General features: G+C 41.2%; 2 protein-coding genes and 2 non-coding genes across 5 annotated transcripts; all 4 read right to left on the bottom strand.

Annotated features, from left to right (window-relative positions):
- Window positions 1–73,473: 73,473 nt before the first annotated feature.
- LOC125453413 (ras-like protein family member 11A) lies at window positions 73,474–84,540 on the bottom strand. The gene is made up of 4 exons (XM_048532971.2): window positions 84,248–84,540; window positions 78,490–78,546; window positions 78,320–78,396; window positions 73,474–78,027 (listed from the first exon to the last, which is right to left on the bottom strand). Exons 1-4 carry the CDS (start codon window positions 84,366–84,368, stop codon window positions 77,560–77,562), a joined length of 723 nt encoding a protein of 240 aa, XP_048388928.1. The 5' UTR covers window positions 84,369–84,540; the 3' UTR covers window positions 73,474–77,559.
- Window positions 84,541–117,696: 33,156 nt separating this feature from the next.
- rpl21 (ribosomal protein L21) lies at window positions 117,697–128,013 on the bottom strand. Of its 2 annotated transcripts, none has more exons than XM_048533009.2 (6): window positions 127,965–128,013; window positions 127,185–127,263; window positions 126,328–126,389; window positions 123,325–123,437; window positions 119,795–119,945; window positions 117,697–117,824 (listed from the first exon to the last, which is right to left on the bottom strand). In XM_048533009.2, exons 2-6 carry the CDS (start codon window positions 127,249–127,251, stop codon window positions 117,735–117,737), a joined length of 483 nt encoding a protein of 160 aa, XP_048388966.1. In that variant the 5' UTR covers window positions 127,252–127,263; window positions 127,965–128,013; the 3' UTR covers window positions 117,697–117,734. The 2 variants fall into 2 exon arrangements, with proteins under 2 accessions (XP_048388966.1, XP_048388967.1); XM_048533010.2 differs by lacking the exon at window positions 127,965–128,013 and adding an exon at window positions 127,516–127,686.
- On the bottom strand, window positions 121,785–121,916 carry LOC125453740 (small nucleolar RNA SNORA27). Its single transcript, XR_007247844.1, has one exon. It is a non-coding gene; the product is annotated as a small nucleolar RNA SNORA27 (small nucleolar RNA).
- Window positions 126,694–126,769, bottom strand: LOC125453738 (small nucleolar RNA SNORD102). Its single transcript, XR_007247843.1, has one exon. It is a non-coding gene; the product is annotated as a small nucleolar RNA SNORD102 (small nucleolar RNA).
- Window positions 128,014–144,179: the final 16,166 nt, after the last annotated feature.

Raw genomic sequence — 144,179 nt, 5'->3', positions numbered from 1 at the left:
TCAAAGCATCAAGACAATTATTCCATAAAAGCTTCCAGCGGCTTTTACCTTCACTGCTTGAGCCAGATTCTTGTGCTGATCATGTCTACATGAAGAAAGATCCAAACATTAATACTCACTTTATCTTTTACTGCAGACTCACAATCATACCCAACCAGAGCACAGTACCAAAGTATACCTCCATATCATTTTTTATAGTGAGATATTCAGATTCCAAAAGCCTTTCCTAACAACTTAATATTTGAAATGTTTCTTGTGAAATTCCAAGAAAAACCACAACATTGAAAAGAAATGAAAAAGGATACATTTTTAATTTGTTATTAATGGTCATAAATAGATAGTTCTAAGCAGAAGTAGTAGGAACTGCAGATGCTGGAGAATCTGAGATAACAAGGTGTAGAGCTGGATGAACACAGCAGGCCAAGCAGCGTCAGAGGAACAGGAAAACTGATGTTACGGGCCTAGACCCTTCTTCAGAAATTTCTGGAGAAGGTCTACGCCCGAAATGTCAGCTTTCCTGCTCCTCTGATGCTGCTTGGCCAGCTGTGTTCATCCAGCTCTACACCTTGTTATCTCAGATTGTTAGTTCCAAGCAGAATCTCATCATTAGCCCATTAATAACAAAGTAGTATATAATTGTTCTGGCAAGCAGTGACTGAAGAAGCAATGGTTGTCATTGCTGTCCCAATGATTTAAGGATTATATTTGCTCAGTGTTGTAAGTTTCTGCCTTGGGTTTTTCTGTGAGCAAACAAGCTGATTTCTGACTTGCTGACTTTCGAGTATGTGGAGCAGGATGTCCCAAGGGGTAGTACAGAATCTTTTACATTTTTCTTTCTTTTGCTGCTGATTCTGTGTCTCATCATTAATGTGTTCTGATTCAAAGTGTGATGCAGCTTAATGGTTAAGTTGTGACCATTTGGAATGATTGGTAGCAAGCCCTCCCAGTTATTAATATCAATACTGCCATGCTCCAAAACAAAAGAAATAGGAGCAGAACATGAAAATTGGGAATTGGAGTAGGCCATTCAGCCCTTTGAGCTTGCTGTGCCATTCATTATAATCATGGCTGATCATTGAACTCAATGCTCTGTTCCCACTTTCTCATACCCTTTGATCCTTTCGCCCCAAGATATATCTAACTCCTTCTCAAAAATATTCAATGTTTCTGCAGCAGAGAGTTTCACAGACTTACCACTGTCTGGATGAAGACACTTCTCCTAACTTCAGTCCTAAATGGCCAACCCTGTGTCCTCAGATTGTGACCCCTTGTTTGAACTCCCTGGTCATTGTAACCATCCTTCCTGTATTTACCCTTTCTAGACCCATGAGAATGTCATAGGTTTCTCTGAGATCCCCTATCATTCTTCAGGGAGTACTTTAGAATATGTTGGAAGGATTATTTCATCCTTCCCTCAAACATTGGCTGTTCAAGAGGACTGAGAACAGGACCTGACAGATGTTTCGATTTCAAGCTATCCAAACATAGTTTCCAATCTACCAAATAAAACTGCAATAACTACAGATTTTGTAAATCAGGAACAAAAACAGAAGTTGCTGGTAAAGCTCAGCAGGTCTGGCAGCATCTGTGAAGAAAAATCAGGATTAACCTTTTGGTCCAGTGACCCTTGGTCAGAAGGTTCTGAAGAAGGGTCACCAGATCTGATATGCTAACTCTGATTTTTCTTCACAGATGCTGCCAGACCTGCTGAGCTTTTCCAGTAATTCAGTCTTTGTTCCAATCTACTAAAATTGATTTTGCAGAAGTTTTGTTTGAGTGTTTGTATGCCTGGCTTCAAGAAAGACACTAGAATTTGTTTGACTGTCTTCCCACTGAATCTGGCGAATGCAACAGAAGTTTTACTGTTTGAATTTCTCCAGTGCTCTTTTGAGGTTATTAAAGACAGTCTTGCTCTCACTTTGCTATTGAGGTGTGTTGTCAAAACATGGTCTGCACACAAAGATTTCTGTTGACTTGTAGATGTCTTTGTTGTTAAACACTTGGTGCTATTATATGTAGAAGACAGAGTGGCACAGCTAATCCAGTGTTAGATTTCCTTGTCAATGGTGGCCTTTTGTGAAAGGTGGTTGCCATGGTATGAAAAATGCTCACCATGTTGCAGAGTCACACCTACGATATATATGGAGGTGGAATATTTAACTGAGCAGGTCCGACTTGATGTATGAATTTGTTTCTGCAGTATTGAAGAACAGGATAAGTTTCTTGAAGGCAAAATTGACAATATCAAGAGTGGCTTACCAACTGCAACAGCTTTTGAATATCCTATTGAATCATCCTTGCACCTTGCTGGTTTATGAACGTAACCCTGCAATGTAGGGATGATGTACACTGTTTAGGAGACCACTTAATTTGTATTGTCATCATCTATAAGTCAATAATTCCACACAACATGTGTAGTGTCTTTTAGTCACTATGTTAAATTGGTTATCAGTTGCAACTTTTTAAAAAATTAAGTCTTTCAAGACTCCAGACAGTAATGATGTGTTTAATGTAATGGGTGTTTTTATTATTATTATGCAGCAAGGTAACAGGCAATAATGAAAAGGCTCTGTTTTTCAAATTCCAAATGTACTCAGTATTCACCAGAAGCTTATTACAGGTTAGCAGCAATATAACACATCATCATCTCTGTTGCCTCTCTTCTGTGTTACATCCAAATCCGGGTATCATTAGAAAGGGAGCATGCGGCCTCGACCAATACTTTTAATGTCTTTAGAGAGAGGCAGGCACTATCTCCAACTCTATTTTGGTGTAGTCCCTCCCCTCTGTTCCTACACCCCCTCCTCCTCCTTCAGTTTTTGATGTTAGCATTACTGTTAGCAGGATTTGCCTGTAAATGTTCAATGCCACACAGGTGTTTTCCATGTGGTGGAGAATAAATATAATAAAACCTAATCACAATGGTTTCTGTATTTTTCTGTCTCACAAAAAATACCTATAATCACCGCTGATTTTTTTAAAACAAATGTCACATTTGGGACCAAAAAGAGAAGAAGAAAAATACAAAGTTAGGAGGGACCTCTCGTGGCAGTTTCCCCATACCTGGATGGGGGGGGCCTGACTTCAAGTCCCACCTGCTCCAGAGATGTGTCATAATATCTGTGAATAGAGTGAGTAGAAAAATAGGTTAATTTTTTAAAACACATCAGAATCAACACTCTCAATATCTTTAGAGAGAGATGGGCATCACGAGGGCTAATGTGCTTTATCTCCCCCTGCATTTTTATTTAGCCCCCTACCTCAATGTCTTCCTCACTTTCTGATGGTTTACATTGTCCTTAATAGGCTTAACATGTAAATTAATAAATTGGGAAACATGAGTGATTTTCTGGTGGTGGTTAATAGATAAAGAAACCACAGGTGAGTTAGTAGTCAAAAAAGAAACGCACATTCAGTTGTGTGTAAGAGCACTTCTGGACATAAAAGAAGGAGAAAAAAACGTACATCATATCAGGAGAACTGGGTTCAAGTCCTGCCTGCTCCAGAGGTGTGTAAATAACATCTCCGAACAAATAAAGCGTATCATTGGCAATGCTCTTGAGCTGGTGGACTATTGGGAAATAGCGCCACTGAGTGGTCTCAATGCAGATCTACCATTATAGCCCCAGAGAATGATGGTTAGTTAATCACTGGAGGTTGAAGTCTATTTTTTACATCTACTGGAATTGGAGTTGATGCTATACAGTGTCATCCTGTTATTAATCACATGTATTGTCACTTGTTGTGGAAATATATGTTCTTGTGTTGAAGTTAGTACAATAACATGCTAGGAGATTGCTGTAGATGGGAAACAACAATCCGTTGATGAAATGAGCAGGTCTGGCATGTTTGCCGCTGCCAGGCTGATTAGGTAATAAAGGAGATAGTACCACATGCCAAACATTTCTGATGACAACTGTATGAAGTCTTCCTAATGTCCATTTACTCAGATGTTGGAGAAATGACTGTCTAAGGTCAAGGGAGGATAGGCCACTTCCAAGAACTGATCTCTAATCAGAGAACCAGCAAACCTCCAGGCCCAGCAGCACCTCCAGGAGTGGTGGTCAGTATTGGGATTGCAGTCAGTCCCCCACTGTGTTCACAGAAGAGGCTGAACTGGACGTGTTGCTGTGCAGCCTCATCAGGGCTAGTTAATCAGGTTCCAGTGAGTTGGTAAGGGTGGGTTTGATCAGGGTGCCAGGAATCAGTTTGTGGGAACTGCCTTTCCATAGGGAATGTCCTCCATTGGACACATAGTGCATGAATAGAAAGACCACCTCCTCCAAACTTGTAGCCAGGCCACCAATGATTTGCTGGCCTTGCTACATGGTATGAAGATTATAAAATACCAGTGTAGGCAAGTAATGATAGCCTCCTCCTACCTTCCCTTGCCATTCGAGTGGGAGAAGGGGATGTGATGGGAGACACAGAATTCTGACCTGTATGGGTTGACCACTATAAACAGAAGAACTGTAAAAGCGCTTTGCAATAGGAAAACTCTGAGGGTAGTGTACATAGGCTGCATAATAGAGAAAGGAGCAGTGAAAGTTGTACATTTCTATCCATGTTGCAGTCTCTGAGTAGTACACTACCTTACATGGCATGAACTTTGTGGCACCAGCTATTGTCTATGGTATTCAGAGTTGTTTTCGCAAAAAAGGGCCAAGGTTTGAAAAACTTTGCAGTCCTTATGATTGTACAGAAACTAATCCTGCAAGCCCAAGAAGGCTTGAAGGTAGGATTGATTGACTGATTTATTGGTGTCACGTGTACCGAGATACAGTAAAAAGGAGACAGAAGGTGGTGGTACGGAGTTCTTTATCAGGCTAGAGGCTTGTGACCAGCAGTGTGCCACAAGGATCAGTGCTAGTTTCACTGCTTTTCATCATTTATATAAATGATTTGGATGCGAATATAGGAGGTTATTTAGTAAGTCTGCAGATGACATCAAAAAAAGTGGTGTAATGGACAGTGAAGAAAATTATCTCAGAGTACAACAGGACCTTGATCAAATGGGCCAAGGAGTGGCAGATGGAGCTTAATTTAGATAAATGTGAAGTGTTGTACTTTAGAAAAGCAAACCAGGGCAGGACTTATACAGTTAATGTTCATGTCCTGGGGAGTGTTGCCAAAGAGACCTAGAAGTGCAGGTGCACAGCCCTTGAAAGTGGAGTTGCAGGTAGACAGGGTACTGAAGAATGTCACACAGCATCTGAGGAGTAACAAAGTCAATGTTTCATTGAAACATTGACTTTCGTCATCCTCGGATACTGTCTGACCTGCTGTGCTTTTGCAGTTTCACACCTAGTGACTCAGGCTTCTAGTGTCTGCAAGCCTTACTGTCTCCAAGTGGTGAAGCAGGTGTTTGGCACACCTGACTTCATTGGTCGGTGCATTCAGTACAAGAGTTGGGATGTCATATTGTAGCTCTACAGAACACTGGTGAGGCCACTTTTAGAACATTATGTACAATTTCAGTGGCCATCTACAAGAAGGATGCTGTTAAACTTGAGAGGGTGTAGAAAAGATTTAGAAGGATATTGCTGAAATTGGAAAGTTTAAGCTGTAGAGAGAGGCTGCATAGTCTGGGGCATTTTTCCTTTGAGCGTCAGAGGCTGAGGAGTGAGCTTATTGAGGTTTATAAAATCATGAAAGGGATGAATAGCCAAGGTTTTTTCCCAAGGTAGGAGAGTCCAAAATGAAAGGCCATAGGTTTAAAGTAAGAGCGGAAAGATTTAATAAGGACATGTGATGTAACTTTTTCAAGGTCAGAAATCACACAACATGAGGTTATAGCCAACAGGTTTATTTAAAAACACAAGCTTTCGGAGCCTCAGTCCTTCTTCAGGAGTTAGTGAGAGAGGTCTTATCAGACACACAGTTTATAAGTAAAAGATCAAACGTTCACATCATTGATGAGGATGCACTAAACAAACCTGAGATGCTGTTAAATCTTTAACCTGTTGTAAGGTTTTAATTGATTAATATGTATATGTAAATCCCCAAATTCCTCTCAAGCCATGGTCCTGAGAAAATTAAATGTTTTATCAGTGCAAAGAAGAGGTGACATTTTCAGTCAGACAATGCATGTCAGGTGTGAGACCTTGTTTAGAATCAGTTTGTGTTCTAGTTTGGAGTCAGACTGGTTTTATTTGTAAGTAAGAATTTATAAAATGCCAGATTGATAGACTGTCTGTAAACTGTGTGCTTTTTGAACAAAATAAAATGTATCTGCAAATAAAAATTCACTCCATAGATTTGTATGTGTGGCTGTGAAAGAGGGTGTGCATGAGAGGCAGAGCAGTGGGGAAGAGGATGTGCATGAGAGCGAGAGAGTGATGTCAGGATGGGAGGGTGGGAAGAGGGTGTGCGCACAAGAGGAGCGTAGAGGGATCAGAGATAATGGGAACTGCAGATGCTGGAGAATCCAAGATAATAAAATGTGAGGCTGGATGAACACAGCAGGCCAAGCAGCATCTCAGGAGCACAAAAAGCGTAGAGGGTGTGTGTGAGAGACAATGTATGGTAGGGTGTGTGTGAGAGACAATGTATGGTGTAGTGGGGTCAACTGTAGCGCAACATGAACCCGAGATCCCAGTTGAGGCTGTCCTCATGGCGACCAAATTTGGCTATCGGCCTCTGCTCAGTGACTCTGTGTTGTTGTGTATCCTCTTTGGAGGGCATTTACCCAAAGATCCAAAGCTGAATGGTCTTGACCACTAAAGTGTTCCCCCACTGGGAGGGAACACCCCTGTTTGGTGAGTGTTGCACCCTGTCCATTCAACCATTGTCCTTGTCCATCCCAGTACATCGCCAACTCCTCCACATTGTAACTTTTTCACATGTGTGGAATGAGCTGCCAGAGGAAGTGGTGGAGGCTGGTACAATGGGTATGTGAAATAGGAAATGTTTAGAGGGGTATGGAACAAATGGAACTATGTCAGATTGGGTCGTCTGGTTGGCATGGATGAGTTAGACCAAAGGTTCTGTTTCTGGGCTGTGTGAATATAATAGCACAGAGATGTTAACAGCACTCAAAGCAATGACTGTATAGGATCAGAGACACACTACATGCAAGAACTCTTTCATTATCTTTCAAAGGGAGAAAGTTGACAAACTACTTATGACCAAAAGAATTTTTTAACGATGGGTAAAAAGTAGCTGCAGGGAGAAACATGAGCAAAGCTTCCAATCACTGACAAAGAGTCATTAAACAACTACAGCTTGTCTTGAAATATTTTAGATCTTTAATTTACATTTATATCAGAAGTCTCAAACAAAAGACAGGGCCTGAATTACGACAGTTTTGTCCAGTGATCTGACTCTACTGAGCTGAAACAATTTGTGCAATCTAATTCCATACATTGTACAAGTGTCCACTTAAGGTATATGACCACAGTGGATTATAAACTGGCCCCGAGTAGATGCAGCATCAAATATTTACAATTGTTATAATCAAGATTGGAAGGGTGCAATGTTTCAATTTTTAACTGTTTTGATTTCCACTCCTCAACTGTTCACAATAAATATCAAATTTAATCAGGTTGGTGATCTGGCCAATCACATAAGCCTTATAGAGTACCAGCTTTAATATTAAGAATGAGTCAGCAGAGTTTCTTCAGTCAGAAACAAATAATTGGTTCATTACAAAGAAATACTTACCCCAAGAAAGATCAATGGAAAACAGTGCCCACTCTTCCAAGAAACACCTAGGAAAAGGTTCTGCAGTGTTCACTTTGATAATATTTTGGCCAAGTAATAATTTAACTCATGGAGAGAGAAATAATCACAGATTATCTGATTCTGATTCTGAAGTGATACTGTCCATGCAAATTAATGTTTCTGGGGTTCTTTCCTGGCGTTGCTGTAGCTAGCTGAATCCCCTTTCCCTTTGCTGGAGATGGTGTTGTAGATTCCAATGAATCTTCTCCAGGAGCCCTCATAAGTGATAATGATGATTTCTGGTATGGTTTCAGTCTCACACCTTGCGGAGAAGAGTGGTGGCATAGTGGCTCAGCAGTTAGCAATGCTGCCTCACAGTGCCAGAGACCCAGTTTTGATTCCACCCTCAGGCAACTGTCTGTGTGGAGTTTGCACATTCTCCTCGTGTCTGTGTGAGTTTGCTCCGGTTTCCTTCCACAATCTAAAGGTGTACAGGCTAGGTGGATTGGCTATGGGAAATACTGGATTGCAGGGATTGTGTGAGGGGTGTGGGGAGGTGCATCTGTGTGGGTTGGTGTGGACTCGATGGGCCCAATGGCCTGCTTCTACACATAGCGATTCTATGATTCTAAGAGTTGCGTAAGAAAAGAGGTGGAACTCAGGACTGTTGCTTGTTAATCGGGTTAAATTCTGAGTTCAAACCTGCAGTAATCTTATTTTTATTCCAACTATAAGCAGGACCATGTGGCGTCACAGTGAAAGTCCTCCAGTGTAATCCTTCAGATTCTACCTGACCTTCCTGCTCCTTTTTCCTTAACAGAATGTCTTTAGCCTAAAAGTACAAGCTATATTTATATGGGTGCACATAATATTTTAAAAGCTTTAGGTTTCTTCCTTACACAATTTGATCAGAAACTGTAGATGAGAATAGAAACAGACAATGCTGGAAATGTTCAAAAGGGTCTGATTGTGTCTGCACAGCGAGAAACAGAGCTAGTGGCCCAGATCTTCCAGTCTCCATGTAAATCAAAGACTGGATGTAACCTAATGGATGAGCTATGGGACCTTTCAAAAGCCCCAGTGTGCTGAATTCATGGAAATTGTTCTCGAAGTTTAAACATCCTGTAGCAATTACTTTAGAACATAGAACATAGAACAGTACAGCACAGAACAGGCCCTTCAGTCCACGATGTTGTGCCGACCATTGATCCTCATGTATGCACCCTCAAATTTCTGTGACCATATGCATGTTCAGCAGTCTCTTAAATGCCCCCAATGACCTTGCTTCCACAACTGCTGCTGGCAACGCCATTCCATGCTCTCACAGCTCTCTGTGTAAAGAACCCGCCTCTGACATCCCCTCTATACTTTCCTCCAACCAGCTTAAAACTATGACCCCTCTTGTTAGCCATTTCTGCCCTGGGAAATAGTCTCTGGCTATCAACTCTATCTATGCCTCTCATTATCTTGTATACCTCAATTAGGTCCCCTTTCCTCCTCCTTTTCTCCAATGAAAAGAGACCGAGCTCAGTCAACCTCTCTTCATAAGATAAGGCCTCCAGTCCAAGCAGCATCCTGATAAACCTCCTCTGAACCCTCTCCAAAGCTCCCCCTCTACATTGGAACCTTCTGCAAACATCTCCAACTCTAAGTTAGAATCAGAAACTGCAGAGTTTTTGACTCACTTAGCTTAACGGTTACTGGGAAATGTTAGAGGGAATAAAATCTAACCCTTGGCTAGCTTTAAAACTGCACTGCAGCATTCTCAACTCTACAATAACTTACACTGGCTCATCTCGTCATTCACACAGAACCCCACCAATCACACACAGGAACATGAGTAGGCCATTCAGCCCGTCAAGAGGGAGGTGATGGCCCAGTGGTATTATCGCTGGACTGTTAATCCAGAGACCCGGGTAATGTTCTGGGGACCTGGATTCAAAACCTGCCACAGCAGATGGTAAAAGTCTGAAATTAGGAAATCTAATGGTGACCATAAAACTATTGTCAATTTTCAAGAAAAGCCCATCTGGTTCACCAATATCCTTTAGGGAAGGAAACTGCCATCCTAACCTGGTCTGGCCTACATGTGACTTCAGACCCACAGCAATGTGACTCTTAATAACCTTTGGGCAATTAGAAGTGGACAATAAATGCTGGCCTCGCTGGCCTAGCCCTTATCCTCTGAATGAATTAAAAATAAGCCTGTTCCACCATTCAATGAGTCCATGACTTTTCAGTGGCCTAACTCCATATAGGCATTAATACCTTTGCTTAACAAAAACTTCTGTCTCAGATTTAAAACAAACAACTGATCTAACAACTCACACTGACATCTCCAGACCCGACAACATAACACCAAACCCTGACATCGGATTTCTTCCCATTACTAACTGAAATCCTTGACAACAGACACCACTCAACATGCAATCACCTGAAAGCTGACCATCAATTAAGATTCAACCCTCCATCATCGAAACCCCAACTCAACCCCTGAACCTTCCTAACACCCAAACCCTCCCAACACCAGATTGCATACAACACTTGACACACCTACCCCCTTCATCCAGCTTGCTCTCTATATCTCAATCACCCACCACCCTACCTTCTTACCCATCGTTCTTACACACTTACCTCTTCCCTGTAGTTTGCCAGCTTCATAAGGGGATCATTAAAACCCAGACAATGGAAGTTATCGTCTTATTCAAGGGTCTCTTGCTCCTGATCCGGGAAAACGTTTTGCACATGTTGTCTCTACAGAACACCCAAAAGGAGATGTTCAGGCCCTTGATGGAGCTCCAGGTCATATAGTTAAAAAGGAACACATGGCAATCAGAGTGAGATAAGCTCTCTTTAAAAGGCTGATAATGACTCATGCATCTTCACACTTTCAACACTAGATGGAACCGTAGATGCTCAAATTCCTTCCAATACTATCACTGAATTATTCTAAAGGAGTAACCAATCTATGGGCCATCCACTGACAGAGGAAGCAAAAATACACTTCAGTGGTTCATTCGATAACAGTCCTGGCCAGCCACCGTGCTCACAATGCCCTCTGCGAGAAAATGTTGCAGTGAAAATAGTAAATGGCAGAACCCTTCGTAGCATCAACGTAGAGGGTGATCGAGGCGTGCAGGTCCACAGTTCTCTGAACATGGCAACACAAGTGGATAATGTGGTCTGGAAGGCATATGCCATGTTTGCCTTCATTGTTAGGGACATTGAGTATAAAAATTGGCAAGTCATGTTACAGCTGTATTGAATTTATGATGTGGAAGTACTCAATACCAACAACTGCCAATTTCCAAACGCCATCCTACAACTCATCCTCGGCCACAATGCCTTCACCTTCACCAACCAGTTCTTTATCCAAATGCATGGAACAGCCACAGGGACCAGAATTTCACCCCAATATGCCAACATTTTCATGCATAAGTTTGAGCCAGATTTCTTTACTGCTCAGGGCCTGCGACCAACAGTATACACACTGATAACATTTTTTTCCTTCGGACTCATGGCAAGGAATCACTGAAATGACTAAATAGTGATATTACCAAGTTTCATCCCACCACCAGACTTACCATGGACTACTCTTTAGAATCAGTCTCATTCTTGGACACACATATCTCTATCAAGGACAGACACCTCAGCACCTCACTCTGCCCCAAACCCATGGATGACCTCATGATGCTGCAATTCTCTAGCTTCCGCCTTAAACATATTAAAGAAGCCATGCCTCTAGGGACAAGCCCTGCACAGACACAGGATCTGCTCAGTTGAGGATGAATGTGACAGACATCTAAACAATTTGAGGGACACCCCCATAAGAACAGGATACTATGCTCAAATCATCATATACCAGTTCCAATGTGCCACAGTGAAAAACCGCAATGACCTTCTCAGAAGGCAGACACAGGATGTCCCCAGTAGAGTACCCTTCGTCATCCAGTATTTCCCCGGAGCAGAGAGACTATGCCACGTTCTTCACAGCCATCAACAAATCAATGACGGCAATGAGCATCTCGCCAAGATGTTCCCTGTGCCTCCATTTCTCACGTTCAAACAACTATCAAACCTTAAAAAGACCATCATTTGTAGCAAACTACCCACCCTCTAGGACAACATCGACCACAACACCACAACCCTGCATGGCAACTCTGCAAGAGATGTCTGATCATCAACATGGGTATTACCATCACATGTGGGAACACCACCCACCATGGGAATGGCAAATACTCACATGACTCAGCCAATGTTGTCTGTCTCATACACTACAGGCAAGGATGCCCTGAGACATGGCATATTGACAAGACCATGCAGACACTACGACAACGGATGGGTATAAACCATGCAACAATTGCCAAACTGGAACACCCCCTCCCAGTTAGGGAACATTTCAGCAGTCAAATGCACTCAGCCTCCAATCTCTGGGCAAGCGTCCTTCAAGATAAACAACTATGCAGAATCACCGAGCAGAAACTGATAACCAAGTTCCGTACCCATGAAAATAAAGTGTGAAGCTGGATGAACACAGCAGGCCAAGCGGCATCTCAGGAGCACAAAAGCTGACATTTCGGGCCTAGACCCTTCATCAGAGAGCCTCTGATCTCTGATGAAGGGTCCAGGTCCGAAACGTCAGATTTTGTGCTCCTGAGATGCCGCTTGGCCTGCTGTGTTCATCCAGCTTCACACTTTATTATCTTGGATTCTCCAGCATCTGCAGTTGCCATTATCTCCGTACCCAAGATGAAGATGGCTTCAACCATGATCTTGGATTCATTTTGTGCTACATGTGACCCCACCACATTGTTCTGTACCTGTAAAATCCGTAAAATCATTAGCTTGATAAATTATTATGAATGCTCTACCTTAATCAGTTTGTAGAGTTATGGTTTACTTATTATTTTGGTTAGACACTCAGCATGCAACTCTTATACCTATCATGTTATTCCAGTCATTTGGTTTGTCTCCAGGACCACCTTATTTTTAATTTTTTTTGTAATTATCTTTCCAATTTAATTGGATCATAGGTCGTTCCTTTGCTTGTTATTCAGCTGTTGACACTTTACTCACACCATCTGACACTGTGGATCACCTGCAGAGACTTATTTGCTGACATTATTTGTGTGATCTTTTGATCTCTTCGCCCTCAATATCTCTCCACCTGTAAATTCTGTGTCTGTGTGCTCCCCTCTCACTTCATCTAATGAAGGCGTATGCTCCGAAAGCTTGTAATTTCAAATAAAGCTGTTGGACCACAACCTGCTGTCATGTGACTTCTGGTATAGAATTTAGTAAGAGCCACATTTGGAACATTGTGCATCGTTCTGGCTGCCACACTACCAGAAGGATGTGGAGGCTTTGGAAAACATAGAGAAATGGGTTACCAGGATGTCACCTGATTTGGATGGTATTAGCTATTAGCAGAGATTGGACAAGTTCAGTTTGTTTTTACTTGAACATTGAAGGATGAGGGCAATCTGATAAAAGTTTTTAAATTTATAAGAAACATGGATAGGCAGAGTCACAGAATCCCTACAGTGTGGGAACAGGGCCATTTGGCCCAACATGTCCACACCTACATTCTGAACAGCTCTCCACCAAAACCCATCTCCCTACTTTTTCCCTGTAACTGTACATTTCCCATGGCTAATATACACATCCCTGTTCATTACAGGCACTTTAGCATGGGCAATCCACCTAACCTGCACATCTTTGGACTGTGGGAGGAAACCGGAGCTGCTGGAGGAAACTGACACAGACACAGGGAGAACATGCAAACTCCATATTGACAGTGCCCAAGGGTGGAATTGAACCCTCCCCTGGTGCTGTAAGGAGGCAGTGCTAACCGCTGAGCCACCCTTTTCCCAGGGTAGAAATGTCAGTTACTAGGGGACAGAGGTTTAATGTGTAAGGGCTAAGATTAAAGTATATGTGAGAGGTAGGTTTTTCACACAAAAAGTGGTAAATGCTTGGAACGCACTGCTAAAGGAGGTGGTGGAGACAGACACGATAGCAGTGTTTAAGAGGTATATTGACAGATATATGAATAGGCAGGGAATAGAAGGATACAGACTGATTAGAGGCAAAAGACTTTTAATTTAGAATGGCATCATGTGTCAGTGCAGTCTTAGTGGGCCAAAAGTCCTGTTCCTGTGGGGTACCGTTCTTTATTCTTTGAATTCACCACATAAGATATCAGCAACCACCATAGACTAGCTTTATATTTGTCATTGATAATTTCACCACAACAAATTTCAGACAAAAATATTTTGGAATGATTTGATGCATCAATTTGATTGTGAACAATTTGATAACATACAATATTGTTATCAGGACCTCTTCCACTCTGCCCCTCATTTATAAAGGCTCAACTGAATTCTCTCAAGCATTTAGACTAAATCTTGACTGACAGAATCCTGATTTTGTGCTCTTGAACAAGGCCAAATGTTATGATTATTCCAAGATATTTTCCCATCAACATATTCAGGGAAGATCTCACATAATTCTAGAGCAGGTGGGACTTGAACCTGGGCCCCCTGGTTCAGAAGTAGGGACACTATCATTGCACCAAAAGAGGCTATGGCTATGTTATCACAAACTTTGAAAAAAGATGCAACACCTGGTCACTTGAATACACATTTACCAGATGTAGACTTGGGTTTCCCTCAAAGCTAGGAAGCAGTGCATTGTTACTCACTCATAAAAAGGAATGAGAATGAATGAACGGGTGCAGATTTAAAATAATTTGTTAAAGGAGCACATCCAATGTGAGAAAAAAGACCACATACAGCATGTGGCTAGGGTCTGGGATGCACTGCCTGGAAATGTGGAGGAGGCACGTCGAGATAAGGCATTCAGATGGTTTAAAATGGTTATTTGAATTGAGATAATGTGGAGGGTAAAGGGCCAGGAGAATAGTAAAATTATGATACATATACAGGGAGTCAGTGCAGACGTGGTGAACTGACTCATCTACATCCTAACAATTGTGTGATTCTGAGGCTACAGTAGTTAAAGTATTTATATATGTTGTGATAGTTTAAAATTAAAGTTGGTTTGCCTTAAGACAGTAAATATAGTTACGTTTTCTTTTCATATCACTGCATAATGTCCAAATAAGTAAATGAATCTAAATGAAATCTAAATGAAATCCATATAACATGAAGTGTGCAGAATACAACCACATCTGCCGACACAATGTGGGCAAATTTACCTGCAGAGGGAATTCACAAGCTAGATACTGAAGTCTTTTTGCCATGATTTGTTTGTAAACTGCACTTTCTGTCCCAAACCAAACATGGCCCTCCAAGGAATGTTTCCATCCTAAAGTAGCAGAGATGCAAACTGCCAAAAATAATAGCCATTAATGTTTGTAATGCTTCCATTGTGGGGAATGGTGGATGATGGAGGATTATCTAAAGATGTTTGACATTCCTCAGTAATTGAGTAATGAAGTGATACAAATTCTTAGCAGACAACAACTAAATAAATGTCAAATTCACTGCAATAATAATCTTCAAATTGTTGCTTCATTCATTGCACAAAATGGTGAGGCTTAGGTACCTCGTTAATCTATATGATTAGAGGGGCACCTATTTCCACCGTGCTAATTAAACCCCAGGGGAGTTATGGTTTTCACTGTTTACAGTCTCAATTGAAAGACAAATAATTCACTGTGCAACCTGCACTGAAATGTTATATTTTCTGAAATTGTGAATTCAACACATTTTCAACACGTCTGGGAGTTTAAGCTTCTGAAGACATATAAACAGTCGTTTAATAAAGTTAATGAACATGAAACATCTCTTCATATTCTATATCTTACCTGATAATCAGTAACAAAATTAGTTCTTTTCTTTCATATTCCATATCATGATATATGATCAACCTTCCATATTTCCCCTTCTTTCTCTAAACAAAAAAGAATATGTAACATTTTTAGGCATAAGACAACCCAAACAAAATTTGAATTCTTTTTCGTGTTCATATAAATCCTTGTACCTTCAAGCTTTCCTCTTCAAAGATCTCTCATAGTTTATTAGAGCAAGGGCCTTTTGTTGTGAAACAATCCGTCAACTGGTGACTTGCATCAAAACAATTTATTTTGGAACTCTTCTTCAGCACATTTTCTTTTGTGCAAACCTAGTACAATGAAATGTTTGTGATTTATATTTTATTTATTTTGGAGTTTAGATTTTGAATTAGTGGCATTCGGGTTTTTGTCTGTGTGTATGAAGGGATTGAATTAGTAACTTGGCAGTATTTCCAGAGGCAAGGGTTTTTTTTAAGAAAAAGATGGTATGTGAGAGAGAGATTTCTTGGAGAGGCAATGGAAATTTGTTTGTGCTGGGAGAGTTTTGAATGGACAAAATAATCATTAAAGAGCATAAGCTTGCTTTCAGTTAGAAGGATCAGGCAATAATTCATTTCTTTCCATGGGGGAAAACACCCACATTTTTGGTTTGAGTTCACGGAAGTACTTCCTGAGATTGAATGCATAAAAACAGATCTCCGAGAGAAAAGGACTTTGTTCAGAAAAGTTACAAAATAGTTAACTTGGTTTGAGCATTTTAGTTTGGAGGTTCCAGAAAAGAAGCGTTGTTAGAATCCTGAAGGGGCTGTTGAAAGCTAATAAAAAGCCTAAATTCGGTTGTGTGAATCCTCAAAAGAGAGACTATCAGGCTCTTGGAATTGAAAGCAACAGTGAAGCATCAGTAGATGTGATAAAGAAGGAAATTGATTTATTTCCAATGGAATAATGAAAAGGGATGTTGTTGCAATATCTTCTGATTGTTTCAAAATCTTTCAGATTGTAGATATAACTTGATTTTTTAATTTTATTTTCTTCCCTGTTTCATTGATCAAACCAGTTTTGTCGTCCTGCATGCTGGCATTTCTATGTAGGCCACCGTGTTGAATTTTAAAAAAAACTGTAACAAGCCAGAATTCAGCCTGGAATGTGACCTGTCCAGTTAAAAACAATCAGCTTCAATTATAAAACAGTTCACTCCACAATCTTTCCTCAAAGTCACCCTTGTTGAATGTACTTTATCTCGAGGGAATGGTTACTCACATAACATTCTGTGGGCTAATGTTTCTCAAGTTTCCCCTTTACAAGTTATCCAATAGATACATTCTTGTATCTATAACTTCTACTGAGCCAACGTGTCTTCAACTAAGATTACTGTTTTTAAATTTCGCTGGACAACAGATAACATTTATTCTTTGCTTTGAAAAATGAGAGACCCCATCTTATTGAAAAAGCCACATGGATGATTAACATGTGAAGCATCCCTAAATCGCACTAACTTCATAATTTCTGACTTAACCAAGACGAAGAGTCAAATGTGCAGTTTTCTTCATATATGTTTTCAAATGTTATTTTTCTCTTTAAGAGTTCCTTGACAATCAAATGCTTCATAGACAAAAGAGAGAGGTGAACTGAATGATCTAATTTACTCTCACTTTCTTCTCTCTTTTAAAGAGAGAAAATGATGTGCTTACCCAAATCCTGTTTGCAAAATCCACTCTGAAAAATGATTCTTAGCAAATTATTTTGGTAGAGATTATTATTGCATTCAAACCCTGGGAAATAGTTCACAGCTCACATCCACATACAAATGTATTGAAGAAAAGAGAAAAGTTACAGAATATAAATTGCTTAAAATCAATTAATCAGAATTAGCAGAAGCATAAAAAGTAGGAGAAAACCATTCAATCTTTCAAATCTGCTCCATCATTCCATATTATGATGACTGATCATTAGTTCATTTGAATTATATAGAATCCAGTAAGCCAATGACCAGCTGAGATTCTCTCAGTTTACTGTGCTTAGAAGTTCCTTCTGTAGGAGAACACATACATACAAATTGATGGTGAAGATGAAATAAGCTGAGAACTGGTTTACTTGAGGTTTGATGCAGAATTCTTTCCAGAAAGAGAACTTGAAATACTGAGATCAGAGACCGACATTTAGCTAACCTTAGAGCTACTTATTCTTTTGCCGGTACTTGGTGACTGACCAAAAAGGCAAAGCTTTTTAATTAATAGTGAGTCAAATACACCAGAAGTTTGTCATGTCACTGGGGTCCCCCAGTGAGACACCAAGGTAATGAGGTGGTTTGATGTTCTGGCAAACATAGGCCTCATTCCAAGCTTTCGTTCAACTGTCAATAAACACATCAAAATTTCTATAATCCCACGTGCTGCATCTTATTGGGAATTTTGTGAATAGGGTCCTAGCCATCTGCTCACCACGTAAGCACAGGCCATGTCACGAAACGTCACAAAAAGTTCTATGTGCCGTGCCGTTGGCCATTGTCAGTGCACAATCAGACATTGATTACCCAAGAAGGGGAACGTGTCTCAAATTTGACCAGTAGTTGAAGCTAGCTTCTGCTATGATGCAGTAAATCTTAAATTTGGTTGGCACAGTGATGCCGCAGTTCACACTGCTGCCTCAGAGTACCAGGGACCAGGGTTCAATTCCAGTCTTGGGTAGCTGTTTGTATGGAGTCTGCATGTTCTCCCCATGTCTGTGTGGGTTTCTGTTGAGTGTTTCAGTTTCCTGTTGTCCAAAGATGTCCAGATGAGGTGGAGTGGCCATGCTAAATCATCCATCATGTTCAATGATGTGAAGGTTAGTTGGATTGGCCATGCTAAATTGCCCTGTCGTGTCCAAAAAAGTGCAGGGTTGGTGGATTAGCCATGGTAAATGCCCGGTTATGGGGATTGGGTAGGGAGGCCAAATGGGATAATCTGAGGATCATTGCAGAGTCAATAGGCTGAATGGCCTCTTTCCACATTGCAGGGATTCTCTGAAATCCACAATAACATGCTGCCAACAAGCCAAAGAGATGCCAACCACACAATGAGTAATGTGATTGAAGTACCAGTGTAGATCATATGTCCTAAAGACTGGCAGACCATAACCATATCCTGTTCACTATTTGCAGCTGGCAGCATGTACCCCACCAGCACATCCTTGCAAACCTTAGAAAATGTATAGATGAAATGTGAAGAGTGGACAGTAGAACATTGTTTCCATTTCAGTGATGCAAGATGTAAGTGATGGTAGATTTGAGATTGGCAATTGAAAAGTTCATAAAGTTTCTTTGCAACTGGTAAGGTGCATTTCTACTGTCTTGCTTCAGCATGCTGGAACGTCATAACTCAGGCCAGGGTTGTAGTTTACATTTCTGTTCCTACGTATTCTTGGGGAGAGAAAATGCAAGCTGTTTCTCACCCACATTAATGCATTTTTGCCATCATTTTCACAGTCTGAGATCCTGAGTGTTACAGTTCAGTTGGTACAGCATTTATGTTTTTAAAACCATCCCTTTGAAACTTCCCTGATACTTCAGGTGTGACAGGTCTCTCCATAATGGCTGCAAATGTATCCGTTCTCTTCAAAGTCAAATGTTGGAATTAAAGTTTGATGTCCATTCATGATTTATGATCATTGAGTCAATTTTGTTTCTGTTAGTCTCCTATCTCCTAGTACCAATAACACTACTTCATATCTTGACCAGAGAAGTTGGGTCTTGCTAAGGTGATAAGTAATATCTAATGTGGTTCCCAGTAACAATTGCCTCCTTGTTTTTCATACCCAGTGTCATTTGAGCCTTTTTGATGGCTTGCTCAAGGGCATTTCAGTTGACACCAGGTCTGTGCTGACAAGAGGCTTTGCCCCAGGTATTTTACAGCAAACCACCACATCTTAGTGCTTTCAGCATGCTGACATCACAAACCTGAAGCAGATAGAACCCAATTTAGCCAATCCACTGCAGGCATGCATCCATATTCCAACACACACATGCGGTACAGATAAATAGCCCTTCAGCCCATCAAGTCTACACTGGTCAAGAGCAAGAATCTATCTACCTTAATCCAATTTTCAGCACTTGCCTCATAACCTTATATCCCTTGGTACATCTAAATGCTTAGATATTTGAGGGCTTCTGCCTCTCCCACCTTTCCAGGAAGTGAGCTCCAGATTCCCAACACTCTCTAGGTAAAAATGTTTTTCCTTTCATTTCCTCAAAACCTCCTGCCCCTACTCTTAAAGTTATGCCCCTGGTCATTGATCCCTCCACCAAGGGGAAGTTCCTTCTTGTCTACTTTACCCATGCACCTCCATGTCTCTGTCTGTCTGTCTGTCTCACTCTTTCTCTTTCTTCTCTCTTCTCCCTCCCCCACACCCCTCCCTTCAGTCTCTTCTGCTCAAAACAAAAACAGCCCCAATTTATCCGTAACTAAAATTCTCTAGCCCAGGCCACATCTTGGTAAAAATACCCAGTACCTTCACCAGTGAAATCGAATCCACCTACAGCACGGGTTTCACTGCAATTAAACGAGGCTGCGACTGAAAAGCTGATTAAATTTCTTTGCAAGTGGTAAGGGGCCCTTCTGAGGTCTTGCTCCAGCATACTACAATGTTCCAACTAAGACCAGAGCTGGGGTTCACATTTGATTCCTGTCCCTGTGCATTCTTGGGGAGAGAAAATGCAAACTGTTTCTCATCCAGACTGCTGTATTTTTACCACTATGTTCACAGCCTGCAATGTGATTCATTCTTGGACTGAAGCAAAAAAAGATTTGTTATTCCATTTTGGATAATATTGCATAATGGTAATGCAGGATATATCTAAAATGACTGACTAAAGCCCAGGATTGCTTGGATATGTTCTGTTACAGATCCCCAATTCCTGTCTTCAGGTATAATCTCTAGAGGTATCTCTATTCTCCATTCCTTTATGAAATTTCCTTGGGTTTATGTATTTGCCCAATTCTTGTAGTCTCACATTGAATTGTCTAGTCTTTTATTACTGCTAGAAGACTCTGTTTGAGTAATGTTGGCCACTGGGAATCAAAGGTTTTCCAAAGATGATAAGGTTTCCACAGATCTGATCCACAAGAATGTTTTTTTTTCTGAAAGCAATCTAACTCGCTTTAACACTAGCAGACTGTCCAGGTTCAATACGTTAGCGCAGTCCAATCATTTACAAAGGCAACAACAGAATTAGAAGTCACCAAATAGCAGACGTTTTTCAATCATACATATCATCTTATGAATTCCACAATACATTTGCCTATGGCAATACAATCAAGTTTCTAAATTTATCCAAGACAGATCTTACCTTGTGTACATTTTACAGATTCTCAAATTGTCTGCATACACTGTCATAGAAATCGACAGCACAGATGAACAAAAGCCCTTTCAAACATAACAAATGATTCTGGCTGATGATTTAGTCAAATGATTTTGACACTTGAAAAGAAGTCGACGTTTGAACAGAACTTAACCACCCACATGTTCTTTGGAGGAATTGCTAAAATACCCTGTTGCCATATTAATGACTGACAAGTGCATGAACACTTGGATTGTGATGTTGTTAATAGATTATCTAAATCTGTCTCGGTGTCCAATTCTTGGGCCTGTAGCTCTGAGAATTGTTTGCCATTGATGCTGCTTCTAGTAGGAAGTGAAAACATTGAGGCCATATATTGCTTTTCTATTAGTAAATAAATAATCCATTACCATATATCTACTTCATTTTTCTACAGTTCGTACGGTTGAACTTCACCGAATGTTGATGGGGAATTATATCCCAATGCTTTTCATGGAACTTCAACCATTCTTCTTAAAATTAACTCAAATTACAATCTTCTGTCTAAAGAGAATCCTTAGTTTCCAAACTTCACCTTTAAGGCAACCATACCCAGCTACCAACATCAAACTATTCAAAGACAGGACCCTTTTCCCTCCCCTCCGCTCCCCCTTCCCCCACACCCCCAATCCCACCTCCTCGACATCCTCCCCCTAACCCACACCTCTCCTCCTACCCCTCCTTCCCCTCTCCTCACCCCAACTGGCTACCTCACCCTCAAATGTCCCTCCCCTTCATACTGCCTCCCCATCTCATCCCCCTACCCTCCTCCCCCACCCTGTCCAAATCTCCCCTTCCCCACATCCTGCTAACCCCCACTCCCCTTACTTCCCTACTTCCCCTGCCCCTCTGCCCTCCTCCCCACTTCTCTTCCCCCACTGCCCCCCATTAGCCCCTCCTCCCACTCCCCGTACTCTCTTCCTGCCTCCTTCCCCTACCCGAATCCCTCCTCTCCACCACATCTCCACCTCCTCTCCCCCTGCCCCCCACCATCTCCCCCTCAACCCCAGAACAAAAAGGAACAAAACACAATACTTTGAAACAAGACTCAGTTACCAGTTTAATAAAATGTGAGGCTGGATGAACACAGCAGGCCAAGCAGCATCTCAGGAGCACAAAAGCTGACGTTTCGGGCCTAGACCCTTCATCAGAGAGGGGGATGGGGGGAGGGAACTGGAATAAATAGGGAGAGAGGGGGAGGCGGACCGAAGATGGAGAGTAAAGAAGATAGGTGGAGAAGGTGTGGGTGGGGAGGTAGGGAGGGGATAGGTCAGTCCAGGGAAGACGGACAGGTCAAGGAGGTGGGATGAGGTTAGTAGGTAGCTGGGGGTGCGGCTTGGGGTGGGAGGAAGGGATGGGTGAGAGGAAGAACCGGTTAGGGAGGCAGAGACAGGTTGGACTGGTTTTGGGATGCAGTGGGTGGGGGGGAAGAGCTGGGCTGGTTGTGTGGTGCAGTGGGGGGAGGGGATGAACTGGGCTGGTTTAGGGATGCAGTGGGGGAAGGGGAGACCCTGCAGCCATATGGTATCAATGTGGACTTCACCAGTTTCAAAATCTCCCCTTCCCCCACTGCATCCCTAAACCAGCCCAGTTCATCCCCTCCCCCCACTGCACCACACAACCAGCCCAGCTCTTCCCCCCCACCCACTGCATCCCAAAACCAGTCCAACCTGTCTCTGCCTCCCTAACCGGTTCTTCCTCTCACCCATCCCTTCCTCCCACCCCAAGCCGCACCCCCAGCTACCTACTAACCTCATCCCACCTCCTTGACCTGTCCGTCTTCCCTGGACTGACCTATCCCCTCCCTACCTCCCCACCTATACTCTCTCCACCTATCTTCTTTACTCTCCATCTTCGGTCCGCCTCCCCCTCTCTCCCTATTTATTCCAGTTCCCTCCCCCCATCCCCCTCTCTGATGAAGGGTCTAGGCCCGAAACGTCAGCTTTTGTGCTCCTGAGATGCTGCTGGGCCTGCTGTGTTCATCCAGCCTCACATTTTATTATCTTGGAATCTCCAGCATCTGCAGTTCCCATTATCTCAGTTACCAGTTACTGACTGATACACTCATGGCAGCGAACGTAAAACAGTTGATCAATGTGATAAGCTACAATTGTCTGGAAATCAATGTGGAATATATTCGTCTGATACATCAATACTGACTGGTCTTAGATCCTGGTTGAGACTCGCCAATTAAAAAGCAACGTATGACTTTGGACATTAAGGCACAAGACATTGTAAATTCCGCATAACAATGACAAGTACACGTTCTGAGAAGTTGGATAAGCTCCCTTCTGAGCCTGTCAAAACAGAACAAGGTTGGTAACTCTGAAGGTGCCTCTTGTCTTTTACAAAAGAATGTGTGTGTAATGCTATCTGAAGGGATGGTGTGGACTTTGGTGATGGATTCTGTCTGCAGATTTTAATGAACACGTGCTATCCATATCAAGGGTCAATGACTGCCTTGGCTCAGCACAGTGGAAAAGTTGCTGGCAAAACACATTGGGAGCCATTGTTATAGGTTCCTCTATTACTACTATCTTGGCTACTCACTCTGTTCAACCTTGGAGATCTCTCAGATGATCAAACTATTGGAGAAACTATGCAACTCTGCCCTTGAACAGACAGCTTTTAAAAATGTTTTTCTCTCTCTCTGTAGCAAATTAAACCCTCACTTCCTACAGTGGCAAACCGAGATATCATATTTGACCCAGAGATAAGCTTCTAATCATATTCCTATTCCATTATTAGGCTGCATATTTCAAGCTTTGTAAAGTTGCTCAAATGTGCCCATTGCTCAGCTTATTAGCTGCTGAAACATCCAATAATACACATGTTACCTTGAGGCTTGGCAATGCCAAAGTCAAGTGCTCACACATTGCTTTCCATGATTGCAGTGGAGTACCAGGGCTGTCGCCTGGGCTCATCTGCTCCCAAGTCCTTTCTTTTCATCTGTCTACTTCTGCTCTTTTACTTTCATTTTCTCTTTTGTTTTTATTTACTTTGGCGGGTTATTAGGCAGCATCGGCATGGCAGCGAGACCCAGCCGTGGGTGAAGTGGTGGCAGCCTCACAGCAGGTGGAGGCAGCAGCAGCAGCATTGATGTCCTCCCAATGCTCAGGGCCAATGGCAGTGGTGGTACAGACATCCTCCTGGTGCTCATGGCCAATGGCAGTGGTGGTATGGACATCCTCCTGGTGCTCAGGGACAATGGCAGTGGTGGTACGGACATCCTCCTGGTGCTCAGGGACAATGTCAGCGGTGGTACGGACATCCTCCTGGTGCTCAGGGCCAATGGCAGTGGTGGCAAAGCTCCTCCAGCGATTGGAGGTTGAGGAGACAGCAATGGATTCTTCAAGCTGGTGGTACAGAGAAGGAGACATCTCAGAGGAGGGTGGCCAGAGTGGGACTCTTGGCACAGTGGCAGCCTGGCCTGGCAGTAGGGCTAGGGACTTCTGGTTGCGGCTGTGGTAGGCCAGAAGCGAAGACACCTAGTTATCAGCAACGTGGCAGCAGTGACTGATTTTTTTAGCTGCGGGGGCGAGTGGGAGTTCAGTATGGGGCTGGTCAGCAGCAGTGATGAAGTAGATCCAAAGGCGAAGAGATGGCGCTTAAAGATTGGTGATTCCTAATCTGCAGGGTCGGGCACAAGCGATGACAAGGCTGCGGTGGGAGAGTGGCAGTGCAGGAACCATGGTGGAGGGAGCAGAACAAAGATAAACTCTTTCTTTCTTTTTATTCTTTTTATTCTTAAACTATTTAAAATGGCACCAGATTATAGTGATAGTTGAAGCTTTTCACTGTATTTTACTGTATTATTCGCTGTAAAATGTAAGTGACAATAAATCATTCAATTCAATTCCAATGCATTCCAGGTGCCTCCCATCTTCCAAACTTGATGTACTTATATTAATGTAAACCTCTGCTACCCAACCTCCTCACTCACACCAAATGTCCTCATCCATTGCCCCCTTGCTCACTGAACTTCCTTGATCACACTTGTGTAATGTCCTGATTTTAAAATACCATGTTCCTTAAATCTGCTTCTGCTGCTGCCAGGGAGATAAGTTCTGAAATGTGTACCTTAAACCTCTCTGACTCTATTTCTGTCTTCTCCTTTAAGATGTTCCTTCAGACTTACTCCTTAGCTTTCATAATATCCTCTTTTATGGTGCATTGTCAAGTTTTGTTTGATAGTGCTGCTGTGAAGCACCTTCAGACATTTCATTGCACTAGAAATGCTAAATAAGTTCAAATTGTTGTGGTAAACTTTGTAAAGATTGTAGATTTTTCTGTTTTTGTGGGTTTTTTTTAAAGTGTGGACTAAAATGAGAAGGAATTCTTTTAAAATCACTGTTTAAAAGAATTGCAGCATGTTTTGAAAAGCAACTAACCTGATATTTATTGCAAGCATCCTTTGTATTGCTGTTTGAAGCAGCAGCATTGAAGTGATTACAACTGAATTGAAGTCAAGGGGGTCTGTGTACAGATGCAGGTGGGTGACAACAGAAAGTTAATTGGTGTATGATCTAGTGACCAGCTATCAATGTCAAAAACCTTTTGCTTGCCAACAACCATGTGATTGGTTTTCAGGTAACTAAACAGCCTGAGCTTAGGAATGAGGTAGTGAGAACGTGTTCTGATTTCCACCAGGAGAGAAGGTTCTCTCTAAGATAACAAAGTGTGGAGCTGGATGAACACAGCAGGCCAAGCAGCATCTCAGGAGCACAAAAGCTGATGTTTCAGGCCTAGACCCTTCATCAGAGGTTCTCTCTGTTCCCTGCAGTCAAAGCCCATTTTAAACCTGAAGAATATAAGTAATTCTTCTTTCAACAGTTGTTGTAAGCTTTGATTTTTAAAAAATAATGTAAATCTGCCCTAATCCCAGATGATTATAGGGCTGCTCCCTCATTCCAGTGGTTTAACCTGAGATGTTGAAAAGGTAGGACCATCATGGTAACTTTAGCTAGTGTGGGAATTGAACCCATGCTGTTGGCGTCACACGGCACTGTAAAACAGCCATCCAGCTAACTGAGCCCCATTTAACTGATAAGCCAGGGACATTTTATCAGAGACCCAGCCTCCTTGTGTCTCTTGCAAACCAGTCAAAAGGCCCAATAAAAGACAGCAATGCTCAGGCCAACACATGAACCATAAGGATCAACTTAGACTGGAGACAAGGAGAGAGAGAAAGAGTCCATGGGTGCGCGTGCCGTGCCGTGCCGTGCCGTGCCGTGCCGTGCCGTGCCGTGCAGTGCAGTGCAGTGCAGTGCACACCCAACGTACCAACCACTGGACAGCCCCTTGAGAGCAGCCCCCTGGGAGCCGCCCAGCAAGTGAAAGCAGTGGTTAAACATGTCAATACTCTGCCTGACCAGATTGTTGAATGGTGGTGTGCCTCATGTTAAAAGCATGCTGCCCCCATGTGTGTGTGTATGCACACCAGAACCATGACAGATATCATTGTTGGACAGCTTTGCTGCCCACAGCCACCCTCCCATTTATTAAGAAGGTCCAAATGCAGCTGACACAGTGCACTGCTGCAGGATGAGGGCATCATGGCTGATGCCTGGAAGCTGGTACTGACCTGCATGTAGCTGTTTCTGGTTCTACACCAGCTGGCATTGATGCATTTTGGAAGGTCGAACTTAAATGCTGAATATAGGATTAAAGGCAGGATTCTCGGCAGTCTGGAGGAACAGCGGGATCTTGGTGTTCAAGTGCATAGCTCCCTCAAAGTTGCCACCCAGGTGGATAAGGTTAAGAAAGTATATGGTGTTTTGGCTTTCATTAAACGGGGGATCGAGTTTAAGAGCCGCGAGGTTATGCTGCAGCTCTACAAAACCCTGGTGAGACCACACTTGGAATATTGTGTCCAGTTCTGGTCACCCTATTATAGGAAAGATGTGGAGGCTTTGGAGAGGGTGCAAAGGAGGTTTACCAGGATGCTGCCTGGACTGGAGGGCTTGTCTTACAAGGAGAGGTTGACTGAGCTTGGACTTTTCTCTCTGGAGTGAAGGAGGAAGAGAGGTGACCTGATCGAGGTGTACAAGGTAATGAGAGGCATGGATACAGTCGATAGCCAGAGACTTTTCCCCAGGGCAGGATTGACTGCCATGGGGGGTCATAGTTTTAAGGTGTTAGGAGGAAGGTATAGAGGAGACGTCAGAGGGAGGTTCTTCACCCCCACTGCCACGGGAGGTCATAGTTTTAAGGTGTCAGGAGGAAGGTATAGAGACGTCAGAGGGAGGTTCTTCACCCAGAGAGTTGTGAGCGCATGGAATAGTTTACTAGTGGTAGTCGTGGAAGCGGAGTCATTAGTGACATTTAAGTGACTGCTGGACATGCACATGGACAGCAGTGAATTGAGGGGAATGTAGGTTGGTTATTTTATTTTTAGATTAGGAATATTCCACAGCACAACATCATGGGCTGAAGGGCCTGTACTGTGCTGTACTTTTCTATGTTCTATGTTCTATGATCTTTTTCTAACAGGCTGCACAGACCAGATTCAGGGAGTCCCTGGACTCTGTCTGGGGAGTCAAGAACAAGGAGCAAGGCTTAGGATACAGAGTAGGCTATTTTGGTCTGAGTTAGGGAAACACAAACACATACACACATACACACACACACACACACATACACACACACATACACACATACACACATACACACACACACACACACACACACATACACATACACACACACTCTCTCTCTATCTCTCACATGCACACACAGGCGCACACACACACACTCTCTCACACAACGAAACTCACTCTCTCTCTCTTTTCCTTTCGATTAGAAGGTGGTTAACTTGTGGAATTTACTACAACAGAAAGCTGTGGAGGTGGTTCGCTCAGTATATTCAACTAATGAGTTTATACATTTTTAGGTGTTAAAGACATCCATTGGTATGGAGAGGAGGTGGGAATGTGACGTTGAGTTAGATGATCAGCCATGATCATATTGAATGGCAAAGCAGGCTTGAAGGGTTGAATGAAACCTGCTGCGCTTAGTTTCTATGACTCTTTCAACTGTGGTATAAACTGGAGTTGACATTAAGGCCCACAAGGCAGCACGTGTAGTCAGTAGCAGCCATCCACAATGGGAAAGACCACAATCCTCAGAAAGAATCACCCTCACAGCTTCTGCCTGGAGATGGAATCTGGAGATGGTTTAAGGAACAGTTGTTGGGAGTGATGAGTAAATATGTCCCTCTGAGACAGGCAAGACGGGGTAAGATAAAGGAACCTTGGATGACGAGAGCGGTGGAGCTTCTAGTGAAAAAGAAGAAGGTAGCTTACATAAGGTGGAGGAAGCTAGGGTCAAGTTCAGCTAGAGAGGATTACATGCAGGCAAGGAAGGAGCTCAAAAATGGTCTGAGGAGAGCCAGGAGGGGGCACGAGAAAGGCTTGGCAGAAGGAATCCGGGAAAACACAAAGGCATTTTACACTTACGTGAGGAATAAGAGAATGGTCAAAGAAAGAGTAGGGCCGATCAGGGATAGCATAGGGAACTTGTGTGTGGAGCCTGAGGAGGTAGGGGAAGCCCTAAATGAGTTTTTTGCTTCTGTCTTTACGAAAGAAACGACCTGTGTAGTGAATGAAACCTTTGAAGAGCAGGTGTGCATGCTGGAATGGATAGAGATAGAGGAAGCTGATGTACTGAAAATTTTGTCAAACATTAAGATTGACAAGTCGCCAGGCCCGGATCAGATTTGTCCTCGGCTGCTTTGGGAAGCGAGAAATGCAATTGCTTCGCCACTTGCGAAGATCTTTGCATCCTCGCTCTCCACTGGAGTCGTACCTGAGGACTGGAGAGAGGCAAATGTAATTCCTCTCTTCAAGAAAGGAAATAGGGAAATCCCCGGCAATTATAGACCGGTAAGTCTCACGTCTGTCGTCTGCAAGGTGTTAGAAAGGATTCTGAGGGATAAGATTTATGACCATCTGGAAGAGCATGGCTTGATCAAATACAGTCAACACGGCTTTGTGAGGGGTAGGTCATGCCTTACAAACCTTATCGAGTTTTTTGAGGATGTGACTAGTAAGGTTGATGAGGGTCAAGCTGTGGATGTGGTGTATATGGACTTCAGTAAGGCATTTGATAAGGTTCCCCATGGAAGGCTCATTCAGAAGGTCAGGAGGAATGGGATACAGGGGAACTTAGCTGCTTGGATACAGAATTGGCTGGCCAACAGAAGACAGCGAGTGGTAGTAGAAGGAAAATATTCTGCCTGGAAGTCAGTGGTGAGTGGGGTTCCACAGGGCTCTGTCCTTGGGCCTCTACTGTTTGTAATTTTTATTAATGACTTGGACGAGGGAATTGAAGGATGGGTCAGCAAGTTTGCAGACGACACAAAGGTCGGAGGTGTCGTTGACAGTGTAGAGGGCTGTTGTAGGCTGCAGCGGGACATTGACAGGATGCAGAGATGGGCTGAGAGGTGGCAGATGGAGTTCAACCTGGATAAATGCGAGGTGATGCATTTTGGAAGGTCGAATTTGAAAGCTGAGTACAGGATTAAGGATAGGATTCTTGGCAGCGTGGAGGAACAGAGGGATCTTGGTGTGCAGATACATAGATCCCTTAAAATGGCCACCCAAGTGGACAGGGTTGTTAAGAAAGCATATGGTGTTTTGGCTTTCATTAACAGGGGGATTGAGTTTAAGAGTCGTGAGATCTTGTTGCAGCTCTATAAAACTTTGGTTAGACCGCACTTGGAATACTGCGTCCAGTTCTGGGCGCCCTATTATAGGAAAGATGTGGATGCTTTGGAGAGGGTTCAGAGGAGGTTTACCAGGATGCTGCCTGGACTGGAGGGCTTATCTTATGAAGAGAGGTTGACTGAGCTCGGTCTCTTTTCATTGGAGAAAAGGAGGAGGAGAGGGGACCTAATTGAGGTATACAAGATAATGAGAGGCATAGATAGAGTCGATAGCCAGAGACTATTTCCCAGGGCAGAAATGGCTAGCACGAGGGGTCATAGTTTTAAGCTGGTTGGTGGAAAGTATAGAGGGGATGTCAGAGGCAGGTTCTTTACGCAGAGAGTTGTGAGAGCATGGAATGCGTTGCCAGCAGCAGTTGTGGAAGCAAGGTCATTGGGGTCATTTAAGAGACTGCTGGACATGCATATGGTCACAGAAATTTGAGGGTGCATCCATGAGGATCAATGGTCGGCACAACATTGTGGGCTGAAGGGCCTGTTCTGTGCTGTACTGTTCTATGTTCTATGTTCTATGTTCTGCCTCTCTCTGACAAGACAAAATGAAATGTATTCAAATCTCTTGGAATAGAAACACTCAATGGCCTTCTTGGACAGTGACAGTGAAATGTAGCTACATCTGCTGTTCCAGCTTGGGAAGAATTCAAAGAGTAAAGGTTCATGGCTTCAGCCAAATCACAGCTACTGGTCACAATGTCCTTGCTCAGCTCTGAAGCTGAGAACAGCAGGCCTTGGGCTCATTATTTTTTGCTGAGATTCACAGACGAGATTTATTCTCTGGGCACTGGGCCAATGCGTCCTGTCTAGAGTTGATATACCCGTTCATTTTCTCAGAGATTGAAGAGGATCAAATAAATAAAGTCTCTACAGTATTGGAAGACGAGGGGACGACAATAATTCTTTTAAAAATATTCGCTCGTGGGACATTGTTGCCTCTGGCTGAGTGAGTGTTTATTTCTTGAACCTAGTTTCCCAAAAAAATTGGTGTTGGTGAGCTGCTTCCTTCAACCGCTGCAGGCCAGGTGCTGTAGTTTGACCCACAATGCCATTCGGGAGGAATTCCAGGATTTTGTCCCAATAGCAATAAAGTAATGCTGATTTATTTCCAGGTCAGGACGGTGAGTAATTTGGAGAGGAACTTGCAGGTGGTGTTCCCATGCATTTGCTGCCCTTACCCTTCTGGTTGGAAGTGGTCATGGGTTTGGAAGGTGGTCTATAAAGAGCCTTGATGAATTTCTGCATGCATCTTGTAGATAGCGCACATTGCTGCTGCTGAGCACTGATGAAGGAGGGAGCGAATGCTTATGGATGTGGTAGCAATCAAGCAGGCTGCTTTGTCCCAGATGATGTCCAAATTCTTAGCTGTTGGAGCTGTGCCCATCCAGGCAAGTGGGGAGTAGTTCATTATGCTCCTCACCTGTGCTTAGTATGTTCTGGACAGACTTCCATTTTAGAGTTTAATATTACAAATGACAATACCAATGCAATGATATTAATTGCTCCCAAGGCAAATGAAGAACTAAGATTCTGTGCAGATCTTACTCAGTTAAACATAGAGTTTGTAGGGAAATTCAACCCAATTTTTTTGTGGAAGATAACATGGCAAAGTTGGCAAAAAGTACACTTCACAAAACCAGGTGTCAATCACCTCATGGTTTGGGTGCCCTGGTATAAAATTATTGCTTTTTTATCACTCATCTAGACCATTTCACCATTTCTGCTCTTCTCATTGTAAAATACCAAGACTTCTGAAATAACATGTATTTCTGATGGCCTTATGCAATGCTGCAAGCCTCAGCCTTGATGAATATCCTTCTCCCTACAGGATGTTCACCTGCTTAGAAAATGTGGAGCTAATAGTTATCTCTTCCAAAGTCAGAATATCAGTTATCGCAGAAATAATTTTTGGATTCACCCCAACTTATTGATGTAGACTTTGCAGCAAGCTCTTCACATGGACTGCCAATGGCAGGGCAGATGTTAACTTACAACTTGGCTGGTCTGCCAGGAGTTTGTGAAGCATTTCATCTCCTACTGTATGGTTGCTTTCACAGTCTCAGGTGTTAAAAGCACTTTCCGCTGCCATGTTCATTAACCACATTGTTCAGATTTTCACACATATTCCTAAATTCATCATTGGCAAATCCCACCTCATTCTTAGTTGGGAATTTAGTTGCTGCCCCAAACTGGTCTGATTCATTTTTCCATTACCTTTTTCTAATAGTGCTGTTTTGTATTTATTTTAGTCTAGCTAAATTCAGTTACCAAGTCTACAAACTGCAGAACAGAAGGGTTTCTTTCCTTAACCCATAGTTTCAAGTCTATCACTACAACTTCATTAAAATCTTTTGCAAAGGCAAAGCTGACTATGGGGCAAGATGATGCTCTCATACTTTTAAACATATGTCACATTTATTGTTGATCTCTTCCACATATTTACTGTACTCATCACCCTTTACTCATGCTCCTTGAATAGGATTTTTAACCTGTGGAGTGGGAAAACTGCCATTGTAGTTTGGAAATAATCAACCTATTTCGCTTCAAACTCCTATCTCCTGGTGGCAGCAGCACCTGCTTAGCATCGTGATAAAGAAGTTAGGTCTGGATTGTGTAATGTGCAAATCCATAGCTTGCCACAGCCCACATCTAGTTTCATTTGAACCTTTTTTATAGACAGCCTGCTCCCTGTAAGAGGATTTCACCTGGCACTGTGTTTGTGCAGATACAATGGTTCACCCCAGTTATTTTAGCACACTTTTTTAGCAATTTTGGCATGTTGCTGCCCACAGACCTGAAACAGTTACCATTCTCAATTTCCTTAATGTGGTTTTGGTCCCAATTTTTTAAAAGAATCTAGGTAAAGTTTTAACCAGTATACTCCATGCACTGCAAACTTGCGTTCACTATCCAACACAATTAAATTAGGTGAGTGTGACTAAAACAATCATTCCTGGGCTGAAACTTCTTATAACTGGTATAACTCCCTTTGTCTAATTAGTCTTGCCATCTTTTCCTTCTGAACCTTCCATTTCATGCTTAATTTCAGGTAACGTTTTATCCCATTCAGAGGAATATTCATTGCATAATTGTATTCTGAATAAAATCCAAAATACACATTGAACATATTGAAGTATTCCCAGGGTTCAGTTTTCTTTTATAGGTTCCTTGTTCTTCTCAACTGTTATAATTGCCAGAGATATCTCTATCTACATACCTCTTTGTTATAACTCTCCTTCTTGTGAACATTTTCCAGCCTGATCTGGGTGGTCCTGCATTTCTACTATCATTACATTCTCCATTTCTTTTGTAAATGAAAATGTCCTATTTGAGCTGAGAAGGCCAATGGGAATGAAAAATTTCCCAGGATTTTTTTAAAAGGCTTCTGACAGCAGTTCAAAAAGCATGTATCTTTTTTTTACTGAACATGTGACTCTAATTAGTAACAGGTGTATATGTTTGGTATATAAGCACAGCCCATCAATTTAAAGGCAAGCACTAAGTTAAGAGTCTATAAGTAAAATTCTTGTGATCTCTCATGTAATCTGTTAAATTCCATGATATATCCTTCTGCAGACTATCAATCCTGCTTCCTAAATTTATCAAAGTCTATTCAAGTTGCTATGCATTTAATTGGTCATCCACTCTTTTTCTAAATTTTGTCCAAAACTTTAGTAAACTATCCAAACCTTTCTCAGTGTCCAGATCCTGAACCTCTACCTATTGAATACTTTTATACCTGATCCTGCTTCTAGTTAGAAGTGCCAAGGCCATATGAAGATTCTCCTTTGGTAAGGACACAACCTGTGTTTAGGTATCAACTTCATTTTTCCATTGATCATAAGTTTCTGCTTCACAGAACATCAGTAGGAAATCGTTATCTGACACTTTACACTTGGTTTCGGTAACTCACCACTTAAATTTACAAATTGCTGCCTGACAAGAGCTCTTAATTTATAGTCTTCACATTTAGTCAACTAACCTATGCTACCATTGTCAGTTTGAACTGAAGCCAGCCAGTGATTCAGAAGCCAAGCCACCTTCCTCTGTGGTTAGAGTTTATTGACAAGTCAGTCTTACAGCTCCTTCCTCCCCCCTTGCTCCCTTTGACATTTAACAGCCAACACACATTTCTTCCTAAACTTAAATAAATACATCAAAGTATATTCATGACCTCAGCAATGTAATTAACTAGATGTCTACAGTAATAACATTACAACAAGGTCTCTTAAATTCATAGATCTAAATTATCTTTTTGTCCGACTGTCATGATCATAAGGTATGTATTAAGCAATGCAACAAAGGAGGAAAGGCAAAGTAGAAGCTGCTCCAACAGATCAAGTTAATCATCACAAGTACTGCACTTTTTTGGCAACCCCGTTAGATCTCATTGCATTACAGGGATAAAAGTAGCAAAAGCTAGAAGTCAGCAGGAGAATGTTTCTGGCAGCACCATCAGTCCAGGGCCACATTTGAAGGGTTCTGCTTCAACCTCCCTGAAAGCAAGTTGTGTAGGGAGAGGTGCACTGGAATGTTTGCGATACCCCAGGCAGTACATTCCATAGCCATGCTCACAAGGAGACTGCATAGGATTCGGCTTCCAAGGAACACAAGGGGATAAGGGAGGAGGCCAAGTAAGAAATAGTGCTCTTTACTTTAAAAGAAGAGCATGTCAGAAAGGCAAGGTCACAGTGATCATGGGGGACTTCAATATGCAGGTGGACTGGGTGAATAATGTTGCCGGTGGATCCAAAGAAAGGGAATTCATGGAATGTTTGCAGGATGGCTTTTTGGAACAGCTTGTGATAGAACCCACAAGAGAACAGGCTATTCTGGACTTAGTGCTATGAAATGACACAGACTTTAAAAAAGATCTTAAAGTAAGGGAACACTTAGGAGGCAGCGATCATAATATGGTAGAGTTCAGTCTGCAGTTTGAAAGAGAGAAGGCAAAATCGGATGTAATGGTGTTACAGTTACATAAAGGTAATTACAGGGGCATGAGAGAGGAATTGACGAGAATTAACTGGAAGCAGAGCCTAGCCGGGAAGACAGTGGAGCAACAATGGCAGGAGTTTCTGGCTGTAATTGAGGACACAGTACAGAGGTTCATTCCCAAGAAAAGAAAAAGTATCCAGGGTGGGATTAGACAGCCATGGCTGACAAAGGAAGTCAGGAAATGTATCAAAGAAAAAGAGACAGCCTATAAAGTGGCCAAGATGACTGGGAGATCAGAAGATTGGGAAGGCTACAAAAACAAACAGAGGATAACAAAGAGAGAAATAAGGAAGGAGAGGATCAAATATGAAGGTATGCTAGCTAGTAATATTAGAAATAATAGTAAAAGCTTCTTTCAATACGTAAGAAACAAACGAGACGCAAAAGTAGATATTGGGCCACTCCAAATTGATGTTGGAAGGCTAGTGATGGGAGATAAGGAAATAGCTGAAGAACTTAATAAGTACTTTGCATCAGTCTTCACAGTGGAAGACATGAATAGTATGCCAACAATTAGGGAGAGCCGGGGGCAGAGTTGAGTATGGTAGGCATTACAAAAGAGAAAGTGCTAGAAAAGCTAAAGGGTCTAAAAATTGATAAATCTCCTGGCCCCGATGGGCTACATCCTAGAGTTCTGAGGGAGGTGGCTGAGGAAATAGCAGAGGATTTGGTTGTGATCTTTCAAAAGACACTGGAGTCTGGGAAAGTCCCAGATGATTGGAAAATTGCTGTTGCAACCCTCTTGTTTAAGAAAGGATCAAGGCAAAAGATGGAAAATTATAGGCTGATTAGCCTAACCTCAGTTGTTGGTAAAATTCTAGAATCCATTGTCAAGGATGAGATTTCTAAATTCCGGGAAGTGCAGGGTCGGGTTAGAACAAATCAGCATGGATTTAGTAAGGGGATGTCGTGCCTGACAAACCTGTTAGAATTCTTTGAAGTGGTAACAAGTATGTTAGACCAGGGAAACCCAGTGGCTGTTATCTATCTAGACTTACAAAAGGTCTTTGATAAGGTGCCTCACGGGAGGCTGCTGAGCAAGGTGAGGGCCCATGGTGTTCGAGGTGAGCTACTGGCTTGGGTTAAGGATTGGCTGTCTGATAGAAGGCAGAGAGTTGAGATAAAAGGCTCTTTTTTGGAATGGCAACCAGTGACGAGTGGTGTCCCGCAGGGTTCAGTTTTGGGGCCGCAGCTGTTCACCTTGTATATTAATGATCTGGATGAAGGGACCAGGGGCATTCTGGTGAAGTTTGCTGATGATACGAAGGTAGGTGGACAGGCAGGTAGTACTGAGGAGGTGGGGAAGCTGCAGAAAGATTTAGAAAGTTTAGAGGAGTGGTTCAGGAAATGGCTGATGAAATTCAATGTGAGCAGATGTGAGGTTTTGCACTTTGGAGAAAAGAATACAGGCATGGACTATTTTCTAAACGGTGAGAAAATTCATAAAGCAGAAGTACAACAGGATCTAGGAGTGTTGGTCCAGGATTCTCTAAAGTTAACTTGCAGGTATAGTCCGTGATTAAGAAAGTAAATGTAATGTTGTCGTTTATCTCAAGATGGTTGGAATATAAAAGCAGTGTTGTGCTTCTGAGACTTTATAAGGCTCTAGTTAGGCCCCATTTAGAATACAGTGTCGAATTTTGGGCCCCACACCTCAGGAAGGACATATTGGCCCTGGAGCATGTCCAGCGGAGATTCACACGGATGATCCCTTTTAACGTACGATGAACGGCTAAGGATCCTGGGATTGTATTCATTGGAGTTTAGAAGGTTGAGGGGAGATCTAATAGAAACTTACAAGATAATGTATAGCTTAGAAAGGGTGGACGCTGGGAAGTTGTTTCCATTAGGCGGAAAGACTAGGACCTGTGGGCACAGCCTTAGAATTAGAGGGGGTAAATTTAAAACAGAAATGAGGAGACATTTCTTCAGCCAGAGAGTGGTGGGCCTGTGGAATTCATTGCCACAGAGTGCAGTGGAGGCCGGGACGTTAGATGCCTTCAAGGCAGAGATTGATAAATTCTTGATCTCACAAGGAATCAAGGGCTATGGGGAGAGTGCAGGGAAGTGGAGTTGAAATGCCCATCAGCCATGATTTAAATGATGGAGTGGACTCAATGGGCCGAATGGCCTTACTTCCACTCCTTTGTCTTATGGTCTTATGGTCTCAGGCTTTATTCGACATGATAGGGATATCTGGCTGCTTGAAAGTCTCACAAAAAGATGAGTATATCCATGACAGTGCTATCTCTACAGATCTCCCAAAGCAAATTCCAAATGGCACAAATCAACCCTGCCATTGTCCAGCTACACAGGGAAACCACAGACATTGACTGCTCCAGTGACATCAATGGGAACGAGAGCTACAACAGCAAAAGCATCAGGAATTGGCACAGGCTGTTTACTGACAGGCAGAGGCAGAATTACCTACTCAAAACAGCCCATGTGGACAGGGAGTACTTGGCCAAAACTGGGTCCCCAGTGCTCAATGCAGCTATCTGCATGACAGACTATCGTGCTGACAACATCCCAGGACACTGGGTCTGACATCAGACAGCTTGTGGATCAGCAGGGAATTCATAGAATAGAATTCCTACAGGGTGGAAGCAGGCCACTCAGCCCATCAAGTCCACACTGACCCTCTGAAGAGCTTCCCACCCAGACCCACCATCCTATCCTATCCCTGTAACCATGCATTTACCATGGCTAATCCACCCAGCCTGCACATTCCTCAACACTATGGGAAATTTAGCATGGCCAATCCACCTAACCTGCATATCTCTGAACTGTTGGAGCATCCGAAGGAAACCCATGCAGAGATAGGGAGAATGTGCAAACTCCACGCAGACAGTTACCCTAGAGTGGAATTGAACCCATGTCCCTGCCACTGTGAGCCACTGTGCCACCTCAGTTCCATGCCTGTTATGCTTAATGAGACAGCAGTCCTCAGATTTTATACCATTAGATTGTATCAGGGACCTCTGTAGAGTCTTCCGGCATTTCCTCATAAATATGTCTGGGAGGTCACTGATACTCTGTTTGCTAAAGCTCACCTATTCATTAGTTTCCTTTTTGATGCTGGCAGTCAGGCAGCCAGGAGTCTGGGTCTTGCTGTTACTATAGGATTGCTGAAGATGTAAGGTGTAATCGATTGTAACAACATAGTCATCAGAGTGCCGTATCAGCAACTCTTGCCTTGCCTTTTTTCACTTTGACCCCTCAGCAAGACATAACAGGCTCATAAAGCTTCTGTCTTGCCTTGCCATTTAATAGAAACACAAAGGTAGGCAGCTCTTTGTGGTTGTCAGTAGGCCTCAGTCAAGTTAAGGGGATTGGCTTTCAGCACAGTAAGTCAAGTATAACCTCTAATACCAGTCCAGGGATTTGGATTCAGGCAGCAACTCAGGTGATCAGAGTGTGGATAGTCTTCTCATAAGCAGTTAGAAACTAAATGTCAGGCAGTCCATCATCCACAGTGATTCTTTCTATCCTCTTGTGGGCAGTCGATCTCCTTGAATAGAGAAAGGTAGGGATTAAGAAAGATGGAAGTGGTGACACTGCTGTTACTTTGTGTGCAAGTTGAAAAGTGTCCCAAGTAAGTGAGTAGGCAGCACAGAGGGTAAACAGAATCAATGGTGATCAGGGATTGGTTCGAGTTAGTGATTAAGAGAGCATGTTGTAGACAGTAGTGAGAATGGTAGAGCATGAGCCTTGGTGGGAGATGATGCAGTAACAGAGAAAGAATGTGTGTGAGGTGTTGGAGAGAAGATAGAGGTACATATGTTGGCAGAGTGAAGAAGGTTATTTATTTAATTCTTTCATAGCTGGGCATTCATCTAGGTGGCTGAGCCGACACTGACCAGAGTAGTAATCGCTCAGATCAGGCTGGCATGATCTTGTGTCATGCTGGTCCTAGGGGAAGAGCAAATCCTGTCACTGCACCAAACCATCCAGCAGGACCTCCAAGATGTGAGGCGATTTTTCTCTCCATCGTCATGGCAAGGACAAATATTGAGAACTGTGAGGGGTCTATGGACTGACAGTAGTTGCTGGAAATGCTCAGCAAGCCTGGCAGCATGTGTGAAGAAAAAGTCAGAGTTTACATTTCAGGAACGGTGACCCTTCCTCAGAACTAGGACTCAGTTCTGAGGAAGGATCACCAGACCCGAAACATTAACTCTGATTTTTCTTCACAGACACTGCCAGACCTGCTGAGTATTTCCAGCAACTTCTGCTTTTGTTCCTGATTTACAGCATCTGCAGTTCTTTTGGTTGTTATGGACTAACAGTGTTTGTACAATGGGCTTTTAAAGATGGCATAGTCACTGGAATGCTGGTGAATTTGAGGATATCCACTGAGTGTTGAGTTGACCTGGGAATGGCATATGGGCAAGAACCAGATGTGATAGATGCCATACGGACAGGATGGATATTAAATGAGGCGGAACAAAAACTGGGTTAACGTTTTGGGTCCGGTGACCCATCCTCAGAACAGGAAGGGTAACTGAACACGAAATGTTAACTCTGATTTTTTCTTCACAGACGCGGCCAGACCTGCTGAACATTTCCAGCAACAATGCCAACAACAAAAACAAAGTTGCTGGAAAAGCTCAGCAGGTCTGGCAGCATCTGTGAAGAAAAAATCAGAGTTAACGTTTTGGGTCCGGTGACCCTTCCTGTTCTGAGGTTTTGGTTTCTTCCAGCAACTTCTGTTTTTGTTCCTGATTTATAGCATCCGCGGTTCTTTCGGTTTTTATTTAATCAGCCGGGTTTGATAAGATACAGTGAGACAAGTTGCTAGCCCTCATGGTGAAGATCCCTCAAATCTCAGTATGACTCAAACTTTGCCAAAAAGGTAAGATTTGGCCCAAACTCTGCCCTTTCACCACTTTTTCAATCTCTAGACTTATATGTTAGTGCACTTGTGTTTTTAAGCTCTGTCCCATCTTGCCATAAACAAATTGACAATGTTGTTTCCCTTAAATATTTGCAGCTTCCCTCACTTGATTCCTTCCCCCAACTACTTAGTTTTAATCCTTCTCTACTTTCCTAATTATATGTCTTGCCAAAACATTAAGCCCAGCATGGTTCAGGTAAAGAGTAAATTTACTGTATTTACTGCAGGTCAATATATCAAATATAATTAGAAGAAACCAGGGTGATCTCATATAGGAAGATGATGGCTTGACTAGCCAAGTGAGTGCTTTGAAGAGCTGACAGACTTAATAAGTTGAGTAAATAAAGTGAAAGTGGTATGTCTGGGCTTTTGGAAGGCCTTTGATAAGGCATCACACAGGAGATTCATGAAGAAGATTCCATGGTATGTGAGCAAATAAAATTACAACTGTTTTGAAGGGAGAAAACCAAAGATAGCTATTAAACAGTTTCTCAGAGTGATTGTAAGCGAACAGTGGTATCCCATAGGATTCTGTGCCGGAAATATGCCTGCTTCCTGCACATGATATTATTTTGAACATATTCATAGTGATAATGGAAACTAAGCTTTGAGATTTTAAGAAAATAAGATGCAAAATAGATAATGCTGACACTTTAAAGAAGCTGCAGTGAAGTAATGATAGTACGCTGCAATTGGTAAAAACGCAGTGAATATTATTCAATTGCAGCAAACGTGGATGGGGCATTGGAAAAAATAAACAAAATTATATTTTGAGTGGGAGCATGCTCCCCATGGGCCCTGCTTCTATAGCTTTGGCTCACACTGAGATTTTATATGTGGATCAAAAGATATGTGCCTGATGTGGAGCTCAGTTACAGGCATGTCATGTTGTAAATTTTCAGTCAGTTATTTTAAAAACTGGACACAAAATTCGGCCAAGATGGCTGCTGCAAATCCTGTGAGGTCTGGTTTTTCAACCAAAAAAATGGAATCAAGTCACTGGCGAATAACTAAATAAATATGGATTTAAATGAGGGTACCTCACATTTTCTGTGAAATTCGCACAGTTTACTGTTTGAAGGTGGGCCGATTCTTAAAGAGAATGGAATTTTCAGACTGCCCGCGTCCATGTTTCACACTGGAATGGGATGATCAAAACACAGCTTGAGGCAGATGGTAATGAATGGCCACTATGAGCTTCCTATTATCAAACAATGTTCCTCAACTAAGCTAGATTGCATTTGCCTGAGAAGTGAAGCCCCACAACACAGGTAGTGGAATCGACATGAACACAATAACTTATTTGAAAAAGACATTGGATTTCTGTAAAGCCTTTTGGTACAACAGCCAATATTTTGATTGTCTTAAAAGATCAGCTAAGGACTGTTTGCAGATAGATCTGGCAAATCTGTCAAAACCATTAGTTGTTAACCAGCCTGAGAGTCGGGCACTGAAACCAGCTGTAAGTCATCAAGCACCCCAAACTACTTAATCTATTCCCCTTTCAAGAGAACCAACCCCCTAGATATTCAACTACAAGAATTGTCATGACTTGCTGTGAATCCTTCATGATACAAGATGCTCATTTCAGCTTTACATGATTGAATTCATTTGGGAAACCATAGAGTTTCTGCATGGAATTCCACATGGATTCCTAAAACCATCGTAATCACAATGAGGGGCGGTTGAGGACTCTGGGTTTGTACTGGATAAAGTTTAGAAGGATGAGGAGGGATCTGATTGAAACTTACAGAATACTGAGAGGCCTGGATAAAGTGGATGCAGAGAAGAAGTTTCCACTAGTTGGAGAGACTAGGATCTAGGTGCATAGCCTCAGAGTGAAGGGATAACCTGTGAAAACTGAGATGTGGAGGAGTTTCTTCAACCACAGGGTGATGACTCTGTTGTCGTTGAACTTATTGTCATAGAGGGCTGTGAAGGCCAAGTTATTGAGCGTATTTAAGACAGAGATAGATAGGTTCTTGATTAGTAGGGGGATCAAAGGATACGGGGAGAAACAGGAGAATGGAGTTGAGAGACATATCAGCCATGATCGAATGGTGAAACAGACTTGAAGGGCTGAATGATCTAATTGTGCTCCTATATCTTATGGTCTTATGGTCTATAAATCAGAAACGGAATCAACTGCATTCTGTAGAAGAACTCTATTTTTATCTATATCAAGTCTTTGAGTATATTTTGAGATAGAGTGTGTGGCATTGCATTACTTTCAGGCAAATGCATTAAAATAAATAGCCTTCTTTATTCATAACTGAAAAATACTTACTGCTGGATTATTTAATTGTAATTTACACAGCAAACATAAGAAAGGACACATCTTTTTACATACAAAGCATAGACTGATATTCAGAAAGGCAAGGGATTGAAGCAGGAGTCACATTAAGATTCAAGCTAAGTTTGTTGCCTGAACTCTCAAAAAGGTCAGTTTTTAAGTGCTTCTATTTCACTGAAACTATAAACTTTAGATAGAAAACTTTAACTATCTTTTCCTCCTTTAAGTACCTAAATGCATCCTATAGCAAGGCATAAACTGCCCCTTTTAAGTAAGCTACTAAATTGAGTGACTAATTAAAATATAATCAGTAAACTGATATTGGCTGGGTACACTCACATACCAAAGTTAAACTATAGTTCCACAGGCAGATATATGTAAATCATAATTGCAGCCTAAAATAATCAGCGAAAATTGAAAATGCACCATGTTGCAGGAATGCTCAAAAATTCAATCTATTCATTCTCCAATTTATTTTTTCTTTGACCTTGATTCAAGGTGCTTTACTCTAAACCAAGCAGCACATGTAGAACACAACATTCTGGTATTACCTTAATGTGGTATTTATAGATATCCAACATGCTGTTTTATTTGAGCAAAACATTAAACTACTGTACCTGTTGAAAATATTTAAATCTTAACCACAGATCCCATTTTCTATCTATCAACTTCTACTCCCAATCTACCAGATCACAAAAAGTAATGATTATATCCAGAAGGAGACATTATAGCCACCTCTCCTTGACATTCAAGGTCAATACAATAGCTGAGTCTCACACAACCAACACCCTGGAGGTTGCCATTGACCAGAAAGTTCAACTTCCTTCAGGTGAAACAATCCACTTGACTTACATGTTTCTTTCAAGCCACACACAAAACTGACCTAGATCTCTATTACCGTTCCTTCACTGCCACTGGGTCAAAATCCTCATTATTCTCAAATAATAAGGAAGAAGGCTAAAAAGATGGTTCGTCACTGTCCTCTCAAGGACAATTAGGGATAAACAATGAATGCCGGCCTCACCAATGAAGCTGATACTCAAACAAAAAAGAAGAAAACAAAGACAGGTCCCAACCCAGCCACAGCATAAAGGTTTGGGTAAGTCTGCCTGTACATCACCAGCTCTCCCCACAGCCTTTCACAATAATGTGGGGATCTAGGAGCTGGGTGGGGAACACCTTGGGGCTGAGGGTGTCTGCACAGTTATTGAGGCACCTCTAACCGCTATCTCACCATCAGCCCAAACAGTGAAAGCTGCCATTTAGTGGCAGATTGTAGTGTGAGAAAAAGACAATAACTTCAACCAATGTCTAATCTTGGCTTATCCAGGGCTACCAGACAATTAGTATAACTCAGTGATGAGGTTGAATAAGGGAGAACAGGCTGTTGGCAGTTCATGGAATCCAACTTTATCTTTTGACAATGGAGTTTTGGGGCAGGGTACCAATGAGGAATAAGAAGGAGCCGGCTATAGATCCTTAAAAAAATTCCAGAAGTCAAATGTAGTTGCTTGAAGACAAGACTGATATAAAAATCAAGGTATATCGGCAGAGAATAAAGTTACTGTAAAAGATTGCAGAAATATTTACAGTCACTGCAATGCCTATAGCATCATCAACATGGACTTCTGTTCAGGAAAAATATATTCTGTCCAAGGCAGCAGTGAAAGAAAACTTAAAAACAGGGAACACACAAATGTACAATCAGAAGCTCAGCAGATAGTAGCAACAGTGGCAAACAAATTCCAGGGTATAAAAATTACAGTGCTTGAACCTTGAAGAAACTGAATGGCCATGTATCTCAGCAGTAGAGATACGAAGGATAAAAAGAAAGGCTGGCATTTATATAAGCATCTTTTATGACCATAAGCCATCCCAAAGCACTTTAGAGGCAAGTATTTATCTTTCAGCACAGTTACTGTTGTAATTTAGGAAATAGAATGGCCAACTGGATATTGGTTGAAGGGTGAATATTGGCCAGGATAATACCCCCATTCATCTTTGAAATAATGTCCACCTCATAGACCAGCTTCATGCTTCTTCTGAAGGACAGTACCTCTAACTGTGCAGCACTCCCTCAGTACTGTGTTAGAGCATCAGCCTGGATTGTATGCTCAGTTCTCTTGAGTGGTGTCTGAACCCACAGCCTTTAGACACAGAGATGAGGATTTCCCCTCTGTACCATGGTTCTCTATCGTCTTAGTAGAGCAATCTTAGTAGCAAAATAATTCAGGAGTCTAGAAAGTCATATTCTGGCAAAATTCTATCTTCTGAGCAAAATAGAATAAACAATGTTGAGAATGGGCCATTGGCTTTGAACAGGTAGTTTTAATTTATAGATAATGGGAACTGCAGATGCTGGAGATTCCAAGATAATAAAATGTGAGGCTGGATGAACACAGCAGGCCAAGCAGCATCTCAGGAGCACAAAAGCTGACGTTTCGGGCCTAGACCCTTCATCAGAGAGCTCTGATGAAGGGTCTAGGCCCGAAACGTCAGCTTTTGTGCTCCTGAGATGCTGCTTGGCCTGCTGTGTTCATCCAGCCTCACATTTTATTATCTAGTTTGAATTTATAATTTGAATTAATATTTTAGATTGAAATGACTCACTGTCCAGGGTGAAAGAGGAGACTGTGGCAGAATGGTCAAAGGGTGGGAGAGAGTGGTCAAGTGGAGTTCAGTAATGAGTAGCCAGCCCAAGAGTATACAAGTAGTGGCTTAAGGTAATGTTTCCATGACTACTTCCTTTATCCCATATTATTGCTTCACAGGTCTTTCTGTCTGTGCATTGTTGCTGTGTTTCCCCAAGCCCATGCACTGCTCCTCCATTCAGCTCATTCTTAAATGTACTCATATTTAATGATTTTTAACACTAAACAAGCGTTTATACTGCTAACATAAATGATATGTATCCTGTACCAATTCTGACTGATCAGCTGAGTGTCTCCTATACATACTGTTTTTCGGGGCTGTTTATTTAAAAAAGAAAACACTTCCTGCTCCACAAGAAACCTTTCTCATTCAGAGGTTATGTTGATGTAAGCAACTACCATAGCATTACATAAAGAAGCCAAAAGTATGCAATAGAATTTCTCCCAGTATTTTTGTTCCTCGGAAGACAAAAGTGCTAAAGGAAGCAGAATGGAATGACAAGGTCGACTCTCCTCCACTCCAGTTAAAATTAAAATACAAAAGCTCAGCTGAATCATACAATTTCACTGCTCAGAACATAACTTTCATCTGCTAGAACAATTTTTAGACTTTTGTTAACAGTTTCATGCGTAATTTAATTAAACGTAACTGGTAATGGTAACTGGTCCTGGTATGATTAGACGCAGATTATGTTGGTTTTAAATAAAGAAAGCACCTACTCAACGTTATGAAGAACCAAGATAATAAAATGTGAGGCTGGATGAACACAGCAGGCCAAGCAGCATCTCAGGAGCACAAAAGCTGACGTTTCGGGCCTAGACCCTTCATCAGAGAGGGGGATGGGGGGAGGGAACTGGAATAAATAGGGAGAGAGGGGGAGGCGTTATGAAGAACCAATTGCTTTGTCTCTGTCAAATTCATTGATAAACCTTCAGGTTTAATTTGATCTGGATGAGTAACATGGTATACATATATAGATTTTTTACTTCCCTTCTTAATCTGTTGACTCATTTAGTGTAAACTGGTTTATAATACACCACTGTACATTGTGCACAGGGAATAAAGAGGACAGACCAACGTCATGGCAATGTGTGTCTCATTATTTAGGAAGCCTCACTTTGTTCCTGTCACAGCTTAACCTTCAATAAAAACCTGTAGAGTGATAGCTCCAATGCCAACTTACTGGTTGTATTAGGTGTTTGTATTATTCGGATTGTTTCCATGACAATGGTAACCTTCATTTAACCATGAAGTTCACCATTCCTTCCAGTGTGACTCGTAAGGGGCATACCATTTGTCAGATGTTGTTGTCAGACCTGAGTCTGATCAGAAGACATTTTGTTCTTTTTTCTCATCAGTTAATGCTGATTTCAAGTAAAGATAGCTAGCAGCTGACAGAGCTCAGGTTTCCCACTGTGAAATCCAGAAAACATGTAAAAGAAACACACTTTGGAAATTTGCACTACAGGAGGTTGCTGAACCTTTATCTAGAAAAGTGAAAATTATACTTAACTCTAGGCAGATTACCAAGAAAAGAATCTTAATACTGCAAACAAAAACAGAAATCTAACAAAACTCACTTTCCTGAACCTTTGGTAAAGGAGCAGCAAAGGTGTGCTAGAATATATGTTGGAATTTTTGTCAAGAGAACTGGCTATTTTGTGGCCATTTGGTGATTTACTTGGAGACTGGTACTTTAGGAGCTATATTTAATGGGGGCACTGGGAGTGTCAGCTACCAGCTGGAGAGTGGGTGAAAGCACTGCATCACCTCTTTTAGCAAAGGCCTGAAATAAGTATCACTCAGGCACTTGCCAGCAGGGGCCTTTCTCACAAAGGGAGGGGTGTGGGCCAAATCCTGCCCATTAACAGCTGCTAGTCATTCAAAGGCCAACAGCATCTTTTGAGAGAGAAACAGAGATCTACATTTTGCCAGAAATCAGAAGATTGTCATTTTCAGTAAGTTTCATGGAGGGTTTCTCTCCATGAGTCCCAGTGAGTTTTCTCCTTCTCCCTTCCCACACGCCCTTATTATGTGCGCACCTAGCCCCTAAGGTGCCTCGCTTGTCAAATTGTCCCACTTGCCACAGGTGGAAGTATCGCCTTTGCCAGGGCCTCTAGGGATTCCTTGTGCCAGCGTCATGTTTAAAGTCCCGCCATGCTTCCTGTTAATTGTCCCCAAACCCAACTTGGGCCAAGGGCAATTGTCACTCCACTTTATTAATGGAAAAATGGAGGCCCTGGCAGACTGAGGCATGTGTGTGGTCCCTGACAGGTTGTGCCTGGTATACAAGATGGGGGGCAGGGAGGAAGTGGCCAGCAGGAGACACCAGGTAGCAGCTATGCCTTTCATAGCTGGGAGACCCAGAAAACTGCACATCAATGAGGTGAGATTAGGTAATAATGCATGCAAATAAGCCTTGCATAGCGAGCATTGCATAACTGGAAAGTGAAATGTCTTGGTGTCCATATTGGGAATCTCCTTACTGCAGATCCCACAAATTGCTCCCAAATTTCTCACCAATGTCTACATTGTTAACTGGCACAGTACTAGAGTCATTAACTCACAAACAAGACCACAGCAGTGTTACTAAACCCAGGATAGTACTAAAATCCTCGAGTCACAAATAAGGTCAAGGTTGGAAACTGATGGAGATGTAAGTGTGATGAGAACAAGATAAACTTCAGCTTGGCTTTGGGTTCAGGGCCAAAGATCCAAAAACTGGCACAGGATGTGGGCAGAGTCTAGTCAATCAATTCAGTTGTACTTTGCAGACAAAGTGGCTATGTGGGAGAGTACATATGGAATCTAGTGAGGAAAATGGAAAGTTAATTAGGAAAAAGGAAAGCTAACTAGAAAAAAGAACTTGCAAGGGGAATCCATGTGTGACTTAAAGTTTTGAATCAAGGTTTAATAACTATTACCTTGAGTTAATCGCAATCAGAATTTTGTGTATGTCCTTGTTGGCTTAGGAACTTATTCACCAGAATTCTAGGGGCTACAGAATTTGTGAGGGAGAGAGAGAACTGTAGCATTGGTAGTAAATCTCCCCAAACCAGGCAGACAGAAGTATGGATATTCATTCTTTTTAGCCAGCTAAATAAACATTTCCTGCAAAGTTAAGTAAGCCAAAGGAACTAGTTCATAGATCCTGTTAAAATATATTGACCTGAATCTTTTGATCTGGCTCAGAATCCCTATTTCCAACCCATCTGAGACAAAAGTTTTCCCAATTATCTTTCCAAGAGTTTGCAGCTGGGCTTCTGAGACTCGACAGCTGAAACAAACCAATCATCTATGCACACTGCAATGGGATGATCAGCACTGAATTAACACACTTTATGTACGGCTGTAGATGCGGTGTTCTATGTGTAAAGGTCCTAAAGCCACTTTGACAGCTACTGAAAGAAAGTAAGAGAGTAAGGTAAGTGAAATAGCAGGGTGGCAGGTGGCTGAAGGGGGAGGGTGCCGAGTGGATGAGGTATAGAGTGGCTGGGGGCTAAGGTGGATGATGGGGTAAGGACAGCCAGATGTCAGGGAGTGCATTCAGGTATCTGAGGGTGGGGGCAGGCCAGAGTCAGAGATTGAGTCAAATATGAACTACTGCATTCTGGAAAAACACTGTCATTTAGTACATGCCCTGAATAAAAGTGATGCTGGATTGTATACCTATGACAGGGGCACCGACACAGCAAGTCCTGAATTCGCCATCTAAGATCTGAACATTGGAATTACTAAACAGCTAAAGGGCACAGAGGTTAAAGAAGACATTATGGATATTTGGAATGCATAATTTCTCATGAAAGAATTGCATATGAATGGTCTGTTAGTGGAAGGCAATGAATAATTTGAGGCATTTAATACTGGCTGAAAGTACATCTTTAACATTAAGGAAACAGCTCTTTCTGATGCTGGAGAAGTAACTTTCCATGTTCAAAATCTCAGCCAGAGGTCCTGATTGATAGTGAAAGAGAAAACCTGCAGAAATCACAAAGCAATTGCAGAACTTGGTGGCAATAGTAGGCAAAGAGATTGTACTCAGCTCTGAAACCTCTAAGCATGATTCTTCAGTGAAATGATTTAACTATTCAAAAGAGCCATACAAATCAAATAGCTCAGAAAGCCATCGCCACTTTTAGAGATGAAATGGAATAGCTAGCACAAAGAGTTGTCCAGAGAAAAGGAATGGCCAGAAGTACAACGTGAAAAATAAAAAGACACTTGAGGTGCTCCAACAACCACACAATAATTAGCATTGTCCAGAATGCCCTACCTTTTACATCTTGGCTTATCTGCCTCTACCCTGGAAAATATTTAAAGATTCTGCTGCAGAGGACAAAGACTGATAATGCACCATAATCGCAGTCAGAGCAAATGGATGATCAGTTTGGTTAACACTGCCTCGGTGAGATGGCTGTCAAAATTGATTGGGATATTTAGACAGAAAGTTGCAAAAAAGTTGGGCATGGAACACATGGTAACAGCATGTTCAACCTTTTAGGAGATGGTCTAGACATTAAATGAAGACAAAATCTTTTCAGAGCTGATGACTTTGAAAGGTTTTAACACTGCATGAGGAGTGAATTTATTTAATATATCAGCTAAATAGAGAGGCGTGTGATCAGGATTTTGGTGGCATAGAGTAGTGGATGAGAAGATGGATTAGGGAAACATGTTTGAGACGTGAGATTTCAGGATTAGGGTTGGTAAATCATTAGATTTTGACTTAGTGGCAGAGGTACAATAAATAGCCAGGGTAGTATAAGGCAAATAATTCGAAGCAAAATAACTATTGCTGGCTCAGTCATTAAACTCATGTAAACCTAAGTTCCTTACTCACATGGGCAACTCAATTACATTGCAAAATGTAAATGGAAGTCTTGACATGCTGGTACCTTCAAAGCACTTGAACTCAGAAAATCATGACAAAAATCCTAGATGCATAATGCGCAATCACTTACTAACACATAGAATAGGGTGTTGAGTTAACGTATGTCTGTCACTGTACATATGCTCTTTCCATCTGTGGAGGCTATTTCTGGGTTTACACCAAAAGACAGAACCAAGTGAAAGGAAACATCCAAACTAAAAGAGAGCTCAGAAACTGTAAATCATTGACTTTCTTAGGGAAAGTCACCCTGTGCATTTTCATCCAAAAGAGAATTGAAGGCCTGAGGAATGTAATATCGCTGAACTTCTCCGAGGTTATTGTTTGAAGCTATGTATTACAGAGACAGAATTAGAAACAGGAGTTGACCCTTGGGCCCGCTTTATTAATAGTATCATGGCTGATCTGATTGTAACCTCAAATCCACATTCCCACATATTCCTGATAACCTTTGACCCTCTTACTTAACAAAAATCTATCCCTCACTGCCATTAAAAAAATCAAGGGCGCTACTTCCACCATCGTTTGAGAAAGAGAGTTTCAAAGACTCATGACAGTCTGAGAGAAAATATTTTGCCTAATCTCTGTTTGAAGTAAGAGACCCTCGAGTTTTAAACAGTGACCAGTAGTTCCAGATTCTTATGCTAAACGATACATTCATTCTGCATTGTATGTCTTGCTGCTCGCCATGTGGCTGGTGGATTGCTAACCTAATAGATTGTTACTTTTAGACAGGACCAGTGTTAGCACTGTTCAACAGTGAATGCAACTCCTTGATATGCGTGTAACAATTTATTCCTTGCTCGACACAAAAAGTTTGAGAGTACAATATTCCTGCTTCTTCAAAAAAGTATATGGTTCCAATCATTTTTAACTAAACAAAAGAAGACCTAAAGAAAGATATACTGACATTGGAGGCAGTCCAGAGAAGTTTCAACAGGCTGGTCCCGGATAGATTGTCTTCTGAGGAAAGTTTGAAGAGGTTCAGCCTGTGCTCATTGGAATTTAGTAGAATGAGGAATGACCTTATCGAAACATACAAGATTCTTTGGGGACTTAACAAGGTAAATGCAGAAATGTTGTTTCCCCTAGTGAGAGAGCCTAGGACCAAAGAACATAATCTTAGAATAAGTGGTCACACATTTAAGACAGGGATGAGGAGGAATTTCTTCTCTTAGAGGGTAGTGAATTTGTGGAACTCTTCACCATGGAGGGCTGTGAAGTCTGAGACATTAAGCATCTTCAAGGTGGAGATAGGCAGGTTTTTAACCAGTATGGGAATCAGGGTTATGGGGAAAGTGGAACTGAAGACTCTCAGATCAGCCATGATCTCATTGAATGGCAGACCAGGCTCAATGGACTGAATAACCTACTTCTGTTCCTCTGCCTTATGCTCTTATTGACAACTGATTTTTCTAAATAATCTGAAGATGTTAAAATGTTTTATGGCTTGTTTCTTTTCTCAAAACAATATTATTCATGGCAGAGGTTAGATGATATAATGCTGTCTACCCATCTGGTGGATATGGCATTCATTGCTTTCAGTGATGAATGGTTATGCTGCACAGAAAGTATTCTTTTTGTTACTCTTGCTGCGTAGTAGTTGTGCTCAATATTACTGATGATGCGTCAGTTGCTGATGACTCTGTTGATGATGCACCACTTGTTGAAGATGTTGTCGTTGCTGGTTAGTGATTGTGTCTTCAATGACCTTTTCTGCATTTGTAGCTCAGATATAGGTTGAATATAGACACTGTTCCTCTCATTTGCTTACCAGCTCCGTTCTCATTGATGTATGTCCTTGGAGTTTCAGAATCACCAGCAACATTTGCTGGGTTCTAGGTTTTCACATTTTGATCCTGCATTTGAATAGTTCATCTTTTCAAAAACTCTGGCAGGTATTTAGTGCACACTTGTTGAAAGATTGACTTCCTCTGCTTGCACATCATTGAATAGTCACCTTACTGCTGTGACCTTATTTGCTTGGCAGAGTTGCCACATCTTTTTTTCCGTTTAACAGCTCTGCAGGAGCTGTGCGTGTTAGCCTTGAGAGGTATCGATTGAAGTAACAAAAATAAGGCAAGGCTTGTGTCTTGCATTGTCTCTCCAAATTCCTTGAGAATTTCTCTTCATTACCTTGATGTTTCTTTTGATAAACTTGTGTCCCTTTGGATTATGTGGTGATGATGCTGAAGCCATAACGCTCAGCAAATTCCTTAAATTCACTGGAGGTGGATCAGATTCCACTGTCACATCTTCTTTCAGAAAATCTCAGTGAATAGATGTACAGTTGTGATCTTATTCTCACCATCTTGCTGATCGGAAAGATTTGTGTGAATTTCTTTGGAGTTGTATCCATCCGCTTCATGCATTTGAATGGTTTTTGTGTCCATTGTGTTTTTAAAATCAACGTCATCTTCTAGGGTCTGGAAGTTTTTGACCGTTTTTGCTGCACATTCACCCTGTTGCTCTAGTTCTTTCTGTTCCCAGTAATTAGTCTTTCTGCGGTTTGTTACGTAGCTTGATCTACATGCGGGATGTTTCCTTCTGTCTGGGAATACATGTAAGTGTCCACAATTCTTGCAGATCTTTCTCATCATCTGCTGTGCATTGTTGTCACTGTTTCACTGTATCAACCTGCCTACCTTTCTCTTTACTTAACTGAAGGTTAGCTATTTGAGAGGGCACTGTCTTCATCTATCTACCATTGACTTTGATAATGGCTACAACCTACAACCTACAACCTGCACTATCATGAGTTTATCCATGCCAGTCAATTGTTTAGTACTCAGGATGTGTGGGACCACAGATGAGCTAATCTAGTGGCCTTTTACCCGCATCCTTACTGTTAAAATTTCAAGGTATATTTTTCAATTTTGTTATTGCCAACAGGCTCATCTGATTCTTGCCTCAAGCCTTGAAATTTATATAATGAGATTTCAATGAGTTGACTTTGATTGGATATTTGAGTTAAATTTTTCAAAAACATCTTGGTTTCTGCTGTAATCTTCTCCCAGTTTCCAGCTATTAAACAATATAACTCTTTCTCTCCTGTCTTCAAAAAGATGTAATTAACCCTTTCATCTTCACGAGCACCTTTTAGAAAATTTCTGGATGTTAACAGACACTTTTGCTTGGGTTTCTTAAATGTCACTATCAGACTCCTATTTCAACCTGACCTAGAGCTGTGTGTTTATTTTGTCAGCATCCATATTTTCACACAAATTACTTGGTTTTACTCTTTTCCACTCTTGTACTCATTCAGGTTGTTTTTAAAATCTAATTCCATGTTAAATTTGGTTAAAATGCTTTGGTGCTTTACTCAGAGAAATCTGCTGCCACCATGTTTTTTTTCTGGCTCCCAGAGTTGGAAGTAACTACAGTTTGAACCAAAACACTGCAACTTCATCAAGTGTATTTCTTTCTATGCTTCATGTGGCTGATATTTTGATACATTGTTACTCATCACATGACCTTGGAGCAGCCCTGAATATGACACTGGGGGATATATATTCAATTAATGATTCATTCCTAGCTCATTAGAATACTGTAACAATATAACAATTGCACAGTGCCGTAAAATTAAAAGAAGCGATAGTGATCCATCACTTCAGGTCCATGCTGATGTTCCCATGATGTTGTTCTGTAATTTCAGGGTTTTTTCCAATTCTGTACAACAGGGCCTGTGCTTGGAGGTGGAACAAGCACAGCTTAATGATGCAAAGAGGAGGCAAGGGCTGCTCCCATCTCCCTATATCATTTTCCTTAGTCTATCCATTCAAGGGGAAGACTCTCTCTAAGAAATCTGGTTGCAAGCTTGCACTAGAATGCTCCACAGGCCAAATTGTCCTAGAGCTACGAAAGGATCTCTCACATCAAAAGTGACTTCACAACTGGAACAGGCCTGGATAGTGGTGTGAGAGCCTGGCCTTTCAGCAATGCACTCCCAAAACATCATGGTTGGAGGACAGTCTGCATCACCCTGAGGAAATGTTTAGTTGAGCAGGGCAGAAAAATCAAGTTTGATCTGAATGTCTTTCACAGCATTGCCCTGCCCTGTCTAAATATTCCAAAGGTTGTGAGGGGACTGTTATCTTGACATGGTCCCAGAATCACGGTGCCATTTTAGACCTACAATGAACAGCATATATGCTATTTTCAGCAAGGTAATTACAAGAGATGTGCAGAAAGGGGCATCAGGATCCATGTATCCTGTTCAGTGCGCTGTGTTAACACCTCAGTCAAGAACAGTGACATTTTTTTTAAAAGATATGTGAAGTTTCAGTATGTAGTGAAAGATATTATGCTACAGAAGGGTCGAACAAAGCAAGCAGTAAACACTATCTTGGTTAAACACCTACAGATGCCAATATCAATGTGGGTTCAATTCCTGCAACGGCTGAGATTTCCATGAAGGATTCACCTTTCAACCATGCCCTTTGTCTGAGGCATGGTGACCCTCATGTTAAACCTCCACTAGTCATCTCTCTCTCTTAAGAGAGCAACCCTGTGGTCCTCTTGGACTATGGTCACTTTACCGTTATACTCAAAAACCCAAAGTTAATATTAGTTAAATACAAATTCACAGAAAAATGATAAATGGCTATAATTGATAATGGCAGGTACAGCTAATCTTATGAATTTATTTGGCAGAGCTTCCAACTTTTCTGTCATCAGTCTTAGTTACAAAGTCTTTCTGAGTTCTACCTTTCTAATAAAAAATTTCGACTCCCCTTCTTGTCAAGTTTAATTCTATCTGCAGCCAACAATACAACTAAATCAAATTCCTCAGGCATGGCCTTTATTAGACTTAGCACATGCCAGTAGAGTGTTCTCAACCCTGCCGAAGATGAGCTGGATGGTATAGATTCTACAGCATTATCTTCAACTAACAGCTACAGCTGCAACAACTATATATTTACTATTTCTCAGCTTTTGGATTTAGCCCCTTTTTTTGCTGCTTGCCTCAGTACTGTACCACTGGACTCATCGCCTACAGAGATCTGATGGATTTGTCTCCTACTGTGTAATTTCACCTAGAAGTTTGGTTTTCGATCTCAATTCCATCCTTAGTTTCATTAGGAATTGGGAAGGTCAAGATTTCTTTCTCAGTTTCTGTTTCAGTTTGCCTTTTTGTTTTCCTTTTCAATTAGTGTCTATTTTTTAAAAAAAATACAAGCTCTGAAACTATGGATTCCATAAGATCAACTTTTGATAGTTGTGAGTCAGCATGGTTTTTGGGACATGCTCTCCAACTAGGATGTCTGAACAAATTTCCAAAAATCCTGTGCCTTCTACATGATGATGTGATGTTCATGCCTGTAAAGATGTGGCCAATGTCTTTCTGGTAAATGGTGTTGTAAAGCAACGTTGTATCAACCACATCCCAACTCTTGAAAACCTTCTTTGCTGCAATGCTTAAGAAAACCACTAAAGACAAGAACATTAGATTTTATTCAGGGAAGTCCTTTAATATCTTCAGACTATGTGCGTGTGGAACAATTTGTAAAAGGATATACAAAATATTTGTGAATTGATTTCATCATCGTTATTTACAAAATTTGTATACTATCACTGCATTGCTGGAACAGATTTCACACTGCAGCCCTTCTAGTTTCTTGACATAAGAAACTTGAAGCAGAGAAATGGTTGTGGAGCTGTTCCATTGAACTCCTGAAGTAGATTTTGATTTAATGTAAAGATGCAAAATGGGCTTTTGAAGCAACCATCATACATTGTATCCTGGGATTGTATTCATTAGAGTTTAGAAGCTTGAAGGGAGATCTAATAGAAACTTACAAGATAATGTATGGTTTAGAAGGGGTGGACGCTGGGAAGTTGTTTCCATTAGGCGGGGAGACTAGGACCCATGGGCACAGCCTTAGAATTAGAGAGGGTAAATTTAAAACAGAAATGAGGAAATATTTCTTCAGCCAGAGAGTGGTGGGCCTGTGGAATTCATTGCCACAGAGTGCAGTGGAGGCCGGGACATTAAATGTCTTCAAGGCAGAGATTGATAAATTCTTGGTCTCACAAGGAATCAAGGGCTACGTGGAGAGTGCAGGGAAGTGGAGTTGAAATGCCCATCAACCATGATTAAATGGCAGAGTGGACTCGATGGGCCGAATGGCCTTACTTCCAGTCCTTTGTCTTATGGTGTTATGGTCTTATTGTCATATAAGTTCAAATTTACGTGGCTGGTGGCCAGCACAGTTAAAATGGTAGCAGGAATCATTTCAATTTTAAAAGGGTACAGTCCCTCATTCAATTAACAGGAAAATGATTAATGATTAATTATGCTTGGTAAGATAAAAGGCTTGGCAGTTTTCCCTACTATTTTGACACTTTACTTATTGCCTCAAAGGGGGTGACGAAAGACAAGTTTGTGTAGAAAGGTTGGAAAACTAAAAGTTTTCTTATACAGCCTAGAATAATTCAAAGCACCAGGAAGTTTTCTTCTTTGTGCAGATAAATTATTTAGTTAAATAGTTGAGGAAACAATACAATGTGCAAAACTGTGCTGGGAATTTCCTGGTGGGGTCCAGAATCCTTGGCAGCACATTGACTGAAATCCCATTTATATGATTTATCCAGCATTCCCATCAATCCTCTGCTGAAGTTATGGAAACTGATCAGGCATTCCTAATTTTCCACTTCGCAATCTGCCCAGGTGAACTAAATCACTTGAACTGGAAGATCTGCTCCTCAATTTTTGCCAAGCCAAACAATCACAGTGCACTATTAAATAAAGCTGCCCCAACCAAGATCTTGAAAAATTTGAATACGGATTTCAAAGCTGGACATCAGAATTTGGATCTGTCTGTACAGTCCTAATTTTAAATTAAACATGATGCATGAAGTTAAAAGTATAATACTGAAATTTTAATTCACTGCTTTGATAACATTCATTTCCTTTTTACACTTAAAAGGCATAAAACTGGTTCAAAAATGTAATTCACTTTCTATTTGAGGCAATCAAATGCATACCATACATTCTTGAAGCATTACAACACTGACCCAAAATGTTTGGATATCTTTGATAAGCACAGCCCATGATATCCGGTGCATTTCCTAGTCTTTACAGCTTCACGCTGACGATAGTTCTGATTTCTAAATAACCAAGAGAATATTAAACAGTGATTTATCTTTTAAAAAATGAACAGGTATAATTTTCTTTATAGGCAATATCTTAGTGAGGAGTTTAATAATGAATTAATGTTGGCTTTGAAAATCGTGAACAGCCTCGTATCTACTCAATAGAAAGATTGCACAGGCCAGGCTGGCCAGCTTCTGCAATGTCTCTGTGCTGCTGTCAGTCAAAGCTCCCAGTGAGCTGAAGTCAATAAAGACTCAGCTTGCGTTCCTCCTTTGATAAGATTTACCCCCCAGAGGCAATATCTTTGCTTCAAGTAATTTCAAATCAGCTGCAGATTGAATCTCACATCCTAAACTTTCACAAAGTATTCTTAAAGATGTGTTGTCTTTGTTTGAAACAGTTGGAAGTCCTTGTTTAGTGGCTGTTTTAGTTGCGTGTAGTTAGTCACTTTATTTGTCAATAACTGTTACTTAAAATTTTTAATGCTTTTTGAGCTTCTTTCTTTCTCACTTTCCATTTTTTGCAGACAGTTTAACTTTCTCTTTTAGCTGCAAAACTTGGAAAATGGAATTCTCTTACCCTCAATAACTCTAGAGTAGTTCTACAGAAACGCAGAGAGGCAGATATGTGTTTCTGGGCAGTCTATTCCAAATCAGTGCCATTGAAGCATTCACACAGATAATGGTAAGCAATTAGAGCAATCAAGAGATGCCAGCCCTCAGACACTACCTAACCTACCAGAGCACATCACAGAGGTGCCTTTGGCACCTTTATTTCATTATTAATGCCTTTTTGCTGTTCAGATTATGCTCATTATTTGCCAACTGTTGAACAATAACTAAGTAGTCTGGAGCTGCTGGAAGCCAAAAGAGTTTGTGCAATAGATATTTACAGTGCTGCCTAGCTGACTGACAATACATCATTGAGCCAGGCTGTGATGACATTGGAAGATGCATGTTTCAAATAGTTTTCAACTACATGCTGTATCTTGAAAGTAGATTGTATTAATGTAAAATATGCATTATGTTCAAGTTAGCAAGAAGAAATGTTTGTGAGGGTATACAAATTGGTGATTGCAAAAATAGAATGGCAGAACTACTTTGCGGCCTGAAATTTGAGCTATCAGATGAAGTGTACCTCTGGCTGCTCGGTGAAGCAACAGAGGAAATAGTAGAACTTCTGACAAGTATTTGCCAGTCATCTCTGGCTACGTGCATTGTGCTGGCGAACTAGAAGCTGACTCATGTTAGATATTTGTTTAAAAGGGAGAAAGGTACAGCCGTCATAAGTGCGTCAGCCTAACCTCTTTGTTGGGCATATTACTGGAAATAAAATCTGAGGAGCGTTTAATCATCTTTTAGAAAGGTATGGAGTAATCAGAGAGAGGGAGAGAGCTGGATTTGTTAAGGGGAGATCATGGGTTGTATTTTAGCCTTGCTCCCACACCCAATGTCCCAACTGAAACACTTCACTCTGCAGCTATGTTATACTGCAGGAGGAATTATATTAATAAGGACAGAATTAGGCTTCCAGTCCTCCGAGAGGATGGGATATGATTGGTTGGCAGTTCTTGTAGTCTTAGCAGTACCAGAGCTCAAATGTGGGCATGGCCAGGGCTAATGCCCGAACGGATCCTCAGATTGAGTTACATCAGGAGTACTGAGCACCTTATGGAGGCAATCAAGGAGGTTGGGATGATAGGTTTTACAGCACAGTCAGGAGGAAGAAAGAAGTGCCATTATCCTCTAAGGATCCTCCTACCTCTCCCCCCACCATTCCCCTTCCCCCAAACAATGAAGGGGACCTCTTAAAGACAGCAAACTTCCACTGCGGTTTTAAAAGGATGTTTTTCAAAAACCTTAAGGTATTGGCAAAGATCTGTAGCTCGGGTTTTGGGTGAGGTTATTGACATGCTCACCAAGCTGGCATGTTTTGGTTCAGATGTTTTGTCACCATGCTAGGTGACATCATCAGTGGAGCCTCCAATGAAGCTACGATATTTGACTCCACTCGGAATTTCTACTGTCCGGTCTGTTATGGTGAGTACTGTCCTTTCCAGTTTTGATCTGTATGGGTTTATATATTGGGTCCAATTCTATGTGTTTGTTGATTGAAGTAGGGATGGAGAACAATGAACTCATCTTAATATCTGTATATTCAGACAAAAGGCTATCAATTTAACTAGGACAAAGTAACCATAGTAGCCCACGCACAACATGGACGCACACAGGAACTCCTAGAGGCATGGTTCTCCATCCATACTTCAATCAACAAACATATACAATTGGACCCCATATATAAACCCATACAGATCAAAACCGGAAATGACAGTACTCAACGTAACGGACCAGACAATACAAATTCCATGTGGAATAGAACAACATCACTTCATCGGAGGCTCCACTGATGATGTCACCCAGCATGGTTTCGAAACGTCCGAACAAAAATGAGCCAGCTCGGCGAGCAAGTCAACAACCTCAACTACCTACCTGCCCACACCAATAATATTATAGCACAGGCAGGATGATATTGAGTAACTGTGTAATATTGAAATAGGCAAAGTCCAATGTAATAACTAATAAGGCCAACTGAGTTTGTTCAAAACTCAATTGAGCCATATTATTTATTCATGTATAGTGGGCATGCTGCTGATTCAGTGCCCAACTACCCCTTGCATCACATTTGCTTACTTGCTCAAAGGATACAGGCACCACTTGCTAGATCAGCATTTTTCTGCCCATCTGTAAATGCCCAGAAGGCAGCTAAGCATCAAGCACATGGCAGTGGATCTGATGTTACATGTAGATCAGACCAGGTAAAGATGGCACATTTCCTTCTGTATTGGGCATTCATGAACCATATGGGTTTTATGACAATCAACAATGGCCACCATTAAGCTCGCTTTTTATTCTAGGTATTTACTGCCTTGATGCAATTTGAACCCATGAACCCAGAGCATTGGCTTGGGCTTCTGTATTACTGGTCCAGTACTGTTATACCACTGTGAGCTCGGTGTATGTGGGAAGGTGGTGGGATATTTTATGTGCGTGTGTCCCCATCAACAACATATTGCTGGGAGCATGCAATATCCAGCTCAATGTCTAACTAATTTAGTTGAGCATTTTAAGAAGAGTGCATTGATGTAGTCTACGTGGATTACAGGCAAGGTCTCATATAAAGAATGATGCGTAGGCTGCTACGAGTGATGTTACACATTAGTTGTTCGGTTATTAAATGGAAGAAAGCTATGAACCACAGGATGATATCTATAAATGGGACAACTGGGCAGAAAAGAAGGTTGAGCTAATCTATTTGGGCAAGGCAAACAAAACAAGGAAATATACAATAAATATTAGGATACTGAGAAGTGTAAAGGAGCAAAGAAGTGATAGAGTTACATTCCTTCAAGGTAGAAGGGCATTGAGTTATTTGAAGCACATTGTTTGGTCTCTGAGAAATGGAATATGAGAGCATGGTAGTTCTGCTACATCCGTTAGACCATAGCTGGAGTACTGCATACAATTCAGGTCATTACATTACAGGATGGATGAGATTGTACTTGGCAGGATACAAAGGCAATTTACAAGTATGTTAGCAGTAATGTAGAATTTTAACTGTAAGGAAAGATTTGATAGGCGGGTATTGTTTTCTTTGGAACAAGAAGAGGCTAAAAAGGGATTTAATTGAGTCATTTAAAATTACAAGGGGCTTAGATAGTGTGGACAGAAAGGACCTATCTCCATTCGCAGTCACGTCAATAATCAAAGTGCTTCGATTTAAATTAATTGACAGAAGTATTAGAGGGGATTTGAGATTTATTTCACCTAGAGGAAATTTGGAACACATCGTCTGAAAGAAATCTTCATTCTGTATAAAGTGCAGTTAAAATGTTGAAATCTAAAAGGCAACAGATCTCGAGGTGGAATGTTGAATTAGGAGTGGATAACCTTATTCATTGGTTTGCACACACATAATAGAGTGGCTTTTTCTGTGCTGTAGATGTTTTGTTTCAATACATTATGTGCTAATTTTAGAGTTTTACTTTCCCAGTCTGTTTAAAAAGTGCAATTTGTTCTGCAACCGTTTGCAAGTGCTGTAGGCAAAGAACACAAGCATTAAAAACTGTGACTCTCTTCACACCCACCTCAGGCAGTAACACATTCACTTCACTGCTCTGCACTTGTCCACAGTGTCTGACTCATGCCTTACATTTGGCAGCCTTTCTCTTTATTTTTGCCTATGCTTCTTGTTCGACATTCCCCTACATCTTTGTTCACCCTCAAGCTCCTTCAAAATCTGGCATCTATTTTACATTAAATGTTCATCAACTTTAAAGAAGGAATCCGTGTCCTTCCTAACCCCCTGTGTAATTGTTTCTTTCTGATTTCTTTACCTCTCTCAGGATGGCCAGGAGGCATCAATAGCTGAGATAACAAAATGTGGAGCTGAATGAACACAGCAGGCCAAGCAGCATCTTAGGAGCACAAAAGCTGACGTTTTGGGCTTAGGCCCTTCATCATTTTCTGGTGAAGGGTCTAGGCCCGAAACATCAGTTTTCCTGCTCCTAAGATGCTGCTTGGCCTGCTGTGTTCATCCAGCTTCACACTTTTGTTATCTCGGATTCTCCAGCATCTGTAGTTCCCATTATCTCTGCATCAATAGCTGTTGAGTTCTAGTAAATACAAACCAAAGCCCAGTTTCAGCTTTCCTATTCTGCTGCCCATTTTTGGCCAGTTATTTTCAAGGCCTGAATGTTTTAAGTAACACCATTGGCTTTACAAAGTAGCTTTTTCTTTAGCATAGATACCTTCAGTTACTGCACAAACAACCTTTTTGATAATGTTTACATTGAAAAGATGAAGGTTGACTGGCATTGGGCTGAATTGATTCTAAATCAGGAAAATCTCCTTCATTGCTGACTGCACTTTTAGGAATCGTTCTCTGAATTTTTGCGAGAATCTACTACCTGAAAACAATGGCTTTTTAAAATAGATTCCCTAGAGTATGGAAACAGGCCCTTCGGCCCAACAAGTCTGCCCTGACCCTCAGGGCATCCTGCCCAGATCCATCCCCCTATACCCCACCTAATCAACCCATCCCCGAACACCTCAGGCAATTTAGCATGGCCAATCCACCAAGTCTGCAAATCTTTGGATTGTGGGAGGAAACCCACGCAGACATGGGGACAATGTGCAAACTCCACACAGACAGTCGCTCAAGGGTGGAATCGCACCTAGGTCCCTGGTGCTGTGAGACAGCACTGCTAACCACTGAGCCCTTTTCTAAGTACATCAGTTTGAGCTGCACTTGGGTGGTTGCTGACAAACAATAAGTCTCTTCCTTATTTCAAGTGTACTTAGAACATAGAACATAGAACATAGAAAAGTACAGCACAGTACAGGCCCTTCGGCCCATGATGTTGTGCCGTGGAATAATCCTAATCCAAAAATAAAATAACCTAACCTACATTCCCCTCAATTCACTGCTGTCCATGTGCATGTCCAGCAGTCGCTTAAATGTCATTAATGACTCCGCTTCCACGACTACCACGGCAAACTATTCCATGCACTCTCAACTCTCTGGGTGAAGAACCTCCCTCTGAAGTCTCCTCTATACCTTCCTCCTAACACCTTAAAACTATGACCCTTCATGGCAGTCAATCCTGCCCTGGGGAAAAGCTTTCTGTTGTAGTAAATTCCACAAATTAACCACCTTCTAATTGAAAGGAAAAGAGAGAGTGAGTTTTGTTGTGTAAGAGAGACAGTGTGTGTGTGCGCCTGTGTATGTGTGTAAGAGATAGAGAGAGTGTGTGTGTGAGATTGTGTGTGTGTGTGTGTGTGTGTGTGTGTGTGTGTGTTTGTGTTTCCCTAACTCAGACCAAAATAGCCTACTCTGTATCCTAAGCCTTGCTCCTTGTTCTTGACTCCCCAGACAGAGTCCAGGGACTCCCTGAATTTGGTCTGTGCAGCCTGTTAGAAAAAGATCATAGAACATAGAACATGGAAAAGTACAGCACAGTACAGGCCCTTCAGCCCATGATGTTGTGCTGTGGAATATTCCTAATCTAAAAATAAAATAACCTAACCTACATTCCCCTCAATTCACTGCTGTCCATGTGTATGTCCAGCAGTCGCTTAAATGTCACTAATGACTCCGCTTCCACGACTACCACGGCAAAGTATTCCATGCGCTCACAACTCTCTGGGTGAAGAACCTCCCTCTGACGTCTCCTCTATACCTTCCTCCTAACACCTTAAAACTATGGCCCCTCGTGGCAGTCAGTCTTGCCCTGGGGAAAAGTCTCTGGCTATCAAGTCTATCCATGCCTCTCATTACCTTGTACACCTCGATCAGGTCACCTCTCTTCCTCCTTCACACCAGAGAGAAACATCCAAGCTCAGTCAACCCCTCCTCGTAAGACAAGCCCTCCAGTCCAGGCAGCATCCTGGTAAACCTCCTTTGCACCCTCTCCAAAGCCTCCACATCTTTCCTATAATAGGGTGACCAGAACTGGACACAATATTCCAAGTGTGGTCTCACCAGGGTTTTGTAGAGCTGCAGCACAACCTTTCAGCTTTTAAACTCGATCCCCCGTTAATGAAAGCCAAAACACCATATGCTTTCTTAACAACCTTATCCACCTGGGTGGCAACTTTGAGGGAGCTATGCACTTAAACACCAAGATCCCGCTGTTCCTCCACACTGCCGGGAATCCTGCCTTTAATCCTATATTCAACATTTAAGTTCGACCTTCCAAAATGCATCACTTCGCATTTATCCAGGTTGAACTCCATCTGCCATTTCCCAGCCCAGCTCTGCATTCTGTCAATGTCTCGCTGAAGCCTGCAATAGCCCTCGATACTATCAAAGGCACCTCCAACCTTTTTGTGTCATCAGCAAACATACTAACCCACCCCTTAACCTCCTCATCCAAGTCATTTATAAAAACTACAAAAAGCAGAGGCCCAAGAACAGAGCCCTGTGGGACACCACTCAGCACTGACCTCCAGGCAGAATACTTACCATCTACAACCACTCTCTGCCTCCTGTCAGCCAACAAATTCTGAATCCAGACAGCCAAATCACCCTGTATCTCATACCTCCTGACTTTCTGAATGAGCCTGCAGTGGGGAACCTTATCAAATGCCTTGCTGAAGTCCATGTACACCACATCCACTGCTCGACCCTCGGCAACCTGTCTCATCACTTCCTCAAAGAACTCAATAAGATTTGTAAGGCATGACCTGCCCCTCACAAAGCCATGCTGACTCCCTTTAATCACGCTGCGCTTTTCCAAATAGTCATAAATCCTATCCCTCAGAATTCTTTCCAAAATCTTGCTGACCACAGACGTAAGACTGACCGGTCTGTAATTTCCAGGGATTTCCCTATCCCCTTTCTTGAAAAGAGGAACAACATTTGCCTCCCTCCAATATTCCGGTACGACTCCCGTGGAGAGTGAGGAAGCCAGCATCTTAGCAACCTCCTTTCTAGCTTCCCGGAGCAACCTAGGATAAATCTGGTCTGGCCCTGGGGACTTATCAATCTTAATGTTTGCCAAAATTTCCAGCACATCAACTTCCTCAATCTTGATCTGTTCAAGCCTGTTTTCCTGCTCCTCAAAGTTCTCATTCACAACAAGGTCCCTTTCCTTAGTGAAAACCGAAGCAAAAAACTCATTTAGGGCTTCCCCTATCTGCTCAGACTCCACGCACAAGTTCCCTACGCTATCCCTCATCGGCCCTACCTTACTACAAGTATACATACTACAAGTATATCTACAACATTCAGCCTCATTAACTACAAAGGAGGATTTTCTTTTACAGATTTATCATTTTCACTTGGCTTCTTTTATCTCTAACCCATTGTAGCAGGTAAAATAATTCCAGATAAGAAATATTAAGAGATTTCTCTTCAATATGTTTAAGCTTTGTTTGAATGCTACTGAAAAACACTTCTCTAAGAACAATATAGTGAAAAATATATTAAAATAATTTTGAATGTTGGGTTATAGTCATTAGTGACAGTGTATTCAGGCTTACATACATCCACTTGCCCTGGTTCATTGGTTACTATGGCTACAGGGGCTCTTTCCCTGAGCCATTTAAACAAAGCCCTGGGAGCTTGACCAGCAAGCAGCATTGATAATATCTGCAGAAAGGGGATGGCCCCAAACAAAAAGGATAACATGAAATTGAAAAGATAGGAGGCTAACAAGAGGGATGTACTCATTTAAACAAATGATAAATTTAATGTGACAAGTAAACGCATCTGAGGCTAAACCGTTAGGGTTTGCCTTCCCTTGTCAGCAATTGCCGCCAATATAAATGACTTAAAAAGAGGCTGTCTGGAAGATTACGATCAGAGGTAATGGGAACTGCAGATGCTGGAGAATCCAACATAACAAAGGGTGTAGCTGGATAAACACAGCAGGCCAAGCAGCATCTCAGGAGCACAAAAGCTGATGTTTCGGGCCTAGACCCTTCATCAGAGCGAAACGTCAGCTTTTGTGCTCCTGAGATGCTGCTTGCCCTGCTGTGTTCATCCAGCTTCACACTTTGTTGTCTGGAAGATTATGATAGTTTTGCAGTCACAATGGCCTTCTTGCTGCTACTTCATGAAATAAACACATTCTATGAATTATCACTAGTGTACCTTTTACATTCATCAGGCTCCAACTATAAGTATATATGATAAGGGGAAAGTTCGTTAAACCAGGAACAGACTTTTTTATTCAATTGTGGGATGGATGTGTTGAAAGCCAATATTGATTACCATCTCCAATTACCCTGGAGAAGGGAGCGGTGAGCTGCCTTCATGAACCAGTGCTATCCTTGGGGTGTAGGAAGGGAGTTCCAGAATATTTATCCATTGACAGTGAAGGAATGGCACTAATTCTTTCCTTTTTAATTTCTGGTGCTTAGCCTGGTGCTGTGCATTTTTATTCTGACTGATCTTCTTTTGCAGCAGTTTGATACAACTGTGTGCTTTGCTAGGCTATTTCAAAGAGTCCACCAATCTGTTGTGAATCCAGAATCACATCCAGGCGAGAATGCTTCTCAATAACAGATCTCCTTTACTAAAAGGTTTGAGTGAACTACATTAGGTAGTGGTCGAGGGTTGTTTTTCAGACTGGAGGCCTGTGACCAGCAGTGTGCCAAAAGCATCAGTGGTGAGTCCATTGCTTTTCATCATTTATAGAAATGTTTGGATGTGAATATAGGAGGCTTGCAGATGACACCAAAATATGTGATACAGTGTACAGTGAAGAAAATTATCTCAGAGTACGAGGCCTTGATTAGATCAGCCAATGGGCCGAGGAGTGACAGATGGGTTTTAATTTAGATAAATATGAGGTGTTGCATTTGGTAAGACAAACCAGAGCAGGTCTTATGCAGTTAATGGTAGGGCCCTGGGGAGTGTTGCCCAACAAAGAGACCTAGGGGTGCAAGTGAAATGTTCCTTGAAGGTGGGGTCACAGGTAGTTAGGATAATGAAGAAGGCATTTGGCATGCTTGCCTTCATTAGTCAGAATATTGAGTATAGGAGTTGGGAAGTCATGTTGCAGCCACACAGAACATTGGTGAGGCCACTTTTAGAATACCATGTACAGTTCTGGTCACCCTTCTGTAAGGATGTTGCTAAACTTGACAAGGTGCAGAAAAGATTTACAAAGATATTGTAAGACTGGCTTTTTTTCCCCTGGAGTGTTGCAGGCTGAGTGGAGACCTTATAGAAATTTATAAAATTATGAGGATCATGGATAGGATGAGTAGCCAAGGTCTTTCTCCCACGGTGGGAGAGTCCAAAACTAGACGGTGTAGGTTTAAGGTGAGAGGAGAAAGATTTCAAAAAGATCTGAGGTGTAACTTTTTGAGACAGAGCACGCTGCTTATTTGCAATGAACTGCCAGAGGAAGTGGTGGAGGATGGTATAATTACAAATTTTAAGTGATATCTAGATGGGTATGTGAATAGGAAGGGTTTAGAAGATATGGGACAAATGCTGTTAATAGGACTAGATCAGATTGGGATGTCTAGTTAGCATGGACAAGTTGGAACAAAGAAGTTTGTTTCCATGCTGTATGATTCTATAACTCGTATGATTTGTACACTGGCCACTACTTTCATGATTACCATTACTAAGATTAGATTTTTAATTGATTGAATTTAAATTTTCCTAGTTCCTGTACTGGTACTTGAACCCATCTTCTCCAGAGTATTAGTCTAAGTTGCTAGTTCAGTATCACAATGTTAACATACAGATGAACATATACGATCATGTAAATTAGTAAGTGGAGTCGGCAATTTGGCTCTTTCAGCCTGCTCTGACATTTAATAAGATCTTGGTTATGTAGTTGATTGTAGCCCCAGCTGTACTTTCCTGTCTAACCTCTATCCCCTTTGAGACCCTTGCCAATCAAGAAGCTATCTAACTTAGCCTTGAAATGCCCAATGATCCACTTCCACCACTCTCAGGGACAGAGAATTCCACAGCCTATTGATACTGTCCAAAAGAAAAATTGCTTCTCCTCATCTCCATCTTAAATTGGCTATCCCCTCGTTTTAAACTGTGACCCTAGTTCTCATCTCTCATAAAAAGAACATCCTTTCACAATCCATCATTTTCACAGCTCCTGGATCTTTCCTGGTTTCCATAAAATCACCATTGATTCTTTTAAACTCCAATGGATACAGGCCTAACTTATCCAACCTTTCCTCATAAGACAACTCCTTCATCTCAGGTATGAGTCAACCGAGCTTTTTCTGAACTGCTTCAAATACCTTTATATCCTTTTTTGAATAAGGAGATCAAAGCTGTGCACAGTACTCCAGGTGTGGGCACACCAACTGTAACAAAACTTCCTGACTACTTCCATTCCTCTTGAGTAAACACCTACATTCCATTTATCTGCTAAACCACCTACTGTACTTGCACATTAACATTTGTGGTTCAAATACCAGCACTCCCAGATCCTACTGTACTTCAGAGTTTTGTAGTTGCTTTGTATTTCAGTTGCATGCTCATTTTGTCTTCCGTTCACTAAAGTAGACAAATTACATTCCCAATGTTATATTCTATCTCTCAATGTTTTGTCCCCTTAACCTAACTCTATACTTTGCAGACCCCTGGTGTTGTTTTCACCAGTTCATCTCCACTTGGTTTATCTATTCTTCAATGGGATGAGGGAGTCACTAGCAAGGCCAACATTTACTGCCTGTCCCCATTGCATTTGAACTGAGTGGCTCACTGAGCCATTTCAGGACTGCATATAACTTGGTGAGAAACTTGTTAGTGGCACTATTGATGTATAGCTGCTGCCCTTGACCTTTTTGGTGGCACAGAGTCTGAATTTGGAACATGCTTTTGGAAAAGGTTTGGTGAGCCACTTTAGCACATCTTGTAGATGGTACACATTGCTGCCATTGTGTGCCAACAGTAAAGATAGTGAGTGTTAAAGAGGATGGATGAGGTGCCAATCAAGCAGGCTATGTGTCTTGGATGGCTTCAAGTTTCTTAGTGTTGATGGGCTTTATGAGTTTCTGTAGGATTGGATCTATAGGCTTCTTGGAAACTATATTTCTTCAAATTTTCTTTAACCTATGTTCCCAGTCTCACTAATTCTGTCTTCATATCTTTGTTTATTAATGTTTAAGTTGCAGATCCAAATTTCTCATCCCCAAACTGAATGTTAAATTCCATCATCTTTTTATCACTATTAACAAGAAAATCCTGTTAGTATGAGATCATTTATTAATCCTGTTTCATTTTGTTTATCAGATCCAAAATAACTCATTCCCTGGTGAGTTCCAGATTGTTTTGCTCCGAATGCATTCTATGAACTAATCCTTCAGTTGCCTTTACCAATTTTATTAATCCAATCTCTATCATTATTAAAGATCCCCACAGTTATTGCAGTACTTTTCTTATAAGTCTCAATATTTCTTAAATTATATTTCGCCCTACAATGTAACTAGTGTCATGGACTATAAAGTACACCTACCATGACTTACTTTATGCTTTTCCTTATCTTCAAAAATATTCTTTCTACATCTAGATCCTCTGAAAGAAGATCCTTTCTCACAGCAATACTGATATAATTCTTTCCTAATTGAGCTAACCCAAATTCATCTCCTTTCATTCTGTCCTTCTAAAGTATCAAATAATTTTGAATATTCAGGTCACTTTTCCAAAAATGTCTTGGTAATGCCTACTATATCATAATCATTTAGTTTTATTTCTGTGATATGTTATCTATCTTGTTATAATGCAGTGAATAGTCAGTTATGGCGACTTTGATTATGTCCTTTCACAGTTTTACCATCTGTAATATTACTTGCTGATGTACACTTATGTTTGGATGTTCTGCCCCTTCCCGTCACATTCTAGCTGTCATTAAACTATCACTACCATGTACTATTACCTTGTCATTTCTCAACCATCTGCCCCCACACCCTTCCTTCCCCACCATTTCATTGAAAGCCCTTGCTATAGCTCAAGTTATATCATTCACCCCAGTCCCTGAGTAATTTGGATAAAGACTGTCACATGGCTTACGAGCTATGGTGCACTGAGGTCAGTGTATAGTGCTCCAGAGTGCCTCTGTGCTGTCAGGTCAGCATTGGGGCCACAACATTATGCTTATCACCTTCTGCAAATGGTGTTGATTTGTCTGGTTTCACATGGTGTGGTTCTTGAACAGAGAAATTGCACAATGTTTATTTTAGCAACATTGCTGGGTGTACCAATGGTACAAGACATGAAAGTCTTTGTGTAAGCCATTCAATTATGTGATCAGTGGCTGGTTCTGGTTGAGGCATATATTGCGTTGTGTTTCCAAACAGTTGTGTTGGGAGTTTCTTGTTGCATGGCTGATGTTGCTGGGAAGTTTACTGTGGGGCTGATGAATCAAGAGATGTAGAGATAGTAAGGGAAAATGAGGTTGAGGTTGAGGTTGAAATGCATCCTATGGTCTTAATAAACGACAGAACAGGTTTGAGCCGTAAATACTCCTACATTTCAGGGTTATTTTCTTAAAAAGTAAACTCTGTTATTCTATCTCTGCATCTCTAAGTATTCTGGACTGAATTCAAATAAAAATATCAACTCTTCTTCTGGAGTATTAGGCATAAACTTGCATGGTGATGTTTCTATGATGTTGCACGAGTGACATATTATTGGAAAGGAATTCCTCTATGTTCATGTAGTCCATAGAGTTTGCATAAAAGCAGTAAATTTGTAGGAACGAGTTTTTAAAAAAATAATTTTGGCTTGATTGAGTAAGTGGGTAATTTACCTTACAGCTTGTTTGATTGTATTTGGTTATAAAACACTTTCTGTAAGGAAGAATAGCTACATGGTTAAGGTAAATGTAAAGATTATTTTTATGGCCCAGGCTCATAAAATCTTGGATTAACATGTCTGAAAAAACTTTGAGATAAAAGACTTTTACACAAAAACAGCAATGTTTTAAAGTAGTGATCAGAGATAATGGGAACTGCAGATGCTGAAGAATCCAACATAACAAAGTGTGGAGCTGGATGAACACAGCAGGCCAAGCAGCATCTCAGGGCCACAAAAGCTGACGTTTCGGGCCTAGACCCTAAAGTAGTTTAGCATGTAATAGGCTTATATATACAAATTTTGTTTTAGATATGTTGCTGTTTCAGTTGTTTTAGACATGATAATTGTTCAGAATCACATATGTTTCTTGTAGTTAGAGGATAATGATAGGTTTTGGAGAATATTTGGATATATATAGTACTTTAATAAAAATATAATGGTCATATGCCTTGCAATAGGATTATAGGAAAGTAAGAATTATTAGACACAAAATGGCCGTGGTCTATCTTATTTACAGCTTACCACACTAATGGCCACTTGGTTCAACAATGAGGTTATTGATGAATCACGGAAATTGATCTTTAACTGTTAGTCTACAATAGTTTGAAGGGAATATCGGCAATAAAGGATCATAAAAACTGGCAATTTTTTTCACCACAGTGGAATGGGCATGAGGGTCATCATATTGAAATGTATGTTTCTTACATGCTGCTGGTGATCCTCCATGTGATTAATGACCTTTCATAATACATATAGAGCATCCTCCCTCAGGAGTTAGTGTCTTTCTGTTCATCAATATCACTTTAGTGTCACAATAAGTCAACAGATATATATACACATAAATAAAAAGTCTTCAACCTGAAACATTACCTTACTTTCTTTACACAGAGGCTGCTTGAACAAATGAACTTTTATCCAAAATGTTTTTGTTCTTATATCAGTTTTCCAGCATCCACAGTATTTTGCTTTCTCTTCACAAATATTTTTATATTAACATAGATGTCAAAAATATCTTGACTTCTCCTAGCATCCTAAGTGAATACAGTGCAGAAAATCTGTCTTATTGTGGATTGTTGCCAGTACTGAGTATTGCTGCATTTACTCAACATTCAGCCTGTGAAATATATCCAGCCTAATCCACAATTCAAACAGGCCACTGAACACCTCCCAATTAGACAAGTGTATAAGTAGTTATACTAATGATGGAAAGGTAGCAAACATGGTTTATCAAATACCAATGTGCATGACCATGATTCCTCTTAGCTCAGAGGAGAGTTAAGCACTTACAGCCCACTCATTATTGTTGCCCAGGGATACAACCAGTGCTCCAAAAAATGGAGTACTCTTGGCTTGGCATTGCTTATAATTACATCCACACCCCCCCAAAAAAACAGAAAATTATTATGAAAAGCATTTTGAATGAGTTGAATGATCAATGCCTTTTTCTTCCATTTCCTCAAAACTGTGAGTTCTGTGAAAAAATATTCTAATCCTAGTCTTTTGTAAACTTTGTTGTTATTCATTTAGGTGGCTTCTAAATAAATTGACATTTGTTTTTGAACACGATGTACACACACAAATCATTTAAATTAATATTTTAAATGTAGTTGATATTTTCAAAAATATTCCTGAGAGTTTATTATACTACATTTTGCACATCTGTGCCTAAGATTTGAATTTAAAACTGAAATATTGTGAAGGGATTAACAATATCACAGTGAAGTACCTATAAATATTTATAGCACAAGGATAATTCCAAAGGTAATTCAGCAGATTTATGTGCCCGTTGGGCTGACAGGAACCACTTTAGAATGTTTACGTCATTTATGGAAAACATCAGAAAAATCAGTATCCTGGAGATAACGTTCTCCACAAACTGCAGTGTACAAAATTACAAAATGGGAGCAGAATGTGACTATTGGGCCACTCAAGCCCCCTCCACCATCAATAAGCTCATGGCTAAACTGTTTGTTTCAAATTCCATATGTTCCCACCAATTCACTGAATTCTCCTGCCTAATGAGAATCTATCCACTTCTATCTTAAAAATATTCAATGACTCAACCCCCAATGCCTTCTGAGGCAGAGTTCTGAAGACACACACAATCTGCTGTGAGGAAGAGCTTATTCTCATCTCTGTCCTGAATGGATGCCCCTAATTTGCACTGTTGGTATTAAATGTGGGACTGGTGATAGAAATCCCAGAAGATATCAATAGTGGTGAGACATCTGTGAGCACTATGGAGATGTGATGTATACATAATGGTAAGCTGTGGTGAATTCTGTGAAATAATTTGCTGGCACTCATGAAGGGAAGTCCATCATGAAACTACACAAAATTCACATGGTGCAAATCTTTGGCAAAGTGCAGCCCCATAGCTCCTTAGACATCACCTCCCAAACTCATTGGTTCTACCATCTAGAAGGACAAAAGCAGCAGATGCACAGGGACATCATCACTTGAAAGTTCCCCTCCAAGACACATACCATCTTCTGTTGCAACTTTGTTGCTATTCTTTTACTATTGTTGGGTCAAAATCTTAGAAATTCTTCTCTAACGGCACTGTGGCATATCAACACAACTGCACTGCAGCAGTTCAGGAAGTCAGTTCATCACCACTTTCTAAAGAGCAATTAGGGATAGACAATTAATGTAACTAATGACACCCATATCCAATGAACGAACAAAGAAAAATTATTTAGTCAACTGACCATCTAACAATAAACAGGAGTATTATCTCCAAACGTGGATGTGAAATAGATTTAATCTGAACATGGGTTTCATTTAGTTCTATAGACTGAAAGATTAGTTTGCCACCTTGAAATTAGGCAGAATACATTGCCTTGGTTATCCTGGAGCACATTGGAATTCCATTCAGAAAAAATGTACACCTATCCTCTGACATCTCAAAGAGTAACTTTAATATAATGGAAATCGCAGACTGAAAATTTCCTAATGCATTGAGTTTATGCTTATCCTAAAGGTCATCCCATGAATATAACATGTAAAAATTACATATTGGGTAGTATATGGCCTCATAAGTCAATGATGAGCAACAACAACCTTTTCTTTACCCGAAAACCCTTATGAAAAATTGCAAGCCATAAAAGTTCAGGATTTGTAAATCACACGCATGCCAAATGAATAAGTGTCTCTGGTGGAGAACATAGTTTGCACATGTAATAAATAAAATTCATAGATTGAATTTATGTATCAATATTTTTTAAAAGTTCAAAGTTAAACTGGAATTACATATTGTCATATTTTTGTGTTTCTTGATTTATTCTTATCTCCAGTAAAAGCATGAAGTTTTCATCAGCATGTTAGGAAAAATGAGTGAACTATCTTAAATTCAATGGAAAAACAACAGTTTCCATTTTGAACATAAAATAAGGAATTTACAAAATAAGTTTTAAAACAGATAAATGAATTATTTAAACTATAATTTTGTCAGTAAATTTATGGGAATGAGATTTTACAAAAAAAAATTGACTTGATTGAGCAGGTGGGGAATTACTTTTTTTTTTGATTGTGATTAGTTATAAACATTTCCTGTAAGGAAGAATAACTAGGTGGTTCTGGTGAAAGGTAAGAATTGTTTCACAGCCCAAGCTAATCTTATGTTACCAAATCTGAAAATGCTTTGAGATAAAAGACTTCACTTAAATATACAACTATGTTTTAATAGTCTAGTACATAACAAAATGAGCCAAAGTGTACTAAATTTATATAAACATATTGATTTTTCATTTGTCTTAGACATCAGCAATTATTGAGGAGTCACATATGGTTCTTGTAGTGAAACGATATTGACAGGTTTTTGAGATCACATGAATATGTTAGGTAGGACATCTGGTACGATATTATTTCACTGGGAACTGATACTATATTCTCCTAGGCATACACACAAATGGCTAAACTGTTGCCACATTATCAGTAAAGATGTAAAAGGCTTGCAGGTTGATACGGACAAGCTATTGCTAAAAGGAGTTGATACATACAAACTGTTGCATATAGAGTCCCCACAGTGTGGAAACAAGCTATTTGGCCCAACAAGTCCACACCAACCTTCTGAGGACCCACCCCCTACTCTATCTCTGTAGCCCTGCACTTCCGATGGACAATGCACCTAACCTACACATGTTTAAAAAAAAAGTTATGGGATAGTAAGTAGTGAAGTCATTTGTATGATCATTACTTTAAAAAATTCAGAATTGGACAAGCACTATTTAGCTAATCTAAGATTGATTGCATTCTGTCCATGCATTGACGAGCTGATCAGAATTCAGAATGTCTCCAATCATCCACAGAGGGGTAGTGGCAAGCAAGATTAATAAGCAATAATTTTTAATGCTTTAGTGCACAGAAGGGAAGACAGAGGACAAAATGATAAATTTAATCAACTAAAAGAAAACAAGACATATGTGTCCAGTGAACCAGAAACAAAATCTGATGTCCTGAATTTGATCAACTGAAAATTTTCTACTTATAATCAAATATAAAATTTCTTTTATCTTACAATGAAAAATGTAACAAATTCTGCAATTCATTAAATAACCTGCTCTAATTTTGTTATCATAACAATTAAAATCAACACTAACTTCTTCTGTCAAAATGTAACGGAACATACTTGTTCCTGGAGTAGATCTTGGAATGAATCAAGACTAGAAAGCTTTTGGACTGGTTCTCTCAAGTCAGTCTGCAACTGTAATTAATTTAGGTCTTACAAAAAGTTAATTAACACTAAAATTGTACAAAGTTGTCTTCAAATTTTTAAACTTAACATGCATAAAATTAAGACACTTTGGCTTTTGATTCTTGTGATTAAAAACTTCCAAAGCACATTTGAATAAGTTGTCACCGCAGTCATATTAAGAAGAACAATGGTTGTAACTATACAACCTCTTCGTCAAAACAAAGCCATTATTTATTACCATGGATTATTTAGAACACATTTTTTGTTTTATTTATATAATCATTTGAAATTTCTATGATCAGCATGATTAGTCTTTTATCCCAATAATAAAAACACAGCTCTTACTTTTCTTGATGTAATTTTTTTTAGGTTTATTTTCTTGGTAACATGATTAAACTGGAAGAAGTGCAGAGCTTCAAATGAGACTCTGCAGCAGATGCTCTGGTCTATGATATGCACTTGATTGCTGAATGTTTGCAGTTAGACCTTCACAAAGAATGCCAATTGTTTTTGTGACATAATTATAGCAGGAATTGAGAAAAATTATTTGCACATAATTACTGTGAAAGTTTGTATTGAGAACATTTTAGTTGTAATAATTTAATTGATTTTTCCTTCATGCCTGTTTGAGATAAACCTTTACTTTGATAAATTTTACTGTGATTAACATTTTGGCTGATGGGACTGAACTTATGAGAAGTGAAATGCTCCAAATGATTGGCCAAAAATTTACCAATGTTTAAAAAGACACTTATCACTTCAATATTTGTCAGGCTTCAGATAGTAAATGTCTTCACATTAGAAGACACAAATTACACATGATAAATAGAACAAAGGGGTTGACAAGTGATGAACATAAGGTCAGTAACATCAGGAGAAAAATATTTTGGACAAATTTTAACTTTGTTTTCACTGGAAGGACAGAGGCTGAGGGGTGATAGACCTGAGAGAGGTCTACAAAATTTTGAGGGGCATAGATAGGGTGGATAGCCAGAGACTTTTTTCCAGGGTGGCAAGGTCAACTACAAGAGGGTACATGTTTAAGGTGAGAGGGGGAAAGTTTAGGGGAGAAATGTGGGGAAAATTTTTCGCAGAGGGTGATGGGTTCCTAAAATGTTCTGTCAATGGAGGCGGTGAAAGCAGGCACATTTAGCAATTGAACGGGAGGTGATCAGAGGGATAGAAACTGCACATTGGCAATAATTAGCATGTCTAAATAAGAAACAGGAATCAGTGCAGGCTTGGTGGGCCAAACAGTCCATTCCTGTGCTATACTGCTTCATTCCTTAGGAACTAAAATCCAACTAATATCTGGGATAGGATGCCCACATCATCGGGCAGGCATTCTAAAAGAGGTAGCCGCAGAGTTAGTGAATGCTCCGGTTTCTGAAAATCTCTAGATTCTAGAACAGTCCCAGCAGATTGACAGTTACCAATTTAACTCCACAACTCAAGGAGGGAGAGAGAAACCAGGCCTCAAATCAACTGGAAAATGCTACAAATCTCTTTTTAAGCAAGTCTTATCCAAGCACTTAGCAAAATCATACTGCACTCAGACAAGGCAAGTTTTTACAGAAGGAAAATTGTATTCAACAAACTTTAGTTTTTTTGGGGATGTAACAAGGGAGATCAATAAAGAGAATGAGATGATTTCTTCATTCAAAGGGTTATGAATATTTGGAATTCTTTACTCCAAAGTATTAAGAATTAAGGCAGAGATGAACAAATTGTGATCTCTCAGGGAATCAAGGGACATTGGCTGTAGGAAGGTAAATAGACTTAAGGCAGAAGTTGTTGCGTGGCAGAGTAGGCTCATAGGGCTATAAGATCAATTTACTGTTCTAATTTTCTTGCACTTTTAACAATGCCAGTTATAATAAATAATATTTCTACATTTACTCGTTTCATTTTTTAACACTTTTCATGGTACTTATTATCACCTTTTACTGTGTCACTAAATTACCTGTGAAGCAAATGCATTTATCTTGAGTAACCCCACAAGATAACATTCCTGCTGTTAATTCCTTCAGCCCAGTCTCTCCAGCCTATGGATATTTCTTAAAATGCTGATGGACCAATGTCAAGCATACCAAGAGATGGCCACAGCCCCTGATGTCTAACAGGTATTTTTCAGCAATTATCGAAAAATACTGAACTCACACTGCAATTTGTCAAATAACCTGTTCTAATTTGTTTATCATAATTCAATACTTTAAAATCAATACTTTTACTCCTGTCAAAAAAAGTATCCTTGTAGATGAGTGAATTTCTAATATGTTCCTGAATTAGTATAAATCTAGAAACATTGTACAAATGTCTTTATAGTAATATAGAAATGAGCACATTTTTCATTGGGTCACAGGAATAACTAATCATTGTTTGTATAAAATACAGTAAAAAGAATTATCTCCAGCAAATATAGCATTGTGGTTCAATCAATAAAATACAGGATAATTACAAACTCATTACACAAAAATGATTGACAGTAATGTTTTGTATAATTCTCAAAATCTATACACTAGAATGGACAAATAATTACATTTTCTTAAACTGGAATCCACAAATCAGAAAATTCCAGTGGCTAGTCGCAACTTCATAATGGCAACGGAGACTATGGCGACCTCTTTCACCTGATCTGCACATCTGTCTCTTATATAATTTGCCTCACTTACACTGCAATCACCCAAAATCTGTAGCAGGTTTTAAATCTTTGTGACTGTTCTGTTGTCCCTGGTCCATGCCACATTTTCACTCACTTCACAATGTATTGCAAGATTCAATACAGCTGCACTGTACAACGAATACACTCCATTACACATTGTGAACAGCCATTATTGGCAACATTAGAAATGCTATTCAGCTATCTTTTCAAGGTTCAACATAGACACTCACAAGCAGTGCATTGCTACACTGTAGCAGCATAAATTATATGAGCATTAGCAAGTAAAGAGATATTCGTTTGCCCTCAACTAAATCCGGCTCCATAGTCAATCACCGCAAGAACCAACATTTGCACCGTCATCATTTAAAGCTACTTTTATAATTTTGCTGGAGGTAAAAGGCACCATTTACAGAAGTCGTACTAATACTGTGCAATTCTGCTTGTCATCCACTGGGCTTGATCGTTTTAATATCCACGTCATAAAGTGGCACCAGATTTCACTTTGGAAGAGAGGGCTTGTTTGAAGCGTCGTTTTAAATCTTGCATATTAGGTGACTTGGGTCGAGGAATAATTGATCCTCTTCGTTTTTCTCCATTATTGTTCATATGCAGCTTGCTCACCTCTTTGTAGGCATGTTGGAAAACATCATACACATCCTCATAGTTTTCTCTGGTAGAGATTTCTAAGAATGTTGTACCAAGTTCATTTGCTAATTGGATCCCATCATTGGTCTGAACTTGTCTGGCATGCAATAGGTCACTCTTATTAGCAACAATGACCACAGGAACTTTTGTATCAGGATATATTTTACGTATATGCTGGTACAGGGGTCGAATCAGTTTGTAACTATTGTAGTCAGTTATTGAATACACCAAGATAAATCCCTCAGCCCAGTGAATGCACCTGGAGACAAGGTCAGGAAAACGTGGACATTCTCCTTGAACCTAAAAGAAATTTAATCAGAAATTAGCTCATTTGATGGATTTACAAATTCAATGACAAAGAAAACTGAACATATTTTTGTATAAATAAATTGCGTAGCTTTATTAACATTATGACATTGTTCAAATAAGCTACAAATCAAAACTAAGAATTTTGATTGAATTAGTTTTTTAGCTAGTTATTATTCAAATAAACTGCAAATTCTGAACTTGGCTTCAGGGAGTTTTATTCTTTATTGCCATCAAGGTTTTCATTTGATTTCCCTAAAATGTGATAGTGTCACATATGCCATACCTGAACACAAGGAGTGTCTTGCACTTGCAGTGAAAGCTGTTCGCCTTCAATATGAACCAGTCTTGAATAAAGATTTCCTTTGAAATAAAAGCAATGGTTTGTTAGCAAGTATTTATTATTTATTGATCTTTAATGATCAATTTTGGTTGATTATTTTAAGAAATACATACCTGTATTTGATTCATAGTCCCCAATAAACCGCTTTGTTAAGAACCGGACAATCAATGCTAGAAAGAAACAAGAGAATTATTAATAATTCATTGTCACTGCTTTTCAAGTTGCTCTTTCATATGCATTTGAGAAATTGAGAATTTATAATGTTCATCGTAAAGACCAGAGATACACGTGCTTCAGTATCCAGATAATACAAAAAAGGGTGAATTCAGCAGGTCTATATCTATCCTCTCCTTATAACAAAAGCAGCTTCAATATTAGTTTTCTGGCACAGTAGTTCCAATTAGTTGTAATTGTAAAGGAAACTTGTCACATTCACTAAGGCTGTTTGTGATTCTGTGTTACAGCTGGAATATTCCATTAATGCAGGTTGATGGCGCTACAGTGGGAAAAACCAAGAAGCGAAAATTAAAATAAATCAGTTACTAGGAGGAATTAGGCCATTCAGTCCCTCCAACCTGCTCTGCCACCAAATAAGATCATGTCTGAACTGATTACTCCAAGTTCCTACCAACTTATGATAACCTTTCAGCGACTTGTTTTTCAAGAACCTATCTACCTCTGCTTTAAAAATATTCAAGGATTGTGATCCAACACCCTTTGAGAGAGAGCGTTTCAAACCTTATGATCCTGTTAGGAAAGATTTCTACTCACTTCTGTCTTAAATGGGAAACTGCTTATTTCTAGATCGTTTCACATGCTCCCTATCAAGGCAGGCTGGATTTTATATGTTTCAATCAAGTCACCTCTTACTCTACGAAGATCCAGTGGATATGAGCCTAGGTTGTCCAACCTTTCCTCAAGACAACCCACTCCTCATTTGAGGCATTCACCTAAAAACAATTCCTTGAACTGCTTACAATGCATGTATATCTTTCCTTTAAATACTGTACACAGCACTCCTGATGTGGAGTCAACAATCCTTGATATATCTGAAGCATAACCTCTCTACTTTTATCTTCAATTCCCCTCAATTGAAAATATTCTGCTAACCTTCCATATAACCTGATGTACCTGCAGACAAATATTTTACAATTTGTACATTAGGGTACAGTTTCCTATGCATCTCAGTTCTGCAACTTCTCATTGTTTAGGTAACATGCTTCTATTTTATACTTCTTGCCAAAATAGAACATTTTACATTGTCCCACAATATACTCATTTAACCCTTTATTCATTTATCTTCCTTTTGTCCTCCTATCATTTATTTTCCCTGATATCTTTGTCTTCACCAAATTTAGCAACCAAATCTTTGGCCCATTATCCTTGACATTTATATAAATTGTAAAAAAGTTGACATTCCAGCACTAATCCCTATGTCACATCACTTCTCACACCTTGCCAACCAGAAAGTGCTACATTTAAGCTTCCTTGTCATTTACTGTTAGCTATCCAATCTTCTAACTATGACAGTATACTACCCACTATATCATGGGATTTTATTTTCCAGAATAGCCTTTGAAGTTGAATTTTAATAGAGTGCCTTCTGAAAATCCAAGTACAGTTCATCCACCAGATCCCCTTTATTCATAGCACATATTCCTTCCTCAAAAGAACCCCAACAAATTAGTTAAACAGGATTTCCCTCACAAATCCATGAAGATCACTTCCAGATCACTTTGAATTTAATAGCTTCTAACATCTTCTCTTTGACAGATGTTAAACTAACTGGCTTGAAGATAAAAAGCCAGATGCCAAATCTACTTTGTCTGTCCCAGGGATTGCAATCTAATAATCCACCATAATGCAAATAAACTGCCAGTAGCTGTGATATTATTTGAGTGTAGCATAATATGATACGATTTCCTGGATTATTAATGCATGTGAAAAGATTCTACAGACATTCTTCAATGTGCTTGTTTCTATATATTTGCATTTTACTCATTTGGTGCAGTTGTGCAGAAGTAGTAGAGGGCCCTCAAATATTTACATTTAACACCAAGTGAACTATTTTAATAGCAGTGCTCTTTCAATTCTTTATTTCTTTCAGGAGGATTGAGGCTAGGATCACTGTTGTATAGGAGAATCTTATTTAAAATGTAAAAGATACACATAGCTATTTCTAAGTACAACTAGATCTAAAGAGCTCTTTATATGCAGTAATGCAGTTATCATTACATCAAGCTATGTGAAAGAGTTCAGCTCTGAATTGCAGTATTGGAATTGGAGACCCACCAGTTTAGTTTACATGATCTTTGTTGATCGTATCTGACTTTTGTCTAAACAGGAAGTTACTGTAACATAGCTTTGCAAGTTTCTGAAATCTAAAGATATGCCATTTTCAGATGAAGTGTATCAAAACACTGGATTATTTTTCAATGAAAAGAATTACTTTTGGCTATTAAAAGAAGTCAGAACTGGCATTAATTATAAAAGAAATCAATTATTCTTTCTAATTGTTAATCAGGGAAATATTTATCTTTAGGGTTGATCAGGAAAAACCATGATTTCTTCTACTCCTGTAGATCGTACTGTTCCTATCCTATCAGACAGGAAACTGAAGGAAAACAAACTCATGAACCACCATTACTCCCAAATAATAGAGCCTTTTTTATTGCAGTATCTGTATCATTAAACAGAAAACAATACGAATGCAGATTTGAGAAAATGCAAAAATATGCTGTTATTTTTAAAACCTTGTAATTGACTTATTCAATATAGCACAAACAGCAAACATTTAATTTCAGCTAACTGCATATGTATTTTAAACTCAGTGCAAAAAAATCCATTAACAAAAATATCAAGAATGAATTTAAGAGCCAATCTGCATATCCATTGACTAGTCTTAGTTGTACGCAATGTACATTTGTGTACACAGATTCAACTGGCAAGGTGAAGGCTGGATTATTGTCAAATCTTCTACTACAATTATTCAAAGCTCAACTATTTTTCTCAACTTTGTCAAAAAGAAGGAATTCTAGTCATACTGTGTGTGCAAAATAATCTATTTATTGAAATTGACAACTACTTTGATTATTTAACTTGCGCATGTTTTCAAATTCATTTCAAGCTTTTTGATAAATGTCTTTAAATGTCAGAGCACCTCAAGATAAGCAAAGGCCAAGCTATAGATGGAAATAATGGGATCTGCAGATGCTGGAGGATCCAAGATAACAGTGTGAAGCTGGATGAACACAGCAGGCCAATCAGCATCTCTGGAGCACAAAAGCTGACGTTTCGGGCCTAGACCCTTCTTCAGAGAGGGGGATGGGGAGAGGGTTCTGAAATAAAAGGGAGAGAGGGGGAGGCGGACCGACGATGGGGAGAAAAGATGATAGGGGGAGAGGAGAGTATAGGTGGGGAGGTAGGGAGGGGATAGGTCAGTCCAGGGAGGATGGACAGGTCAAGGAGGCAGGATGAGGTTAGTAGGTAGGAAATGGAGGTGCGGCTTGAGGTGGGAGGAGGGGATAGGTGAGAGAAGAACTGGCTAGGGAGGCAGGTACGAGCTGGGCTGGCTTAGGGATGCAGTGGGGGAGGAGGAGATTTCGAAGCTTGTGAAGTCACAAGCTTCAGTTTGAAGTTAGTTAATGTAGGATCAATGAAGCAAGCTGCTTTGTCCTGGATGGTGTTGAAATTATTGGCTGCACTCATCCAGTGCATCCCCTATCAACATCCAGGGAAATTACTATGACCAGAAACTGAACTGGACTAGCCATGAAAATACTTTGGCGACAAAAGTGGGTCAAATTCTCGGAATACTGCAGCAAGTAACTTACTGTGTGACTCCTCAAAAATTGTCCACCATCAACAACGCACCAGTCAGGAATGTGATGAAAAATTCCCCACTTGCCTGATGAGTGCCGCTCCAATAACACTTAAGAAGCTTGATGTCATCAGGAACAAAGAAGCCGACTTGACTGGCACCACTTCCAGGCATCCACTCCCTCCAATACTGATGCTCAGTGGCAGCAGTGTGCATCATCTATAGAATTCACTATAGAAATTTGCCAAGTATACCCAGATAGCACCTTCTAAACTGACAACCACTGCCATTAAGAATGCCAAGGGCAGCAGAAAAATGGGAACACCATCTTATGCATGTTTCCCTCCAAACCACACACCAAGCTGGTTGGGAAATTAATCACCATTTCTTCACTGTGTTGGGCCAAAATCCTGGAACTCCTTTCTTAGCAGGGATATGAGGGTACCTACACCAAATGGGCTGCAATAGTTAAGAAGGCTGCTCACCACTACCTCCAAGGGAAGCTGGGGATGGGCAATAAATGCTGCCCAACCAATGACTAACAACTATGTAAACATCTTCTGCACAAGTCATCCACTCAGCTGTTTGGCGATACTATTGAATACAGCACATTGAGAGCTGAATTTGCACACCAATTATGTCAAAATGAAAACACCTTTCAAATACAAAAAAATCCAAATTGTGTAATTCCAGATCAACTTTAATGTGGCTCAGAACTAAATTATGATGTGCATAAATCCCAAAAGCCGTGTAAAATTAAGTGATCACAAGCTTTTCAAATTCCCATGTAATGGCTTGAATCTCTGGGAGCTCCCATTACCTTGTAGACTAATCGAAAAATTCCCAGTTTTACTGAAGAATATGCTCATTGTACAGTTCTGACAAAGGGTCACTTGACCCAAAACGTTAACTGATTTCTCTCCATAGATAGTGCCAGACCTGCTAAGCCTTTCCAGCAATTTCTGTTTATGTTTCTGCTGATTATGATTGTACACTTGTACACACACGATGATTGTACATCTTTTGGAAAGAAAACCAATTTCTGATCAGTGTTGTTTATAAAAATTGGAAATAAAGCCCAAGTACAAATGAGCTAAAGGCTTGACAGTCCTTCTAAAAACAACCTGCAAACAGTTTCCAGGCTGTGTTGGAACTAAACACAACACCTTCCAAAGCAGAAAGGCACCCTTCTCTGATTGTAGGCAGTGCTTGCCAATGTATTGGCCAATCTGGCTCAAACACAAAGAAATTATCTGATCATTAACTCATTGCTAATTGACAGTCACAATTTCCAACATCACTACAGTAACCGCACTTCAGGAGCACATCAGTGGCTGTGAAGAATTTGTGAAATACATTATTTCACGGTGAAACTTTCCTCGCCTTTGTCTACCTGTCTTACTGTTTCAGTGCGAGGTTTTGGTGTCAGGTTTTGTCTGCTTTGCTCGTTTTATTATTACATGAACGGCGCTACGCAAACACAAATTTCTGTTGTTACCACCGGCTCCCAACAAACAGCTGTAACAGTTCAACACTTCTGGAAGTGTATATCCTTGTTCTCTTCTGGCAGGAAATCCCAGAATCCGCCTTAAAACTATTTCAATCCTCCAGAAAACAATTAGCAGATTTCAAATGCAAGTGCGGGACAGCGTCCGCTGAGTGACACGTTTGACCACTCATGTCCCTGAACTTAGCCACAATGCCGGCAGGTTCTTTTTTAATGGGCAGCAGGAAGAACCCTATTCCATCTATTTGGGACAAACTTAATCCTAAATTACAGAGTCAAAAGGCTTGGTCCGCAGTCTGATAATTGAATTTTAACTCAACATAAATGAACACAAATTACGTAAACAGGTACTTCATGCTTATTCAATACAGGAAATATAGTTTTGATTCTGTTCCTGGATTTAATCGTCAACCAAGTCCATCAGCAGCGACAGTACTTGTCTTGTAAGATTTGGTTAAATAGGAATACTGTTCTTTTCTAAAGTAAATTGTTGACTGACATTTCTGTAAGCGTCTCAGTTTTTCCCAACATAAACACATCTCACCTGTTTTCCCAACAGTGCTTGACCCTAAAACTGCGATCTTGATGTCTCTGTTCATCGCGTTGTCGCATGACTCCGGGATTGGAACCAACAGTAAGTTCGTCGACATATTATAAAAACGCATGGGTCCCTTCGCAGTGTTACCGCCGACTCGATGGAATTGCAGATCTAACGAGACTGTATATCTCTGAGACTGTAGCTCTTTGACCTATTTGATACGATCAGCAACTCTCTCACACACACAGCTGTACTCCAAGCCTCTGGCGCTTCTTTGTGTCTGGGCTCTGGCTGCTCTCTCCTCGTCATATACACAGTGCTGTGGGCGAGCATCCTCCCACTACTCACACAAACCAATAGGACTGCACTGACGAACACATCAACGTAAATCGCTTGAATACGTTCGGACGCAGGAACTTCCTCACATTATACCTCCACCAAGGGTGAAACGGTATTTTAAGATGCATCGAATGGCTGCTTTGCAAACAACAGATTGCAGTCTGTTTGCACTAGTCGATCTTTTCTTTCTGACTGGATCGCCAGCGCTGGTATCCAACAGGCTAAGAATGGCACAGTACGATCCAATTAAGAGTGACACCGTCAAGTGCAGTTCAGTAAAGCACAGACCCGTTCAGCTACTGGCACATATCAAGCCAAGCAGGTAGCGTGTTCCCATGAGGACAGGATACCACACAGCTCATACTCTCCAAAATGGGCTTGGGAAGGGAATCCGCATTTGGACCTGGCGACTCTACCCTACATCAATCATGCAGCTTCACTCAATGGGTGGGAATCATAAAGCTCGCTGATCCGATCTGGAGTGAGTCAGGGCTGCTCACTCTCTCCTGCATTGTTTGTGTGCTGTTTAGAGCTTCTTGCTGAGTCCAACAGGAAGGATGCGAACCTGAGAAGGGTGACTGTTCCAGGCAGTGGAGGCCTGCAGGTCAAAACCTTCCTGGACATGGATGATGTCACTTTTTTCTGCTCTGATCCATTGTCAGTGCACTGGTTTATGAGCATCTGTCACCAGTTCAAACTAACCTCAGGAGCCAAGGTAAATTGAGGCAACAGCAAGGCCCCATTCTTTGGGAACTAAGCCAATTGATCATTTATCCCCTTCACCATCAGGATAGATTACCTGACGGTGCTGGGAATATGGTTTAGAGGAGCTGGGGTGTGCGCAAAATCTTGGGTAGAGTGCATCACTCTGGTAAGACAAAAACTGGGCTTTTGGAAGCACTGCTCCTGCCCCATTGCAAGTTAAAACCTGGTGTGAGGCACTCTCTCTGTTGTTGTACGTGACACAGGTCTGGTCCATTTCCTGAACCTGCATTGTTGCAGTCACCCAAGCCATCTTCCACTTCATCTGAAGGTCTCACATGGACCGTATCTGCAGGGACTCCATGTATAAAACACTAGATAAGAGGAGGAAGAACATAGCCAATGCCATCCTCATCCTGATAGCTAGCTTTGTGTGCAGCTGCATCGAGCTGTGCGTAGACCCTAAGTATGCAAACATCAAGTGTCACTACCTACTGAGGTTCTACCTCTCCCTAGGGTTGCAAAGGTTGGGGCTGACCTTGTTGCGTGGAACACTCCCAAGTAGCTAGACCATTCTATAACACCTGTCCTGCATAGAGAAATTTGCAAAGAAAAGCACCTTTGACCACAAGACCATCAGGAAATGGTCAACATGTAGTGTCCTTGAGACCCTGTGGGAAAAGGAAAGGGTGGACCCAGCCAGGTTGTTCCCCGAGCAGACTGTCAAAGTCATTTGGCAGAATGCCTCATCACCAGAAATTTCCAACATGCTCCAAGGCATCGCTTGGCTGGTGCTGAGAAGGGCACTACCTGTGCCCAGTGGGTCTGTGCTACCGTACACTGCCATTGAAGCAGTTTCATGGTTGTTGAGACTGTCACAAGCCTTCTGCTGGAATGTGCCTTTGCAAAGGAAGTCTGGAGAAAGATGAAATGGTTTTTGTCGAAGTTCATCCCAAGCAGTTCTGTGACACGGATCACTCTGCTGTATTGTCTGTTCCGCAGACACACATCGATAACTATTGACTGTAAGAGGATTGATGAGGGCGGAGCAATGGATGAGATCTATGTGGACTTAGCAAGATGTTCAACAAGTTCCTTGAGGTAGACTGGTTAGCAAGGTTAGATAACATGGAATAGAGGGAGAACTAACTATTTGGATACAGAACTGGCTCGAAGATAGAAGACAGAGGGTGGTGGTAGTGGGTTTTTATTGGACTGGAAGCCTGTGACCAATTGTATGCAACGAGGATTGATGCTGGGTCCATTGCTTTTCATAATTTATGTAAATGATTTGGATGTGAACATTGAAGGTATGGTAGGTAAGTTTGCAGATGACACCAAAATTAGAGGTGTAGTAGACAGTGAAGAAGGTTACCTCAGAGTGCAACAGGACCTTGATCAGATGGTCTAATGGGCTGAGGAGTGGCAGATGGAGATTAATTTCAATAAATGTGAGATTCTGCATTTTGGAAAGGCAAATCACAGCAGGACTTATACACTTAACGGTAAGGTCCTGGGGAGGAACAAAGAAACCTTAGAGTGCAGGTTCATAGTTCCTTGAAAGTGGAGTCACAGGTAGATAGGATAGTGAAGAAGGCAGTTGGTGTGCTTGCCTTTATTGGTCAGTGCATTGAGCAAGGGAATTAGGAGGTCATGTTGTAGCTGTACAGGACATTGGTTAGGCCAATATTGGGGTACTGCATGCAATTCTGGTCTACCTGCTATAGGAAGGATGTGTTGAATCTTGAAAGAGTCCAGAAAAGATTTACAAGGATATTGCAAGGGTTGGAGGTTTGAGCTATAGGGAGAGGCTGAATAGACTGGGGTTATTTTCCCTGGAGCATTGGCGGCTTATAGATATTTTTAAAATCATGAGGGGCATAGAAAAGGATTTTTCCCCAAGGTGGGCAAGTCCAAAACTGGATGGCATAGGTTTAAGGTGAGAGGGGAAAGATTTAAAATGGATATAAGGGGCAACTTTTCACATTTAGGGTGGTGCGTGCATGCAATAAGCTACTGGAGGAAGTGATGGAGGCGGGCACAATATAACTTTACTGGTACATGAATAAGAAGGATTTAGAGGGATATGGGCCCAAAGCTGGAAAATGAAACTAGATTTATTTAGGATATCTAGTCAGCATGGATGAGTTGGACTGAAGGGTCTGTTTCTGTGCTGTATATCTCATGATTCTGTGACTACACTTGGAGGACCATCAACTCAGTGAAAGATGCTCTTTGGTCTGCATTACTGTGAAGCAGATTGGAAGGAGGGTGCAGTGAGTCTGTATCGCTGTGAAGCAGATAAGGAAGAGTGTGGTGTAGGTCAGTATCACTGTGAAGCAGACCAGGAGGAGTGTGCAGTGGGTCGGCATCACTGTGAAGCAGACCGGGAGGAGTGTGCAACAGGTCAGCATCACTGCAGAGCAGATTGGGAAGTGTATACAGTGGGTCAGCACCAATGCGAAGCAGGTCAGAAGGAGCGTGCAGTGGGTCAGCATCACTGTGAAGCAGATAAGGAGGAGAGTGCAGTGGGTCAGCATCACTGTGAAGCAGATAAGGAGGAGAGTGCAGTGGGTCAGCATCACTGTGAAACAGTCCAGGAAGAGTGTGCGGCAGGTCAGTATCACTGTGAAAGAGACCAGGAGGAGTGTTCAGGAAGTGAGCGGACCAGGAAAACAGATCTGTATAAAAAAGCAGGTGGTGGGAGATAAAAATGGCAGCAGCCATGAGCCCATTAAACCTGTTTTTTCCCTTTAGTCAGTGTGATTTCACATGAAAACAGGAAGGTGATTAGTAGGTGATAATGGGAGCTGCATATGCTGGAGAATCCAAGATAATAAAACGTGAGGCTGGATGAACACAGCAGGCCAAGCAGCATCTCAGGAGCACAAAAGCTGACGTTTCGGGCCTAGACCCTTCATCAGAGAGGGGGATGGGGTGAGGGTTCTGGAATAAATAGGGAGAGAGGGGGAGGCAGACCGAAGATGGAGAGAAAAGAAGATAGGTGGAGAGGAGAGTATAGGTGGGGAGGTAGGGAGGGAATAGGTCAGTCCAGGGAAGACGGACAGGTCAAGGAGGTGGGATGAGGTTAGTATGTAGGAGATGGAGGTGCGGCTTGGGGTGGGAGGAAGGGATGGGTGAGAGGAAGAACAGGCTAGGGAGGCAGAGACAGGTTGGACTGGTTTTGGGATGCAGTAGGGGGAGGGGAAGAGCTGGGCTGGTTGTGTGGTGCAGTGGGGGGAGGGGACGAACTGGGCTGGTTTTGGGATGCGGTGGGGGAAGGGGAGATTTTGAAGCTGGTGAAGTGTACATTGATACCATTGGGCTGCAGGGTTCCCAAGCGGAATATGAGTTGCTGTTCCTGCAACCTTCGGGTGGCATCATTGTGGCACTGCAGGAGGCCCATGATGGACATGTTATCTAAAGAATGGGACGGGGAGTGGAAATGGTTTGCGCCTGGGAGGTGCAGTTGTTTATTGCGAACCGAGCGGAGGTGTTCTGCAAAGCGGTCCCCAAGCCTCCGCTTGGTTTCCCCAATGTAGAGGATGCCACACACCCCCTCGTTCTCACACACCACCCCAACAACCTCCGGATACAACGCATCATCCTCCGACACTTCTGCCATCTACAATCCGACCCCACCACCCAAGACATTTTTCTATCCCCACCCTTGTCTGCTTTCCGGAGAGACCACTCTCTCCGTGACTCCCTTGTTCGCTCCACACTGCCCTCCAACCCCACCACACCTGGCACCTTCCCCTGCAACCGCAGGAAATGCTACACTTGCCCCCACACCTCCTCCCTCACCCCTTACCCAGGCCCCAAGATGACTTTCCATATTAAGCAGAGGTTCACCTGCACATCTGCCAATGTGGTATACTGCATCCATTGTACCCGGTGTGGCTCCCTCTACATTGGGGAAACCAAGCGGAGGCTTGGGGACCGCTTTGCAGAACACCTCCGCTCGGTTCGCAATAAGCAACTGCACCTCCCAGTCGCAAACCATTTCCACTCCCGTCCCATTCTTTAGATGACATGTCCATCATGGGCCTCCTGCAGTGCCACAATGATGCCACCCGAAGGTTGCAGGAACAGCAACTCATATTCCGCTTGGGAACCCTGCAGCCCAATGGTATCAATGTGGACTTCACCAGCTTCAAAATCTCCCCTTCCCCCAATGCATCCCAAAACCAGCCCAGTTCGTCCCCTCCCCCCCACTGCACCACACAACCAGCCCAGCTCTTCCCCTCCACCCACTGCATCCCAAAACCAGTTCAACCTGTCTCTGCCTCCCTAACCTGTTCTTCCTCTCACCCATCCCTTCCTCCCACCCCAAGTCTCACCTCCATCTCCTACCTACTAACCTCATCCCACCTCCTTGACCTGTCCGTCTTCCCTGGACTGACCTATCCCCTCCCTACCTCCCCACCTATACTCTCCTCTCCACCTACCTTCTTTTCTCTCCATCTTCGGTCCGCCTCCCCCTCTCTCCCTATTTATTCCAGAACCCTCACCCCATCCCCCTCTCTGATGAAGGGTCTAGGCCCGAAACGTCAGCTTTTGTGCTCCTGAGATGCTGCTTGGCCTGCTGTGTTCATCCAGCCTCACATTTTATTATTAAGGTGATTAGTAGGTATCACTTCCATTAGCTAAGTAATTTTAAACAGGAGACATCATACCTTTGGAAGTTTACTTTTGAAATATTTAACATCCAAAATGATTAGTTCAGTAGAATGAAGATGGTTGGGCAGATGGTATTGTGGCAGTAGTATGTGGGAAATGGGCAATTCATTGTGTCTACATTTTGCAGCAAGTATTGACTGTACAAAGAATCACAGTTAAAAGTTGATGAGCTGGAGTCTAAGCTGTGAACGTGCAACACATCAGGGAGGGGTCACTTTGTCTCAGGAAATAGTCACATATCTGAAATTAATTCAGCAAATTTAGTCAGTGGTCGGGTTCAGGTGGGTGTGGCTGCAAGTTAGGCAGGTTGTGGGATCCAGAATTTAGGTTTGGAGGAGCCTCAGTGAATACGCTTGTCCAGTAGCATCAAAATGCTTGCTCCTCTTACAGGCAAAGGCATAGACTGCAGGAAGGATGAGCAAACTGACAATGGCACTCTGGTACAGAATGCCATTTACGTGGGACCAGAAAAGAGAAATGTAACAGGGGATTGCATGGTTAGGGGAATAGAATCTGTTGTCTTCAGCAAGGACAGAGAGTTCTGAAGGCTGAGGTGCCTACCTGATTCCAAAATGAAGGGCATCTTTTCTGGCTGGAGAGGAACTTTGCGTGAGAAGGGAAGGATCCAGTTGCCCAGATCCATGTAGGTGACATGACACACACAAGACTGGGAAAGAGGTTCTGCTGAGTGATTACCAGCAGCTTGGGGCTAAACTCAAAAGCAAAAGTGCAAAGGTAATAATCTCAGGACAACAACCTGAACTGTGTGCAAATTGACCTCAAACAAGTAAGATTGAAGAGGTAAATGCATGACTGAAAGGTTGCTGTGGGACAAATGGGTTCTGATTCATGGAACACAGGCATCAATACTGGGGAAAGAGTGAGCTGTTCCTTTGGGACGGTCTTGATTTGAACCAAGCTGGTACCAGTATCCTAGTGAATCATATAACCAGCATTGCAGATAGGGCATTAAATGAATTGAAGAAAAGTTAAAAACTTTGAAAATATATGAGAGAGCAAAGATGCAGGGCAATGAAGAAGTAAACAATAATCAATGTAATCAAAGAAAGGGGCAGAGTGTAGCAGAAATTAGACCTTGAATAAGTATTAATGGGTGTGAAAAGTGAATGCTTAAAGTTTGTTATCTGAATGCATGCAGCATTTGTAGGAAGATAGGTAAGTTGATGGCACAAATAGAAATAAATGAATATGACTTGATGGCTATTATGGAGACATGGTTGCAGAGTGACCAAGACTAGGAACTCAATACTGAAGTGTATTAAATTTCGTGAAAAATAAACATAAAGGTCAAAGAAGTGGGGTAGTATTGTTAGCAGAGGAAATTGTTGGTGCATTGGTGAGCAATGATATATGTGCAATAGATCAATATTTGGAATCAGTTTGGTAGAAAAAAGAACAGCAAGGGAAAGAAGTCATTGTTGGGGTCATCTATAAGTCCCTGAAGAGCTGCCTCACAGTGGGATAAAGTACAAATCAAGAAAAAAATTGAGACACGTGAGAAGGACACTACAATGATCATGGGAGATTTTAATCGCCATATTTATTGGAAAAATCAAAGAGTGAGGATACCATGGATGACAGATTTGTAGAACACATCAGGGATTGTTTCTTAAAGCTGGGAACAGGTTATTTTTGATCTGGTCAAGTGTAATTAGGTGGGATTAATAAGGATCTCATAGTTAAGGATCCACTAAGGGGGTACCGATCACAAAATGGTGGAATTTTAAATTCAATCTGAGGGAGATCAACTCAAACCAGTATCCTCAACTTAATAAAGGATAATTACAGACAAATGCAAGAAGAGTTCTAAATTGGGATGGAAACATAGACCAAGAGGAAAATCAATAGCGGACATGTAGGCAGATAATATCATGACAACTAAAATCTATTCTGGTTGAAAAGAAGGAGGAACCAACCATGGCCAAGGAGAGCAAAATCAAAAACTAAGGTATGAAAAGTGGTAAAAATTAATGGTAGGTTAGAAGACTTTTTTTTTAGGAACCAGCAGCAAATGACTAAAAAGCTAACAAAAAGTCCAAAAATTGATAACAAAAATAATTTGGCACTAAATATAAAATCAAGCAGCAGGAGCTACTGGATATAAAGAGGGGAAAACAGTAGCGGGAACCTTGGAGGATGCAACTTGTGAATTGATATTGGGAAACAGCGAAGTGACAGGTAATTTAAACCATTATTTTGCGTCAGTGGAGGACATTATACACATCCCAAAGATTCAAACAGTCAAGGTGCTAAAAGGAGAAATGGTCTTGTAAATAATCTCTATCACAAAGCCAAAGTATTTAAGAAGTTAATGGAACTGAAGGCATGGATCCGATAGTTTAACAGGAAGTGGCTGCAGGGTTAGTGGAAGTATTGGTTGAAATATACCTGAACTTGTCAGATGAAATCCTATGACGGTCTGAGCAATGTGGGCTCGTGAAGGATGTGTGATAGAATTAGGGACAAAGTCCAGTCAGGTGCATCTTGACATCTAATCCTCTCACCCTATCATTTATACTTTTTACAAGCAGCAGGGCAAGATTTTCACCAGGCAGTGGTGAATTGCTAACTGACAGCAATTAACTCTTGATAAGGTCCTTGTGACTGGCTCAACTTACCTCGTTAAAAACCTGGTTGCAATCTAACTACACTTGCCCAACAGACTAGCTTTCGGAAAACCTTATTTAGAATCCAGAACAATGCTCAGCAGAGATAATGGGAACTGCAGATGCTGGAGAATTCCAAGATAATAAAATGTGAGGCTGGATGAACACAGCAGGCCAAGCAGCATCTCAGGAGCACAAAAGCTGACATTTCGGGCCTAGACCCTTCATCAGAGAGGGGAATGGGGAGAGGGAACTGGAATAAATAGGGAGAGAGGGGGAGGCGGACCGAAGATGGAGAGTAAAGAAGATTGGTGGAGAGAGTATAGGTAGGGAGGGGATAGGTCAGTCCAGGGAAGACGGACAGGTCAAGGAGGTGGGATGAGGTTAGTAGGTAGCTGGGGGTGCGGCTTGGGGTGGGAGGAAGGGATGGGTGAGAGGAAGAGCCGGTTAGGGAGGCAGAGACAGGTTGGACTGGTTTTGGGATGCAGTGGGTGGGGGGGGAAGAGCTGGACTGGTTGTGTGGTGCAGTGGGGGGAGGGGACGAACTAGGCTGGTTTAGGGATGCAGTAGGGGAAGGGGAGATTTTGAAACTGGTGAAGTCCACATTGATACCATATGGCTGCAGGGTTCCCAGGCGGAATATGAGTTGCTGTTCCTGCAACCTTCGGGTGGCATCATTGTGGCAGTGCAGGAGGCCCATGATGGACATGTCATCTAGAGAATGGGAGGGGGAGTGGAAATGGTTTGCGACTGGGAGGTGCAGTTGTTTGTTGCGAACTGAGCGGAGGTGTTCTGCAAAGCGGTCCCCAAGCCTCCGCTTGGTTTCCCCAATGTAGAGGAAGCCACACCGGGTACAGTGGATGCAGTATACCACATTGGCAGATGTGCAGGTGAACCTCTGCTTAATGTGGAATGTCATCTTGGGGCCTGGGATAGGGGTGAGGGAGGAGGTGTGGGGGCAAGTGTAGCATTTCCTGCGGTTGCAGGGGAAGGTGCCGGGTGTGGTGGGGTTGGAGGGCAGTGTGGAGCGAACAAGGGAGTCACGGAGAGAGTGGTCTCTCCGGAAAGCAGATAGGGGAGGGGATGGAAAAATGTCTTGGGTGGTGGGGTCGGATTGTAAATGGCGGAAGTGTCGGAGGATGATGCGTTGTATCCGGAGGTTGGTAGGGTGGTGTGTGAGAACGAGGGGGATCCTCTTAGGGCGGTTGTGGCGGGGGCGGGGTGTGAGGGATGTGTTGCGGGAAATACGGGAGACGCGGTCAAGGGCGTTCTCGATCACTGTGGGGGGAAAGTTGCGGTCCTTAAAGAACTTGGACATCTGGGATGTGCGGGAGTGGAATGTCTTATCGTGGGAGCAGATGCGGCGGAGGCGGAGGAATTGGGAATAGGGGATGGAATTTTTGCAGGAGGGTGGGTGGGAGGAGGTGTATTCTAGGTAGCTGTGGGAGTCGGTGGGCTTGAAATGGACATCAGTTACAAGCTGGTTGCCTGAGATGGAGACTGAGAGGTCCAGGAAGGTGAGGGATGTGCTGGAGATGGCCCAGGTGAACTGAAGGTTGGGGTGGAAGGTGTTGGTGAAGTGGATGAACTGTTCGAGCTCCTCTGGGGTGCAAGAGGCGGCGCCGATACAGTCATCAATGTACCGGAGGAAGAGGTGGGGTTTGGGGCCTGTGTAGGTGCGGAAGAGGGACTGTTCCACGTAACCTACAAAGAGGCAGGCATAGCTGGGGCCCATGCGGGTGCCCATGGCCACCCCCTTAGTCTGTAGGAAGTGGGAGGAGTCAAAAGAGAAGTTGTTGAGTGTGAGGACGAGTTCAGCTAGGCGGATGAGAGTGTCGGTGGAGGGGGACTGGTCGGGCCTGCGGGACAAGAAGAAGCGGAAGGCCTTGAGGCCATCTCCATGCGGAATGCAGGTGTACAGGGACTGGACGTCCATGTTGAATATGAGGTGTTGGGGGCCAGGGAATTGGAAGTCCTGGAGGAGGTGGAGGGCGTGCGTGGTGTCACGGACGTAGGTGGGGAGTTCCTGGACCAAAGGAGAGAAAATGGAGTCCAGATAGGTGGAGATGAGTTCGGTGGGGCAGGAGCAGGCTGAGACGATGGGTCGACCAGGGCAGGCAGGTTTGTGGATTTTGGGAAGGAGATAGAAACGGGCCGTGCGGGGTTGGGGAACAATGAGGTTGGAGGCTGTGGGTGGGAGGTCCCCTGAGGTGATGAGGTCGTGAATGGTGTTGGAGATGATGGTTTGGTGCTCGGGTGTGGGGTCATGATCGAGGAGGCGGTAGGAGGTGGTGTCAGAGAGTTGGCGTCTGGCCTCGGCGATGTAGAGGTCAGTGCGCCATACTACCACTGCGCCACCCTTGTCTGCGGGTTTGATGGTGAGGTTGGGGTGGGACACCTGCTCTTACTTAACTCTATGCTGGACATTGAGCACCAATATTTCAGGACACATTCCAAGGTTACTGATCACATGCACATTCATCTAGAAACATTGGACTCTGCATGTACCAGTCTCTAAGACCCTCATGGCACATGGCAGGATGTTTCTGAACATCAGTGCTACACCTTGAGCTGCTCTGGCAACTAACATTGTAATGCTGTTGCAAGAACATTGTGCACTTAGGCATCTGAACCCAACTCATGGACTGGGCCAATCAGCATCTCCAGCTCTTTGCTCACCATCATAGCACCCATTCGCTCCAAGCCTACCCGGATGTTTGCAGCATCACTGACTTGTTTTGCCTTTTGCTCCCCTCTCCCCAGCCAGAGACACCAGGTTTATATTATCCCTGTTTTTCCATACTGTTGGTGAAGACACAAAGTGATGAAACTTACCCATGATTGTCAAGAAGCCTCAGTCAAATGCAATGCCTTTGCTGCTGAAGATCCTGGCATAGTAGGTCAAGGGCAGTCTGCGATACCAGTCCAGGGCTTGCTTTCGGCAATCAGAGTCAGAATGCTGAAAGCTGTGAGGTGCTGAATGATTGGCAGCACAACATCCATTATCACACTTTGTGCCTTATTATGGACTGCTTTCCTCCTGGAATGGGAGTGAGGCTGGTGTTAAAGGGAGATTGAATTGTAGCATAGCTATAACTGTTGGTGCAGGTATGGAGGTGTCCTGAGCAACTAAGTAGGCCACACAGAGGGCTTGCAGGATTAGTGGTCCTGCATTGTCAAGTTGGATGAGGGAAGATGTTGCAGGTGAAAGTGAGCGTGGTATAGCATGAACCTTGCTGGGATGTGGGTACAATAATAGAGATAAAGTGAGTTGATGAGCTGAATGGTCTACATCTGCTCCCATATCTTATGTACATCTCTTACATCATTCACTACCATTTCATTCCAATTACATTCATGGAGGGAGATTTGAAAAAGTTTATTTCATAAAAGTTGAGAAGGCTAAAGTGTGCCATAGCAGAGATTTTGAAGATTATAAAGGACTATGATTAAGTGAGCATTTCTCATGGGCCATAATAATCAAAGAGAGAAATAAGGATTTTTTAAGGCAAAAGGTGGCTAGAATGGAATTTCTTGTTCTAAACTATTATCGAAATAGGATCTATAAATTCCTATAAAAGAATTCGCAGCTTGAAATGTTGATCTTTTGTATATAGGCCATTGGTCACAACAGGCCAGTGAGAGGAAAATGATTGTTATAAAGGAGGTAATAGTAGAGTATTTAGAAATCTCAATCTGATCAAACAAAGTCAGCGGGGTTTTATGAAGGGGAAATCATGCCTGATAAATATACTACAATTCTTTGAGCAGGTAACAAGCAGGGTAAATTAAGGGCTACCAGTAGATGCCACATATTTGATTTCCTAAAGTACCGCATGATATGTTACTTAATAAGATAAACACTAATGGTATTGCAGTTAGTGCATTAACAGGTTAGAAAATTGGCTAATTAATAGAAGACAGACAGTTGGGATAAAAGGGGCATTTTCAGGATGACAATCTGTAACTAGTGGAGTGTCACAAGGATCAGTGCTGGTGCCACAATTATTTACATTATGAATTAATGAGCTGGATGAGGCAAGTGAATATGCTATTGGCAAGTTTGCAGGTGACACAAAAAATAGGTGGAAGGGACATTTTGAGGGCCACAAAAGGAGCTTGTAGAAGGACATAAAATGATTAATTGAGTTGACAAATACTTGGTAAAAGGGGCGTGATGTGAGAAAATGTGAGGTTGTGCACTTTAACAGGAAGAATAGAACAGCTTAATATTATTTCAATGAAGAAAGACTTATAGAAACCTGCAGCACAGAGGGATTTGGGTGTCCTACTGTCTGAATCACAAAAAACTGGCATCTATGTTCACCATGTAATACGTAAGATAAACCTTAATAAATGCAGGAAAGGGGACCCAAGGAATGGCAGGTCAGCCAAGATCCTATTGAATGGCAGAGCAGGCTCAAGGGGCTGTACGGCAGACTCCCCTTCCTATATCTTATAGTCTTATTAAATGGAATGTTGTTCTTTACTTCAAAGGAAATTGAATATAAAAAAGGTAGGTTTTGCTAAAATTATAAAAGGCACGAGTCAGACCTCAGCTGAAATGCTGTGTACCTTGTCTAAGGGAAAATTTACTGGCATTGGAGGCAGTCCAGAGAAAGTTCACTAGGTTGATCCCAGACATGGAAGGATTTCTTATGAGGCGAGGTTGAGTTGGTTTGACTTGCACTTGTTAGAGCTTAGGAGAATTGGAGGAGACCTCATTGAAATGAAAGATCCTTAGGGGGCTTGACAAGATATATATGGAAAGATCTTTGCCCCTTGTGGGAGAGTCCAAGACCAGGGAACATAATCTTAGACTAAGGATGAAGTCATTTAAGAGATGAAGTGGATTTTCCCCTCTCAGTGTGTGGTGTATCTCTGGAATTCTTTAATGCTGTTGAGGCTGAGTCATTACGTATATTCGAGGTTGAGATAGACAGATTTCTAATCTGGCCGAATTCTGCCCTTACATAGAATAGAATCATAGAATCCTACAATGTGGAAACAGGCCATTTGGCCCAACAAGTCCACACCGCCCCTCCAAAGAGCATCCCACCCAGACCCAGTCCCCGAATTTCCCATGTCTAACCCACGTAACCCAAACATCCCTGGGCACCATGGGAAATTTATCATGGCCAATCCACCAAACCTGCACATCTTTGGACTGTGGGAGGAAACTGGAGCACCCAGAGAAAACCCATGCAGACACGAGGAGAATATGCAAACTCCACATCTATGGCCTTATAGAAGAAACTCAGTAAGATCTATAAATATTACAAAGTTCTGAAACTAGAATACAGTGAGTGAGTTACACCAAAGTAAAATGCAATCTAAAATAATAAAAATAGGTATGGAAAATAGAAAAGAAACATGAGGTGAACAAAAATATGTAACTTTTTATTTTTATAGATGATTTTAGAGTGTTTAATATTACTGTAAACTCAAGGTTATGTTAATAAAAGCTATTTCTAATATGTTGAATATCTTCAGCTCATTTATTTTGTTTTCAGTATTCTCCCCACCATAAGATTTTTGCTGGTTTAGTGGACCCAGAACATTCTGCTGCCTTACCCACACTCATTCTTCATGCATGATCTCAGTTAAGAATATTAATATATAATAATACTAACAATAATAGTTCGAGCATGGGAGCCGTCACAACTAAGTTCCTTGTTTCATTATGGCTTTTTTTGAACATTCCATAGTAGGAGCTCACTGAATAGCAATCAATCATGGGCATTGTAGCTGGCTTTTACATTTCCTAGCTCAGCTGAAATTAACACTCCAACTACTCCCCGCTTGAGATAAATGACCACAACACAGACTCAGAATGAATCCTATGACTCACTGCTCTGCATTTGGTTAATATTACAGGAGAATGAAAGAAACCAAAACCAATGAAAGAGTAGAAGCATTGGATTATGATGAGTAATTATGCAAATGTGACATATTCTCACTGGAAAGGAGAAGATTGAGAGGTACGATCTCTGAGCTGATATGATTACTGTTTTAGGGACTGAAACAGAAACCATTCCTACTTCACCTGTCCTAGAACAGTGGCACCTGTTGACATGGCCTATGGTAATGACATCACCACAGGATGGTTTAACTTCAGAACTGACTTGCAAAAACAAAATTTCAGTAAGCAAGTGATAAATTTGTCGAGGGTCCCCAGGGAACTTGTGGGGCTATTCTCTCCATAACTCCCTCTCTCAGTCACCCCATCCCCTTCCCCCATACTTTTCTGCAAGTGTGGTAAATGTCATAGAATCCCTACAATGTGGAAACAGGCCGTTCGGCCCAACAAGTCCACTCCGACCCTCAGAGCATCCATAACACCATAAGAGAAATTAGGCCATTCAGCCCATGGAGTCTGCTCCGCCATTCAATCATGGCTGATAATTTCCTCAACCCCATTCTCCCGCTTTCTTCCCATAACCCTTGATCCCCTTGATAATCAAGAACCTATCTATCTCAGCCTTAAGTGTACTCAATGACCTGGCCTCCCACAGCCTTCTGTAGCAGTGAATTCTATAGATTCACCACTATCTGGCTGAAGAAGTTTCTCCTTGTCACCATTTTAAAAGATCTTCCCTTTCCTCTAAGGCTCTGCCCTCAGGTCCTAGTTACTCCTACCAAAGGAAGCATCTTCCCAATATCCACTCTGTCCAGACCATTCAGTATTCTGTAAGTTTCAATTAGACCCCCCCTCAGCCTACCAAACTCCAATGAGTACAGTCTCAGCGTTCTCAAAAGTTCCTCATATGTTAAGCTTTTCCTTCCTCAGACCTTTCACGTGAACCTCCTTTGAACCCGCTCCAGAGCCAATACATCCTTCCTGAGATATGGGGCCCAAAACTGAACACAATACTCCAAATGGGCCTGACCAGAGCCTTATAAAGCCTCAGTAGTACATCCCTGCTTTTATATTCAAGTCCTCTCAAAATAAATGCCAAAACTGCATTTGCCTTTCTGACTACTGACTCAATTTGCAAGTTTACCTTGAGAGAGTCCTGGACTAGAACTGTCAAGTCTCTTTGCACTTCAGGCTTCTGAATTTTCTCTCCATTTAGAAAATAATCCATGCTTTTATTCTTTTTACCAAAGTGCATGACCTCACACTTTCCCACATTGTACTCCATCTGCCACTTCTTTGCCCACTCTGCTAACCTGTCCAAATTCTTCTGTAGCCTCCCCACCTCCTCAATACTACCTGTCCCTCCACCTATCATTGTATCGTCTGCAAACCTAGCCAGAATGCCCACAGTTCCTTCATCTAGATCATTAACGTATAAAGTAAAAAGTTGTGGTCCCAATGCTGACCCTTGTGGAACACCACTTGTCATCGGCTGCCATCCTGAGAAAGACCCTTTTATCCTCACAGTCTGCTTTCTGGCAGTCAATCTTCTATCCATGCTAATTCCTCGCCTCCAATAGTATGGGCCCTTATATTACTCAGCAGCCTCCTGTGCAGCACCTTATTAAAGGCCTTCTTGAAGTCCAGGTAGATAACATACATTGACTCTCCTTGGTCTACCCTGCTTGTTACTTCCTCAAAGAATTCTAGCAGATTTGTGAGGCATGACTTCCCCTCGATGAAACCACGCTCACCTTGCCCTATATTACCATACACTTCCAAATATTCAGAAATCTCATCCTTTACAATGGACTCTAATATCATACCTATGACTGAGATTAGGCTAATCAGCCTGTAATTTTCCATCTTTTGCCTTACTCCCTTTTTAAACAGGGGGTCACGTTAACGATTTTCCAATCCTCTGAGACCCTCCCAGAATCTAGCGATTCCTGAAAGATTACCACTAATGTTTCCACTATGTCTTCAGCTATCTCCTTTAGAACTCTGGGGTGTAGTTCATTTGCTCCAGGTGATTTATCCACTGTCAGGCCAATCAGAATCACTAGCACCTTTTCCGTGGTGATGGCCACCATACTCAGCTTTGCCCCCTGACTCTCTTGAATTTTAGGTAGATTACTTGTGTCTTCCACTGTGAAGACTGATGCAAAGTAATTATTTAGTTCCTTAGCCATTTCCTTGTTCCCCACTACTATCTCTCTGCAGTCATTTTCCCATGGCCCAATGTCCACTTTTGGCTGTCTTTTGCCCTTAATATATCTAAAGAAACTTTTACAGTCTTCATTTATATTACTGGCTAGCTTACCCTCGTATTTAATCTTCTCCCTCCTTATTTCTTTTTTTGTTGGTCTTTGTAAGCTTCCCAGCCCTCTGGTTTCCCACTGCCCTTCGCCAGATTATATGCTTTCTCTTTTGCTTTTATGCTATGCCTGACTTCCTTAGTCAGCCATGGTTGCCTGATGCTCCCTGTACCATACTTCTTTTTCCTAGGGATGAATTTTTGCTGTATCTCCTGAATTACTCCCAGAAACTCGTGCCATTGCTGTTCCTCTGACAATCCTGCATGGCTCTTCTTCCAGTCAATTCTGTCCGGCTCCTCCCTGATACCTCTGTAGTCGCCTTTATTCAACTGTAATACCGTTACCTCTGATTCTATCTTCTCCCTCTCAAATTGCAGAGTAAATTCTATCATCTTATGGTCACTGCCTCCTCAGGATTCTATTACCTTAAGTTCCCTTATCAAGTCTGCCTCATTGCACAATGCTAAATCCAGTTATCGCCTTTTGGACTCCAATATGAGCTGCTCCAAAAAGCCATCTCATAGACATTCCACAAACAGCTTTTCTTGCAATCCACTACCAACATGATTTTCCCAGTCCACCTGCATATTGCAATCCATCATAATCACTGTGAATTTGCCTTTCCTACACACTTTTTCCATCTCCTGGTGTATCTTACACCACAGCTCCTGACTACTGTTTGGAGGCCTGTACACAAATCTCACCCAGGCCCAACTCTAATCTACACATCCCTGAGCACTACAGCTAACTTAGCATAGCCAATCCACTTAGCTTGCACATCTTTGGACTGTGGGTGGGAACCAGAGCACCTGGAGAAACCCACGCAGACACGGGGAGAATGTACAAACTCCACACCGTCGCCCGAGTGTGGAATCATGCCTGGGTCCCTGGCACTGTGAGGCAGCAGTACTAACCACTGAGCGAGCCTGCAGCACCAGATGCTACACTTATCCTTTGATCTCCTCTGTTTTCACCATCCATGGCCCTAAGCAATCCTTCCAGGTTGGACAGCAAATTATATTTACATCCTTCAATTTAAGTCTGTGTTTACTGCTCACAATATGGCCTGCTCTACATTGAGAAGACAGATTTAGTTAATATCTAGTTTAATAACTGTTCAACTATAATGTAATATGTTTTGTAAAGAAGTCTAGTCTGTAAAGATGACCACAGACTCCATAAAAGTGGTTTTTAGAAGTCATACCACTGAATGGAGTGAATTAGCAAAGCCAAAAAAAAGAGATGGACTGGTGTGTTCTCTCAGCTGAGAGTGGAAAGGCAGGCACTTGGGATTTGATTTATCCTTATACAATGCGATGGGTTCTTCTCAAGGTGTGAGAATTAAAAGCTGCTGAAAAAGTGCATAATCTCTCATTTCCCATATAATCCCACCTGCCAAGTTCTAGAAAGACACCAAAGAGAACTCCAGCATAAGTAACTTTGTGTTTTGGAAAAATGATCCATCAAAGTTAATGTAGCAACGATTATTGTTTGGATGTGAGAAGACAGATATGAAATGTTGTTATAAGTCCAAGAAGATCTCTGAGAGACACCATTAAAGACAGAGTTCTGAGCCAAAGGAGCGTAAAATGAAGAAATCAAGGGCTGTTTTGTTGAAAGGATCCAAAGAACTAAAAAAGTCAAGACAGATGTCTCCTTCCTAAGTATGCTGCACCTACTGAGTCTGCTTGTAGAGGCAATCTCTAACTGACTACAAAAGCCGCTTAAACTTATGAATCTTGATTTCAGGCTTTAACCCTCAGAAAGAAAATCTTCAAGTAAGAAACACATTGGCAACACTAACAGACAGATCATACTTTCATCTCTATACCCACTTGTATAGATACAGCCACTCTTCAAATGATATTTTAATTAATAACTGTATCGCAATTTATATATAAAGTTTAAGCGATGGTTGTGTAAAAAGAAACTAACGTTACATTACTGCAACGTTTCCAGAAGGCAGCTCACCTCCATTATCTCAAGGGCAATTTGGGATGGGTAATAATTGCTGATCTTGCTCACATGCCAAGAAGAAATGAAAATTAACAAATAGTTGAACAGTCTTGAAGAACAGTCATATCAGTGTGGGAGCATTAACTCTGCTTCTCTCTCTGCAGATGCAGCCAGCACCGGTTGAGCTTCTCCATCCAGCTTTCATGCTAATTTTGTTTTTATCTGCTAGTTCTGGAACCAGGAATCAATACTGCACTGGCTCTGTAAACAGGCTTTTGGAGTGCAGCCACCAGTTTACAGAGAATGCTGTCTTCTGCACTTATTGTCCTTACTTCAGATTAGAAGCGTCTGTAGTATTTTGTTTAGTTAGACAGTAATTAAACTCCAAAATTGCCTCACAAAATTCTATTACTCTTATTTTGTATCAACTTTCAGCATTTAAAGAACAGAAACAAGGAATGAGAGTAGATCATTCAGTCCTTTGAGCCTGCTCTGCAATGCAATAAGATCATGGTTGATCTCATTTTAACATCAACTCTACATTCCTGCATGTTCTTGACAATCTTGACATCTTAGATTCTTGACAATCTTCCATCACCTTGGCAATCAAGAATGTGCCTAACTCTGCTTTAAATATATTTAAAAATTCTGAATTCACTGCCTTTTAAGAAAGGGAATTCCCAAGACTCATAACTCTCTGAGACAAAACAAGCTTTCCTCATGTCTGTCTTAAATGGGTGACACATTAATTTTAAATAATGGCTGCTCATTCTAAATTCTCCCACAAGAGGAAGCATCCTTTTTACACCTACCCAGTCAAGCCGTCTCAGCATCTAATATGTTTCAACTAAGTTACCTCTAACTCTTCTAAACTCTGGAGATTGCAGACCTACCCTCTCTAACTTTTCCTCATAATGTAATCCACTCATTCCAGGCATTAGTCCAGTAAACTTTTTCTGAATTATTCTTACAAATTAACACAATCAATAACCATAGGGACCAGGACTGTACGCAGCACTGCATGATGTGGAGGTGCCAGTGTTGGACTGGGGTGGACAAAGTCAGAAATCACATGACAGGTTTATTCGAAAACACAAGTTTTCAGAGCCTCATTCCTTCTTCAGAAGTTAGTGACAGAGGTACTATTAGACACAGAATTTATAAGTTAAAAAATCAAAGGGTCACACCACTGATGAGGATGTATTAAATAAACCTAATGTGCTGTTAAATCTTTAATCAGTTAAAAGGTTTTAATTGATTAATATGCACGCGTATATGCAAATCCATGAATTCCTTTCAAGTCACTGTCCTGAAAGAACTACAGGTTACATCAGTGTAAAGAAGAGGTGACATTTTAGGTCAGACAATATATGTTAGTTGTGAGGTCTTGTTTAGAATCTGTTTGTGTTTTGTTTGGAGTCAGATTGGTTCTATTTCTAAACTAGGAATTTATAAAATGCCACATTGACTGACTGTCTATAAATTGTGTGTTTTTTGAACAAATTAGACTGTATCTGCAAATCCAAATTCAACTGTAAAGTTGATACAAAATAAGTGTAATAGAATTTTGTGAGACGATTTTGGAGCTTAATTACTGTCTAACTAAGCAAATCACTACAGATGCTTCTAATCTGAAGTAAAGACAATAAGTGCAGAAGACAGTATTCTCTGTAAACTGTGATAATGGGAACTGCAGATGCTGGAGAATCCAAGATAATAAAATAATAATAAGTTAAAAAATCAAAGGGTCACACCACTGATGAGGATGTATTAAATAAACCTAATGTGCTGTTAAATCTTTAATCAGTTAAAAGGTTTTAATTGATTAATATGCACGCGTATATGCAAATCCATGAATTCCTTTCAAGTCACTGTCCTGAAAGAACTACAGGTTACATCAGTGTAAAGAAGAGGTGACATTTTAGGTCAGACAATATATGTTAGTTGTGAGGTCTTGTTTAGAATCTGTTTGTGTTTTGTTTGGAGTCAGATTGGTTCTATTTCTAAACTAGGAATTTATAAAATGCCACATTGACTGACTGTCTATAAATTGTGTGTTTTTTGAACAAATTAGACTGTATCTGCAAATCCAAATTCAACTGTAAAGTTGATACAAAATAAGTGTAATAGAATTTTGTGAGACGATTTTGGAGCTTAATTACTGTCTAACTAAGCAAATCACTACAGATGCTTCTAATCTGAAGTAAAGACAATAAGTGCAGAAGACAGTATTCTCTGTAAACTGTGATAATGGGAACTGCAGATGCTGGAGAATCCAAGATAATAAAATGTGAGGCTGGATGAACACAGCATGCCCAGCAGCATCTCAGGAGCACAAAAGCTGATGTTTCGGGCCTAGACCCTTCATCAGAGAGGGGGATGGGGTGAGGGTTCTGGAATAAATAGGGAGAGAGTGGAAGGTGGACCGAAGATGGAGAGAAAAGAAGATAGGTGGAGAGGAGAGTATAGGTGGGGAGGTAAGGAGGGGATAGGTCAGTCCAGGGAAGAGGGACAGGTCAAGGAGTTGGGATGAGGTTAGTAGGTAGGAGATGGAGGTGCGGCTAGGGGTAGGAGGAAGGGATGGGTGAGAGGAAGAACAGGTTAGGGAGGCAGAGACAGCTGGTGGCTGCACTCCAAAGGCGCGCGCGCGCGTGCGTGCGCATGTGCGTGTGCGTGTGTGTGTGTGTGTGTGTACGTGCGCGCTTGTGAGGGGGAGAGGGAGAGCGTATGTGTGTGTGTGTGAGAGAGAGAGAGTAAATATGTGTGTGGGGGAGGCAGTGGGGTGGACAGTGACTTGCATTGATTTATGGATTTACATGTACACATTAATCAATTAAAACCTTCTAACTGATTAAAGATTTAGCAGCACCTTAGGTTTGTTTAATACATCCTCATCAGTGGTGTGACCCTTTGATCCTTTACGTATAAATTATGTCTGCTACTAACTTTCTCGCTAACTTCTGAAGAAGGAGTGAGGTTCCGAAAACTTGAGATTTCAAATAAACCTGTTGGATTATAATGTGGTGTTGTGTGATTTCTGACCTTGTCCACACTATTGCAGATGCAGTTTCACTAATGCCCTCCATAATGAAACATAAACTCCCTACTTGTGCATTCAACCCTTGCAATAAAACATAACATTCTATTAGCATTCCTGATCACTCGCTGTACCTGCGTACCAATCATCTTCAATTCATGCACTTGGGCATCCAAGTCTCTCTGCACCCTAGAACTCTACAACTTCTAAGTATTTAGGCAGTATGCTTTTTAAAAAAATTTTCTGCCAGAATAGACTAATGACACTGGCCCACATTGTACTTAATTTGTCAGATCTTATATTTGATCAGAATCTTAAGAATCAGATTAGTCACATAGGCTTGAGTTATGTATGTGATGGTTCGGCTCTGATTTACGTAAACCATGTTAAAAGTAAACATAACTGTAGTGAATCATTTGATATTACAAGTTGCAGATGTTTTTGGATCCCACACTTGTCAAATTAGCTTTATTATGCATTTTAGCTTGAAATTCTGGCTATGTTAAATATCAGTCATATAAACAAAATTGTGTAGTAAAAGTCTCATGTATACATGAGATGGCAAACAATGCTTGCTACTGTGCATAAGAAAACTTTGCATTTATTTCATGTTTTCATGTAATCAAGAAAAATGTGATGCCAACTCAAAGAAGAAGATAATGAAATGTTGGATAATATCCAGGTCACAGGAGGATGTTTTTAAAGAGGGTCTTAAAGTAAACAAGGATGGCATAAAGCAAAGCCTCCTGGGTAATAATCTCTGGATTACTACCAGAACCACAGGCAAATTAACATAGGGTAAATAAAGTCAAGGCCATGGTTGTGTGGCTCACAGATTGATGTCTTTGTGGAATGGGTTTCAGTTCATGGGACACTGGCACCACTACTGGAGCAGGATGGGGCTGTTCTGGTGGAATGGACTTCACTTGGAACTATGCTGGGACCAGTGTCCTAGTGAATTGAATAAATAAGGCTGCAGAGAGGGATTTAAACTCATTGGTGTGGGGGTTGGGTTTGACAGAGTGGAAATATAGGTTTACAGAGCAAGAGGATATGCCAGAATTACAAGGCAGCTATTTAGATAACAATATCCAGAGTGGAATAGGAAGGGACAAAGCATACAAACTTATGAAAAAGAGCAACAATTAGGTCAAAGCCGAAAAGATTAGTAAAAAGACAAAATGAATGGTTTTTTGCTTAAATGCTCATAATATTCAGAACAAAATAAATGAAATAGTGACACAAATTCAGGTTAATGGGTACGATCTTATATCTAATATAGAGACATGGTTACAAGGAGATCAAAGTTTGGAAATAAATATTCAGGAGTATGTAGCTGTGTGAAAGCACAGACAGGAAGAAAATGGTGGTGGGGTAGCATTACTGGTACGGGATGACATACATATGGTAGCAAGAAATTATTTTGAAGTTAAGAATGTGGCATCCAGATCGGCGTACATAAATACAAAAGGAAAGACACGGGTAAGTGTAGCATATAGGTGCCCTAACAATAGCTATACAGTGGGACAGAGAATAAAGTAGGAGGTAATGAGGGCATGTAAAAAAAGGCAGCACATTAATCATGGGTGATTTTAATCTTCATTTAGATTGGAATAGTCAGATTGGCACAGTTAGCCATAAGGATGAATTCATAGACAGTATTTGGGATAATTTCCTAGAATTTGGAAACAACCAGATGTCAGGCTATTTTAGATCTGATGATATGTAAAGAGGCAGGTTTAATAAAGTGATGTTGGAGCAAAAGATGCTATAGGAAACAGTGACCATCACAGAGTAGAATTTAGCATTTTGTTTGATAAGGAGGAACCTAGGTCCAAAACAGTTATGCTAATAACAGGAATTACAAAGGAATGAGGGCAGAGCTGGCTGGAGTGGATTGGGCAAGTAGTTTAGCACCAAAGATAGTTGGCAAACAATGGCAAACATTTAAGAAAATAATTCACGTCTTACAGCAAAGATATATCTTAATGACAAAGAAAAATTTTGGGAAGGGGATAAACTAACTAGATAACCAGGAAATTAAGGATAGCATCAATTTGAAGGAAAAAAACATAACAATGGAGCAAAGATTAGTGAATTAGAAAAGTTTAAAAATAAACAACAAAGATGACAAACAGGATAATAAACATGGCAAAGTAAACTCTGAAGGTAATCTTGCATGTCTTATCAAGAAAGACAGCAAGAACTTCTTTAATACATAAAAGGGAAGAAGGAAGCAGAGTGAACATAGCCTCCTTAGAGAACGAAGCTGGGGAATAATAATGGGAAAGGAGGAAATTGCAGAGTTGGTGAATAAATACATTACATCAGTCTTCACAGCAAAAGGCAGTAATAGCCTTTCAGAATTACTAAATAATCAAGGGGAAAAGATGGAGAGGAAATGAATACAATAAAATATCACTCGAGAAAAAGCGCTAGGGCAATTAATGGGGCTAAAGACTGACAAGGCCACTGAACCTGATCGATGCTGCTCAGGATATGAAAGGAGGAAGCTACAAAGATGATGGATGCACTAGTTGTAATCTTTCCAAGAATTTTTAGATTCTGGAAAAGTCCCATGAAGTTTGGAAAACTCAATTTAACATCTTTATTTAGAAAGAGAAGAAGACAGAAACACAGGTAACTACAGGTCAGTTTGTTTAATATCTGTTATTGGAAAATTGTGAGCATCTATTGTAAAAGATGTAATAGCAGAGCATTCAGAACATATAATAGGATTAAGTAGAATCAGCATGCTTCATGAAAGGGAAATCATGTCTGACAAATTCACTAGAATTCTTTAAGGAGGTACTATGCAAGATAGAAGAAGAAGAAGCAAGTGATTGTAATATATCTGGATTTTCAGAAGGCGTTCAATAAAGTAACATACATAAAGTGATTTAATGGGATGAGAGCCAATGGTGTTGTGATAGTATATTAGCTTAGATAGAGGATTGGTTAACTAATAGAAGACACGACAAAACAGTACTGAAAGAGAATCATTAGACCCAAAATTCTAAATCTGATTTCTCTCCACAAATGATGCCAGACATGCTGCATTTTTCAAACAATTCTGTTTTTGTAATAGAAAACACAGTTAGGATATGGGAGGCATTTTCAGATGGCAGTCTATAACTACTACAGGGATCAATGCAGGATACACCGTTAGTTGCAATATATATTATGACTTTGCTTGAAGAAAGTGAATGCACTCGTGCCAAGCTTGTGGATAACATAAGAATAGCGAGAAACTTAAGTTGTGAAGATGATACAAAAAGACTACAGAAACAGTTTAAGTGAGTAATCAGAGCTTGGCAGGTGGGATTATATGAGAAAATGAGAGGTTATGCATTTTGTCAGGAACAACAGGAGTTGTATATTAATTTTAAATGGAGGAATACCGCACAAAGCTACAGAACAGAAGTATATGGGAGTCCTCATGCATGAATCAAAAAAATCTTGCATCAAAGTTCAGCAAGTAATAGGGAAGGCAAATGGGATGTTGGCCTTTATTTCAAAGGGAATATAATCTAAATGTAGGGAGTTTTTGCCAAAACTGTACGAGGCATTAATCAGACCACAGCTGAAGTACTATGAACAGTTTTGGGGCCCTTACCTGAGGAAAGATAAACTGCCATTGGAGTAGTCAAGAAAAGGTTTACTAGGCTAACACAAAATATGGTGGGTTGGCCTTATGAGTAGAGGTTGAATAGGTTGGGCCTGTACTCAACAGAGTTTGAAGAATGAGAGGCAACTTATTGAAATATACTATATTCCAGGGGAGTTGACAGAGTAGATGCAGAAAAGTTGTTTCACCTTGTGGAAGAGTCAAGGACCAAAGGTGATAACCTCAGAATAACAGTCACCCATTTAAATGGATCAGAAAGAGCTTCTTCCCTCAGAAGGAAGTGAATCTATGGAATTCTTTACTGCAGAGAGCTAATGAGGCTGGGTTATTGCATAGATTCGAGTAGTTCCTTGAATAGACTCATACTACAGTTGCAGTTATTGTGAATCATAATGATAATTACTAGACCCACCTGCCATAACTGCAAAGCATCACCTGTCCTACGACCTCCATTGAATTTTACTCAGTTGAGTCAATATTCAAACTTTGAAATGCCACAATTTTTAAAAAATCTAGCATGTGTAATTTATTTGATATAGAGATTGTAGGAACTGCCAATGCTGGAGAATCTGAGATAACATGGTGTGAAGCTGGATGAATACAGCAGGCCAAGCAGCATCAGAGGAGCAGGAAAGTTTGACGTTTCAGGTCAAGACCTTTCTTCAGAAATGGATGCCTACCTTAAAGAAGTTACCCTTCTCAGTTCATCCCTCTCCCACTGCAATCCTCTTGTATTTTCTTCGGCCCTGAAATTGCTCGACTACGTCCTAAAGCAAACCCACGTTCACTGACTCTAACCCCAACTCATTGACCTGTGTGTCTCCTCTCACCCTATCTTCTCCTTTATCCATCGTCTATCCACCTCCCCCTGTCTCCCTATTTATTTCAGAATCCCCTTCCCCTCCCCTATTTCTGAACAAGGGTTTCGACCAGAAACGTCAAACTTTCCTGCTCCTCTGATGCTGCTTGGCTTGCTGTGTTCATCCAGCTTCACACCGTGTTATCTTTAATTTATTTGATTTTGTTTTATCCTTTAGGTCTTCAATGTAACTTAGCCTCAAAAATCCTAATTTAACTCATGTGTAATAGTAAGTGGTGCCTGATAACTGATCTGACTAAATTATAACTAATTACAAATTGCCCTTGCACTCTGGTGAAATCTACACTTAGGTGAAGCTGGTATGTGCTAATGATGCATTCCTGATAGCCAAGCGGTGAACAAACAAACCAAAATGTGTCTTTACTCAGAGAGGTTATTCATTAAGTGAAACATTACCAGGATATGTCTCCTGCATCTAATCTACTCCTGTTTCAGTCTGTCTTCTTGTATGTGTTCAAGTCACCATCTAATCAATGTTTTCCATATGTATGTGTATACAGTAAATTTCAACAGTTACAAGAAAGGTTGATGCTAATTATTAATTTACTTAGTGTGTGCCTTCCTCTTAAAAAAAATCCCAGTTCATAGTTTAATCCAATGCCCTAGTTTAGAGAAAAAGAAAAGTACTCAATTACCAATTTCATATCTACTTTCCTTTAACGTCAGATTGCTGTTTCCTCCTTTTTGTTCAAAGTATTCTGCCTGTTCCCACTGTTGTTCCAATTAATTTGATCCAAAATTTTGAGCCCCAGGGTTATTGAAATCGACTGCCACTAATTCCATTCGTCTCTTCCCTGTCTTGTTATCAAAATGGCATCAAGTGTGGCCTATGTCAGAGAATTGCAGACATGAATGAAGACTTGCTCGGAGTTCCAATGAAACAAAAGTCCACAGAATCTACAACCCTCTGGCACCTCATTCAAATTTTCACTTTTCTGAGAGCCAGGGTGAGTCACTAAAGGGCAATACGTAACAACCAAATTTTGTTGTAACCTAACTCCAGTAATGTATGGTAATCCTGACTAACAAACTCTAACCTTAGTTGTAACCTGCAATTAAGCACATATCTAGAAGATTCTTCCTTTATGTTGCTAGCCACTGGGTCACCGATGAAGCCGTTTGCTGAAATCTAATATTTGTTTAAATGAGCTATTAGAAATTTAATTACGCTTGAAGTTCACATTGTTGTATTCACACTTTACATGCCAGTATGGTTCTTGCAAAAGTTTCAATATGCTTCTTCTCCAGTGCACTCTATGACAATATGCAGTATGGCTGTAGTCTGTTTATGTGATGTGAACATTTTTTTAACTTTTAGTCAGTTGTACATCTTGAGGAATAGATATATCCTTAGTGTCCAATTGGCTGCATGAACAAATGCTGACAATGGGAAATATTTTGTTTAAATCAGGATAGACTATTATTCAGAAATAACTCAGAATGGTTTAATGACCGGAAAAAAATATAATTTAAGGCTAGTAGATGCATACAGACTGACTGACAAAGAGGTCAGATTGTACTGATACTGAGTCATTAAGGGATAGAATCAATAATGAGAGTTTGGTTATTGTCATGTCCCCTCTCATCATGCATTAAATATTAGGTTCCCAGGATAATGTAAGGAAATGGTCACAATATAAAAACATCTTAAAGCATATGAAATATGTTTTCTAGTTCTGAAATGGGCAAAACTGGCATTATGCATAATTCACCTAAAACATAATGTAATGCAAGTTTATAAATTCTGTAGAATTGAGTGGCTGGTATTAGTTAGTTGATGTTATTAAACTGACAACTTAACCAATTAAAATTAGTTGATAAACGTTGTATCGCATGATATTTTCTGCCTTTGGAATCGACAGGAGACAGGCTAGGCTCATAATGTTCAATTATCTAAATCCTCTGATTCGCATACCGGGATGTGCGAGGTCACACACCCCATGTACGAAATCACAGGGTTTGGTTAATAGGAAACTTGATCAAATATGAAAGACACCTATTTACCAGTGGGTCACTTGTCCCAGTGAATTGTATCCAAGTTATTGGCATCAGATGGAAAGACAAAAGGAATAATTTCAAAAGTCAACCAGGCTTGGATTAATCGCTGATGTTCGAAAATTTACGTAGCACCGTGCTACAGATTTTAGCAAGTAGATCACTAACGACTTAATTTATTTTTCATCAAATTAAAGTAGAAGCTTTTCTATTGAAAATACTGCAGTCTCTGAAAAAAATGCCATAAATTGGGAACATGATCACAGTGTGCGCAGTATAAACCATCGTTGACAGTGTATTAAAATTGGAAGTACAAGTACACTGGTGTTTTAGTGGAAGACTATGTTTGGGACCCTGGAGGGTCCTGAAGGAAACAGAAACGGCAGACGTTGCATTTTGCTTTCACACGCCGAAACGCTATTACGCACTACTCAGATGTTGCATATTCAAAGCTTGCAAGGATCTATCAACTTAAGAAATCAATTTTGTTACAAGCCTTCTCAGTAATTCTCATTGGAAAAATACTTATCTATATAGTAGATAAAAAAGGAAACTCTTCAAATATTTTCACAAATCAGGAAAGACACCATAAATAAATGACGTTATCGAGTATTACAACCGACTTCTTTTACTATGTTATCAACGTTATTTTAGGTTTCGGTCTGCAACGTGAAGTATTTACACTGCACAGTTGAATTTGACATTGAGATTTTATTTCTTGAATATACTGCTGCATCCACGAATGTTACAGGCGATCACATCTATTCGAAAGGTTTTTGCTTGCAATCAAATTGAAATCCTCCGCATGAGTGTGGAGTGCGTGGGTGTGTTTACGCTAAGGATCAATTCCCTCATTTAGTGACGAATAACCACCAGTTGTGTAAATTGTTTATTAGCGGTGCGTAAGACGATTCAGGGCCTGGGAAATTATATAATACATTCCTTTCAAAGTTGCCCCATTGTCGATTACTCAGCAGTGGCAGCACTTTTCGTCTGAGTATTATCAGATCGTTTTATTTATCTGCTTCCTGAACTAACCATTAAAACATGAAAATGTCAATACGCAGGATGGACAGATCACACAATGAAGAACAGCGAATGCTGAAAATCTGCAATAAGAACAAAAACGTACTGGAAACACTCAACAACCGCTCAGGGAAAGCATATATTTCGAATCTAGTGACCCTTCTTCACTGGAACTGAAATGTTAACTCTTTCTCGCCAAGGATGCTGCGAGACCTGCAGAGTTTCTCCAGCAACTTGTTTTTGTCTGTGGGTAGTACACTTGTCCTATGTAAAACATTGAGATGTTGTATCTAGCAAACGCTCAAGCACCAATCATCTGCCATCCTAAACATGGTTGTTCCTTTTTGTTTATTGACCAGTCTATGCTGAAATTACCCTCAATTTTTTGTGGCAAACATATTTAAGCAGCAGCATTGGGCTATCACTTGTAATGGTTTCTCTTCAGGCTCCCAGTGTTACAACTTCTTTTAGCGCCCTCTAAGAACTATCCCTGATCCCATCACGCCAGACAATTTCGTATCTTCATGTGGTGCCTTGAAAACATCAACTGAATAAACCACACTTAATTTTGTGCTAACAACACCCAGCTCTAACCCACCGCCGACTTGTGACCCTTTGAATATTGCTAAATTAGAAGACAGCTCATAAGATGAGCAGAACTTCCATTATTTAAGTACTACCAAGATTAAAGTCATTACTTTCCTTCATTACAAATGATGTTCCTTTGCTGCTACGTCTGGCACTCCACTGATAACCAGACTAGTCAAAGCCTTTGAAATATTAAACTTTTAAGTGAATCAATAGTCTCACCAAAGCTATGGTTTCCATCAATAATGTGACTGACTCTACACCAAGACCCCCACCATCTCTTTTGTCACCCTGGCCACCCTCCTCCATTTGAATTTCCATAACTTGAGGCAATTCAGATGTCAGCTATGCCCTTGGCCAAATTTTTGTTTGTTTCCAAATCTTTCCATGAACTTATCCCTAATCTCCAGACCCAAAAACACTCCAATATATTTGTACTCATCTAATTCTGTCTCTTACCATTCTAGATTTTATTTGCTCCACTAAAAGCCATGCCTTCAAAACCTTGGGCCCGAGCACCAAGGTTCATTCCTCAAATCAACCATTTTAAAATAAAAGGTGCTCCATAAAAGCTATGTCTCACCATGTTTTTGGAAATCTGGCCCCATTTGTCTTGCACAGTTTTTTTGTCATACATATAAGAAGCATGGTTAGTAAGTTTACAGATGACAACAAAATTGGACATGTAGTGGCTCATGAAGAATGTTACTTCAGAGTACAATGGACAATCAGATGGGAGTTTAATTTAGGTAAATAGGAGATTTTGCATTTTGGAAAGGCAAATCAGGGCAGGTCTTATACACTTAATGTTAAGGTCTTGGGAAACATTGCTGAACAAAGAGACTGCAGGGCAGGTTCATAGCTCCTTGAAAGTGGAAAGTAAACAGGATAGTGAAGACGACATTTGGTATGCTCGCCTTTATTGGTCAGTGCATTGAGTATAGAAGTTGGGAGGTCATTAGTTTGGCCACTTTTGGAGGTAGGAAGATCAGAATTGCACTGCTATAGGGAGGGTGTTGTGAAAATTAAAGGGGTGCAAAACAAAAATTTACAAGGATGTTGCCAGGGTTGGAGGATTTGAGCTATAGGGAGAAGCGGAATAGGCTGGAACTACTTTCCTTAGAGCATCAGAGGCTGAGGGGTGACCGTAGAGGTTTAAAAATCATGAGCAGCATGGATACGGTGAATAGTCAAGGTCTTTTCCCTAAAGTAGGCATAGGTTTAAGGTGGGAGGTGAAGGATTTTAAAAAAAAGGGACCCAAGGGGTAAACTTTTTCCACACAAAGGACCCAAAACATTAACTTTTCTCCTTCAGACGCTGCCAGACCTGCTGAGCTTTTCCAGCAACTTTGTTTTTATTCCTAATTGACAGCATCCGCAGTTCTTTTGGTTTTCATTTCAAAGACATCTGGATGGGTACGTAAATAAGGAAGGGTTTAAGAGGGATATGGGCCAAAAGCTGACATATAACTGGTTTTGGATCTCTAGTCAGCATGGACAAGTTGGATTAGGTGTTTCCACACTCTACAGGTCTAGGATTCTATAGCAAGATGGAAATGTAACATGGACAGGTGTGAAGCTTCCCACTGGTTAGAATGAAAAAGTGGGTTTTAAAAAAGTATCCTTTCAACATTCATAGTCAGACAATGTACTTTTCCAGGTACTACATATTTAGGATGCTAATTTCAGCAAAACAAAAACTAGACAGCACAATGGTCTTTATCAGAACAGCATTAGAGACTTGTTACAATCATGTGGCATGCTGAAAATACAGCTGGAAACATGCAAATATGGAAAATGAAAAGGTTGCCCTATATTGAAGCAATAAGTAAATGTGACTTGCATCTTCTGGACATCACCTCATCCAAATTTCATTGAAACACTCCAAAAGGACTTCAGTATCAGCACAGGCTCATTATGGCCAGGAAATTTAAGACATGGGTAGAGCTGCATCACTTGTCAAAACATTTAAGGCAGAATATTTTTCAAGACAATCTTTGAAATCATCTACCCCAGAGTTGTGGTGCTTCATCTTGGAAGATATTTAAAGCAGACTGACTCACCTAACTTCTCAAGAATCAAAGGATACAGGAAGTGAGCAGTACAGTCAAATTGTAGCATCATAGAGCACAGAAACAGACCCTTCTGTTCAACCAGTCCTTGGTAACCATGATCCCAAACTAGTCCAATTTGCATGCACTTGGCCAACATCCGTCCAAACATTTCTTTTTCATGTATTGTCCAAACGTCTTTTAGACTTGGCAACTGCACCTGCATCCAACATTTCCTCTGGAAGTTCATTCTACACAAACTGCTGTGTTTGGAAAAAAACCCATGTCTAAATCTTTCTCCTCTCACCTTAAAATCAAACCCTCCATTCCCAGCAACATCCTGGCAAATCTCTTCTGAACCCTCTCCAGTTAATAACATCCTTCCAGGGCAACCAAAACTGGACACTGGCTCCATTAGTACTGCTGCCTCTCAGCACCAGGAACCTGGGTTCAATTCCACCCGCAGGCGGCTGTGGGGATTTCGCATATTCTCCCAGTGTCTGTGTGGGCTTCTTTTGGGTGCTCTGGTTTCCTCCCACAGTGCAAAGATGTGCAGGCTAGGTGGATTGGCTATGCTAAATTGCCCACAGTACCGAGGGATGGGTGGGTTACTTAGGTGGGTTATAGGGGGATGCTGAGGGTGACATGGACTTGTTCGGCTGAAGGGTCCGTTTCCACACTGTAGGGATTCTATGAGCTACACCTGAAGGGGCCTCTCAAGCATCTTGTTCAACCTCAACAAGACATCCCAACTCCATTATTCAATGGTCTGAGCAAAGAAGGCAAGCATGCTCAATGCCTTCAGAATCACTGTCTACATGCAATGCAAATCTAAGATCTATGTACCTGAACCCCTAGATGTCTGCTCTACACTATCCATGGGCCTACTTTATAAAATCATAACTCATGCTCGTTTTACTGAAATTCAATACCTCATTATTCTAAATTAAACTCCATCTGCCACTTCTCAGCCCACTGACCTAACTGCTCAAGATCTGATCCTTACTGACCACTATACCACCAATTTTGTTTTCATCCACAAACCATATCTTCTATATTCTCATCTAAATCGTTTATCTAAGTAATAAAGAAGACCCAATGATCCCTGTGGGACACATGCAATTGACCTGCTGTGCAAAAGTCCTCTGCTGTCTCCTGTCACGAAGGTGAGCTTGTCGATTGGCTTGAATCCCATGTGATCTAATACTGATTAGCCTACCATGTGGAATCTTGTCAAAGGCTTCAGTAAAGTCCAAGGAAACACTGTCTACTGCTCTGTTCTCAATATTTTGTTTACTTCCTCAAAAAAAAACTCAAGTTGAGAGATATGATTTTCCTCATAACAAAACCACACCAATTATCTCATCCCATGCCTCTTCAAATGCATACGATTCCTATCTTTCAGAATTAGATCAATAACTTACCCAAAGTCAGACTCGGGTCTATAGATCTCAGGCTTCTCCTTACATCTCTTCTTAAACCAAGGCTCAATATTTGCCTCTCCTCGGGTCATCTGGCACCTCACTCAGTTACAGATGATACAAATGTTTCTGCAAGGAGCCCAATTAAATTTTTCAAGTGTACTTCACACTTCCAATTGATGTTTTAAGCCACAAAGTACATTTGTTAGAAATATTAATTTGTTTAAAAAGTTCAAGAGCCTGTTCTTGGAATTCACTACATCATTTACAAACTATAGCAAGTGGTGATCAGCAAATGTCTCAAGACGGGGTGAAAATTGACAAGTAGTGCACAAAAATCGATACAAATTCAGACAATATTTATTTATTTTGTTTTACAAAATTATGCCATGAACTCATATGGAATTGGTTCCAGCAGCTGTGGCTTATTCGCCTTGGTTCGTACAAAGTGCGCTTTTCTGGGCTGAGCAGGCTGCAAAGTAGAAAATCAGTACATTAGTAAAATGGTATCGTTCTTAAATTTAGTTAAATGAGCCTTAGGTAATAATCAAAATTCTTAGAATCTGAACCACAAACAGAACCCCACAACAAGTTGGGCAGTCGACCTGTGGGGGACTCGAACAGCACGGTCTCCTAAACAGACTGACCAATGGCAGACTTGTTTCAACCAAAGCAAAACAATGTTACAGGAAAGCAGGTAGGAAGTTAGAGGGTATTTCTCTCTTGTCCAACACAACTACTATTGATTTAGTTAAGACTGCAAACATAGATCAATTTTACATTGTGAATTCATATTTTATAACAAACTATATCTTTGCCCTTGATAAGAGTTAAAGGGTTCCTATTGCCTGCCTGACAAAAATCTTTCTAGTCACTTTAAATAAGAATAAAGATAATTAAAAGGTAACAGTCTACATTCAATGTGGTTAAGGTATCTAGGGATCTCAGGTCTGTGTTGTGCACATCTGGTGGAAAATCCTAGACAGCCTTGATAACCGCATGCGCAGGAAATGTCTCTACTGGGGACACTAAGGTGCATCTATGATGTTGAAAGGTTTGTGTACAACTCGTTTTAGGATGTGGTCACCCGCAGCTCAACGGAGTCCAGGCAAAGAGGGAATGGGTAACCACCACACAGAAAGGCAGCAGCTAATTAGGGAATCCCTTCTTTTCATCTCACTTGCAATTGTTTCTCAAAATCAAGAGGGCAGGTTGTCTGCGGAGACAAGCCACAACTAAGGCCATAGCACTGTACAAGATCCAGCAGGTGGAAGAGGAGATAGGAACAAAAGCAGGAATCCAAAAAAGGTTAGTAGGCTGCCATACTGTAATTTGTACAGGAATTGGAAGGATACAGATGACTACATGACTGGAGGGGCACCTCAAGACAGACCTTTACTTTTTTTGGTATTGGAACAATTTCTGAGAGAATGGGGTTAGAAGAATTTGGATAGGTACATCTGAATAGGAATAGGAGTAACATCCTTATGGGAAGATTGGTTAATGCAGTTGGGAAAGATTTCATCTATACCAGCAAAAGGATAAGATCCTGATAAATACTGGAATGGGAAGGATGGGGTTGAGAGTTGAGATGCAAGTTGAAACTAAAAAATTGATCTGAGCCAGTCCAGCACACTGAAGCATAAAATAGATAAGAAAATAGTTTGGTAGGACAAACAGGCAAGTAGTATGAAAGCGTAGCCATGACTGAGACTTGGCTGAATGTTGGATAGGATTGACAACTCAACAATACTGGTGATAGAGTATTTTAATGCTAAGGGGGAGATGGTTGTCAAAATATTGATCAAGGAATGAATTACAGCAGCAAGGAGGGACGTTAGCTTTGAAGGATCATCAAATGAGGATATACGTGTGAAAGTAAAAATCACAAAGGGCAAACATGCTGTTGTCTGCATTGACTAAGTTTCCAGAGAGAGTGTCAGGGATTAGAGAATCAAATGTAAAGCGACTTCAGAGAAGAATGAATTAGCAACAGGAGATGTTAATAACCCAAAATAAATCAGTTTTAATGAGCAAGTTAGGGATAGACAAAAATTCTTAAAACCATACCAAGCGACCTTTTAGAACTGGTATGTATAAAGCCAAAAAGGGAGGGGGCAGCTGCCATGAATTAAATAGAGAAAGCAGCCCTGGAAAGATGGAACGTATCAATAGGGATGCCGCAGTAATAACTTACAGTAATACCATTTATTTCCACTGTTGTCTCAGTAGAAATAAAGCTGCAATCCAGAAATTCAATAAGTCAGACAACTCCCTTCACAAATGATTACAAGCTTTGAATGGCCTGAACATTTTCCCCTAAAATCAGCATGTAGATTTCAGTAATGATCAAATGCAGATGACAACGCCCGTCAGCACCTGACTTATAACAACCCACTTGTTGTTATGATGGCAAAGTTCAAGGCATGTTGCTGTTCCTACCTGACGTTTCAGCTCAACCCAGGTCCCCTTCTCTTTAGCTGCTCTCTTGGCCTCTTCATTAGCTTTCACTCGCTGCAGAAAGCTGTCCCTGCTTTTTGAATGTTTTATGTGCTCAATACGCACATTTATTCTTTTGGCAAGGATCTTGCCCCTAAGATGCAATTCAAAACCAGAAGATTCAGTGTACCATTAATAACACCTGGAGCCCTTAACAGTTTAGTGTATCAAAATAAAGAAACTAGGAAATACTATGACAGCATAACTGTTGTAGCTTAACCAATTCAAGTTGTTCAGCTTTAAATTTCCATGCGGATCTGTTTATATTCACTAACTCAAGTGCACTGAATAGTTTCAGTGGAAATGTATTCCCAATTTGAGAATTTCAATACTTGCATACATCAAAATTAACTCTAAAATGCATCAACTCCTCAGAATTGAAGTACTACTTTGTGGCTGGATTTCAACTTTAACTCATGAATGTCAAAAATATAGGATAAGTTGTCATTTGTCAAAATATGATGAATAAAACTAATTGAATCAGAGGTCGTGCCTAACAAATTTGAGAATTTTGTGAAGTGCTCAGGTGTGCAGATGAAGGTAACAGTTGATGTAGTTAATATGGATTTTCAGCAAAACCTTAGACAAGGTCCCAAATGGACAACACAAAAAGATAAAAGCACGAGATCTAGAACAACTTGGCAAGTTGGATCCAAAATTGGGCTAGAAGTGTGGAGCTGGAGGAGCATGGCAGGCCAAGCAGGAAAGTTGACGTTTTGGGTCAGGACCCTTCTTCAGAAATGACCCAGTTTGTTTGACTGAATGCAGTCTCCAGTGGTATAATAGATCCCTGAAGGCAGCAGTACTGGTTAACAGGCTGGTTGAGGAAGTATGAGACGCTCACTTTTATTAGTTGTGGAATGGATTATAACAGCAGGGAGCTTATCTTATAGCTGTACAAAACTTGTGCATTAGGCCACAGCTAGAATGCAGTGCTAGACACCACACTACAGGAATAATAACTGTGGATAAGTGGTTGGAGCGAAGATTCTAAGTTCAGGTTGTTTTCTTTAGAGCAGAACAGGAGTGGTTAGAATGGAGACATTTCTCTTATTTAAAATGCTAGTAAGGAGGTAGCACAATTCTAAGTGAAAGGTGGGTTAGAGAAGGTTTAAAGGAAAAAAAAAAGGTATTTGAGCCAGGAATCCAGACAGCTTTTAAAAAATATATTTAAGTACTTGAAATGTCAGTGTATTCAAAGCTACAGGTCAAGTGTTAGAGAGTGGAACTAGTGTAGATTTAGAGTAGTTTTCGTATATGCAGACAAAACAGACCAAAGGGCATCTTTCATATGGTTCTTGACTCTATAAATATTGTTGATGTGCGCAAATGGTCCAGAGTTCAAAGATGAATAGGGACGTGCCAGTTTAAAAACTTCGCAGAATATTAGGAGGCAGTTGAGGTAAGCTGACAAGAAAAAATGACAGAATGTAGCCAATAATCCCGACAAAGTGAAACAGGTTTGCCACGGACACTGTCCTAGAAGAGTGAACAGAATTGGCAAGAAATGAAAGCCATTTCCTGACTGTTTTGATTTATTAGCCTTTTGAAGTAGATTGGTTATTCTTTTGACAACATGGGGTGTAACAGGACAGTTCTTTCCCTACTTTTGCATTGTTTTACAGGGTCAAACTCATGAACGTCACACAACAGTTACAATGCAGTTTGTGAACTTCCTATTGCAAAAAGATTACATTAAGTGAGATTAAACACCAAAAAAATTACCAAAAATTTATTGGTGCATTTCATTTGTAACTGCTGGCACAAGTGCATAAGACTTATGTAGTATATCTAATGATGTACTTTCATATTCAACCTGACTTTAATTCCAAAAGTTAAAACCATCAAGTAAGAATGAGGATATATTAAAAAAAGTTTTTAAATTTAGACTTAACATCAAGATGCTGCACCAAGATTTTTTTCTTATTTTCTTAATTGTCCCTTCTGACAGGTACCAAGTCAAATATATAACATGCTTGGATTTTTAAAAGGACATTTTACTCTACCCCATTTGAATGGCCAGCAGAGACATGACATGTCTTATTGGCAAAGTGAGAGGGGTGACAAAGTTGATTACACAGCATCTAGCAGATCAATCCACCTGGTCCATTACACTCATGTTAAACTGTCAACCATACAATGCATCAGTTGACTGGGGCTGGTTATTCAATGTCAAAGCTGGGAATACCAAACTATTTTCTCACAAATTTCACCCATCTTCCAACAACCCAGTCAACAACTCAACATCCAATCTGCTATAGTTGAGCTTTGAAATCTGTTCTGTCCACCCCTAAGACGGCATAGTGGTGTGCAGTTCTGCCTTTAGCCTACATGCAGGTGACATCTTTTTGCACCCCTTTTGTGACAAATTCAACTATAAAACATCTGTCAGTTTAGTCACCAGAAAGTACAGTTCATCCTAAGGTCTGCAACCTATTCCAACCCTAGAATGTAACACCCCTTCATATAATCACTTGTGCACCTGCATTCGTGTGTACTGTAGGACACCCTTAGATATTGCAACAAAGATCTGCAGGTCAGGTTGTGGTTAGAGTTGTTTGTTGGTTCGTCGGTTCGTCAAGCTGACTGGTTTTCATGCAACCAAACAATTCCATGCCCTTAGATACTCCTGTCAACTTGCCTCTATCCTCCAAAGCTTTCTGCATGTCTCCCTTCTGATTTTAACTCCATTGCTGAATATTTCTATTTAAGTTTTAATCAATCATGCTTCAAAAAAATGCACAAGACAGTAATGGTATGATAATAGCTGTATCAACTTACAATTTTCTCCCTGTTCAGGTACCTTTAACAGGAAGTTGCAAGAATCTTTCCTATGTGGTCCCATTCTGTCCCTTAGCTGCTGCTTAGAAAAATGTCAATTTTCAGAGATCAAATGACATCCAGTTCTGTCTCTCCCTGACAGAATGTTTTCCTAAAACATCGAGACTTAGACCAACTGAAAATTCCTCCCTTTAAACATTAGAATCACAATCATCTTGTGGGCAACACCACAAAGTCTGTATACCTCCCCAGGGTTTTAACTACAATGTTCGTTATCTCAGGCTGAGACAGATTGTAAACATTCTATTCGATTCAATTCTGAGCTGAGATCCATCAAGAATGGTCATTAATACAAACCATCTAGATTGAAAACTGCAATATTGAATTGTGGAAGGCCCACATTAAAAGATCTTTAGTTCATACAAAATTGTGTCACCCTTCATTCCCCACCTCAACAAAAATCCACATATTGCTACTCAGTCATTTGTGACTCCCACAGATCCAATTAAATTTTGTTCTAGTTCCAAACTTCTTTTTTATTATCTCAATCACCACTTAAAATCCCCACTCCCAAATTACTCCCTTTATTGCTTGGTGTCCACCTTTTAAAACACTCTGCAATGTTTTTAGACATTTCCAAAAATTTAAAAAGGATGATTTGAGTGCAAAATTTTTAAGCTATTCATACTCACTTGACTTGTTTGTTGACAATAATGCCTACAGCATGCTGTGTAACATTATAAATTCTTCCAGTCTTGCCATGATAACACTTGTGGGGCATACCCTTTTGTACAGTGCCTGTGCCCTAATGAAAGAAAGACAATTTAGCACTTAATCTGTTAAATAATGAAGTGGAATCTAATCAATTAAGAGATAACAAGGTGTAGAGGTGGATGAACACAGCAGGACAAGCAGCAGAGAAGCTGATGTTTCAGGCCTAGACTGTTCTTCAGAAACGTCTGCTTCCCTGCTCCTCTGATGCTGCTTGGCCTGTGTTCGGCCAGCTCAACACCTTGTTATCTCAGATTCTCCAGCATCTGCAGTTCCTACTATCTCTAAAGTATGTTTTAATTAAATTAAAATAAATGCTGGTATGGAGCCTATTACCCATCTCTAGTTGGCAAAGAAGTTGTTGATGAGCTGCATTTAGAGTCATACAGCACTGAACTGCTCATTTGGCCCACAAGGTTGTACCAACCGATTACACAAGAATCTCATTTTCCAGCACATGGCCTGTACTACAGTGTTCCTACTTTTCAAGTGCTCATCTACATAGATTTTAAAAAGGTGCAGATGATTTTCCCCACAAGTAGCTGCTCCCAGTGTACGGTGGACCGATCCTGTCGTATTTTATGAATACCTTCCACCAATTCAAACCACTTTTTCTTAAAAAGCAGATTCACTCAATGTTTTCCATAACAAATAATTCGTAGTGATGTAGTTGTGATCACTAAAACGTTCCCCCACTATCACCTCAACCACCTGTCTGGCTTCATTTCCCAAAATCAGGTCAATTAGTGGGCCATAGCTTGGACATATTGTGTTGACGTAAAAAGATCTCAACATTTCCAGAAATTCAACCCCTACAAATCCTTAACACAACCATGTTAATTGGTGTTGAGGAAGTTGAAATTCCCTAAATACTCTTAATATTATTGCAGGAAATGTAATCTGAATAGGACTGTGCCAAAAGTGGTGAAAGTGAAGTCAGGTAACACTCTTATGGTACAGCAGTAACAGCTCTACCTCCGAACCAGAAAATCTGGTTTCAAGTTTCACCTACTCCAGAGGGGTTAATTTTTGGGCCCTCTTGTGATGCAATGGTAGTGTCCCTGCCCCTGGACCAAGAGGCCCAGGTTCAAGTCCCACTGCTCCAGGGATGTGTAACAACATCTCTGAACAGGTTGATTGAAAAAAAAATTAAAAATAAAGTCAAGAATGCACAGGAGGTCTGATTAGGATGGCTACAGCACTCCAGTTAAAACCATCATTTTTATACTACCTAAACAGTCTAAAACAGCACATGTGCCTTCAATGTCTTCAGCGTTAGCGGTGAAGTCCTAACTATCATGTTACAGAGGCAAATGCAATTGTCACTTTGAAGATGAACAAATTTAACTCACCTAAAGAAAACTGCAGTTAATGAAACAATCCTATTCTCACCCTCAATCTCTTTCTGCACAAGGAACAAATCACGTGGAATGTCAAAAAAACCATTACAAAAAGCCTCCAACAATTTGACGTTTGGATTCGGAAATGGGACCAAGTAAATGCGCAAGATAAATTATGCATCACGGTCTTGGGTATATTCATGAGCAGCATGCCAGTCACCTAAAAGCACTAGTGACAGCAACATGAATAGTTACAAAAACCCACCAATCCCCACAAAAATACCATGCTTCAAAAAATATCACATCGAGTGCCCTCTTTCATAATTTGATGCAAAATTGCAAATACAGTATAATGTGGGAAAGTGTTCATTATGTAAGGGAGAACAATATTTAAAATGGAAAATATCAAGAACCTCCAACACTAAGACTTTTGGAGGTAGGGCTACGTGTGCATGAAACGGAGAAACCTACTATGTAGGTAATCAGAAAGGCTAATTTAATGTTGGCCCTTATTTCATGGTGTTTGGAGTACTAGACTAGGGAAGTCTTCCTGCAACTCTACAAAGATGCTGGTGAGCCCACATCTGGAGTACACGGCAGTTTTGGCCCCCCTCATTTAAGAGAAGATTGCACCATGGTGGGCAAATTATTGGAGAGGATTCTGATTTATATTACTTATGATTATTTGAAAAAGCACAGTTTGATTAGAAAGATGGCTTGGTTGTGGAGGGGGCATTTTGAGATGTGACAAAGCACACTGCAGGAGGCAGAGCAATGGATGTGGTATACACTGATTTCAGCAAAGCATTTGAAAAGGTTCCCCATGGTAGGCTTATTCTGGAGGAAGGTATGGGGAGATTTCAGAGGTAGGTTCTTTAGAGAGTGGTGGGTGCTTGGAATGCACTGCTGGCAGTGGCAGTGGAGTCAGATAGAGACATTTAAGCGACTCTTGGATAGGCACATGGGCGATAGCAAGATGTAGGATGTGCAGGGCAGTTCAATCTTAGAGTAGGATAATAGGTTGGCACAAAATCATGGGTCTGAACGGTGCTGTACTGTTTTATGTTCATTGGAGACCAGAGAAGGCTCAAGGACGCTTCCCGGTATGCAAGGATTGTCTTATGAACAAAGGTTAAAGGGGTTTAAACTCTAATTACTTCTGCCTATCCTAAGTTTCAACAGGATCATTTCTTATTCTAAAGAGATAGGATTCTTAAAGAACCTGACAGTAAATGCCAAGAGAACGTTCCCACTCATGGGAGAATGCAGGACGAAGGAGCACTGTCAGAATAATGGGGTGTCAATTTTAAGACTGAAACAAAGGAGGAATTTCTTCTGAGGGCAGAGAACCTTTGGAACACCTTGCCACAGAGATGTTGGAGCAGAGACTGTGTGCATTTAAGGTTGAGAAAAGGATTCTTGATCAGTAGTGAAACTCAAGGGTTACAGCAAAAAAAAAGGCAGGATGACAGACATTAGGAATACCAATTCAGTCATGATCCTACTGAACACTGGAGTAGACTCAAGGGATCGAACAGTCTACTCCTGTTGCTATTTCTTATGGTCTTACAAATGGTCACATACCTTAATGTCAACAATATCACCTTTCTTGTAGATACGGAAGTAAGTTGAAAGAGGAACAGGCCCTAAAATAAAACAAATCCATTTTAAATTCCAAGTTGAATGATTAAAAATTAAACAGTGCATTTTATCTACTAAAGAAAGTTGCATATTCTATACAGTATCTGAAGGAGACAATTCCAGAACAGTCATTAATAGGTAAATCATACTGGTCAATCTAATTAAACCCTCTGATTTTAAAAAAGGTGGAAGAGAAAGAATAGAAAACGTTCAGTGCTGTGATGACCCAACAAGAGGTGTATTGAAAACTCATGAAGATTATGCTTTAAAAAGTATTAACTCACTCACACTTGCTGAAGAATTCTGGTTTGCTCTCAGTGCCGGTGAAATAATTTGCTCATTTTGTCTCATACGGCAATCATTGGAGTTCATTCATCATTGAGCACCAGGCAGAACAGAAACCCACATTACAGCATAATTAAACATCATAATCCACTACACTAACATCTTTACACAATAAACACAAGTGTAATCAGAAAATTGAGAAGTTCAAATGCACCTTGTATCCCAGAAGCCAAAACCTAAATCCACAAAATACACTGACAAGTGCAATGCAGATGCATGGTTTTCTTAGCTGGCTGTCAAAAATCCAAATTTAGCCATCAGCGCAAAGTTGTGTTGAATTTGCAAGTGTAACTCCTTCGTTTGCATGAATTGCCTAACAATGATATTAGATTCTACTTTGCCAAAATTCAGTACAAAGTCAGAACAGCTGATAAAAAGCTAACAAGGAAACACGGTACCTAACATCCACGCAAGTCTTAAAAACTAAAAAAAACCTATGAATTGAGGAATCTCACCATGTTTTCGGAAAGGCCTTGCAAACATATAACGAGTACCCCTCCTCTTGCCCTTGGTGTTCGTCATCTTGACCTCTTACTGAAGAAAGAAATTGCAATTTATTCGTATTCCTGAAAGTAAAGACATACACTCAAACCGCACATAACGGCGCTCTCACCGAGTCGCTCAAAAACAATGTAATACGGAAGACCACTCGGCTCTTCGTCACTGTGCTAGCTCTCTGCCAAGGGCATCTCACCCAACTTTCCTTCTAAATCAGGCACTCCTGTTTTCTCTTCAGATAATTATCTTTATACGACACTAGTTCAAATAACATTCAAGGTAGTTTACCCCAGATTCAAACGAATCCAACAGATAGAACTCATACGAAAAATCAACGACGGATGCAAATACGACTCCTGTTGCTCCCTTAAGGCCTACTCTTTTCGGAACGGCCGAAACCCAGACTATTGGATCTAGAGTCCCAACCACTAGGACACAGACTATATTCCCACCATCAGCACCTTCTTCCCTGTAACGGAAGGTGAAATGGTTTATTTCTTTACATTGCCACATGGTCGGCTCGCAGCGGCCATATGGCGAAACACAAGGTGCGGGAACGATTCAGAGCTCCGGCATGAAAAAGGGAACCCGCCCCATACTGAACAGAACTTATTCCGCTGCAACATGCTGTCCAGCACATTATAATACACAACAGACACCCCAAAGTCGGCTTTTACAATTTCCCAAGCCTGTTTTCAGTAATAGGTAGAGCGGGGCTCAGATAAACCGATACCTACAAGATGGCGGAGCTCGGTAGAAAGGAAGAGCGAGGACCCCAACGGCCTTAACATGGCAATCAGAACTGTCCAGCCCAGTGCCTGGTCGGAAAAATATGAAAGTTTATTTTATCTAATTGAAAGGTACATCACTAAATGAATATCTACAAATATACGCATGTGTTTAGTGCTCGATTTTAAATTACGGGAGGGAAGTGGTTTTAAGGATTCGCGAGCTGACTACCACGTGACCTTTCCACAGGAGTAATTCTTTCACAACTGAGATCATTTTAACATAAAGGTGTAATTTAAGCGGAAACCGATGAGAATACGGTGAACTTGAACCTGATGGAAGACTTAGGAGAAGTGCGTTGTAATAGTGAATTTGAAGGATAATAAAAACTTGGATCGGCTTTTTAAGCAAGACGAGCTGATTGGGTGGAGTTGGAATGAGTCAGTGATTAATTAGCGTGGAGAGAGAGATAATGGGAACTGCAGATGCTGGAGAATCCAAGATAATAAAATGTGAGGCTGGACGAACACAGCAGGCCAAGCAGCATCTCAGGAGCACAAAAGCTGATGTTTCGGGCCTAGACCCTTCATCAAGGATCTAGGCTCGAAACGTCAGCTTTTGTGCTCCTGAGATGCTGCTTGGCCTGCTGTGTTCATGCAGCCTCACATTTTATTACCATCGATTAATTAGTGTGGGTTTGGATTGAGGTAAATTAACCCAGATTGTCTGACCTGTTTCACTCAATTCGGTTCAAAATACGACTTGTTAGATTAAGATTAGATTGTTTCATGGGAATAGTTATCCGTACAATTCTTTGATACTTGCATTGTAGAAATTGATACATTCATACAATGAATTAATGCAAATCTTTATCTCTAATTGCTGTGATCTAATGTTTTACAGACTTGCCTAAAGTCTGAAATTAACCATGATGATTGTGACGATCACAACTGACGATAATATCGGACAAGTCAGATCCCAGAGTGAAATTTGGCCTCGTGGATTTTATATATTTTTGCAGTTGGCTTCCATGATAGTTACTTCACATGTTCGGGAGTCCGTCTGTGTTCTTTAACAAGAGAACACAAGTTTATGACACTAAACAATACTGTAAATTCATTGCTTTAGAATTTTTTTTACAGTAAGAGAATTGCTTGAACCTGTTTCCCAGCAATATCCTATATGGATAATGAAGAAATATCAATTCTATCACAACTATTTTTAAAAACAAGTTCTTTCTTGAACTCCTTACATGGTTATGAATTCTTTCTCAAGCAAAAACAAAACTTGCTGGAAAAGCTCAGTACATTTGGCAGCAGCACCTGTGCAGAGAAATCAGAGTTAATATTTCAGGGCTAGTGACTTCCTTAAAATTGATGGTAGGTAGGAAGAAATTGGCTTTTATGCAGAAGATAGGGTTGGAGTAGGGGGTAAGGAGTAAATGATAGGTGGATCTTATCCATGCTTGTGTCCAATCGTTCTTCCCTCTGGTCTATCTCCGCCTATTATTTTTCCTTAGCCCTTCTCTCCCACTTTAACTTCTGCACAAAACAAAATATTTTTTCTAACAGAGATAGCAAGAACTGCAGATGCTGGAGTCAGGGATAACACAATGCGGAGCTGGAGGAACATAGCAGGCCAGGCAGCACCAGAGGAGTAGGAAAGTTGACCTTTAGGGCCAGGAACCTTCGGAAATTTCCAAAAATCAGAAACAAAAACAGAGGGTATGGGTTTGGGTATGGAACTTGGCTATCAGTATCTCAAAGGCTGCCTTGGAGGATGCTTACCAAATATCAGAGATGGAATGCCTTTGACCACTGAAGTGTTCCCTGACTGGGAGAGAACATTCCTGTCTAGTGATTGTCATGCAATGTCCGTTCATCCATTGTTGTAGCGTCTGCTTGGTCTCACTAACATACCATGCCTCAGGGCATCCTTGCCTACAGCATATGAAGTAGACAACTTTGGCTGAATCACATGAGTATCTGTCATGTATGTGGTAGGTGGTGACCCCACATGTGAAAGTGGTATCCATGTCAATGATCTGTCATATCTTTTGATCACTCTGACAATAAATTCTGTGCCTGAGTGCTTCTCCTCACTTCACCTGACAAAGAGACAGTGCTCAAAAAGCTTGTGACTTCAAATAAATCTGTTGGACTACAACTCAGCATCATCTGATTTCTGACCTTGTCCACTCCAGTCTAACACTGGCACCTCCACATCATGGCTACCATTGACACACAATTTAAATGCTTCACAAATTTAAAGCATTCTGTTGAGAGAAAACTTCACCTGTATTGAACTCCTGATTCTTTCAAACTAAATATACAACTAAATTAGTGCCCCCTAGTCTGTTTCCTTCGTAAACTCAATTATATATCTCTTCTAGTCAACCTGCTCAGGGATATTATATACCACTGAAGTGAGTGGGGCTTGAATCTAGACATCCTGGTCAAGACATAAGGACATTACCACTGCACCACTATAACCCTCTAGATGGATTAGTATAAATATTTCACAAATTAATATCTCAAGTCACTTAATTGAATTACACGATTTAGATATAATGGATTTAGTTAATTGTCCTCAATTACTTTGTAACCTATTTTTAAAAAACCTTCACCTTCATAGAATTCTGAGAATAAAATCCATCTGCGTCTATTTTCAAAATCCAAATTCCAAATTAATAATATATATTACACAACTTTATCACAGCACAAAAAGGAAATTTGTTTCAAATTCTGACATCAACTTATAAATATTGTCAGGCAAGCTTTTTATTTGTGTTTGCTGCACATTGCATGACTATGTTTACAAAAGTAATTAATTGCAGATAGGAGAAATCCCAACTGAGCATAATCTGTTCTAATAACTGCTTGTTTTTTTTGGAACAGACCAAACCCCTCAAAATATATTAGGAAGATACCCTAGACCCTAACTTTTTTTCTTGTTTTAAAGGTAGGTGTAAGATGTTGCAATCTAAATGCAAGTTGCTTGGTCAAACTACTCAACATTAAGCAAAACACACTTTACTGATTAAATAAAAATAAAAGAATTGGCTTAACTGTAACTCTATCAAATAGCTTAACAAAATTATATATATGCATGTATATATATTAACTACTATGAATTAACTTTTCCAATATATTAGCATTCGTAAACAAGGGCAAGTTCTGTAAAAAAGATTCTCACACTCAAATCCAGCAGCAGGAAGAGAACCCCAGCTTTTAGGTGTAGCAAAGAGGAATTTGAGCCTCCACATCCAGCTTCAATACCCCAGCAACTGCTGAAAGCGTAAACTAAAAATCCTGGTTTTGTGGGAGCTTGATCCCATCCATTCGTGCTGCTTCTATTGTTCCAATTTTAAAAAAACAACCCAAGGCCTCACAAGCCATTTAATTTATTGGCTTTGAGCAGACTGCTTGGATCTCTGTCTCAACCTATCTTCACAAAAAAAAGGACAAAATACACCTCTTAAAGCCATAGCATCGTCATCTCAGTCATATGTGCATTTTTTAAAAAAATCATTCTTGGGTAAAAGGTATCTCCGGCAAGATAAGCATCTATCGTCATTCCTGTGTGGCTTTTTTGAAAAGCTGCACCTTGTGGGGAAGACACTCCCAAACTGCTGGATAGCAAAGGAGTTCCAGGATTTGAATCCAACACTAAAGAATGTTAATAAATCAGGATTGTGTGTGATTGGGAGGTGATGCTACTCCCATGTTGAAGCAATGTCATTGAATATTTCCAAGGCAGAGATTTATAGATTTTTGCTAGGCAAGGTAAACAAAAGTTATCAGGGTTGGATCGGAATATAGAATTCAAAACACAAACAGATCAGCCATGATCTTATTTAAGGGCAGAGCAGGGGTTGAGGGGCCAAACATGTTGCCTTTGCTCTTGCTGCTGTTTCATGTACAGCCGGTCTACTTCAGTTTCTGGACAATGGTGTCCCCAGCTTGTTGATTCACTGGTGTTTTCCGTAAATGGCATAAACTTTCTAAAATGGTTCATGTCATTTTGCCAGGGTGGATCGAGTAACATCCTTAAAGTGACATCCTTAGATGCTGAGCAAATGTTTTACCTGGCCGGACAATATAAAATGTGGGGCCGCAGTCTCAGAAGAAGGGGTCAGCAGTTTTGGATTGAGGTGGTGATGAATTGTTTTACAGACAGATTGTGAATTTTTAGAATTCTGTGCCCAAGAGAGTTGAAGATATTTAGTTTAATATTTCAAGGCAGAGGTCATTAGATTTTTGCATAGTAAGGGATGTGAGGGTAGTGTGGGAAGATTTTTATTGAGGTAGAAATTCCACCATGATATTTTTGCACGCAGGCTCAATGGGCTCCTATTTCTTATGTAATTGTGATTTGATAAATAAAGGTGACCAAATGGCCAACGTAATATATCTATAAATATGTAAGGTCGATGTTTAGCATATCTGACGTCCATCTACCGGTGATGTGGTGTTGACTCAAACTAACCTAATCCTTTCCAGCACAGAGGACACTTAAAGGTAAGTGTGCAGTTTTAATCCGATTGGTATTCCCAAACGTTACCAAATGTCTAGGTCATTACCTTCAGGAACATTCACACCTAAGTTGAGGTTAAATGTACGCAAAGCTTCTACTTAACTGATAATGCCATTTTCCTAGTAAAAACCATACAATATGAAGATAGAGAAATCTACTCCCATTAACATAATTTGAGTTCAATAAAGTTTTGCTAAGCTAATACCTTTTTTTGAGCAGATTGTTACAAGGAAGGCTACACAAGATTGCCTGTAACCTCCGGAGTACACAGAGCCAGAGGCAAATTAATCTAAACATATAAGATGCTAAGGGGACTTGACCAGGTAGGTGTAGAAAAGGTATCTGTTCTTGTGACAAAATCTAGAAGTAGGGTCCTTATTGAATCTTTCCCCTCACACTTCGAACCTGTGCCCTTTGATTTTGGAGCTCCCGCCACCAACCGCACCTCCCCACCACCACCAACTTGGGGGCAGTACCTTGGCTGCTCATCCTGTCCATGCCCTTCATGAATTTATAGGACTCAGTCGGGTTGCTCCTTGGCCTCAGGCACTTCAGGAGGAGGTCCCTGGTCAGTTCGACCTCTTCTTGTGTCTTGGGCCCTCTGATACCAGCGACGTCCTTGTGGATCTTTTCTGGACCCTTTTGGATTTGGCATTAACTTTCCTGTGCCAAGGCAACCAGAGTTGAGTGCAGTGTTCTAGGGATGCCCCTGCCAATGTCATGTGCAGCTGCAGCTTGGCACCCAGGCTCCTGTGCTTAATTCTCTGACCAGTGACAGCAGGCATGCCAGGTGCCTTCTTCGCTGCTCTGGCTGCCTATGGCTTCACCCTTGGGGAGCTGAGGACCTGAACCGCAGGGTCTCTTTGTTCCTTGGTTCTCCCCAGGCTTTATCATTAATTGGACTTGTTCACTCAAACTTGAATGGTATGTTGGCCTTCACTATACAGAAGTAAAGATTTCTGACTTCAGTCATGTGGGACCTCGGTGAGGCTGCACCTGAGGTAGAGTGTGAAAACTCCTTCAAATAAGGAAGGAAATGCACCACAATATAGCTTAGGTTCACCAGACAGATTCCTGGTTTGGTGAGTGATAATGGGAACTGCAGATGCTGGAGAATCCAAGATAATAAAATGCGAGGCTGGATGAACGCAGCAGGCCCAGCAGCATCTCAGGAGCACAAAAGCTGACGTTTCGGGCCTGGACCCTTCATCAGAGAGGGGGATGGGGTGAGGGTTCTGGAATAAATAGGGAGAGAGGGGGAGGCGGACCGAAGATGGAGAGAAAAGAAGGTAGGTGGAGAGGAGAGTATAGGTGGGGAGGTAAGGAGGGGATAGGTCAGTCCAGGGAAGACGGACAGGTCAAGGAGGTGGGATGAGGTTAGTAGGTAGGAGATGGAGGTGCAGCTTGGGGTGGGAGGAAGGGATGGGTGAGAGGAAGAACAGGTTAGGGAGGCAGAGACAGGTTGGACTGGTTTTGGGATGCAGTGGGTGGAGGGGAAGAGCTGGGCTGGTTGTGTGGTGCAGTGGGGGGAGGGGACGAAATGGGCTGGTTTTGGGATGCAGTGGGGGAAGGGGAGATTTTGAAGCTGGTGAAGTCCACATTGATACCATTGGGCTGCAGGGTTCCCAAGCGGAATATGAGTTGCTGTTCCTGCAACCTTCAGGTGGCATCATGGTGGCAGTGCGGGAGGCCCATGATGGACATGTCATCTAAAGAATGGGAGGGGGAGTGGAAATGGTTTGCGACTGGGAGGTGCAGTTGTTTATTGCGAACCGAGCGGAGGTGTTCTGCAAAACGGTCCCCAAGCCTCTGCTTGGTTTCCCCAATGTAGAGGAAGCCACACCGGGTGCAATGGATGCAGTATACCACATCGGCAGATGTGCAGGTGAACCTCTGCTTAATATGGAAAGTCATCTTGGGGCCTGGGATAGGGGTGAGGGAGGAGGTGTGGGGTCAAGTGTAGCATTTCCTGCGGTTGCAGGGGAAGGTGCCGGGTGTGGTGGGGTTGGAGGGCACTGTGGAGTGATGGAATTTCCTACAAAGTTACATGGGCCTTCACTGAGTTTGTTCAAGATGGAGATCCACAGACTTCTAGACATTCAAGGGATCAGGAATGTGGAAGAGCTTGGAAAAATGGTGTCCAGGAACATAGACAGGGTGGTTAAAAGATCGTTTGGCATGCTTTTGCCTGCATTGCTCAGTCCTTTCAGTATAGGAGTTGAGAAGTCATGTTGAGTTTGAACAGGTTGTTGGTGCTGTGTCCAGCTCTGGTTGCCCAGTTATAGGATGGATATTGTTGAATTGCAGAGGGTTCGGAGGAGGTTTTCAGGATATTGCTAGATATGAAGGGATTGAGTTATGGGGATGGGCTGGATAGGCCATAGCTTTTCTCACTGGAATGTCGGAGGTTGAGGGGTGATCTTGTAGAAGTTTATAAAATAATGAAGGGTATAGATAGGGTTAATGGTAGTTGTCTTTTCCCTAGGATATGGGATTACAAGACGAGGGGACACATTTTTGGGCTGAGTGGCGAGAGATTTGGAAAGGACATGAGGGGCGAATTTTTTACACAGAAAGTATTTTGCTTTTGGAATGAACTTGCTGTGGAAGTAGAGGTTATGTTTGGCATGGACTGGTTGGACCAAAGGGCCTGTTTCCATGCTGTAAGACTCTATGACTCTAGGGGGCCATTGTTTTAAAATAAGGGTTTTTCCATTTAAGGGAAATGAGGAAAATCATTTCCTCTCAGAGGGTTGAGAGCCTTTGGAACTCCCTTCCTCATAAGGTAGTGGATACAGAATTTTTAGATATTTTTAAGGCAGAGGTAAAAAGATTTTTGATTGCAGACCAAGTATGATGAAGATTGTTGTGGATATGCAGTAGCATAGAATTGAGGTTAAAATCACATCAGCCATGATCTTATTGAACAGTAGAATGGGCTTCCTCTTGTTCTTTATTTGTATGTTTGTGCGTTCATCAAACCTGAACCAATTGTCGATGTTGTTTGGGCGAATGCTTCATTGCCAGAAATTTCAAACAAGCACCAAAATGAAATTTAGTTGGTACTCAGAAGAGATAGTAGTTTCTGAAGAAGGGTCTAGGCCCGAAACGTCAGCCTTCTTGCTCCTCTGATGCTGCTTAGCCTGCTGTGCTCATCCAACTCTACACCTTGGTACTCAAGAGTCCACTCAGCTACATACTTTTTGCACGCAGAATGTTGTAATCTCTACACATTATTATTGAGGTACAGTGAGGAAGGTGTATTGCTCGCTTCCTTCTGGAAAGTGCTTTCTAGCAAAGCAGATCTGGACAGAGATGCATAGGTTTCTATCACAGCATATTTCAAGCAGCTTTGCCACATTGAATTCTGTTCAATGGAGAACCCAGGACTGTGTACATTAGATGGTGAGCCATGGGAACTGTTGGATGGGGAAAGGTGTGTGATGCCTTTCAGAGAGTCAGTGCAGACTTGTTGGGTCGATTGGCCTGCTATCACACTGAAGGGACTCTATGAATCTCGCTCCCACCTCTAAGTCACCTGACCTGCTCTCTTAAAGGCGGCAAAAAACACCCTAGTACATGCATAACAATTGGGAATGTAAAATAAGCAGTAATTTCAATTTCATTGCATGTCTATCTCTCACTTCTGATGAATAAGGAGCTTGACTCATTTGCCACTGGAGGCTGTTCCAAACTGCAGCTAGCAATGAAGATCTCAAGAGGGTGAAACTTGTCTTTGGTAGCAGCACAAAGTAGCTCAGCAATAGCAAATCTTTTCATTTAAATGTCACTTAATAACCTTTATTTTGGAGATCACATTAGAATCAAATTTTATGTATCTTAAATTGTGTGGTATTTAATAGAAATAATGGTGTCCTGCCTATCAGCTAAAGAACAGATGAATCAACTATTTTAGGGAAGGCCTGCTGAATTAAATGCCATTTGAGTACTTAATTGGACAGCAATGCACCTTCGCCCAGGTCAAGGACCCCAAGTGAGATTCCTCCCAAGTACGGGCTGCTGCCCAAGGAGAGACTATCAAGGAGGGGATGATTGCTGCTGGCCCTACACAGAGCTGAGATTAAATAGCACTGGATCCCAGGCCACAGGTATATGGTTGCTATGGTAGGGAGTGTTGCAGCAAGGGCAGGGCAGTTATTGATGCTCCTTCCAGTGCTGGCTCTCTTAATCAGGCACTCAGTGCCTCTGAGTAAGGCAGTTTCGAAAAAAACCCACATGGGGTTGTTGTACTCCCTGCATGGCAGGTCCCCACCCACTGCCGGATCAATACTCTTAGCATTGAAATGAGGTCCGTAAGTAGCCTCCCCACCATGGATGTACTCAGGGTGGAGGTGGAAAGAGAGTTGAGACCCCACCTGTCATCAGCTCAGCTGATTAAATCCACCCCACCCTATCAAACTCACCTTGGATAACAGCATTTTATTCCATCCACTATTTCTTCAGGGAGTTGGATCAAATGTACACATCTGGAAATACTAGCTTGTCTATACAAGGATTTCTTTTTGAAAGATACGCCTTGATTATTCATAGACTGTCTCTTTGTTCAGCTGTGCATTGTTATTGTTCAGCTCTAATTTTATGCACATTAGCTAGAAATATAACACCGATTTTGCACATTTGAAACTTTCAAATAAAGTACTGAGGTATGACAGATGCTTTGTTATAGTTTGGATATTTTCTCTTCCTACTTTTGTACCTAGCATTCACACAAAAGGACAGTTTCCTGAGTTGCTACCTCTTATGCGTGATATACCTGAAATAGCATGCCTAGAATTATCAATTACCCTTTGACATAGTAGCCAACAGAGATCATAGAGAATGCCAATCACTCTACTCTTACTCATCAAATGGGGAAAAGGCCCTATAATTGAACACAATGGAGATTAGAATTTACAACCACATTTTTGTGCCATAAGAATATAAAGAAGATGGAAGGTGCATCAAAACACTTGAAGAGTAATTAGTCCAGCCCATAATAAGTTAAAACATTATTTCCAGACTTGATAGCTTGCACAGATTGCGAAATCCCAGGATTCCTGGAAGAACCAGACTTTTTAAAATCTCAACAATGAAAATTGCACAAAAAAATCCAATTGTGCTCAACTTACAGATCTGATCCTAAGTAGAACTTATACTGAATAATTGGAGGTGGTCCTAATGCACACATTTAAAGTCGGAACAGGAGTAGGCATTCAGCTCCTCTAGCCTGTTCTGCCAAGTACCTTTTTTTTAATAATCATACCATTTTGAAGCCTTCGGATAGGCTAAGAAAGTAACACAATTCACACCTTGTGAGGAAAGTGCTAATGCTTGGATGAATCTGCTGTGCTGGAAATACTTTTCAATAAAATTGTTGGTTGCCAGTGTAATTGATTTCAACTATTCTCCAATCCGTGAAACTGATTGTTCTTCTTCAACTAGCTTATGCTTCACCATTGGACTCATCAACTTCTGTTACTGAGTTGAAATAGCTCAGCATCAGTTTATTCAGCTTCTGCCAGTTGTGCTCTGTCTAAATATGTTGATTTATGTTTTGTCCTCCTTAGAAACAAGTTTCCATTTTAGTTGGTGTCTGAAAGTTTTATTAATTCATTATTAATTCAGAACAGTCAGTCCTCGTCATCAAGCATGACTCAATTCAATTTCTGGGCAGAGGTACTGATATAGAAAAAGACACAAAGACAATCCATGCAAAACAGACATCATGCATTACTACAGCCTGTGTGTTGCCAGTAAACATAGGAACAGGAGTGAGCAATTTAGCACCTGAAATCTGTGCTGTATTTCATGAGATCTTAGTTGATCTGTGACCACATCTCATTGGCCCATGTTACTTAATATTGCTGGTTCACAAAAATCTATCAACTTCACGGTTTAAATCTGATTATTGACTGCACATCAACTGCTCTTGGCAGAAAGTTTCCAAACTTCTACCATGTTCTCTGTGCAGAAGTATTCCACAAATTCACCCCTGGAAAGTTTGGCTTTAATTTGTAGGCTATGTCTCTTCATCCTAGATTCCCCTAACCTGTATCTCTACCTGAAACAGTTTTAATCAATTTATTGAGCTTTGATTAAATCACTCCTTTATCTTCCAAACTCCAAGGAATACATAATGAGCGCACCTTGTAGGTATCGTGCTTTTCTTAATTATAGATGGCATTTTCTTTATCTACCAAAACTTGTAAACAGCTGAATGCTCATCCACAATATGAAGGAATCTGTGGTTTATAACCTTCAAACACCAACTAAAAAATTGCATCTATGTTCTGCTCGCAAAAGAAACCCTGGACGTGGAACAGTCCCTCTTCCACACCTACACAGGCCCCAAACCCCACCTCTTCCTCCGTTACATTGATGACTGTATCGGCACTGCCTCTTGCTCCCAAGAGGAGCTTGAACAGTTCATCCACTTCACCAACACCTTTCACCCCAACCTCAAGTTCACCTGGGCCATCTCCAACACATCCCTCACCTTCCTGGACCTCTCTGTATCCATCTCAGGCAACCTGCTAGAAACTGATGTCCATTTCAAACCCACCGACTCGCACAGCTACCTAGAATACACCTCCTCCCACCCACCTCCCTGCAAAAATTCCATCCCCTACTCCCAATTCCTTCGCCTCTGCCACATCTGCTTCCAAGATGAGGCATTCCACTCCCGCACATCCCAGATGGCCGCGTTCTTCGAGGACCGCAACTTCTCCCCCGCAGTGGTCAAGAACAGCCTTGACCGTGTCTCCCGCATTTCCCACCACACATCCCTCACACCCTGCCCCCTCAATAACCGCCCTAAGAGAATCTCCCTCATCCTCACATACCACCCCACCAATCCCGGGATATAACGCATCATCCTCCGACACTTCCGCCATCTACAATCCGACCCCACCACCCAAGACATTTTTCCATCCCCACCCTTGTCTGCCTTCCGGAGAGACCATTCTCTCCATGACTCTCTTGTCTGTTCCACACTGCCCTCCAACCCCACCACACCCGGCACCTTCCCCTGCAACCGCAGGAAGTGCTACACTTGCCCCCATACCTCCTCCCTCACCCCCATCCCAGGCCCCAAGATGACTTTCCATATTAAGCAGATGTTCACCTGCACATCTGCCAATGTAGTACACTATATCCACTGTACCCAGTGTGGCTTCCTCTACATTGGGGAAATCAAGCAGAGGCTTGGGGACCGCTTTGCAGAACACCTCCGCTCGGTTCGCAACTAACAACTGCACCTCCTAGTCGCGAACCATTTTAACTCCCCCTCCCATTCTTAGATGACATGTCCATCATGGGCCTCCTGCAGTGTCACAATGATGCCACCCAAAGGTTGCAGGAACAGTAACTCATATTCCACTTGGGAACCCTGTAGCCCCATGGTATCAATGTGGACTTCACCAGCTTCAAAATCTCCCATTCCCCACTGCATCCCAAAACCAGCCCAGCTCGTCCCCTCCCCCCACTACATCCCAAAACCAGCCCAGCTCGTCCCCACCTCCCTAATCTGTTCTTCCTCTCACCTATCCCCTCCTCCCACCTCAAGCCGCACCTCAATTTCCCACCTACTAACCTCATCCTGCCTCCTTGACCTGTCCATCCTCCCTGGACGGACCTATCCCCTCCCCACCTCCCCACCTATACTCTCCTCTCCACCTATCTTCTCCTCTATTCATCTTCGGTCCGCCTACCCCTCTCTCCCTATATATTTAAGAACCCTCTCCCCATCCCCCTCTCTGATGAAGGGTCTAGGCCCGAAATGTCAGCCTTTGTGCTCCTGAGATGCTGCTTGGCCTGCTGTGTTCATCCAGCTTCACACTTTGTTGTCCTGAACTACCTGTCGCCTGCCACTTTAACGCACCATCTTGCTCCCTGGCCAACATCTCTGCCTCTGGCTTGCTGCAGTATTCCAGCAAAGCTCGACGCAAGCTAGAGGAACAACACCTCATTTTCTGCTTGGGTACCCTGCAGTCCTCTGGATTCAGTATTGAGTTAAATGATTTTAGGGTCTAAACTCTCCCATGTCCTAGCTTCCTACCCCACACACCAGGCCGAATTACCACATAGCCTGCCATTACACACCACCTATTGTTAGTCACTAATAGTCCCCATTAACAGCTATTCACCCTCACAGCCTGATCGTTATCAAATCTTTGTCTGTCCAAATGTTGTTCTCTCTCTTTAGGCTCTATCCTATCGTTTACTCCCTACCCCATTCCCCTCCCTTTATTCTGCATATAAGTTGATGTTTTCCCAACCACCATCAGTTCTGAGGAAGGGTCACTGGACCTGAAACGCTAAGTCTGGTTTTTCCTTCCAGCTGAGTTTTTCCAGAAACTTTGTTTTTGTAACTGAAAGTTAAAACTTGTTTCTAAGGAGACTAAAACATAAATCAACACAACTGGACAGAGCACAACTGGCAGAAGCTATACAAACTGATGCTGAGCCATTTCAACTCAGTAGTAGAAGTTGATGAGTCCAATGAGGAAGCACAAGCTAGTTGACGAAGGACAATTACAGGGGTTCTAAGCTGTCCATGCATGGTTCGGGAGTGTCTGCAGACATGTGCCATTTTTGATGAAGACTGTGCCCTTTGTATTGCTGTCATCTGGGGATCCAGCTCGCTCTTAGAAGGTGTGAAGTTTTTTTTTGCCAGGCAAGCATAGATTTTAAGGACTTTAGGACTGAATTTAGTGACCTGCATGCTGTGTAGACAGCTGAGTCAATGCGTTCAATCTGTCTTATTTGCAACTTCTGTTTAATATGTAGCTCATGCTTTATAATCACCTGCAATGTGCCTGGGAATTCATGCTTAACTTATATTGACCCTGGATGGGAGTGTAGGTTGTGAGCTAAGAATAGTATTTAGAGATTGCTTTCTTTGACCCTTGCAGAGAAAATTCTTTTACTTGAAATAATTGAATCTTGTGACTCCATTCTTTCAGTAAATAAATGGGATTTTGTATTTCTTGAAAAATATTGCATGGACTCTATGGAGAATGTAATAGCACCTGAAACATTAGCATGTTTGTTCTTTTCACAGAGGTTGTTTCAAGATTCCTTCTCTATCAGTGACCATACTAATGTCTTTGTTATACTCATGGTGTTTCTCTGGGCTAATGTGAAAGAAAGTAAGCTGAATTTTTTATTTCTGGCGTTCATTCTGAAGCTATGTTCCGAGTAAATATACAACATTTTTTTTCATTCACTCATGGGACATGGGCGTTGCTGGCTGGCCAGTATTTATTGACCAACCCTAGTTGCCCTTGAGAAGGTGTTCAGACCACTGCAATCCAAGTGCTATAGGTTGACACACATTGCCCTTAGGAAGGGGATTCCAGGATTTTTCCCTAGCGACAATGAAGGAATGGTGATTTTCCAAGTCAAGACGGTGAATAGCTTGGAGGGGAATTTGCAGATGGTAGAATGACTTCTAAGTACAATAATCAATAACCATTTATCATATGGCCATATTGTTTTCCACCCATTTATTGTCGATTAAACACTTCCTGGTAAATTCAATTTGATAACTCAAAAATGTAAGTGCCATTTTAGGCACTAAGCATTGTTAAGATGATGCCAGTTACCTTCTCTGGTGCATATTGAGAGCTATCTTTGGTGTTCCATCCCATTCCTGCATGAAGCCAAATGTTAGAGATTTTCAGTACTTGTCCTATTTGTTTGTATTTATCTGTCTCTTGTGATTCTTGTTCCGTTATGTTTCTTCCTCAAACATTAATCTCACTGGTTAAAGGAGAAACATTATTGAACACCTGCTAAGTAAGGTCCAGATAGTACCCTTGTCATAAGTTAGGTTCGTTTCTAGAGCTGAATGTGTTTTGAAAGAAAATCCAATTAATGGCTTAAATCATGAGGTGATTTAAATCTCCACCAGTGAGATCTGGCTCTGAATTACCTTCAAATTTGCTACAATGACAGTGTTGATGACATATGCCACAAGTTATTGAGTCATGGATTGTCATCCTCCCTGGCAAATACATACACAATTTTCTGGGGGGAAAATAATTTAGAAGTCACCATGCCCCAGGTTTTGAAGCAGATATGGAAAATTGTGTTTAATATCTATTACATGTCGAAACAAAAGGGCACGATGTAAAAATTGAACAACACGTAATTGAACAGAGTCACGTGTAGGTGCAATGATTCTGACCTGATAATATGGGGATGGGTTGCAGTACAGGTGGACAAAGTCCAAGCTGAATTTAAATAGTTTCATTTGGTTGTACTGCTAGTGTCAAGATATTCCAGTTCTTTCATAATGTCAATTTCTGAATGATGTTGACTTCAGTACCTCACAAGCACAAGAATATGTTTGATTGCCAAAACCTTTATGCTTTTACTTAGTTGAGATCTAATGTTTCAATAAAGTTGTTAAACAAGCTAATAAAACATTGCCCTCCTGAATTTTGCTGAACCATCAAATAGTTGCTGTTTTTGAGCCCTCCAGTACCATTCTGTAATATTCTTGGTGGCTGCAGTGATCGCAATGGCGCTAATACAGAGAACTCCCTCTTGCCATTGATTTTTAATGTGTTTGTATCTTTAATATTTAGCTGTTTAATATTGTGAAGTGTCTGTGAAGAAATGCTAAAGACCCTGTGGATACAGTATATGTAATAACATAATATTCATGTCCAAAACACTACTTTCTATGCCTTTTCGATTGGTGGCGCACATTTCATCACATTAGGAGCATATCACCTGCAGCTTGTACTCACTTTTATTTTCTATCACAATCCAAGGAAACAATTAAGTTCCTGCATAGCATAAAAACAAAACATGTACGCTAACATTTTTTGGAACTGACTATCCTTACACAAGCATAGAGTTGGCTGGCGTGGTGGCTCAGTAGTTAGCATTGCTGCCTTACAGCACCAGGGACCTTCATTCGATTGTATGGAGTTTGCACGTTCTCCCCCATGTCCATGTGGGTTTCCTCCAGGTGCTCCAGTTTCCTCCCACAGTCCAAAGATGTTCACTTTAGGTGGATTGGCCATGGGAAATGCAGGATTACAGGTATGGGGGCAGGAGGTGGGTCTGGCTGGGATGCTGTCCGGAGGGGCAGTGTGGACTCAATGGGCCAATTGTCCTGCTTCCACACTGTAGTGATTCTGCGGAAGCAATCAGACTGAGGAGAGCAAAGACAATTGTTTAGCATTCAGTTCCCTCAAATCTGTGAGACAGTTGGTTTTAATATCCAACAGTAGAAAACAAATAAATCTGCCAATGCTTTCGATCCTAAATGTTACAACAAAGAATTTTCTTTTCACAAATATACTGTCGAAATCCAAGTTTTCCTCCATCCCTAAGTTAAGACCTGATGATAAGACTATCACTGAATTGTCTATTGTTTGCCTGAAATGGATCAGAAATTCTGTGGACCAAAAATTCATATGAGTTTATCCTTACAAAATCAAAACCCATCCAGTTGTTTTTTGACCAGAAATATTCACTGTACTCTTGTACTTTTTCTCCATACCTGGCTGTTTACATAGATTGATGCCAATAATGTGCAATCTCAATTTTTGTTTTATTTATTAATGGAATGTGAGTGTCTCTGGCGTGGGACAGCAGTTATTGCCCATCCCTAGTAGCCTGAGGAGGCGATTTTGAACTACCTTGAACCTTTGCAATTCATTTGCTGTATG

Source organism: Stegostoma tigrinum, chromosome 6, assembly GCF_030684315.1.
Source record: "Stegostoma tigrinum isolate sSteTig4 chromosome 6, sSteTig4.hap1, whole genome shotgun sequence".
Classification (NCBI taxonomy): domain Eukaryota; kingdom Metazoa; phylum Chordata; class Chondrichthyes; order Orectolobiformes; family Stegostomatidae; genus Stegostoma; species Stegostoma tigrinum.
Note: the sequence above shows the minus strand (reverse complement) of the source record. Positions and strands in the feature narration are given on the sequence as shown.

What these genes read in the sequence shown, in the direction of transcription:
- LOC125453413 (XM_048532971.2), bottom strand. Translation starts at nt 84,368, where the DNA reads ATGCGTTTTTATAATATGTCGACGAACTTACTGTTGGTTCCAATCCCG. An exon ending in AAGCACTGTTGGGAAAACAG is followed by an intron (nt 78,547 to 84,247) that starts GTGAGATGTGTT and finishes GTTTCTTTCTAG; the next exon opens with CATTGATTGTCCGGTTCTTA. An exon ending in GGACTATGAATCAAATACAG is followed by an intron (nt 78,397 to 78,489) that starts GTATGTATTTCT and finishes TTTATTTCAAAG; the next exon opens with GAAATCTTTATTCAAGACTG.
- rpl21 (XM_048533009.2), bottom strand. Translation starts at nt 127,251, where the DNA reads ATGACGAACACCAAGGGCAAGAGGAGGGGTACTCGTTATATGTTTGCA. An exon ending in AAGGCCTTTCCGAAAACATG is followed by an intron (nt 126,390 to 127,184) that starts GTGAGATTCCTC and finishes GTTTTATTTTAG; the next exon opens with GGCCTGTTCCTCTTTCAACT. An exon ending in ATTGTCAACAAACAAGTCAA is followed by an intron (nt 119,946 to 123,324) that starts GTGAGTATGAAT and finishes ATTGCATCTTAG; the next exon opens with GGGCAAGATCCTTGCCAAAA.